The sequence below is a fragment of the Leuresthes tenuis genome, unplaced genomic scaffold, assembly GCF_036924035.1.
Source record: "Leuresthes tenuis unplaced genomic scaffold, fLeuTen1.0.hap1 SCAF_8, whole genome shotgun sequence".
Lineage (NCBI taxonomy): Eukaryota > Metazoa > Chordata > Actinopteri > Atheriniformes > Atherinopsidae > Leuresthes > Leuresthes tenuis.
In genome coordinates this window covers 6,063,378-6,207,556 of record NW_027325362.1, presented here as the reverse complement: position 1 = coordinate 6,207,556, position 144,179 = coordinate 6,063,378, and the positions used below count along the sequence as shown (strand labels likewise).

At 39.7% G+C, this 144,179-nt stretch overlaps 2 protein-coding genes across 4 annotated transcripts in view; both read right to left on the bottom strand.

The window, feature by feature from the left end:
• Positions 1–4,212, bottom strand: part of b3gnt2b (UDP-GlcNAc:betaGal beta-1,3-N-acetylglucosaminyltransferase 2b) — a 22,703-nt gene extending 18,491 nt beyond the window's left edge. For all 3 annotated transcript variants that reach the window (XM_072390594.1, XM_072390596.1, XM_072390595.1), the window contains exon 1: positions 4,084–4,212. The gene's annotated coding sequence lies outside the window, so the exon portion shown is untranslated. The remainder of the gene's footprint in view (positions 1–4,083) is intronic.
• A 77,369-nt stretch (positions 4,213–81,581) lies between these two features.
• LOC140312783 (contactin-associated protein-like 4) lies at positions 81,582–143,913 on the bottom strand. Its single transcript, XM_072390588.1, has 24 exons — positions 143,654–143,913; positions 124,781–124,891; positions 118,663–118,856; positions 113,000–113,147; positions 109,124–109,327; positions 105,005–105,180; positions 104,780–104,917; positions 102,534–102,801; positions 100,948–101,097; positions 100,413–100,584; positions 97,689–97,795; positions 96,472–96,591; positions 96,146–96,346; positions 95,102–95,264; positions 94,858–94,985; positions 94,567–94,737; positions 92,387–92,605; positions 90,702–90,941; positions 89,070–89,300; positions 88,200–88,333; positions 87,621–87,708; positions 86,051–86,266; positions 85,183–85,254; positions 81,582–83,634 (listed from the first exon to the last, which is right to left on the bottom strand). Exons 1-24 carry the CDS (start codon positions 143,736–143,738, stop codon positions 83,438–83,440), a joined length of 3,933 nt encoding a protein of 1,310 aa, XP_072246689.1. The 5' UTR covers positions 143,739–143,913; the 3' UTR covers positions 81,582–83,437.
• Positions 143,914–144,179: the final 266 nt, after the last annotated feature.

Sequence of the window (144,179 nt, the reverse complement as noted above, 5' to 3'; positions counted from 1 at the left end):
TGATAATTGCGCTGTAGCCTCTCTGCAGAGTGAGTGCACTAAAAGGGACTTTGCCCCATGGCTGAAAGCTACAGATCAGCTGATAAGATTTTTTTTGGCGAGTGCTAAGTGTTTAGAGCAGAATGGCTGATAACAAGCGGGTCGAGCTGTTTTTTCTTCATCTCTCTGTGCAATTAAAAAAACAAAAAACAACTTAATTATAGGAAAGGGACTAAAAAGTTGCACTCTTCTGCGACATGTATGCAGGGGATTCATTATTATTCATTAAGTGACAGACAACATGATCAATCAAACAAAATAGCGTGTAGAAAGATGAACAAAGGCCACAGAGCAGCAGAGCACAAAATGTGTGAAGATGAAAACGTTGGTACACAGCAGCCTCAAACACGAGGCTGTAATTTAGTTTTCAGTAACGAAAAGGAGGATGCTGATCACATTAAAAACCAACTGGCCGGATTGATGCAGGTCTGTTGCTGATATTTGTGTTCTCGGACAGAAAAAATGCTCTGGGAAATTACACTCGATTAAGAAGATAACTACAGCTCCTCTCAACATCACTAGAAACACTAATTACTCCCTTCAAAGCATGTTTGGAATCATGGAGATGAGTGATGTGCCGAGATAATCATGTAGGACTGGGTGGAGCCCTGTAAAAAGTCACATGTTTGATCTAATCATCAGGTCAAAGTGCCTTAGATCAGAAGAATTGAGCTTGATGATTGTGGGAACTATGAGTTTGTTAACTCTGAGATGAACTTCGGCAGGTTTTCTTGAATTAAAACCCCTCCGGAGCCCAATGCAGCCGTTTGGCCCCTTTTCCTCAATCTATACACTTGGTATCAGAGTACATATCAAAACACATTCATTTTTATAGATTATTATGTCTTTAGAGACATCACTATCTAAGCTGAAGATAAGCCTGATAAGACTGATATCTTAGAACAGCACTGATATGAACTGAACAAAGTACTTTAATGTGATGAATTATATTTCACCAGAGGATTATTCTTTAGCTCAGAATTAAAGCTTTTTAATTATCTTTCTTTACAACACTGACTCACTGATGTCAAGGAAGTTATCTGGGTTTGTAAACCAGTTCCCCTGTACGGAAACATTTAACGCACCGTTGCAAATCATGATATAAATCAAGCAAATATGTAAGCAATATGTCATCAGGCAGTGAAAAAAGGAACCAATGTAATGTGGAAGTTTGAGGAGCTGCTGAAGCTACGTAAAAATCTTAACAGTGGATTAAATGTAGTGAGTTTTGATCTCCAAAAACTGTAAAAACCATATCATATCTGACCCGTTTGGTCCATATTTACATGTTCAGTAGCCATCACTATGATTTTGTCCAGTCAGGCTACGGCTGAGTAAACCTGACGGTAAATCATTTATAATGAAAACTTCGAGCTGAGCCAGTGATTCAAATGTAAACAAATTGGGCTAAGTTGGGGATATCCCCTCGCGAGGATGGCTCCTTTGATGTCACGTCCTTCATAATCTAAATAAAGTCGCACCTTGTATTTGAAAACCACATAATAGGACAGTCCTAACAAGTAGGCAAATGTTGAAAAGTGGCATGGATGCTGGATAACTAATGGTCGCTAGCTGGCTGCCTAACAGCCGTTTAAACTGGAAACGTATACTTTTCTGTCCTTGTTACAATGCTAAAAACTTTATCACGACAACAAATACAGTAAAAACAAACTTGGTTATATTTAAATGCATACTGCGTCACCACTGATGCATCTTCTGAAGCATCCCTGAAGCTTCACAGAATGAAGGGGTGAGTCCTCTGGAAGATCACTGACATCAGAACAGTCCTTTAGCAAGATTTCAGTGTCCTCCATCCTCAGTTTACTACCAGGCACCTCTGAAGCTCACAAAGTGTAGGTTTAGCCACTCAGGGAGCCAATACTGTGGCTCAATGGTCTTCAACAGCTGTGCGCTCAGCAATCTTTAGCAATGGAAGTTGCCCCAGATGTGGTCAACCTCTTCTCTCTTTGCAGAGTCGGCGCACTACTTTATCTTTAGTGTTTTACAGCTGATAAATGTGACGCAAAAGCATGTGAACTTTTCCCGTCTACCTGAAGCTGTACATTCACTAATCAACATCTGTTCAGACTGCCTGTCGCATGCATCTCGTCAGGAGTTAAGACAGCCCAGGTGAATAAAAACGCCAGCTGAAGAAGGGTTGGTAAACAATAGCAAGGTTTTACAAACTGCTGCTCAATCTTTACCCCGTAAAATGACATCAGTCTGCTCATAACTTATGTCCTGTTACACAGGAAGTAGGTGCTACAGTGGTAAAGTGTTTCTCTGTGCAGATCATGTGCAAAGCTTGCTTCTCAGTTGTCGTTTGACAGCGCCGTTTGAAATGGCGGCAAATTTTAACACCCGACTGAATGGCACATTTTTAGACCTCGGCAGCTCCAAATACACCGGCAGGTTTGTTTTGTGTCTGATCTTTTTAGCCGTCGCTTCAGATACCAAAATATAGGCGGCAGAGCACAGAAAAGCCTATTGTGTCACATTTAAAACTGCTTTAAGTATGACGTAAAGTAATTATCAACTTCTAATTACAAGCCCTTTCTTGAGTGGCTTAAATGGCTTTTGGGATAAACAATTATTTTATTAAACTTTCTAGCATTGACACCAGAAGCGTATTATAAAATAGCAGCACTTGTTGCCATTTGTGCCTTTGTCTCGTTGAAACTGAAAAGCAAAACTAAATACAACATATTAATCTCTGTATTAACATTAAAATGAACTGCAGGCTAGATTCAGTATGCACAAATTAGTCCACGTCACTTCACACTTGGACTCTATCGAGCTATTTGTAACACAATAAACTAACTGCATGCATGCCAGAGACTACATAGAGGGTAAAGACAGATGAACCACATTACAGTATAAGGAAAATAGTTATTATTATGGCTAAAACCTGTCATGCACAACAAAAATAACCACTAAACAACTGACTACTCAATCTGAGTGGGCTCTTTTCTGACATTTGGTGTTATTGACTTAAAGAAGTCCACTTTCTGGTTATGATTTGCCTCATTTTCATTAACCAAGATGGAAGAAAGTTGGAAAAAAAAAACCCTGAGTGTGGTTTCTACATTTCTGTCTAAACATAATAGAGCTTCAGAGCTGACACACATCTGTGCAGACGCTCTGGAAAATGTGTCTCGTGTGATCATAGACCAAAATGCTGGAGAGATTATGAGGAATAGGAGAAAAGAGTAGTCCATTTTGCCTGAAACAGAAGCTTACTGAGTTTGGATCAGGTTAGAATGAAGCTTTCCAGAAATAAATGCCAGCGACTCACCAAGGACTAGTTATCTCCTCAAAATGTTGTATCAAAGCCAGTTTGTCTCATGTTCAATATCTGAGAAATGTTTGTTTGTCTAAGGTTATGGTTTTGTAAGTTTCGTGTTTACACAAGCCGGGGCTGCAACTAATGGATTGTTTTCCCAAGGGACTGGGCTCCTTAAGTTGTTTTAAACCAACTTGTTTTGACGAGGAAAAAGAGAAAAAATCCGGTAATTGTGGAACATCCTGTTACAATGTCCAAGACCTCTTATGTGACGACTTCAAACTCCCGACCTCTTTAATTCCCCAAATCTGTCATTTCATTTTAAACACATCTATATGTCCCATCCATGTCTTAAAACATGGGTAGAGTACGCCTCATTTGAGCCAAATAGTTGATTAAATCAGTCAAATGATCCATTAAAACTGATCAATTTTGCACAAGCCTGAGAACAGATCAGAATGACATTTAGTTAACAGATGATTTTAAATGGCAATATATCTAGTTTTCACTCCAACTTTTAGTCGTACTTACTCTAGTGATTTTTTCCTCTTTTTTTGAGTGTTTTAAATCTTCCTATTGACGGCATACGCTTACATTTGAACTACTCTTGCTCTCAAGGTGTCTCACACTTTTCATGCGGTAACTTTTTGCCGATACGGTTAGCTTACTTCTTTCCGTGTGAGCGCGTCAAGATTACTTGGTCGATAAGAACCTTCCTCCTTTTTTAGACATAAAACTTCTTCTGAGTGGGTTAAACTCACCCGGCTTCAGCCTTCTTTCTTCAGGCAAAAGTAGACACAGGAGTGACGGAGAAGTGAAGTAAATCCATATGTCTATCAAGCGGCAACACGTCGTCTGCATGCGCGGTGTGTCGCTCCTGTTTTCTCTCCTCAGACGAATGACTGTTGGGCCGACTCCTTCCAACTGCCGTGCGCGCTCACGACCTACTGGGCGGAGGCCACACCCCTCACACACGCCCGCGCATACACAAACACAGAAAAACTGATGCGCCATTGAAACGTAACACCACTCTCAAGGTACGCCCATTCAAAACAATTTACCTGACAAGAAAAAAGGCCTTTTGACATCCTCATTGTTGAAAGCAGAGACTGAGGCACTTCCTTTGTTATTTACCCATAAAAGTTTATATAAAGCACAGTTTAATTAGCTTAATTTCTTGCTATACAACTAATTGACTACCAATGTGGTATTTGGGGTTAATTCAGGCAAAATTGTATATATGTAGTTTTTTTTATTGTATATGTTGTAACCAAATAGCTGAAATTATTTCAAAGCCAGTCATCATGATAGCTTGCAAGGAAGTGTAATGCACTGGTAATGTGTCACAATTATAGAAGCTTTACAGTTGATGACATATGTATGAAAAGAATGTAAATATGTGCAGCTGCATATTTCAAATACATATTCCTGACATTCTTTATCGGTGAAGCACACTGTTACTGAAAACTATGGAGTCAATATATTCAACAAACACAAGGACTTAAAGTATCTGGGCCTGTAATTTACTGAATTAAAGCATAAAATATCGTTTTATTGCAAACAAGCAGTCAGAAAGTAACTTGCATCTCCAATTCCTGCCTTTCATGATGCATCAATGGATAACTCTATTATCTAATGCCTTGTAAGTTAACAAACGTACAGTAGAAACTGCCATTTTGAGCTAATGTTCCCACACATTTCCAGTACAGTTTTTAATGCTAAAATTGCTTAAACCAAGATATTGATGCATTTTAAGTCAGACTTGTTAAAACTGACCTTGTTCCACCTCCTAAGTTAAAACACATCCACAAAATGATATTCTATGTTTTACAAGACATACTATGGGCAAAGTCAGACATGCATACTACATTTCTGCTTTGAATCTGCAACCTACCACCTACAGTTTAAAAGAGTTGAGGTCAGCCAGCCCACATACTTTACACAGAAAATGAGAGGAACCAGTACTGAGTGCTAAGTGGTGGTGCTGTGCAGCTATAGTAGGTGTACATGTGATGTCATCAACCATGTACTCTGTTATCGCTCTGAGTGTTAAGAAGGCAATCGTCCCATTGGTTGTGGATTGTTTGACTGACTTGAAAACACATTTAAAATAAGATAGGGCTGTTGTGATATATCAGATTCAGAGAGAAGACATTTAAGACATTTGGGATTGTTTAAAGCTGATCCGTTTATATGTGAAATTTTCATGCCAGCGTGGTGAGTCCAATGTTTACCAAAATGTTTGCAGGATAAGGCTGCTTTTAAAGTGAACTCCTCAACCAAAAGTGACTTTTGAGCGCTCAATACCTCTGTTTAGAGGACTTTCCATACAAACACAAGATCAGGTAGCTGTTATGCTGACAGTAAACAATCCTTACACTTTATCAGCTTCACATGTGAAAATGTATGCCTCAGATCCTCTATATGCCAAGCCAAGTCCATATCAACCCATCTTTTGATATGATTCAAGCACAAAAAGAACCCAGAGGAAAAGGATCTATGCAATAGTGACATGGCAGATTTACTGTAAAGCAAAGACAAGACTGTTGAGTGAACAACTATCAAGGACATGTCAAGAACAAAGCCAAAGTTGCAAGCTGGAGGTATGTGCTTGTGTGTGTAGCTTGTGAATGCATATGCGTGTAATGGGCGTGAGGGTCTTCAAACAGCAGGGGGTCAGTCCTCAGGCTGTCTGCTGCTAATAACAGGGGCCAGGACAAAGGAAAAGCTGGGAGTCCCGGCTTTTCATCTTTCTGTGCAGCAGATCCACAGCTGGTCCCTTTATGGAAACAATAGACCTCTAGCTTGTGCTCATAAATAAACATCTTCACATATACTTTACCTATACTGTGCAAGCACATGACTCAAAGTTTGTTGGTCACATTTATCTCTTTAAGGTGATAGTTTCCTCACAGGGAGCCTGTGAAGCTCCTCTGCTCTCCCTAAAGGGTTTCATAAAGCGGAGGGGATCAAATACATGTAACAAACCGGCAGTGAATTCCAAAGGAAATTGCCATTGTGAACAAAACACTGTAAAATAACTTGTGTGTGGGTACTGCGTTGATATAAGTCCACAAAATACCAAAGTTATGGAAGTGAAGGAACTCCCTACCAGTGTTTGTAATCTCACTTTTAAAAAAGTAATTAGTTACAGTTACAAATGAATTATCCCAAAAAGTAATTGAGTTAGTAACTCAGTTACCTCATTGTAAGAGTAATTAGTTACTCAGCAAAATAACTGTGACGTTGTTTTTCATGTTCTATACGCTATTAGTTTGTGAGCAATCATCCCCATGCCTGCTCTCTCCAGGCAGCTGATGTGTGGCCAAAACCTGACACTTTGTGCTTCATTCAGCCAAATTGTAGTAACGCGCCACTTCACATTCTCAGTAACGGCAACGGCGTTGCAACGACGGGAAAAACAATTAATTAGATTAGTCGTTACTGAAAAACACAATGCCGTTAGTAACGCCGTTACACTCTAACGACGTTATTACCAACACTGCTCCCTGCCATTGAAACAGACTGACCAGATGCAGAAAGCATGACGCCAGGCTGTGAAGTTCTGCAGCTTTACCTGAACAGACTGGAGGAATAAGTGATGTTGAAGAAGAAGTATTGTTGTTACCCAACAGTTTTGCAGCTTCATTTCTTTCAACTGCTTATAATTTGATTGCACCTCTTGTGTTAAAGAGAAGCTGAACATGTTTTCATCTGCTATTCAGAACGTGCTAAATAAAGTTTAAACTACAGTTTACTTCAGTGCTTATAAAATAAGGTAGTCTTTATTAGGAATGTTGTTATGAATAGATTTAATGTTAAAAAAGCACACCAAGGGCAAACTTACCAATTACCACAAAAAGTTATACTGTCATCTTTATAGCAATGTTTTCATTGTTCTGGAAGGCTGAGGACAGCTTCCAGAACAATGAAAGTATAATTTCTGTGGGTTATTTTGTGAAGAGGTGGAACATGGCAGATGGCGGATCTTGATGAATTTTGGTTTGGTGAATCTCACCTGTCAACCCACTTCCTGGATTCTTCATTTCCCTGTCTCTGTTTGGAAATACCCACCTGTCAGCTGCTTAAAGGATCTCTTTAGTCCACCTGCATCCTGGATGTATTCCTCTGTGTGCCAAAATAAACTAGTTAACCTTTTCCATGTCTTCAAGTCTGCACCTTGTGTCCAAAACACGAACTTGTGACAGGTTAAGGTTAGAAAATTATCATAGTAGGGGCTAAATAACATCAGTGTCACCTTTATGACAATATTAGATTTTTTTTGGTTGTCACTGTCTACTTGGGTTTGGAAAATGGACTAAAATACACGGTTAGTATTATGCATCCATTTCCTTAATGACCGCCGTTTCAACACTTCACATATAGTTGCTCCTATGACCACAGGAAGATTATCGCATTATCTTCTAACGTGGAATATTTGTAGGTTGTCATTGCCTGCATGAACAAAAGAGAAGGGTCGTCTCCTATGCCTCTGAGTGCCTGTTTTGTCTGTGAGTACGAGAACATTAAATTCATACCAAACTTCATGGAACTTAGTAACAAAGCTGACTATGAGGAGTAGAATAATTTAAATTTAAGCATTGATCTGCATCTCTTTCCTGAAATCTGTCACAGAGCAGCACTGACCATGGCAGAGGATTTAATCTCAGAGTCCTCTAGTAGTTTATTTTGAGGTATTCCCACATGTACTGTCCTGCTGCCATAAATACTGTCAGACCAAATATGTATGAAACTGTGGCTGAAAATAGTTCCAAACTAATCTGAATACATTCAGTGTTTACCGAGTTCTTGAAACAGAGAGATGACATATTATGCGTATGTGACTGAATAATATTCAAAATGGTTAATTTCCCTCCCAGATTGCACACAAATACAAGCACGCATACGGTTAACAGAGCCATCCACCAGTCACTGTGTCACCAGAGCAGATTGCAGGCTGCTTATTCAGGCAAATGATGCTGACGAGACAGGATAGGATAACCACCGCGCAGGGGGTGTGAACAAGCCCAAAGACGGCCAGGACTCAGGTGTCTCCTCCGTTTGCCCCCGAGTCTCAGGTGGTCAGTGAGCTGTTGTTTGCTGTGTATGTGATCCCTCAAGAGTGTCTGCAGAGCACACACTGGCACTTGTAACCACTGCTCCCTCCCAGCTGCTCGCATATCAGGTTTAATCAAAGTGTGACCCAAAGTGTGTTAATGAGGTCCAGGAAAAGAATAGAGAAGATTAATGGGTCGCTGCACAAAAAAAACCCCGATTCAAACAGGAAATGTTTTGACACATTCAACATACTTTTTCTTGGTCAGTTTACATTTCAGGAGGATTTTGCTGACAATGTATACAACATGGAATAAATTATCTAAGAAGGACATAATTGGCTTAATAAGGACTGGAGTTGTTATTCGTGTACAACATAAATATCTATTATCTCAACTAAATCTAATCATAACAGCATGAAATGTCAAATGTGCACAACTAAACAATGGAAGAGAAAACACAGCAATAGTTCACTGATCACAACATTTCATTTCCTGTGAAAAAGGAGAGGCAACAGTTTGTGCGTGTGACTGAACATAACCCAACTCCATTGTTGATGGTAACAGGTTGATACCACTTCCTGTTTCTGGTGAGTAAGGAATGTTATCCTAACATAGCCTTTACAGTGCTGCTCCTTACAGCTGGAAATGACAAGAGCATACAATAAAGCTGCCTGGAGTATAAGGAGGAGATGAGGAGGATCCTGGACTGGACCAAACTACTATTAGTAATCTGAGGGGGGTGACCTAGTCTTTTCAAAGATTGCAGCCCAGGTCTGTTGATACAGAGATTAGCATGGGTACCTCAAAATTTTACACATTAATCTGAAATAGATTATGTTTACGGTGATATATTGAAAGGGAGGCATTCACTGTGTTTTCCAGCATGACAAGGCCCCTTGTATTTCCCTATCATTTCAGTCTATGGTTCAAGGCAGTGTCTTGCACACGCACAAACATACACCAGCTCACACACCCACAACTTCCAGTAAAATACTGACTGAGAAAGCAGAAACTATCAATGATGAATGTAGTAGCACTGAAGTACGGGTGTTATAACGATTTATTGCATAATAACAATTGAGTGTTCCAATCACACACAAAAGCATCTATACTTATCAGTTTGTGCTATGATAATAAGATAAATCCATCAGATCCAAAGAAAGATATACTCTCTGCTGTTGGAGATATTTCAAGAACATTCATTCAATTTAATTTCTGATGAACTGTCCATTAGAAGTTACTCATAACCTCATACACTGAGCACAAGTTTTGAGTGATGTACTGCTGAGCTAATGCATAATAAAGGTGTGTTTGACTCCTTTGGTTGCAAAACAAATTGCTTATTGTGACAACATGGTTGAAAATGTGAAATGTTAAATCTCACTGCAACATTTGGAAAACAAAAGATTGAATAACGGAACAAGCATACAGGAGGATAACCACAGAAAAGAGAAGCAGAACTACAGCAAAGATCATTGATAAAAGTAAAAATAAGGACCTGACATAGACTAAGATTAACAGAAGAGCATATATACTCTGGGAAATTAATGAGAAAGTGACTGCAGCTATTACCAATTAGGTAGAGACAGATGTCATAGAGACCAAGGAAAGTGAGGATATTAAGGGAGTAAGGGCAAGAAACAAAAATCTGAACACAGAGGACAGAACACACAGGATAAAGCTTAAACAAAATACCAACCAAGAACACAGAACAGAGAGTAAACCAAGGCACAAAGAAAGAATCCTAAAGACTAAGAACCCAAAGGAAAGAAAGCAAAAACCATGAACCATGACAGCAGGCACATGTGAAAGATGAGTCACATCGTGGTTTTCAGTTTACGCAGGCGAGTGACTTCACATCCTGATGATGAGTTTCTCGACAAATGAAACTGTCAGAAGTGTTAGTGCTGTTTCAGGTCACATAGATGTCCATCCATCCAGCTTCCTCACACAGCAGCGTGAATCATGGAGTTCCTCAGGGTTCTGTGCTTGGCTCAATACTTACCTTTTTGTACTTGCTTCTGTTCGGTAGCATTATTAGAAAGCGTGGCATAAATTTCCATTGCTTTGCAAGTCAGTTGCAGTTACCCATGAAGCCACATGAAACCAATCACTTGGTTAGACTCCAAGCACGTCTTGAAGACATAAAGACCTGGATGACTGAATTTTTTGCTGCTAAACTCAGACAAAACTGTAGTTGTTGCCTTTGAACCCGAGCGCTTCAGGAAGAAAGTTTTGTTCTATACTTACTCTAGATGGCTTTTCCTTAGCTTCTACTACTACAGTGAGGAACCTTGGATTTATTTTTGACCAGAATCTATTACTTGATGCACATATGAAACAGATTCTCAGGGCTGCCTTGTTACACATTTGTAATATTGCCAAAATAATTAACACCCTGTCTCAGAGTGGTGCTGAAAAAAATATCTGAAAAGCCTCCAGCTGAGAGTTCTGATGAGAAATAACAGGAGAGATCATATTTCTCCAGTTTTAGCTTCTCTTCATTGGCTTCCTGTGAAATTCAGAATAGAATTTAAAATTCTTGCTTAAGCTTCTTGCTTATCTCATAGCTAGATATTTCCCCAACAGAGCACTTTGCTCTCAGACTGCTGGTTTACTTGTGGTTCTCAGAGTTTGTAAAAGTAGAATGGGAGGCAGAGCCTTCAGTTACCCTCTCTGTGGAACCAGCTGCCAGTTTGGGTTCAGGAAGCAGACACCCTCTCTACCTTTAAGATTAGGCTTAAAACTTTCCTTTTTGACAAAGCTTATAGTTAGGGAAGGTCAGGTGACCCTGAAACATCCCATAGTTATGCTGCTAAAGGCCCAGACTGCTGGGGGACTTCCCTCTCCTCACTCTGCTCATTTCACTCTTCAGGAACATAAGACATTATTGTTGCCATTAACTTGTGTTTCTGCTTCTCAGCAGGTATCCCTGGCCTGGTGTTAAGGTGCTTGTTAACTTATATTTCCTGTATCTCTCCCAACCAGTCAAGGCAGATGCCTGGTGTATACCCGGGTCCACTTTGACCTCTTTCTTTTCTACAGCCGAACAAAGCTAAAATACTAACAGCAGCCCGAAGACAACTGAGAGCAGCCCACAGCTCAGATTGTTCCAGATCAAATGTGTGTGTAGGCGTGTGTTCACAGGGTACAAACAGAGAACATACAGAGATCTGCGATCAGACCTCTGTACGCCACAGCTATGTACAATATCATTCCAAGTTGATTTGATAAATTCTGTCTTTATTTTATCCTTCTGTCTGCATCTTATGAGGTAAACAATGGCACTATGTTCACTATGCAGCTAAAACAAACATCTGTTTTGATCTGTCAACTGTTTGATTCTTCACAGGTTGTGGCTGGTGGTTTTTCTCTGAAAAGCAGCCGGCTGCTGCTGAAAATGAGATAAGTGAGAGTAAATTGGAAAGACGCAGATTCTGATGATAATTCTCATTAGGTCCTCCAATATGATACTTACCAGCTGCACGAAGGAGTTCAGGTAAACAGGAAACCTCAAGATAGGAAATATATATAGTCGAACATAAAACATTTTGAGAATAACCTTCTGCTCATTAGAGCGTTCAGGGGAGGCTCACCAGATATGTATACCTTATCTTCTGGCTATGTGCCTGTGGACGGGGCATGCAGCATCTTCAGGGTCACCAAATAGGGCAAGGTTTTACCTTACTTAAGGGGAGAAGCACCCACAGTAAGACTTTTGGGCTTTGAAGATCTCTCCAGCTTTGATGCATCATTCTGTAATTCTGAAACGGACCTGGTTGGCAATAAAAGATTTCTGTGTTCGACAGCAGAGTTCTTCCTGTACCACCTACACATAAGCTGTTTGAAGGCGACCATCCCTCACATACCACAGTTACCTCTTTATAAATCATAAAATTCAGATTACATTGATCATTTTTACAATGAAGACTTCTGGGTTTAATATTTGTATGTCTTGACTGATGAAAAAACATTTTTTAACCCAAGCTTTAACACAACCTGGTAACATAAAAAGGATCAGAAACAAGCACATCATAGAGGCTGTACACTGGAAATGCATGTAAAATGGCAGCAGGACACACCCACGTGCTGGAAATTTTCAGGGAGGTCTCCAACCCTGAGAGGGTTTTTCTCCTTTCATTAAGCACAGAATCACTTAAACCACCCATGCATCACAGAGGCAGTCATTTTCACATTAAACCCACAGATTTCCTTGAGTAAAGAGGTTAGAAAGTTTTGTATGCATCATGTCACTTACAATAGTGGGTGAAAAACTAGACAAAAAACCCTTCACACTCATCTAGTGTGGAATCAACAGGCCTCTCAAGATTACCTGCCTGAATGAAAGTTTAAGTCCAAATCTGATAATATGTGATGATACACAAGCTCAGATTAATTTGCAGGCAAATCAGAAACTCTGATTTAATACAGTCATCTATCACAGAGGACACTGAGGTCAGCTCCTTTGTGCTACGAATTAACCAACATGAGTTTTGTGTTACTGAATATTAGTAAAATTAATATGGTGTGTAATAATATGGTGATTTCAGGACATTACGTATACCTAGCAATGGGAATATGAAATGAAGCACCAAGAATACAAACACCTAAAATATTTACAGCTTCTTCTCTTGCCTTGTTGAAATTCTCTTGAAGTTGGAGTTGGGATTTGGAAAGTACCCTTGTGTTGCACATGTGGTCACATTTCTGCATCAGAAACCTTAAACACTTTGCTCGTGCTTGTGCGTATCAAAAAGCAGCTTCATTTTTTCCCTTTCGTACAGTAACTGCAGGGGAAAGGGTGCTGAAATCTGTTGTCATTTGTCTGTTAGGGTTTCTTCTCGGAGCAACAATAGCAGCTTTGTAGCTCTGTGCCCAGATTCTGGCAGCGATGTCCTTGGGTCCTGTGACTTTGGGTGCCAGCTGTTTATTCCTTTCACACAAGCAACGTCCTCTTTTGCTCTGATTTGTGTTGAAAGATCAGACGGCTGTGTGACCATAGACCACAGAAAGAGCACACTGTTTAAACATCAAGCACACCTATAGAGTTTATAGAATCCAGGATATTTGAATTTCTCTACTTTATCACACAGGTTGTGGGTATTATTTGTCCTCATTTAGCCCAGCCCAGCCATTGGCTCCTGATATCTCTGCCCCCAAAAGGACGTTTTGATGACATAAAGCAGACTTTTAAAATGCATGTGAACAAGTTAATATGATGAAAATTGTATGAAATAGAGCACACATTTTTCTGAAAGAAAAGAATCTCATTCATCTTATAACCGCAGTGTCATCCCATGAAAAATCCCCATTCGAGTAACTGTGCAGTGAATGTGGCTATACTTAGGGGTGGTTCAGTTAAACGGCCGAGTCCAACTCTAACTGTAACGGTTAGTGGGCTTTTGATTGAGTTATGTTCACTTTTTAAGTTTTTTTCTGCCTCTTTCCAAACAGTTCAGACAAAAGTTTCACTGACCAAGAAATGCAGAAGCAGTGTGTGAAAGTTCACCTCATGTTTCAACAGCTTAAAGAACCATTGTTAGAAGCAATCATTTTGTGAAGTTACTTTCTCTTCTTCACACCGTTGCTTCAGCTCATTGAGGTTTGCAGCACTGGTTCATGCACAGCTCTCTTAAGGTGTCACCACAGCATCTCAGTCAGGCTGAGGTCTGGACTCTGACTGGACCATTGCAACACCTTGAATCTTTTCTTTTTCACACATTCTGTTGTACATTTGGTGCTGTGTTTGGGATCATTGTCCTGTTGATGAGCCAGTTTCAGCCCAGCTTTAGCTGTGGGACAGATGGCCTCACATTTGACTTTAGAATACTTTGGTATCCAGAGGAGTTCATGGTGGACACAATGACTGCCAGGTGCCCAGGTCCTGTGGCTGCAGAACCAGCCCAGATAATCAGCCCGTGGTGGCCCTCCTGCAACCCTTCCAAAGAAGCCATACTTGTCTTTTTCTAATTGTTTTGTCATGAACTTTAACATTTAATATCCTAACTGAGGCCTGTAGTCTCTGATTTGTAGCTCTTAGGCTTTTTGTAGTTTCTCTGAGCATCGTCTGACCTTGGGGTGAACTTTCTGGAACACCCACTCCTGGAAAGATTGAAACTGTCTTATATAATTTTCCACTTTCTTTCTCATTGCAGAATGAGCTTCAAATGATTTGGAAATGGCTTTATAACCATTTCCAGGTTAATGGGCAGCCACGTTTGCTTCTCTAAGAGCATTGCAGATGTCTCTCCTCTTTGGAAATGTGGTAACACACATTTGGACACACCAGACCAGCACACTACCAAAACCTGCACTTTTATAAATGCGCTCACACTTGTCGATCGATTAACCCTTTCATGCACATTTTTTTTATCATGATAAAAGCTTTTTTTTGTCAAAGTTGCACATAGACCACTAACGTGGACGTTAAAGTATCACGTTTTCTGTCTCTGTTCCTCAGATACACAATGTCCATTTCATGTGACATTTCAGTAACTCCTTAAATAATTGGTGTCAAAATAAAATAAAATAATTTGTTCTTTTTATGCCTAAAGATAACTTAAAAAAAACTACTGACTGATGTTTTCATAATTTGTTCATTAAAGGGTTAGTTAGTAATTATTGTGGAAGCATTAAGGGGGGGATACAGTCAGCACTGCTTCATTTGCATAAAAAAACAACCATGAGTTACTTTTGCTTCTCATTTCTCTGAAACATGAACCGAGTCATGAATTCAGCTGTAAATGACTCAAAAACGAAAAATGAATCATTACCAAACCTCACCTTTTCCTTTTGAATAAATGACCAAAAGGCAGGATCTTTTTGTGTCTTTTCTTACCTTAGTCATATGATATGCAAGCTGTTTTGTATTAATATAATGATTTTAACATTTTTATGACTGTTTAGACTATAGAAGTACAGCAGGAGTTCAGATTCTGTCTTTGGACAGGTGTTGGGGACCGAACCTGCTGCTCAGGTAGCCTTGAGAGTCTGTAGGCTTTAATCCAAGCTCAAACACTTTCCCTGAACTGGGTAAATTGTTAATCATTAGCTATAACAACAACTGCTGTAGATGATTACACCTCTGGGAGTCTGTACACAATGTTCTACTTCACTGGGAAAAATATGTAATATATTACATGATAAAACCTATCGCAGTGATTCAATACTTTACAAGCTATTACCTCACTGAATGCATTTCTGTCAATATACCTCACTGAGCATGTTTTTGTCTATGTTATGTATGAGAACTCCTCCTTCAACTGTATAATTTCCATTTTGGGATAAATAAAGTACTCTGAGTATCATGGGTTTTCACCACATACCAAACAGGAGCCAAAGAGCAGAGATGTTTTCTCCTTTTGTTTGTGGTGTTGCTTCAAATCTCTGGCATTGTGTGCAAATATGAACTCCTGAAACAGAAAGGAAATGCTGCTGATTGTATCGCTAACATTTTACCCAGTTGGTCATGAGATGATCAGTCGCCCTAAGTGTGGAAGCACACATGACTTCGGTTTTGAAATACTGCATGTTTGAGAGTGAGCACAGGATTTGGTCTGGTGGCAGAAATGAAAGTCAGAGCTCTGTGAAATCACAGCAGAGGTTTTGTTTTCATTCAGGTTGATGGGAGAATCTTTATAGATCAGGACTGGTCTATAGCTCTTGTGGAGTGTTGCTGTGCATTTTTTCAGAGGGATCTGATCAATTAAATCACATCTTAACTTAAATCTAATGCACTTTAGTATTGTGGACATAGACAGAAATGCGATCTCTGCTTGCAGTGGGTGTTTTGGATAGAACTGTAAGCTGTCTTTCTTTTGTGGGTAACATAGATTTAAAAAGGTAAGAACTATGGGGTTAATAAAAACTGCGTTTCAACAACAGTTAATATGTGGAGAAGAAATGTATCTTCTCTCTTATAAACTGCTAAAGTCTTCATATAATATGCATTTCACAGTTCTTTTGAGTCATCAGGGTTGTAGCATATAGTGCTAATATTCCTGAAGTGTCAGGTTTTAAAATAGGGTCTAAAAATAGAAAAATAAGAGAACCAGGAAAACATTAACAAAAAAATAAACAGAAATGGCCTCAAATATACAATCATGCTCAAAATCCTGAACTGTAAAGTTCACAAAATTAGAAACTCATTGTAGGAGACATGTAAGTCATCTGGGTGTGTTTGCAAAAGAATATTCCTTAATGAAGTTCACATGCTCTCTGACTCATCATGTTTTTGGTTCTCTCTTTTTGAGGCCCCTTTCCACACATCATGCTCTACACATGTGACAAATGGCCCAATTTATCTTGCAGCCACTGATAGCTACTCATTCCTTTCAGGCCTTTGCTTAATCCTGTCTAACACAAGAGATGCACTGAAATTAGATCCTTCATTGAATCTGATGCCTGTTCTCTTATTACAGGGATGGACAGCGATGGAAAGATTATAGAAGACACCGTGATGCGTCACACAGCGTGAAACAGCAGTGACTCACGCTTTTATGGCTGGTCAACAGAGTTGTCAGCCTTTTTAAGCTAACTATTTAACCAACTAACATTCTTGGTGGCTTCTCTGATGGCACTGTGGCATGCAAAAACTTGAAATAATTAGGTGCCACATATCCCTTTAAACATCTGGCATCCACTACATCAGAGAATTTAAACCTTGTGACTTATTTGCAAAAGCCGTTGGTTTGTATTGCAGAAGGCAACAATGTAATGCAAAGATTGGTGAGCTTTTTTCCTGCGCATGTCCCACAACTATCCACATTTGGATAGCAAAATATGTGAGTGTATGTTTGTGTGGTTTGCTGTGTGTTTGCATATCTACTTACAGAGAAGAGGGGGCAGTTTCCATAGAGATGCAATCCTCTCTCAGGGATTGATGTGGTTACTGTGTCAGTGTCGGGAGACAAATTGCTGTTGCATTACTGTGTGGGCGTTTATATCTTATTTGTGCTGCAGAGGAGTTGAGTTTACGGAAAAAGACATGACACTGTTCTCTAACCTTGTATCTGGATAATACCAATAGTAATAATATAAGCCCAGGTACAATAAAAGTTAAGATGCAGTGTAAAATGCAAATAAAAACAGAATGTAATAAGTTGCAAATCTCATTAACAAATATTCTAATAACAGCATGACATGGAAAAATATCTAATGTTGAAAGTGATATTTTCTTATGTCGTTAATATTAGTTCATCATTCTATTCAGTTCAGTTTTATTGCATCAAATCACAATAAATGTCATCTGAAGGCACTTGAGAGATACAGATTATAATTCAATTAATCAAATTCCAAATTAGTCCAATTTATACAGAGCCAATAAAAAAAAGATGCTGCCTTGCTCAGGAAACCAACAGATTACATCTAAACTTATCTTCCAATCTCCCGTCCTGAGTGTGCATGAGTCGACTGTGGAAAGAAAAAAACTCTCTTTGAACAGGAAGAAACAGAACCAGAACCAGGCGGTTCATCTGCGTTGACCGGCTGAAGGTAAAACAGACAGGAAAGAGAGAACAACAAGCTACACAACACCAGACCTGGGATACCTCCCGAGAAAGAGAAACACCAAGTTAATGACAACTATAACATCATATGTAAAGCGAGTAAAGAGAGCAGAGTGAGGAGAGGTGCATCATAACTGAATGTTATGGCAGCAACATATCTTCAACTAGTTGAGATAGGGACAATAAAAGGCTGGAAAGGAGGAAGGAGCACCTCAGAGAATCAAAGTCTTTTGAAATGAAAAATGGGCAGAGGTTCAGTGATCTGCAAAGACAGCATTTACACACCGTGGAGCAATGAGCAATCACAGCAAAACATGAAACAGTCACCTGAATTTAATCTGTTTATTCATGTTTGCTGCTGTTTTTGTGTTGCTGCTGAACACAAAACAGCTCCACAAAGTTACACAGTTGTGCTGCATATAATAGGTTAAAAAGTCAGCATTTTCTTTTGGTGGGGGTCAGAGGGAGATGACTCTTACTGCCAAGTCGGAGAGTCAAGATTGCATCCTGTCTCAACAGCCAGTTCCTTAAAGTAACTACTTTCAAATGCTTTCAGTCAGCGTTTTGTTGCTGTTACACACGCTACAAACTGCCTGTTTAAGACTATGTAGCAAAATGAGATGGTTATGGTTAGGCAGACACCAGAGCTGACCCTGTGTTAAGGTTTCATGTTTTCCTGCTCCAACACACCTGATTCAGCTCGTCAGGCCTTGGTCAAGCTCTGCAGAAACCTGATAATCACCCATTCATTTGAATCTGCTTTTTAGCTGGTTGCTAACAGTTTTATACCGACTGTCGTCTGCAACACAGTACCATCCAGGATGAACTGTGGCTGCAATAAACTGCACAGTTAAATAGTTAACCCTCAATGCACTTTGATTCTTCTACATTTATATTGTATTGAGCACTTTGACTCTTTTAATCACTCGCCCCTCACTATAAATAACATCTATGTGTAACCTTGTGACAGTGTGGGTCAGTCATTTGCCCTTTATTCTACAATGAGCAAAACTCTAAAAAACACAAAGAAAAGAAGAGGACAGACAGTACCATCACGGCTGGGAGACCAACCACTCACTGCCGAGGACGCTGGGAGTATACCAAATATCAAAAAAGAAATACAAACCCAACACACTTCAAATAAAGACACCACACTAATTCAATGTGCAACCACAAATGTGGATGGAGGACCCCACCAGCCGCAACACACAGAGCAGAGTCAACAGTCACAGCCAGTGCACACAAACGACCTGAGGAGAGAGAGACTTTGAGTCACACCTGCTATCAATCAGCCTCTCCTCAGTTCCTGTCTCCTCTGATTGGTCTCTGCTCTTGCTTCTTCCTCGAGACCTACTGCTACATATGCCTAGATTCCATTTCAATATACCACCTACACCTCTGTAAGGGTTTGAATATCACTGTATAACTATTTCATGCTCTTGATATACATTTTTTTCCTTTTTTTCCCCTTTTAAGTGAGGACTGTATCTTCAAGACAACAAGTAAACAAGCACATAAATCTCAGCCTTTGCTGCTATTAGAACTCGCCCACATTCAGGAAATTCCTCAGACACCACCTACCAAACCACCTTCCCATAACCACTGCATTGAACGCCACTGTTTGTATCTGCGGTCTCCCTACTCTCCTGAAAGCTCTGCTATTAACTCTGATGGGCCTTCCGCCATGGTGAGCACATGTGTTTTTGGAATGTCATTTGGAGACAGAGACCGACGGAGACGGAGACGGATACTCGAGCAATTTGGACATCTTTGAAATTCATAGCAGCTGAAGGGAATTTGAATGGTGCATTTTTCCTGTTTGGTTGAAGTATGCTTATTAGTTGACACAGCAATGTTTGCTCCCATTTTTTCTGTTTGAAACTTAGTTTGGGTCAATTTGACCCGGCAGTCAAAATAGAGGCTAAAAATGGTCAAAAGTGTCAAATACAATTTGTTTCTTTGCAAATGTGAGACATATTTAACCTCAATCACACAGAGAGACACACACCCTCTCCCTATTGTCATTACCTCGCCAGTAAACAGTGAGAATGCAGGTGTTGCTATGATTTTTGACAGGAACCTTTTCTGTTCCTGTGGGCAAACTCCACCCACACTGAGTGGACACTCAGCAGGGAAGGGGCAAAACATACAAGGGACTCCTACACACATTACACTCTGCAACTACATGTGACATAGTCGCTGTCAGAGCTTTACAAAATGAGCAGCAGAAATAGAAAGGTGACAGCTCTGGAGGCTCTGGAACTGATCTTGGATCATGACAGTGACATAGAGGAGGACGTGTCTGAAGATGGAGACAGTACTGAGGTCAGTTCTGAGTCTGATGATTCTGATAATGAAACAAATGTTGGAAATGCTATTCACAGCCCTCCAAACAAGACATTCATGACACAAAATGGTGAAATACAGTGGTCTTTATCTCCAAATAAACTGGAAGACAGTGCCAGGGCTTATCAGGATGGCACTGACACTGACATCAAGTCAGCTTTTGAGCTACTCATGCCCAACTCAATACAGAAAATCATTCTTGACATGTGTGTTTTTAGGGAGAAGTGGAAGGAGCTGGATAAAATGCATTTACATGCATATTTGGGGGCCCTCATTCTGGCTGGGGTCTATAAGTCAAAGAATGAATCAACAGCCAGTCTGTGGGATGCAGACACAGGCAGAGCAATATTTTGTGCCACAAAGACTTTTCATATTTTCTACACAGTAATGTGTTTTCATAATCGAGAGACAAGGGCTGTCAGACCAGAAAGAGACAAGCTGGCAGCTATTAGGACAGCTCGGGACAAGTGGGTAGAGCAACTTCCACTGCTCTATAACCCAGGCCCTAATGTCACAGTGGATGAAAGGCTAGTGCCATTCAGAGGTTGCTGCTCATTTGGGCAACATATGCATTCCAAACCAAGTTTCCATGTAGGTTTTTCCACTGGACTCATTATTTATGAAAAACAAATGAATTATCCTCATTGAACCTTGATCTGTGAGAGATAAAGAACACCATTGCACTAAGTATTGATCAAAATGGTTAGTAATGGAATTAATATTGAGATATGAAAATATTTTTGTGGGATCTTTTTGGTTTCTAACACTTTTGGATGATTAAACATGCTCCGGGTCAAATTGACCCAGGAACGTCATTGCTGTTCCCCAGAAACGAACACAACAGGAAGGTTAAGCTATTATAAAATGTAAAGCATGTTATCTCCAATCTAATTTCCCTAATGTGCTCACAAAATATTGTTGTCCCAGTCTGGGCTCAATTATCACATTAGCATACAATACTGCATATTATTGGCTGACCCATACCCAATATCCAAATGATTAAAAGTACCAACACAAACAGTGTAAGGAAGGGGATATAATGTCAGAGATATCCTTCAGAGGTTTCCAAGCACATACACAGATGCTGTTAAGGGTATATTTTGGTTGATCTAAAGTAGTTTGTTTGTATGGAGTGAAGCCACAGAGGATTAAATGTAGATTAGGTTTAAATTTGTTAGCATGTGGATGTGTAACGTCTGGAGGTGTAGGTTATGGAACTGGGCTCCTTAAAAGCAAACGCTCCTTTAGAGGATATAATCAAAGAAGATATAAAATCTTTAATCCATTTTTGGATAAATGAGAAGGAATTTTCCTCAAGTATATGTGCTCAATAGAGGAATTAGCTATGCTGGTTGTTCCAGACCTTTTTATCAAACTGATCTCTTTGGTAAGTGTCTTGCTTTTGGAAACTTCACATTGATTGTGTCACCATCGATGAGATTATGACCAAAATACTTCAGATGTTTCTTGGTTAATATCATACCGGGCCACGCACTGATATTGCGTAATTCTTTTTAATGATAGTGGCAATGTTAGATACATTTTTAGCTTTAGTGAACAACTGAAATCCCAACAGCTCATCACCTCCTTGTGACATGCAGAGCGGTGGCAAGATGGTGAAACTGCTGTTTGTAGAAGTGTGACATCAAGCAGGCATGGAAAGAGCAACTTGAATTTGTCATGTGATAAAAGAGGCATAGAATCAGGAATAAAAGGATAAGTTCCCACAAACTAAACAGAGCTATCACCAGGTCCACATGCCCTCTTGGTGACTTTAGGCAGCTTTCTCTATGCAACTATAATCAGAAACATGAAACCAACCCAGAATGACACTGCATTCATTTAGAGAAAAAGTGTTGATTCTGGGAAACAATATTACGGAGAAGCCTGGCTTCTTGATGATGCTTCATAGTGAATTGCTTGCCTGCTAACGTATCCTGCCAGTGAGGTGCTGCCTAAACCTGACTGTAAACTGTCTGCTCAGATATCCTGATGTGGAGGTCATGGAGGTTGAAGTGGCCCGAGGAGCATAAATGTGAGTATCTTAAAGTTCTCAGGTTAGGTAAAAAAAATAAGAGCATTAGAGGTTATGTCATGATACTGTTTTGCAGGTCTTGTTCATACTACTGCACATGTTTTTATAGTCTGTTGACAGAGACACACTGTTGATTATCTGTGACAGGCAGAAGTGTGGGATGTTTTTTTTTTTTTACTGACTTGACACATTGGTTACTTCCACTCTTATGAAAATGATATTTCCCGGAAGCGTGAGCTGCTCTTCAAGATGATTGCAGCCACCATGCTTTTTATTTACATGTTTACATGTTACAGTTTTTTTTATTTCATTTATTTGACTGGCAAAATTCTGAATAACTTCCTCAGTTTCACTCAAAAGATTTTTATGCTGGAGGTAATTTTTGCTTTTGTTTCAAAGCAACCACTGATATAACGAGGACATTTTCAGTGTCTTGGTGTAAAACTGACAAAAGCTGAAACGTGACAAAGATGGGTCAAATATCTTTGTTACTTTCTGAGTAAAGATGCCAAAAATACTCAGCTTCTTACGAATGATGTTTCGCCCCTTTTCTTTGTAGCTACCACTGCTGTTTATTCCAGTCATGGGTAACCTCACCCACACTGCCACATGATGATGAGGCTAGTTTATTTGCTCCAAACTAGCTGATAAAAATATGCTTAATACACATTTTATATGATAAAACATACCTGACATGGATTTTCTATACAGCAATATTAACAAATTTGCACCTGACTAATATTCAGAACTCTGACTGGTCAGAAAGTGGACATAAAAGATCTAAGAATGGTCTGGAATGTCTATTTCTAGGCGCTAGAAATGGATCCTTTGGGGTCATAACCAAGTGGAATCCCATGCTGGTCACATACTGAAGCTTGATCAAGAGCCCTTTCCTTCAGTTTTCATTGCATAGGGTAAACATGAGAGCACCTCTGCAGTTGTACATTGCCAGTTATACTTCTGTGGTGGTGAGTGACACACAAGCTATTGGTAAACAGAAATGTGTTATCATTACACATGAGGAGGTTGGAGAGGAGGACAGCGATAGACACTTGCCTCCCAAGCGTGGAGCTGATGTTTTACACTTGGAGTTCTTCTGCTGTACTACTGCACCAATTCATTACTCATTAAAACTACTTGGTTAAGGATAGGAAAACATCATAGTTAGGTATTAACCCTTTAACACCCTGCTCTACCATTTGGTAGAGGACACTTCTCACTATCTATCCTCTGTCTTATTAAAGATAAGTGCAAGTGAACCTACTTTAACTGGCTCTAGAACTTGGTTTCGGCATGTAAAGTTTGCGTTATGACATTACTTTTTCAAAATCTCGTTCTTTTATCATAAGGTGTCATGCAAACAATTTTTGATAAAAACATTGAGTTTGATTATTATTGCTGAGAAGCTCTGCTAACATTTCCATGTTGCCTGTCACGTTTTATGTTTTGATTCATGTCTTGCCTCGTCATTTCCTGTTTTATTTTGAAATACCAACGGCTCCTTTCGTTTCAGGTATCTTGCTCTTCCTCTCGTGTCAAGCGTCTGATTGTCTTCCCTGATTCCAAAGTGTTTCCACCTGTTCCCCATGGCTCCTCATGTGTCTCCCTTGTCTTGTGCCAGTGTGTTGCAACTTGTCACGTTTCTTGTCTCACAGAAGTCCATAGTTTCGAATCTAAGAGCCTGTAGTTGAGCGATCCTCCCACAGTGCTATCTTTATTTGTAATTTATTCCGTAGATCTAGTTTAGCCATGATAAGTTTTCATAGTCTGTTTTGTTCTTCCGTTTTTGGAGTGATTTTGATTTGTAACTGTTTCATAGACACCTCCGTTAGGAGCATTGCGTTCTGTATTTGCTTAAGTTTCATAGTTCCTCCGTTAGTGGAGTGACTTTGTGTTTTGATTTTCAGAGATCCTGTTGTGCCTCCGTTAAAGGAGTGCTTATAGTTAATCGTTAAGTTTTATAGTACCTCCCTTCGTGGAGCGATTTATGTTCCATAGTAATTGTGCCCCGCTTATCGGGAGAGCTTCTATTGTTTCAGTCTGCATTAGTAGGAGAGTGTGAAGATTTATTTGTAATCATTTATAGCCTGTTCTGTTTTCCTCCTGGATAGGAGAGAGTTTTGTTTTTTATCATTTTCATAGGTGCACCCTCCTCAAATGTAGTTATGGAGGAGAGTGCCTCAGGATTTTCACAGCCCCTTACTTTGCTCTGTTTGGAGATCCTTGACTTATTTATTGTGAATAAACACTCTTACCTTGAAACGACCCTGCATCTGTGTCCTGTGTCTTCACGGTCCGTGACAGTGCCATGGTAATGTATCCAATGATGATGATTGCATTACCAGCTCAGGAAACCCTGCATGTCTAAAAGTTATGCTTTGGGGGGCTATCCTCTGGGTTTAAAACTAATGTGGCAGGCTCCTGACTGAGGTCCCCTTAAACTTGTGTTCTTTAAGCTCTTAAAGTTTAGACCCTCTCATGATTTAAGGCTCTGAGAAGAAAACATAATGCACGTGACACAGAACTGTACTAATCGGTTAAAGAAAAGGTATAATTTACATTTTATATAGACATTTAAGAGTCTGAAATGTGACTGACTGCAAGGCTGAAACCACAAGTGTTATTGCCACAAAAATGTGGGACAGATGTACTACAGGATGCCAATAAGTCATTAATTCATAGAATTGTATCATTTGTAAGAATCTCAGTTTGTTTCTTCATCTTAATTATTTGTAAGAATACGATCTTAAGTTACAAATCCAGTGTTTTTTTTTAAGATTAAAGCATGTAGACCTATTCTGCCATACCTAAAATTAAATTATGAATCTGTTAATGAGCATTATAAGAGTTCTTTAATAATCTCTTTGTGTGACTTTCTGTTTTATTTATCTGATTAGACATCTGCAACATCAATTCAATTTCCATCAGTATTAAGTGTGATTTGATTTGTATGATACTTACATTGTTTACATGCTGATTTGCCTTGTGAATAAAGACACAATACCCCTGTTTATCGTCAACCTTTTAGCTTTTAGCTCAAAGTACTGCTCAGCGTAACCTTACCAAGCTGCTTTAGTGGCTGTGGAGTCATAATGTTAGTGGTTTCCTCAGTGCTGAACAAAACATGCCAAGTGTGGGGCCTACATCTTGTAAATGATCAACAGGGATAAAGAATCAAAGGAAAAAGTCTCACACACGAGTGAATGAAGTTTCTGAGCAATGTTATTCTTTTTATTGCTGGATAAAACTCCAGTGTGCAGTAAACCGTCAAGTAACCAGCAAGACCTTAACATCTGGGGGATACAAATTACCAGTGAGGTAATGGGTTAAACCTTTTCCTGTATATAGTGAGAAAAACCCCTTCTGCTCTGTTTGCCAGTGAATGAAAGCACCTGGAAAGTGGAAAAAGATGAACTGAAACTGAAAAAGAAAAGAAGTGACGCAGTGAAGAAAAAAAATCCCTTTCAGTTTGGTCTTTTAGAGTTTTTTTATTGAGTTTTATGAACAGTGAGAAATGAAAGTGATTTTAAAGTAGGTGTGTAAATCTGTTTTCTTGGGGCTGTTTTTGCTGACTTCCCTTTCTGGTACACGAGTAGAGTCTACTGAAACAAAGTGGGGGGTTTTCTGTCACTTGGTTTTTAAGGAATGACACTCGTGAGTCATTTATGTGTATTTTTTTCTTCCTTTTTAGGTTACAAAAGTGTGTAACTTCTCTCAGGGCGTTGAGCGGGTGCACTTCCCCACTTTATGCTCTCTGACTCTTGAAGTATGAAGCTGGTGTGAAATACATCCATAAAAAACTTACTTTACTGTGAGTTTTTCATGTATTTAAATTGTACTCATGCCTGATTGTTCCTCCTTTTCATTTCCATGTCACCCGGTTAATCATTTCTTCATTCTTGCTTGAACATATTTTCTTTTTGAGGGCCACAGTTTAAACTTTTAAGCTGCTAATTTTTTTTCATTTATATGTCACAGTGGTATGAAGCCACGTGGCGTGATCTAGTGCTTCTGGTGCTTAAAGGCAAAGTAAAAAACATTTTCAGGATTCCACAGGGATCTGCATCTACGGGGATAAGTTAATGGAAATGAACTACTTCCAACCAAGGAAGTCTCTAAAATCTGTGTCTGTGGGTCTGTGGGCATTTCTGTTGTGATCAGCAACTTTTTCTAGTGTCATGCTTTCTTTATTAGACTGAAAGGCACATTGTCATCATCATGTTGGCTCAACACATGACCATGGGCAGCTTGGTTATGTAAGGAATTCCACTTGGAAACAACACTGAAAGTCGATGATAATAGGGATGTTTAAAAAATCTGACAGCAGGATTACAAAGGACTGACGGTCCCCTGACCCCTCAGAGAGGAGTCTAACTGAAAACTGTGGCTTCACCTTAAACAGGCCTCGTCCTAAAAGTGTCACTTGCAAAAGACTATACCGTTGTCTTAGATGGATTGTGCCATACACTGACTTTGACAACCGCTGTCACTATTCTGGGCAAGCTTTCCACAAGGTTTAGGAGTGTGTTTATGGGAATTTTTGACCATTCTTCCAGAAGCGCATTTGTGAGGTCAGACACTGATGTTGGACAGAAGGCCTGGTCTCTGCTCTAATTCATCCCAAAGGTGTTCTATCGGGTTGAGGTCAGGACCAGTCAAGTTCTTCCACACCAAACCGACTCATCCATGTCTTTATGGACCTTGCTTTGTGCACTGGTGTGCAGTCATGCTGGAACAGGAAGGGGCCATCCCCAAACTGTTTCCACAGAGTTGAGAACATGAAATTGTCCAAAATCTCTTGGTATGCTGAAGCATTCAGAGTTCCTTTCACTGGAGCTAAGGGGCCAAGCCCAGCTTCTGCAAAAATAACCCCATACCATAATCCCCCCTCCACCAAACTTTACATTTGGCACAATGCAGTCAGAGAAGTATGGGTCTCCTGGCAACCGCCAGGCCCCAGACTCCTCCATCAGATTGCCAGATGGAGAACCGCGTTGCGTCACCCCAGAGAACGCGTCTCCACTGCTCTGGAGTCCAGTGGCGACACCGCTGCATCCGACGCTCTGCATTGCATTGGTGATGTATGGCTTGCAGCTGCTTGGCGATGGAAACCCATTCAGGGTTCATTCATTAAGCTCTCTACGCACTGTTCTTGAGCTAATCTGAAGGCCACATGAAGTTTGGAGGTCTGTAGCGACTCTGCAGAAAGTTGGTGACCTCTAAGCACTATGCGCCTCAGCATCCGCTGACCCTGCTCTGTCATTTTACGTGGCCTCCCACTTCGTGGCTAAGTTTCTGACTGGAATATTTAGTTGTGAGGACATTTCACGACTTAACTTGTTGCATAAGTGGCATCCTATCATGGCATGGAATTCACTGAGCTCCTGAGAGCGACCCATTCTTTCACAAATGTTTGTATAAGGAGTCAGTGAATACTTTTGGCAATATAGTGTAGATAACACAAAACAAAGAGGTAAAGCTTGTTTATCATGAACAGCTGCTTGATATGTACTGTTGAGATCTTGCTGTACAATAACAATGCCAAGATGTTTTTCTTTTTAGATGAACAGCCAGCTGTTAGTGCTTCCCACGGTTCAGCCAAGTGGAGATGGGCCCTAAAGCAAATTACCTGCATTTTAACACCACCTGGCATTTTGGATAACATGAGAAAGAGTAACATAATAATTTAAAATAATTTAGAGAAAGGGTAGGATGATCCATCTGCACCATCCTATCTGACCTCAGCTGAAAATTCACTCAAATTTAGTCTGAAAATGGCTCTCATTAAAGACAAAACTCCTATTTGCACAGTTTTGCCTCTTTGAGCACAATAAAACTTTGCTGCACACATCAATATGACAACTGTGTTTCCTGTGTGAACATATAAGCGATTTAAAGCAGTCACTTTTGGGTTTTTCACTCATTTTGCATTGGAGTCTATGGGGCAGCCATGATATTCCCATATAGGCTTCCCGTACAAAAACTGGAGGTGTATTGGTTTGTGAGAGTTGCGTCTTAAGTGAGAAAACAAACTTTCCATTGGTTGTAAGAAAAAAAACAATGTCTGTATTTCCAGGAAGTAGTGGCAGGAAGAGATTTGTATAAAAATATTTGCAGGTGTCTGGGAAAAGGCAACTTTCAAGGTCAAATCTGATCATAAGTTTCTATGAATTATACACCTTTACACCACCTCACAAATCTGGTGAAGCAGTTGCAAAAACGAGTAAATCCTACTAAATAGCACCACAACACGCTGAGTGTCGAATTCCACACAGGAATGAATTGTCATCATTTCAAAACTCTGAAAAGAGGGATTCACAGAGCCTGTAAACAGAGGGAAGGAGTTGCTGCTGCTGCTCGGTTTGACTCTGCATTGTCATAAATTAGTTTTCAAATGTTTGGCAAAAACATAGATCTTACATAAAGATGGACAATGTTATCCAGTGTCTGATGTGAAGCTGGTGCGGAAGTGCCTTGAACAGTAAAACCACTAATGGACGCTGGCTCCAATAGACTCATTAAAAAACATCAACTCATTTCATAAAACACACAGTCAATATCCCACAAGTCATTATGCTATAACATTATGCTATGATCTGACTACTTTAGGTCAGTGTTCAGATGATGATTCTGTGATTAAGAAGATAAGAGGGGATCAGCTAGTTGTTTTTAACCAAGAAAGTATCCAAGCAGTAGCCACGATAATAGGTGTTAGGTGTAATGGGAAAATAGTTTTAAAGCTTCCTTTATCATCTCTTTTAGCACATAAAACACTGGAAAAGAGAGGAGATTATTTCATCCCACAGTTCCTTGCTGCCTCAACTGTCAAAGCAGTTTTCAAAGCAACTGTTTGGATAAATATGAGACTTTTTCATTATCTTTCACTAGTGTGCCCTTTTTCTTTCCTTTTTCCATTACAGACCTTGATAATCATGTAATATTCTGTGTCAAAATTAATTTTTACAAATGTAATTATCCTACAATAAACCTTACAAAGAGGTCAAGGAGTAATTTCTATTGACTTTTATTGTCTCAGGCCTGGAAGATATGTCTGACTTCAAAAAGACAAACATGACAACAGTAAAATGCTAAAGTCTTGCTTTGCACAATTTTACACTGAATAAGACTAGCGCAAATAGAAGATTTATGTACCTGTATCAAAATCTCTCTCCAGACTTCCTCTGATATCGACATCCCCAGGTCCTCCTCCCATAGTGACTTTATTAAGCTAAGGTTGTGACCATAACAGATTAATTTGATTATAAATATATGAGATGGAGCCTTTAAAGGTAGGAATTGGTGTCAGGAAGCCATTTAAAACAGAGTCAGAGGATAAATTAGGAAAGTCAGGGAATGTGTCCTGAACAAAACTGCGGACTTGTAAATATCTAAAGAAGTGTTGGTTAGGAAGTGAGAATTTAGCTAAAAGTTGCTGAAAAGACGCAAAAACATTATCAATATACAGATCTTTGAAGTTATGAATACCAACATTTGTCCACCTTAATAAAGCACTATCAATGTTCTCTCATAGGTGGAGGAAAAGCATGGTTGACTGTTAGTGGTGCATAAATAGAGTATGTCTGTAGGCCAAAGTGGTGCTTAAACTGGACCCAAATCTTAAGTGAGGTCTTAACAATCACATTCTTGGTGTAGGGAAAAGTGGAGGAGTGGATAGGGGAGTGCACTAGGGCTTTCAAGGTCACTGGTTTTGCTGAATTTGCCTCCATAAACAGCCATGCCAGGGGAGGATCAAAAGCCTCATATTGAAGCCAGTGCTTAAGAATCCTGATATTGGTGGCCCAATAATAGAACCTAAAATTTGGCAGGGCCAGTCCTCCCAGTGGCTTCGGCCTTTGCAAATATTGTATGCGCAGCCTAGGAACCTTCTGATTCCACATAAATCTAGTTTACAAAAAAAGAGTGGTACGCGCTGAAACAGGTAGGAGAGTCTTGGGAGTACATTCATTTAGACAGAGTTGACACGTGCAATCAAAGACAAATTAAGCAGAGACCATCTGGACCGTCTGGATTCGGGTCAATAGGGGGGCAAAGTTAGCTTTATAGAGGTCTTCAAATTTGTGCGTAACCTGAATACCAAGATATACAAAACTATACTGAGCACAAAAACTCACTTTCATCTGGATTTTTGACTGCATTGTGAATGTATTTGATTGGCATTGAGCTGCAAGTTAAATGACTCTGCAGTATTTATCGGCTCCATCTCCGATGGACAGTGACAGTGAGCACATCTCACTTTAACTTTAAATAACAGATGTATACTGACGGTTACGTCTCCCATGGAGGCTCTGAAACTGAAAGCAACAACTCACCAATGCCAAACAGCTGCCAGCAGTGGTTACGCCGTGACTGTGTGGGCTGATGCTCACTGCCTGGTCAAAACTGAAGTAGCCTAATTACTCTATCTGTCACGGTTCGGAGAGGTAGGACCCAGATGCAGTTCTTCCAAACGTAACAAGGTTTATTAACAAAAACAGGGAGCAAGAACAAAAACAAGACAAGGCCAAAAAACATAAAGCGCAGCAGAGCCGGATCAAAAATACTTAACTATGAAACAAAACATCACTATGAATAAACAAAGGAACACAAAACGAGACTTATCTGTGTGGCAAGGCATGGAGTGAGGTAAGGATTCTGCAGTGACTGAAAGGAAACCAGAAGACTAAATACTGTGGAGGGAGTGATCAGTGAATGAGGTGCAGCTGTGAACAATGAGCCAGGTGACTTGAGTGAACCGAGGTGGCAGGGGAAAAACATGACTAGAACATAACTGAAACCATGATTAAACATAAACTGTGACAGAGCCTGACTGTGACACTATCCATGGTCCAATATTGTAAGGAAGTAGGAAGCAGATGTAATTGGACTTCTTTTATTACAGGATGTTGTCGGCCTTAACATACCAAAGGTAAAATACCTATGAGTTGCTGTTTTTTTTAGCAGGTGTAACTACATTTAAAGAAAAAAATTTACCTACATGCTAATTATGGTGGGGAAAGGGTATCATAGACTCCAAAGCAACTCAAAGGGTGATCCAGACATGTGGTTTTTTTAACAACTTGTTTTTTGTATTTTGCTGCAGATAAAAAATGATCATGGATAAAAAGAGTGTATCTTTTAGAAAAAATAAAAGTGTGGCTTTGCTATGACTTTGCTCCCACAAACAGAATAATGAGTGTGCATTTTTCATTACTTTCTCCATTGTCTTTGCGCCCGTGTACATACTAGAGGTACTTCAGGAAGTCTTGTGCAGTAGGATATGAACAAATATGTTTTTCTGTCATTTTTATGAATTTATCGTTTAATGGGACATACACATCAACATCAAATCAGTCTGAAGACACATTTCAAAGCAGACACAGGAAAGCAACAGCAGCCCAGCTAATCTACAGAAATACATCTAATAATATTCATCTGACAATCAGTAAATGCAGTATGACACAAACCAGGCACTGCAGATGCAGATTAACCATCTTTTTTGGGTGTGCTTTGGATCAGACTTGGCGGCTCTGGCAGAGAGGAGCCAGGCGTTTGAGTCAAAGCAGGAACCGAACAGTCAGGTTGTGTATCAGAGATTAGAGGAAGAGGTGGGGGAAGCAGCACGACTGGACCACAGTGTGAAACCCTGCTGGAGCAACATCAAGGTCTATTTGTCAAGAGTCACACTCACAGCAGAGCTGCAGGCAGCATGAACACACTCCCTCAGAGGCAGACATTTAGATTCTCATCACAGTTACATACAAATGCACAAAGATTTGAGCACAAGCACTCTCTAATAAGCTACTTCCTCTAAAGTAAGGCTATACCAGATGCTTATTAACAGGCTGATCAGCATGAACTACCATAGAGATGAATTACAAGAGGAGACGCACTTTAAGTTAATGTTCAGAGCATTTCTCAGAATCAGGAGGAGATGATATTGCTTCCACATAAACAGCTGCTACAATCCTGAATGAAACCAAATAGAACTGACATAAAACTAAACTAATAAAATCTCTGCAATTAACATGTTGTTGACATTTTACAAATGCAATAACATGCGATAACAGTATGTTTCTGTGTCTTTACCCAAAAATATTCTATAGATTCAACTTTAGGATGCAGGAGCTTTATTCTACTTGCCTGGAGCTCTCACTGGCTTATAAAACCTAAACATTGGCAAACCTGAGAAAAAACCGACAGCTTTTTATTTAAAAGGAATCCTATTCTCTTTCTCAGGGCATCAAATGCTGTTGTTTTGTCAAAGACGGTCACTTCTATAGAATGCAAATATCCCTCGGTAAAACTCCAAAAGACACCTTGACATCCACAGCCAACACCGCAAACCCTCTTAGTTAGGTTGAAGACACAAAACTACCTGGTTAGGTTTAGGTTAAGATAGCAGCAGATGTGAAATATATCTGCTTTGTAATGTTAATGTTAGGAATAATAATGAGAAATTCCTCTCTATTGATAAATAACCCCAAGGGGTCCTGCTGAATATGGCCACAGGCTTGTCGAAGCTTTTGAACCAAACAGTTCTCGGGTTTGTTAAGGGTTGAAGTGTGGAGCCCTTCAAAGGACAACAAATCTTAGAGGGCTTTCATTGTAGTTGCATTTAAACCCACACAAAGTGAAGCCGAATCGACATCTGTTTGTAGGTCAGTATAGTTCACATGGTAGCTCTTTCACATTCTGGCTCAATAAATCTTGGGCTTCACTCTCTGTCCATTCCTCAGTTTTTTCTTAAATATTTATGGCCACGTTTTTCTGTAATGGCTTGTGCTGACGCTGAATTTATGCATTCAATCAATCAATGTTCACTTATGTTGTCAGGACCAATTACGATATAGTTATGTTGCTGAAGAATCCCCCTTTGGAGAATAGTCTGAGATGGGAGCTGAAAAAGAACCTAAGGTCAGTGGTTTGAGTCCCCGAACCATGTGCTGAAGTGTCTTTGGATAAGTCACTGAACCACCATCTGTACCTGCATGTGATAGAGTAAAGAGCACCGTGCAGCCTGTAGCACCGTATAGACTAAGAAGCACTGTATGCAAGCGTGGATGGGTGAATAAGGCTTGTAATGTAAAAAGCGCTTTAAAAGTACAGTTAATCTAACCTACAAACTGACTATGATCATCCTCAGCTTCTGTGGCGTCAACACAAAACAGAGGGGGAAACTTCCTCCAGGAATTATGAGAACTATTTAAGCGGCACCTTATTCCACTCTGTGAGAGTGGGAGTTATGACTTACAATCTTATGCACTCATGCTCCATTCACATTCATGTTTAATTACTCTTTCTGTGTTTTACTGTTGAACTGGAAAGCAAAATTGTGAAACAACAGGAGCTATTGTCATGCATTGAAGGCGTCTTTGTGTGGTCATTTCCAGGGCTGTCACTTTAACTTCAAGAGTAAATTCCGAGAAATTAATTTTCAACTCAACTTAAAACAATATTTAAACTCTAACACTGTCAAAGGAACAGTTTTCTGTGGCTCCATTGTGAGGATAATTTGATTATTGAATGTGGATATAAATTTCAGAAATGTAAACAAAAGCTGTGCAGACAAACATTTAGATGAAACGAGGAGAGACGAATTTCAGCACAGAACCAAGGATAGCATGTTTGTATCTGATCCTGATTCTTTGGAAGAGTCACTGGGATGCCTATAAAAGGAAACAAGAATGACTGTCTACCTTCTCTGTTTAGGTCATGAAAGAGGAGGTTGTTTCTTCTGTGTTTTTCTTTGCAGGCCAACCACAGCAACATTTGTCTCTCTTTCATTTGTTGAAAATAGCTGTATGACTGAAATATTAAAGGGATGGTGGTGTAGGTAACAGTATCACCCTGTAGCTTAAACAGAGCAAGTAACAGAGGCATAGCTGTAGGGAAAAATAAAGTGGAGAACAGAGGGTCTACATCTGACCCCAGTGAGTGAAAACAAAGGAAAAACACTGTATGGTTGCTGGTTTTGTTTGTCTCTGTGTTAGTCCTGTGATGGACTGGCGGCCTGTCCAGGGTGTAACCTGCACCTCGCCTAGTGGTGGGTCCATAAAATGGATTGGTAAGTTATACTATCATCAACCTGTTCTGATATTCTGGGCCTACAAACATTTGTTAAAGCCTGTGGTGTCTGAGAGAGAAGGCATGCTTTCAATTCGGACAAAAACATCAAATGCTGAAGATGACTGAAGTCCCTTTTTAGAAATGCACTCCATATATCCATTGTCATCGGCATATCTGAAGTCGGGTCGCGGGGACAACATGTTCAGGAGAGAAATCCAGACATTCATCTCCCCAACAACACTCTCAAGCTCCTCCTCGGGGATCCCAGGCCAGATATAATCCCTTAATCGAGCAACCACAACAACAACTACATGGTTATGTTAACGAAAAGATTGTCGGCTTCATCAATAATTTAATAATGATGAGAAAGTTATGCCCTCTGACTATGTTGACAGTTGATGCAAAAGGCTAGTTCTGTGCTGAATTATGACACAGAGGGTCCTGACAAAATGACAATATGGGACATAGTTACAGTCATAAATTGGTTGTCCCTGTGCTAACATCTGTTTACCTGAGTTGGCTGTCGATCATTGCTGTTTAGCTAAAATTCACTTGTTATTTTCTTCTCTAATTTCAAAATCAAATTACTCCTTTTCTGTATTTTTTTCACTGTTTTGATTCATACCGTAAAGCATGTTGAGAATGTAGTGACACAAACACCAGAACTTTGTTTAATTTGGTGATAAAAAGAAAAGCAATAGCGTTAGCATTACCTTTAGTGTTAGCATTAGCATAGACTCCTTAACATTTGTGTTCTCAGACACCAACATGGAAAATATCAGGTTTAAACCAGCTATTAGGTAGCAAATACTAAAAATTAAACCAGATCAGTTCTTCGTGAGTACAGCTTTGTGGAAAAAGGCCAACTAGCTTTTTTTTCATTGTGTGCTGATCTGCATAAAAATTATATGGCCCTTTTTTCTGTGCTCTATCACCTCTCCACAAACTTTTATGAAGTTGAGCTGTAGCTATTCTTTAAGCAAAATTAGCTGATTAATGAACTTATTTCAAACAGTTTTGTTTACCATTCTTCAGTGTTAAAGTTTTTTCCTGTGTCGTGCTCAACACAATAGATTTTTGTGAACTGTAGCGAACATTGTGCTCTTGCAGCAGGAAACACAAGTTTTACATCTATGGCAACATGAGACTTTAAATTGGTTTAGATAAATGCGTGCAATTTACTGGAAGAGCCTTTAAACCCACAAGATGAACCCAGACAAAGATGCATCTTTGGTTTTAACTGCAGCAGTTTTTTTATTACTCAAGTGTTCCTGTGTTTTTGGGTCATCGTCACACTGCATTGTCAGTTAGCCACATGTGGTGACACTGGTGGGAAATGCCTATAATTCTGCAAAACAGTGACCTCAGGGTTGATCTGATGTGCCATTAGTTTTGTATTGAACTTCAGTCTTAAACAGTACATTTAAATTGAGTACATTTTGCAGAACGGCGAAGATTTGTTTTAATAATACGTCACCCTTCAGAATGTTATTAGCAGTGCCTGGTGTATCATGTTTAAATTACTTCTCATTCTAAGAATGAGTTGCTAATTGTTTTCCCTCCATTTGTCTACAAATGTGTCAGGTTTTTCTCTATCTGTGAGCACTAAAAGAGATAATTAAACACATTTAAGTTGTTTATTTTGACGAGTGTGCATGCTGATGACAGACAATAAACCCACATATTGCACATGGGTCATCTGAAAAGCTGATTCATATTTAAGATTTGCACACTGCTCAGTGTAACTCCACTTGTTTAGTTTACATTAGGTTTTGTTAAGCTGAGGTTGGAAATGCAAAAACCTTAAATGTACTTTAAAGCCAGATCTAACCCACTAACAGGAAGAAATAGAACATTCAGCCAGGACTGAACATTGAGCTTTCTGAGCATTTAATTACACAGGATATGTAAACCTTGACTTTCGACACTGCATTTTCAGTAACATTTAACTGAAACTAAACTTTTGTGTTTAGTTGTGTTTTTGTTGCTTAAACCTACCGTTTGTGATGCTCTTCAACCCCTTATCACCTTGCTGTTACATTATGAATCAGCTGCTCATTGCAGCCCTGATCTGCAGCTTAAACAAAGGACCAAAGCTGCTGCCCCGTAGGAGGTCTTTTGCCTCCTACCAGGTCATTGCCATAATAAGAATGCTTCTTAGCAATTTTTGCCTGGTTAAATAAAGGTTACTACTACCACTACTACTACTACTACTACTACTACGTATTAGCTGCCAGTGCTGCAAACGAAACTCTTTCCATGTACTTTTGCTTTTGGAAGCATTACCACTCTCTCATGTCAAACCACCAGCAGCCTTTCCAACTAGGTCATATTTGCTCTTTGAGAGCTGTCAAAGGGCATTCTGGGGAAAGTGAGAAAGAGACACTGAAGCAGAGATAGAAAAGAAAGGCTGTTAACACTTCATCACAAAAAGAATCACTGGAATGCATTTACCATCACAGATAAGACTGGTTGTATGTAGCCTACTGTATAATCAGTTACCCTGAAACACTTTTGTCAATGTCACCAGTCAGGATTCTTGTGGGAGACACAGAAAATGTTATTTCACATGGATTTTCACCCTGATATGTTAGAAACTGAATACATGTGACTGTCTATTGTCTCTAAATACAACCACTACTCCCCAGATGCAGCAGGTCAAACAATGGATTATGTATCTTAACTGCCTGTATATTCCTCTTTCTGAAAGGGACTTCACAAAAAATGTGATCATTCCATGACACACGAAGCCTTGCAATTTGTGCATGAGCAGTAAGATTTGGATCTGGCATGCAAAGCAAATGCAGTCCGTGCACTCATCTGATCTTGTTGCAGATTCACTGGAAACATGAAGCACTAGATGTTTCCACTGACATCCTGCACAAAAAGGAAATTCACTCCAAACCATTCAAATAACTGTGTTTTGAGCATGAAATACAGACTCAGCTGTTGTATTTACACATTACAGGATCACAAATTACAGGAAATTCATCTTCTTCTACAAATAAATTCAGATTGCAGGTCTTGTGTCTTTGTTTTTGAAACAGGAAGAGACTGTTTCCACATATTTAAACATCTCGTTGTAATGTAGACTGCAGACACTTTTAAAATCTGTTATATTTAGAAATAAGCGGCCAATCGGAAACTATGTAAAGCAGCTGCCGAACAAAGTTACAACCCAAATTCCAAAAAGGCTGGAACACTGTGAAGGTGGTGAATGAAAACAGAAGGCAATGCTGAATGTTGAATGTGAGACATTTTACTGTTTCATGAAAAAAAAGGAGCTCATCTTGAATTTGATGGCAACAACAGGTCTCTAAAAAGTTGGGAAAGCTCCATGTTTCCCACTGTGTAGCATCTCCTGTTCTTTTAACAAGAGTCTGTAAACATCTGGGAACTGAAGAGAGCAGCTGCTGGACCTCTGGGAGAAGAATGTTGTGCCATTTTATCAACATTTCTTGTTCTCCTTTAGTTGTGTTTTTTGTTTCATGATGCTCCAGATGTGTTTAGTTGGTGGAAGGTACAGCACCTGTATGCTTCTACTATGAAGGAATGCTGATGTAATAGATACAGACTTTTAGCACAGTCTTGCCTAAACAAGCATGATATTCCCCGAAGAAGATGTCATCTGGATGGGAACATAAGCCAGTTTATTAGAACTGCCTTAATACTTCGTGGCATACTTTCAACAAGGTGTTGGAAACATTCCTCAGAGATTTTGGTCCATATTGACATGATAGCATCACGCAGTTGCTGCAGATTTGTCGGCTGCACATCTATGATGTGAATCTCCCGTTCCACCACATCCCAAAGGTGCTCTGTTGGATTGAGATCTGGTGCCTGTGGAGGCCATTGGTGTACAGAACTCATTGTCATGTTCAAGGAACCAGAGTGAGGTGATATGAGCTTTATGACATGGTGCATTATGCTGCTGGAAGTAGCCATCAGAAGATGTACGCTGTGGTCATAAAGCGATGAGATATCTAATCATATATATATATATATATATATATATATATATATTATGGCATGCCGTTCAGGAAATTAATCTTTGAATATATGGAATGAAACTTTGAATATATTGAATGAAACTCTGAATATATTGAATAAACCTTGAATATATGGAATGAAACTCTGAATATATTGAATGAACCTTGAATATATTGAATGAAACTCTGAATATATTGAATGAACCTTGAATATATTGAATGAAACTCTGAATATATTGAATGAACCTTGAATATATTGAATGCAACTCTGAATATATTGAATGAACCTTGAATATATTGAATGAAACTCTGAATATATTGAATGAAACTCTGAATATATGGAATGAACCTTGAATATATGGAATGAAACTCTGAATATATTGAATGAAACTCTGAATATATTGAATGAAACTCTGAATATATGGAATGAACCTTGAATATATGGAATGAAACTCTGAATATATTGAATGAAACTCTGAATATATGGAATGAACCTTGAATATATGGAATGAAACTCTGAATATATTGAATGAAACTCTGAATATATTGAATGAAACTTGACTGACGTCAGACTTCACGGAAGTGCCTGCGGCCATCTTGTCTAAGGTGTGGATACTGTGGCGAAAAGCGAATGACAATGAGTCAGTCCGCTCGGAATTTCGTAGGAGGAATATTAAAGTATGAGGACATCATTAACACACTGGCGAATGCATGTACGGGCCAAAATCCTCCCGATAACCCTGCGCGTTCTTCTAACGAAGAAGTCGTGGCAGACTTACGGCAACAGGCCAGGCAGCTGTTTATCAGGCCAACCTCAGCATGCCTTCAACCTCTCAGGAGTGCCCCAAAACGGCAATGCAGGCTGAATATTTAGTTAAGTAATGAACGTATATGATGATCCGTGACACAATGTCTACTTTGGGAACGATGCATTTGTCTGTCCGCAATCTGCTGTGAGTAACGTGAACAAAGCTGTGTCGCGAATCATCAAATACGTTCAATACTAAACTAAATATTCAGCCTACATTGGTCTATGAATGTGGGTGATTCTTATTATATCTAAACAATATATTAAGAGCTTCTCTTTCAGTTCACGAAATCCCTGTAGCCGCAGCAGCTTTTCCAGTGCCGGAGAAGTGCCGCGTCAGAGCGCAGTGTCATTACGCACGGCCATTCACTGTGTTTCACCTTTATTAAATCAACTGAAAACTTTATCAAGCTAACTATACAGACCTACATATAGACCTATACACACAACAGATTGTTCTGTTAGTAGTTCTGCTTTTGTTTTTTTTAAGGAGAAGCCGTGTTACCAGGGCTCATTATGGCTGCAGTGAGTTATTGTCTATATTACATCAGGGCCCTCGTGTTGTTTTAAATAAAGCCTATCTATTCCAACATCTTGTATGTTGGGTCCTTTCTTGTTTACGGGTGGAGATTGCACACAGGGACTGTTTTGGGGCACTCCTGAGAGGTTGAAGGCATACTGAGGTTGGTCTGATAAACAGCTGCCTGGCCTGTTGTCGTAAGTCTGCCACGACTTCTTCGTTAGAAGAACGCGCAGGGTTATCGGGAGGATTTTGGCCCGTACATGCATTCGCCAGTGTGTTAATGATGTCCTCATACTTTAATATTCCTCCTACGAAATTCCGAGCGGACTGACTCATTGTCATTCGCTTTTCGCTGCAGTATCCACACTTTAGACAAGATGGCCGCTGGCACTTCCGTAAAGTCTGACGTCAGTCAAGTTTCATTCAATATATTCAGAGTTTCATTCCATATATTCAAGGTTCATTCCATATATTCAAGGTTCATTCAATATATTCAGAGTTTCATTCAATATATTCAGAGTTTCATTCAATATATTCAAGGTTCATTCAATATATTCAGAGTTTCATTCAATATATTCAGAGTTTCATTCCATATATTCAAGGTTCATTCAATATATTCAAGGTTCATTCAATATATTCAGAGTTTCATTCAATATATTCAAAGTTTCATTCAATATATTCAGAGTTTCATTCCATATATTCAAAGATTAATTTCCTGAACGGCATGCCATAATATATATATATATATATATATATATATATATATATATCCACATACACACACACACATTCTATGTGTGATGTTATGTTCTGCAGATGATGGAGTACAAAGTCTTCACAATGTCACATTGAGGAATATTAATCTTTATAGACAGTTTTTTGCAGACTACTCAACCTCTGCACATCTTTACTTCTGAGTGACTGTACCTCTCTTAAATTCTCTTTCCATACCCAATCATGTCACCGACCTGTTGCTAATGAACCTAGCCTTTTAGAACCTGTTTATCCAGCTGTTTCTTTTCAGTACCACCGACTTTTACAGGCTTCTGCTGCTGTCCTCCCTCTTCAATTTAAAGATGAGCTAATATTTTTCATGAGCTGGTAAAATGTCTCACTTTTAGCATTTGATGTTTTCTGTATCTATGAGATTCTGTTTTAGTTCAGATTTTACACAATGTCCCAACTCTTTTGGAACTGAGGCTGTAGATAAGATACAGTTTATTTATTAATCCACAACAACTCCTAATCTATGGGTCTCATTTTATCTTTTTGTCTCCCTGCTTCAGAGGCAGAGGAATAAAGGTTTTATAAACACTGATAATTCAGTCAAAACTCTCAGGTTTTAGGAGATCATTTTCATCATCTTTAAGGTGCAGAATGATATATTTCTGAAATGAATGCAGACTTTAACCATGTTTGTCTGACTCTCACATTTAAGCATCTCATCCAAAGCTGAGGCTGTGCAGCAGAAGTGGTTTGAAGAACTTAATGGGTGGGTGTTGTTTGATGAAAGGGCGGAAGGTTCCCCTCGACCACAAACAGGTTGTGAAGCGCTGCTGTGAAGTGGGAGGCGAGCAGACATGACAGCCACTTCCCGTTTATTCCTGTACCACTATCAAGTCTATGATAGTGGTACAAAATATCCTGCTCTGTACAAATAGACCCCAGAGGCAACATATAGAGTGAAAACAGGAGAGGACCGAAGAGGGGGCGTTTGTGGCCACAACGTACCTCAGTGATTAGAGTGTCCAATAACTGGAAGGTTGGTGGTTTGATTCCCACTCTCGCCACTCAAAGATTGAAACTGTGAGTAAACCCTGTGATTGGCTGCTCCATTATCCAGTGTATGGTATCTGTCTCTATGAGTGTGTGACCATGTGCATGTGTGTGTTCAACATGGGTTAAAAGTGGAGGACAATAAAATAAAGCTGTTGAGGAGTGATGGTGAAGATGAACTTAAAAGACAGTTTAAACATAGTTTAAAACGAGGCCTCTGATGCCAACACACTGCTTCAGACATGCCAGGGGATGTGGTGGTCGACTTGTTAAAGACCTCAGTCAGGCCTTAAATCACCAGGAGTTTCCAAAAGTCAACAGCAAAAACCAGGAAGAAAACTTAGAAAGTGTGAAGATGTATGATTAAAAGTATGACAAAACACTCCTTAGATATTCTACAAGGAGTCCAAATAGAGTTCTTCTCTTGACAAGAAGAACTAGATGTAGTAAAAGTGCAGGTCAGTGATCTGCAAATCTTTACATCATATCACGAGTGTTACGTAATTAATCTGCAGCTCTCTCAGATTTGTAGTAGTTTAATAAACCAGTGCTTGTAGCACAAATGCAGAGCAGAACCCACACACTGCCCTGTGTGGCAGAGGATGGCAAAGCTTGTGATCACTGTTTACTCAGCCCCACTCTGACCGAACACTGTAACTATTCATTCAACGCCAACACACTGGAAAACCAGACACGCACATTAAACAATGCTGTATGATGCCAGAATTGTGAATTTGACAGTATGGCTTTCCTTAGAATAAGAATAATACGCCATAATCAAACAGTGTGACATGAGCTACTGACCACCCTTAACTTGTACCTGTTAACCTGTGCAAGCATTTGCCCTCTATAGCACCAATGATCCTCGACAGGAATACATTTTAGAGAACGAGAGAAGGATATTTTTGACTAAACTTTAATGCAGCTGTAATCTCTCCCTCTCGAACACAAAGGGACTTCTGTACCTCAAATGATGTAGAGGAAAACTCAAGTGTACCAAGAGCAAGGTGTTCCAAGAACTGCAGGAAGATAAACATAACACCTAAATTCCAGAAACTACAGCACATTCAGAGTAAAACCATAAAACCACAGTTTTACAGTATAAGAACTTTAAGTTGACACTTTGATTTAGCAAACACATTCAGGTACCATTACATGTGAAATATGTACATCTACATGATTATTATTCATTAATGTATTCTGACTAAAATATTGTTAATATGAAATCAAATTGAGTTTAATTTGTGTTACATCAGGTAGATACAGGTCTAAAAAGAGTGAAACGTCTCCATCTTGTGGACGGATGTTGTTATTGCAGGTACAATAGGTGACGACATTGATGCCAGAGAAGACACGAAACAACGACAAAAATCAGATCTTTATTTGTGCTAAACATATAAAAAAAATAAAAAAATCTACTGCAGCTTTTTTTTATTTGGCTGGATGCCCAAACATTCATTCATTAATTTTCTGATATGTGCTTGTTCCGATTGAAGCTCGTAGACGGGGCTGAAGTAGTCCCAGAACAATGACTGGTACTGGTTATATCCTCCCCACACTGGTCCCCAGTAAAATTTAAAATAATTCAAGCAGCTTGTTAATACACAAAGCCCTTAAAGGTCAGATGGCGTCTGATTCGAAAGATCTCATTGTTTCATCATGTCACAAAACCTCTTTGTTCCTCGAGTGCCAGCCTGCTTGTGGCTCCCAGAAAACAACAGCTTTTAGTTATCGAAAAAGCCTTAATATAACTGACTGATTTGTGTGCACCCTTCCTGTTGTTCCGGATGTTCATTTAGTTAAGTTTTTTAATGCTAAAGTAAGGCTTTCTGGGAGGACGGTATGTAAGAACCAAAACCAAAATTATTTGCATTCTCAGGATTTTAATGAACATAACAGCAACATAATTGTCAAATTGAAGCTTTAACAGAAGAAAAAAAAGGATATTCTTAGTTAAGTTTAGGCAAAAAGGAGTAAATCTGTTTCTGCTGGTCAATGTTTTTTCTCATTTAGCTTCATCCAAAATAAAGTAAAGTATGCTTGAAATGTCATTTTGCAAAGCATTAAGCTAGAAACAGATTTCCATGAAACATCAGATGTAGCCTAGAAATTGATTGATTTATAGATAAGGAAATAATTTCTATTCCCACAATATTCCTGAACTACACTGCAACTTTACGGATGATTTTAGGAATATTTGTATTCCTCAGATGCAATGGTCACTGACTCATAAACCCCCAAAATGATTAAAGAGAAACTTTCATATTCTAATACAGAAATGGTGAGGAACTCCTACCCTGAAGCATCCACAGCTCCTGGGTGGATGGACAGTGGATCAGACAGGAGACAGATGGGGAGAGGTGAAGATTTGTAACGACAGCGCTGAGAGAAACCAGAGTAAAAGGATTAACACAGTTGACTGCGGTCAGTGAGATCTCTCTTCAGCCTCACATGTCAACTAAACCAGGTCTTTATTTTCACCTGAGCTTAAATCACAATCTATCTGATGTGGTATCCGAGGTCTGCAGTGCAAATGGACACAACTAGCACTCATTTGCATGTATTTTGTAAAAAAACGCTTTGGTCACTGGATAAAACAAGGCACAAATTCTATCATAACTCTATAAGTGAGAAAATACCTTCAACAGGCAGAAATAGATATATTTCACCTTGTTTGTAATAATAAAATGTTCCATTTATTGGTTCATGAATGAGACAAACTACAACAACAAACTAGGATGTAAACACTGAGAATAGAGATAGAAATAAGACTTTGGTGCATGGAAGTGGAGATTTCTGGGTCAGAATAAAGACATATTCTGCGCTACCTGCTGTAAAATTTCACTAATTTCTCTTGGAAAACACTCTTGAATTGTTTAGAAAACTTTGAGAGAGAAGCATCTTTATTTGTATATTTAGTGATTTCTACTCTGTTTGTTTGTGGAGTTGATGGGTTTCTTTTGGTAGCAAAGAGCTGAAAACACAATTTCAACAAAAATAAAGGAATCGTTGCTCATAGGGTTGAATAGTCTCAGTTTCATGGTGTTTCTCTGGTTAGACAAAGTAAACAGATGTCATCTTGAACCTGAATGTTGCACCTGAATGAAATATTATAATATATTATAATTATAAATATGTTGCATTGTGAGTTCATACAGCGATATTTTGTATTTATATTGTGTTACACCTGCAGACCTTTTGCAGGCATTTGTTTTTCAGTGAGTTAATCTGTAAATCAGATTGGCAAAATTCACACTGACATCTATCTCACTTTGAATAATCACGTCTTCAAGTGGAAAGCCACTCGACCATATGGCCCATCTGGCCAACAGCACCGCCGACCACTCTAAAATCATCACAGCCACTGACGATAAGAGGATAAGGCTCTCAGGCTGTGTATGTGTGTGTTAATCTCTGATTTAGCACGTTATTTGTTCAGCAGGTCAGTGTGCAGACTTGAGGCGACAAAGGACACACTGTGGTCTGCTTGTAGTTGCTCGTGAAGTTTCTGTTTTTGAGGAAAATAAAAGAAAGGTGGCAGTGATGTACCGGTCGCCCTCTCTAAAAAAGAAAGAGCTGATGGCTCTGTATGGAGTGGAAGATCACTTTCTCAAGGATGAGGACTGTATCAGCGAGGTGAGGACTTGTTGCCCAGTCAAAACTGGTTACAAAATATGGAAATAAGTCTTTCTTCTAGGAAAGTTAATGTCAGTTATGAGTTTGTAAGCGTTAATCCAAGCGATCAAATACCCTCGTTTTGTTCCTAATTCAGTGCCTCAGCACCTGATTTCATGTAGAGCAGCAATTTTTATACAAAAGTAAGCCATAATATTAAACTCATACCACTGATAGATGTAAGCAAACTTAAGTCACACAGAACGTGGTTCAAAGAGATTTATAGTACTGTACAAACATCCACCTCTTATTTCATTATATTTCACCTCCAGTGAGCCAGACGTTTCTATAATCTTTTAAAGTGGTCTTGAGCAGTAGTTCTCCAGGCTTTTTGAAGGTCTTTCAAAGTTTTTCTCTGGACATTGGTTGCTTTTTCACTCATTTTCAGTCCAGCCCTTGTAAGAAGAGCTTTGGGATGTCCTTCAAGAAGCCTGGAGAACTATTCCTGAAGACTAAAGAAATGTCATAAAGCTTGTTAAAGAGGGTTCAGGCTGTGTTGGAGAATTAAGGAGCTCAGACCAAATACTGACTTTCAAGCTCTTTAGAACTGTTTAAACTCTGTTTTTGACATATATATGTATATATGTACAAATATACCGTAGTTCCATTAATTCAGCATGTTTCAATATACTTTATTTTTGTAGAAATATATAAGAATGATGGGTGGCTCAAGACTTCTTCACATTACTGTATTATCTACAAACCACACACCACAAGGGTTGAAGTAAAAGTTGACTTATATTGCTTATGGTATGTTAGGTGTTTTCACATAAATTATGGAAATACCCTAATTTAGTTCACTATGTGTCCCCACATTCTCATCTGAGCTGTAGCTTTGAGATACATTGCATGCAGTGCATACTGAGCCTGATGTTTGTGGGTTGAAATAAATGCTTCACCACGTGTCTGGTTAAAGAAAACCAACATAGAAAAGGTTGTCTTCCTCTAATTTTCTTGTAACTATGAATAATTACGTGTTAGCACTTGTTAGCACTTGAAAGATACCTTAAACATTTATGTAAGACATTTAAAACTAAACATTTCTCCCATAAAAAAATGAATAATAATTAAACAGCATGCATTCTTCAGACATCCTCACGTTTATGAATTCCAACCTTTAAGGAGTACGATCTGGATTCGGAGTGTAGCGAGGATGGAAAGGGCGGTCGAGGCGTTCGCAGCTCTCTGTCCCTGGAAATCTACGGCCTGCAGAGGGAGCAGCGAGTTTACTTCTCCAACCAGGAGTACTACAGGAGGCTGGAGGAGCTGAAGAGCGCCCACCTGAGGAACGTGGCTGAGCTGGAGAGGATCTATATCAGCCAGGGCAAGGACTGGTACAGAGGGGAGGATGATGGCGGTCTGGGAGGAGGGAGAAACAAAGACGAGAGATGGTCTTTCAGGTGGGATATGCTCAGTGATGCTCCAAAGTCAACATGCTTGGATATTAACCGCCATTCAATTCCCTTCCTGTAAAACAACTGCAAAATAGACTGAGCCAAGCTGAAGTTATATAAACTCCCAATTATAAAGACGAAAATCAATCACTACACCTCTCTCCACATTAGTACACTTGTATCATTTATTGAACTATTTATGCTTTACTTGCTGCAGCCTTCTTTAGATCCATTAAGTACAAGTTTTTTGGTCAAATTTAAGTAAAAACCACAATCCTACTTCCTTGTTTTGTTATTTCTTTAACTGAGTGGAGTGGCATATGAGCACCCATGTGATCATACCCCACGTCCTATGGCCCAGAGCAATAAGTGCGTGTGAAAGCTTTAAAGATGAAAAGGTATCTTTGAACTGTGAATCCATCCACATTTTACCAGACAAGATCTAACATTGTAGTTTCATTTTTCAGTAGAGCAAACAAATGCTTGCAGCTAAGTTTGCAGCTACTTAAATCTTTGTAATTGTTTTGGTAAGAGGTAATTTTGTTAAAGTTGTTAATATCTCCCTCTCTAGCAGCGGTTCTACAAGGAGACTGCAGAGGATCAATTCGCAGGAGGAGCTGGACTTCCATGAAACATCAAGTGGCTCAGACCAATCAGAGCTCTCTGGAGAGGACGCCATAGGGGAACTGGGCTGGACTCTCAGGCAGGAGCGAACATTTGAAAGGTTAGTTAAAGAGGTCTTTGAAAAGTTTTCAATTGAGCTATTGAGAATGGAGAAGCCCTGATTTTTAGTTTGTTGCATTAAGCCATTCTTGTCTATTTATGCGCAGAGATAATATGCTGAGCCCAGAGCAGAGGAAGACCCAGAAGCACTTCAGGTCAAAGGCCAAGGCTTCCTGTCCGAAACCACAGGGAAGAGTGTCCCATCAAACAGGTGCCAGGGTTCGGTCCAACTCCAAGGTCACTGTCCCCAAACCCTTCCAGATGATGCTGAGGGAGGAGGAGAGGAAGAAGCAAAGGGTGCGGACACGCTCCGAGATCGAGATGGAGAACACGCTGCTGAGACAAGAGCTGGAGGAGCTGCGAGAATGCCAGAAAAAGTTCCGAGCATCACCTGCCCCCGCGCACATCCACCTGCCTCTCTATGAAATTGTCAGCCGTCGCCACAGAGGCAGAGGGAGATGTAACAATATCAGAGAAAGCAACCGGGATTCCGATGCAGTCTCACTGCAGCCTTTTAGCTTCCTGGAAAGAGAGAGGAGGAAGAAGGAGGCCAAGATTGTGGCAGAGTTGGGCAACTTTAGTCAGAGAGAGGAGCGACAGGCCTTCAAGGCCAGAGCCATGCCCTGTTCAGTGTACAGCTCCAGACACAGAGCTGACGCCAAGAGCGCAAGCCGCCATCACCGGCCTCAAACCTTCTGCACACAGGAGCGAGAGGCTACGGAGGGTCAAAGCGATCAAAGCTCCGACCTGGAGCTGGATATGATGCAGTCAGACTCCTCCTCCGACTCCAGCAAGCCTGAGAGAGGTTCATCCTCCAAGAGTGTGAAGAAGCAGATAGAGTTGTCCATTGAGATGGTGAAGGAGAGGAGGTGGTCACCTCTGCAGCCAGGCGGATCAGAGCCTCTCCTCAGAAACAAGAGTGACTACATCAGTGTGTGACAGACAGTGTTCATAGCTCAGAAAAAGACAAAAAAAGTACAACAGCAGTAGCTACAATACTGTTTCTGTGCTATCTTTGTTAGTTCTTTTAGTAGTTCTTTATGAAGCAGAGACAGATTGTTGAAATAATGCACATCGATGATCTGTAGCTCTGTATATTTTCAAAATAAATCAGATTGTGTTTCTAATGTGTGTTCTGATATCTCTTCCTTCACAACAACTGCAAAAGAGATTCTTGGCTTTATGTGACAAGCAGATGGCAGTATTTATGTGTTCTTCTTTGCCTGGGGAAACCTTCTTAAAAGCATTGCTCTTCAGAATGTAAATGGATCAGTACAAGGCTTTAAAGCACAATATGAAGTATAAAAATAAATGATCTTGCATAATAATCACTATGATCAAGCATAGGCTACGTACTTGCTGAAAACTAAAAAGCAGACTGAGGATCACACAGGGGAACGGTGCCCCTCAGTTAGAGGACTCGAACTGGGTAACAATGTGATTGCATGTTGGCAATAAAGTGCACGATAAGCAAAAGCCACTAGGAGGAGACAGTCAATCACCAAATTGCCAAACAGAAACACGATGAGCCAGTATTAGGCCAATAAAAGAGGTTGCACGAGCGTAACTCTCTCTCTCTGTACTTAGAGACGTGACGAGAGAACGTGCATGAAGGACAGCACACTTCGGATGCAAGTTCTTTAAAAGTCGAAGGGAAAGGCACGCATGAACAACTTTTTCATTGATTAACCGGCATCTTGACTGAAGAGAGGATGGGCCGTCATACGCGGAAGATGAAGCGGCTCATTGTCTTCTGTTACATGCTCTGTAAGTAGCTTATTCTAACTTTTTGCTCTATTTCTTAAAGCTAACAGTTCAATGTACAAACGAACAATAGTGATATGTCTGCTGGAAGTTTATTGGTATGCATCGTGTGTGGCAGGATGGTAAAGTATATCTTTAGGAATGAAAAAATTGCGCGCACACCAGTGAAGATATTATGGGAAAGTGTCAGACAGCGGACAATATACTGTGCCTGAGATGCGCAGACAGGCCCGCATTAAAGCACCATGGGCTCCGGGGCTTACGACTTTCTCAAGGCCCTCTACGCCACCGGGAATACATACTTATAATACTTTAAAGAATCACTGCATTACAACTTTAACTGTAACAAAACATACTTTTAATGTCAAAGAAATTTACATAGCTCTATACAGAAATTGAATGAACATACTCATACGAACTGGCGACCTGTCCAGGGTGTACCCCGCCTTTTGCCCGATGACTGCTGGGATAGGCTCCAGCCCACCCGCCACCCGACCGACGGATTGACGGAATAGAAAATGGATGGATACTCATACGAGACTATGAGCGCTTAGTTAAGTTATTTTGAAATACACAGAATGGTCACACAGGGAGCATTGATGTAAAAACACCCATCCAGGTAGACTATTACACACAGGTAATTCAAAAGTCATCTGAAAAACAAAACTCATCATAGCCTACAACAAACAGCCTGCAGTGCATCCTTTCGCGCACAAGAAGTGCGTCTCTCAGCCTGACTTTTAAATGGATTTCTCCTTGCTTTACGTGTGGCAAAGTCCTTAATCAGAGGAGTAAAGTCCAGTGCTTTAATAATGTCACTTTCCAGGGACATCAGTGTTAAGTGGTTGAGTTTCTTTTGTCCTATTGTAGAGCGCAGTCTGTTCTTGACAAGTCCAAGTTTTGAAAAGGAGCGCTCTAAATCTAATTCTCTAAATTGCTCTATTTCATCAACAAAGTCCTCCTGTAAATCTGAATGATAATTTTTTGAAGCACTGCAGCGGATGAACGAAGTTCTTGAGATGAGAGGATGTGAATTTTATTCAGAAATCCAAAGATGCTATTCAGTGCATTATAAGATTCGTACCGGTCCAGTTCGGCCACAAGTTTATCAATGATCACATTGAAAACATCCACAGCGATTTTTTGTTGGGTGGTCAGTGTTATTCCTACATCTGTCATAGATGAATCATTTGGATTTTTTTTACGGCGTCTCCGTCTGTCTGTGTCTGCGTTGTATTTGTCTGCAACATCTGGTGACAGCTCCTTAGCGGCCGACTCGAACCTGTCAAACTGGTTCCGTAGGCTTGATATAAAGTCCCTCAATGAAAGTACCAATTCCACGGCACTGGAGAGGTCAAGATCAACTTCTTGGATTTTGGACGACGCTGAAGTTGGCATCCGATTCACAGCTTCCGATTCGCGAATTAAAGGGGTGGGCATAAAGGGCCATTTCACTGCATTTTGATCGTCCTAAACTAGGTCCTGTATGGAAACTAAAATAGTTAAACTCCTCAAATCTGGATGGAATTATTCTAAAGAGGCTGTAGATTAATAAAAACCTTGTTGAGCAATGTATTATTCACTCTGCATAGATCTGCATCTAAGTGTAATTCCCCTACAACTTCCTAAAATTCTTGTGGGCGCTGGTTCTGTCCTTCGTTCACTAAGCGTTGGCAGCCACATTGTGTCATTTCCCCTTTAGTCAAAATTTGTATGTGCAGTGTACATCCTCTCAACACCTTAGATGTTTTTTCTTAAGTCGTTAATGATCGTGTTCACATCTTTCCTTGACCTCCTCATGTTTTACAATAGGGTAAAGTAAAGTAAAAGTCTTATTTTAACTGACTGCACATAGACACGACTCAGTCTTAAATATTGTAAATTTGCACCATTGGTTTTCCAACTTTGGAGGGTATTTTGGAGCTTGTGTAACTGGGAGGAGACCCAGGGCAGAACCAGAACTCACAAGCCTGTGAATGTCCTGGGATTCCTCAGAAGTGGCTGAATAGTGTCTGGGTATCCCTCCTGGACCTGTTGCCTCTGTGACCTGACCTCAGATAGGCAGAAAAAAATTAATGGATGGATATATTTACACATCAGGCAAAGATACATTATATGGGGGAGGGGATACAAATATATATTCAGAATAAAGAAGGATGCAGTGGCAACCTCCTCTCCTGATACATTTCTTTACTCAGTAGTTGCAGGCAGGACAACGCCCATCTTTGACTCTGACTTACTATTACTGTTTGGCAGAATAACACTGTGTCAGAGCACTGATTTCTTCTTGTAGACTCAAAACAGGAGGCATGCATGTTAATTTAATGACTAATCAAAAAGAAAAACTAAGAGTATTGCTATCCGGATTTAAGTGCAGAGTTTATCAAGGTGATATGTTGCGTCTAATACATAGTATATTGTCCGCTGTCTGATACTTTCCCATATTTCTGTTAAAAAATGATGAATGCATAAACTGCATGGAGGTGTAGAACAGAAAACACGGCATTTATAGGACATGTATATACAGAACAGAAAAGAAACAAGAATGGTGCTGACTAACGTACCACAAGTGAGTGGCAGTCAGGAAACGAATGAGGGTAAGAAACAGAGTGCACAAAGAAAAACACAGCCTGAGGTAACACCTGTTAATACAAAACATGAAAACAATGTGAAAGAAAACAGCCTGATCACACTGACCATGACTCAGTGTTTTTTTTTTTTTATCTATATCAATGTAGCATCATAACTGGAATAATGCGTATGAACGAGTTTGTGCCTTTGGTGATGTAGAGTGTCTCTTTTATGTTTGGGTTAGGGGTCTCTGTACAACCCTGCTGCACAAAGGACATCACGTGCAATGTTACCTGGACCTCCAAGGGAACATATTACAGTGTCCCAGAGTCTCCCTGTATGTCCGATTGCAGCTACTCCTGGTACAACGAAAGTGTGAGTTACTCATGACAAAGTTACCGTTTTCTGAACTGTTTTTAATAGAAATGATATCCAAAGGTACAACGTTGTCTTATACAGAGGTTTATTATGCAGCAGGAAGAGTGTAATTACAGTAAAGGGATACTTCAGTTTATTTTTTAAGTGGAGTTCTGAGCAGTTCGCGTTTTACCGGCAGAAGACAGCAAGTACAATTATCTGTTGTCTCAGCCGCTTTAAGACATGATGCAGGATAGTCACAGGAAGTGGTAAACATGTAACAGCATAGTCTGTGGTCCATTCCAACATGGAGCCAGTCTGTGTAACCTTTAGCTTTAGCTTGTGTGTCAGGAAACCCTCCAAACTGAGAACACTGACCACTATCTACTGCAGGTGAAACACTGACTGTTCATAACCAGCTCAGAGATCCCCACTGAGAATAAAAACTTAAATATTGTCTGCCTGCGACCTTTATTGATGCTGACAGATACACCTGTGTTTAAGAGGGCCTCTTAAACATTTCATGCAGATGTGCTAAACAAATGCCTCCTTTTACACATGTCAACTTTAGAACCATGTGATTGCGACTCAAAATAAAAACCAGACGGATGAGAAGGTGATCAATCAGACCAACAACAATCTTCTAACCATGAACTGCTATGAGAAGATCAAGTACGAATGTGAATGCTTCCACAACGTATGTAAAAAAATCTAACAGTGTCATATGCAGATATACAAGTGATATGAGTTATTTCTTTGCAAAACTGAAGAGTTTCAGTTTCCCTAACAGGAGTTTCCTCCTTTCTTTCTACTCAGGGTGAACACTACAATGCCATATGTATGGGTGAGTATTTGTTTGTATTGCATCAGAAAGCAGTCTGTTTTCATTTCCACTGACATAACAGTTAATTTTCTAATATTCTTTCTTTTGTTTGTTCATAGATAGATAAACATGCTGCTCAATAGGTTTAGAAGACTCATTTTAGACCTGATAGATCGGATAGTAAAGGTAAAAAAAACATTCAGGTCCTTTGAAACTCAAACATTATGAAGTTTTTTTTGTTTCTGACATGAACACTTTTATGTGCTGCGATCTAATTCCTGCATGTGCTTTTTTAGCTTTTTTTATAAGTTTAGTTTAGTTTTCATCTAGTTCCTTAACAGCGAACTTGATGGATTTTACTCAGAGACTGCGCTGGTCCACCATCATGAAAAGCCTGCCCTTTTCCTTTAATATTTTCTGGTCATTACTTAAGCTGTGTCACGGCTAGCTGGGTGTGGGGCAAGGTTCTGAGTGGGTGGCGGGGCGAGCAGGCAGGGAAGTGGAACAGGCTGGTGAGAGGATGCCACTGGAGACTGGTTGTTTCTACAGCTCCTAAAAAGTTAAGATAGGTGTGGCAGCAGGAGCAATCCAGACTCTGCCTTGGCCTCCCTGCCCTGCCCCACCTAAGACTCAGCCAAGCGTGATGGTGAAAATCTTGCTGTTGGATGAAATCCTGACCAACTGGTCTGTCTTCTTATCATTTTTCTGATAGCAATATATAGTACTGTTGTTTAGAAAATAGTTGATTACATCAACTTTCAAGGCCTAATTAACTTCAGTTGCTGCAAAAATGTTATTCGTTGACGAAGTTCTTTATCTTTATCATATTCTTTATTTTCAGTTTATGACTGATTTGAACCCTTCAGGCATAATTTTCTACCTTTTGTTCAAATTGATATTTTGCACAAGACTAAATGCTGGTAAAACGGGTTGTTGTTAAACTTCTTATGTCCTTCCTCTTTTTACAGTTAACTGCTCTGGAATTTCTGGACATCAACAAGAAGGTAGGAAACAACAAGTTGCTAATCCCATCGTTAATATTGTTGTTAGATGAGTGACGTGCTCTTTAGAGTTATCTGAATGGAAGACAGAAAAAGTGACTTGAATTTTGAAAGATGGCGTGAAATGAGTCACCAAAACCTGACATAACACAGGTCTGTTTACACTTTCTATTGACTATAACGGTGAAATAGTGACAGACAACTGATTGCTATCAGAATTTAAGAGGTTGAAATATTTGATCCAGAAGCAAAGACTGCCTTTCATTTCATTTGACCCGGGATGAGTTCCCTGTTTTTTGTGGGAACAATGGGAACCAGAGTAAAAAATGATTTGGGTTGAATTTGGTGGTAGTGGGCTGTTTAGACAGACGTCAACACCAGCTGAGGAGTTTCTGTCTAACTGGCTTTTCCAGTGCAGTTAAATAACATTCTGCTATGAGACATAAACAGTGACAGTGCAGCATCACTTACAACTCAAACTGAATAAGGGACACTAAGGCTATGGTCACACTGCAGTTGCAAGTGACCTGAATCCGATTTTTTTCGCTCATATGTGACCCATATCCAATTTGCTTTTGACAGTGTGAACAGCACAAGTTGCATTGAATCTGACTGAATCAAATTGGAATCAGGCCACTTTTAAATGTGGTCCAGAATCGGATACGTATCAGATTTTTTTGAATGCGACCGCAGTCTGAACAGCCAGGTCGCATTTAATGCGACTTTGACGTCATTCTGACCCGAGCTGCTCCCGTCGATCGCCCCAGCACACTGGGGGAAACCCCACCTCTGCCTGAAGCCTCGCAGGACAGGTCCTTTTATAGGTCTTTCATTACTTATATTATTAGTATTAGTGTTGTTGTTTGTGTTGCTCTGCTCAGACTCATGGGAGACAATTGGACTCAAAGGGAGAAATTTATATTCTACTTTTTTTCAGCGTGAGAAATACCATGTGTGGCGGGAGATTTTTGATTTTTAGCATTAAGTCATACAGTCCTGCAGTAACGGTGGCCGTTGCCATGGTCGCTTCAGTAAACACCATTATGGCGTGGTCTATGGGTGTGATGTCATCAATGATCAACTGCACATGCGGGTCACTTCAGAAACGGATTTGAGCAGTAAATTGGAATTGTGCATTAAGACCTGCAGTGTGACCGTAGACTAATAGGCTTTGATTTAGTCAGAACATGTAAAACCTCAAAGGAGGTTAAGAGAAAGATTTGTCATCTCAATCACATTTGATTCATATAATGCTCTTTGGATTTCTGAGCTAACATGAAATGTTTTCTGCTGAGCTGTGGATTAACTTTCTAACGCTTTGTTTTCTTAGAGTTTCCTATCGGTCACTGGCTCACTCCACTCATAGTCGTGCTGATAGTCGTGCTGATAGTCGTGCTGACAGTCGGGCTGATAATGTGGCTGCGCTACAAATTCAGACCAACAGTTTGCAGGTATCTTCATTCAGATCCATTTATAAAGTAAGATCACAGTTCTTGTCTGTCACATTTAAAAAAACCCTCTGTTTTTGTTGTCTATAGATTGTCTGTAGATCTGTACACTGCTGTCAGTACCAACGACCAACCAACCAATGCGGAGACTATTTAAGCAGAGCGTGGCCAGAGATGGGTTTAATGATTTTTTTTTCTAATTGATTTTATGTACTGTTACATACACACATAGATGATATCTAGTGAATAAAGTATTTTCCATTTTTCTATTCTATTCATTCTGCTTTCTAATCATTTCAAACTATATTTGACAGGACATGTTAGACTTAATATTGACTTTTAAAGGAACTGAGGCTTATTAGTATTGTAGGGTGGGGTCTTTTGTTGAGCTGATCAGGTTTTTATCTCTTGGAAAAATTTGGCCCTCGTCCAATAGCAACATCTGACTGTCCATTCCGTTATATTTTATCCTTTTGGTATGCAAAAATATGCAAAAACAGTTTAAAACAGTATCAACTTCTATGATATTAGAGCAAGTTTATTTGTAGAGCACAATTTGCACACAAGGCAATTCAAAGTGCTTTACAGCTACATAAAACCACAAGAAGCAAATAAAATCATTACATAAAACGAAGAGTGAAGGCGAAGGAGTGCAGATAAAATACTTTAGAATTTGCAGGGAATACAAGTTAGTTTTATACATATTCAATCTGCTGTTGACACGCTTTTGGAGATTTAATCAAAGTATGCGATGATTAATTGTTAACCTGCCATGTTCCATTAAGCAGCTATTTTCATCTACTTTAACTAAAAGTTGACAGTCATTTAGTGACTGAATACAACATTAAACACTTGCTCCTTTGAGTGAGAGAATATGAAAACCAAAATTGTTCCAGTTGGCTGCACATTGGTATGTACTCAGGCGTAGTTCAGTCGGTAAGACATCAAAGCATTCGGTAAACAGATAAAAAAAAGGGGTTTAGAGGATTATCAAGTGATTTATCTTAAGTGAATATGAATCTGTTTCACTAATTCCAACACATTTCAGTCTTAGCCACCATCAGCAAGGTAATTTGATATACATTAAGCTCTCACTAGCGCTCACTTTTTATCGTCATGGTTGGGCTTGGACCAGACTTGTTTCCCCGCTCATTCCACAGGTGCTAACTTGGATAGAGCGGAGGGGAATTTGGAGGCCCGAGTCAACGTATTTTTTTTCTCACGCTTGCACTATTGAAGGGAGCATTGTTTCTCTGAAAGAGACCAATGTCATCAATCATTTCTGTGAACACGAAGGGGTGTACGTAGTCTGGAAAAGCTTTTCACAATAACATCATCTTTGAAACCAAAAAAGGCCAAAGTTGTCTTGCTTCGGAAAGATTGCACAGGACGTCACAATTCCTCCCTCAGAGTGCATCCTTCTGTCATCTGTGCCTGATATGTTTGCTACCCACATCTGTTATTTATTACATCTACAAGTTATTTATTAACCAATCTTATTGCTTAATTGTTTTTGTTGTACATGATGCAAGGGGAGAAGCAAAAGTTTCTTTCTCTTGTTGACACATGTTTGATATGAACTTTATGAGTATACTGTACATGCCATCTTCCTCTACTAGGTAGCATTATGCTGAAGGGCTCCTCTCCAGTTTGTCTCTGTGGCGTCTCTCCTTTTGCTCACTTCCTCAATTACTGTATCAGAAATGTGCTATGTCATTATGACGGTTATACTTTTTCTTCCCGTGATATAAAATATTCCAAATTGAAGTGAGGATTGTTTCCATTTTCTGTTACACAGTGAAGGAACTCGGTCTAACTCGGTTTGTTTTCTTTCAGACAGGTAAAATTCACAAGCTGGGTGACAGGAGGTAACTCACATGAGATATTTTTTTCCGAGAACAAATAGTTAAGCATGAGACGTTGCTCTCTTTGATCTTGGATCAGTGCCACTTGATATGACTTACCATCCTGCCCTGCATTATCTTTTTCTTTTCTTTCCACTGCCTGCATATATATCAACCATCTTTGACCATCTAATCTAACAAGCTTTATTGATTAAAAAGACCTTGATTTAGTCAGAGAGGACTAGAATCGTGGTGCTGTAAAAGTTTGCTAAGAGCTCAGTGGGAGATCTGACTTTTTTCAGTTTCCTCAGGAAGAAAAGCCTCTACTGAGCTTTTTTCACTTAGTGAGTGGTGTTGAGGGTCCATAAAATGTCGTTTGTGATGTGGAGGCCCAGAAATTTATGTGGAGTGAGAGGGTTTTTCTTTGCTCTCCTGAAGTCTATGATGATCTCTTTTGTCTTGGCAGTATTGAGGGCCAGGTTGCTGCACCATCTGACCAGGTGTTGGACTTTCTCTGTAGAGTCTTATCATTCCCTGATATGAGACCCACTACAGTGGTCAAACTTCACCACAGTGTTAGAAGGATGGATGGCTGTGCAGTCCTGTGTGTACAGAGTGAAAATGGCCGGACTGAGAACATAACCCTGGGGCGCCCCTGTGTTTAGGATGAGGGTGGATGAAGTCAGGTTACCCACCCTGACATTTTGTGGCCTGTTGGTCAGGAAGTCCAGAATCCATGAGCAAGGTGTGGTGGCTAAGCCCAAGTTGCTGAGCTTTTTTTTTTTACCAGATCATGAGGGACCACTGTGCTGAAAGTGGAGCTAAAATCCACAAACAACATCTTGACATATGTGTTTGGAAGCTCCAGGTGGGACAGTGCGATGGAGATGCCATCCTCCATCAATCTATTCACTCTGTAAGCGAACTGGTGGCTGTCCAGATCAGCAGGGATGTTGGTCCTGATGTAGGAGAGGACGAGTCTCTCAAAGCACTTCATTGTCCACATGCTGTAGGCGATACTGTCCATGAACTGGTTCTCGATGTGCTGCTGGAATCTGCCCTTGGCTTCCCTGATACTCGTGTTTGATTGCATCTGAGCATTCCTGTAAGCCAGCCTATCTCCTGACATGGTACTTGTATAAAGTGGACAGGTTTTTTTGCAAAAAATGTGTCCATCAAACTGTATTTCAGCAAATATAATAGATGTTATTCCAGGATTTTTCAGTGTGAAAATGTATGCATTAGTTTTTCAGTAAGTCCAAGAAAAGACAAAGACTGATTTGAGAGCTACAGAACACACAACACACTGGTTGTTACCGCCTCTAGCCCAAACCCTTACTGTCAGAATGACTCTATCTTAACCATGATAGCTCTTTATAAAGTGTTAGCTCTACTAGGCATAATGATCCACGCCTAGTGGGGAGAATTATACGGAGCCCCAGAGAGGACACGGGGGAAAAAAATGATGGGTGAAAAAAAAAAAAAGGACAGTTTTGCGAGATCTCACAATATGAGATCTATAATTACATCCGGTTTAGTTAGGCTCATGGAAATACATACAAACATGGAGTGGGTGAAATTGATTGAATTTTATTTTGAAATGGGCCTAAAATACAGTGAGATAAAAACGGTGCTCAGCAGTAGACACGGCTTTGAAATTAGCGAGACAGGACTTTCTCGATGTAAAGACTAGCTTTTACCCTATCACTGACTCGGGGTCTGCGTTGCTACATCGATTAATGAATTTTTAATTAATATGAATGAATTATTATATATTATTAGCCTATTACTATGCCCACCTTGTCTCTCTTTATTCAATTTATGTCCTCTTTTGGGACCTCTCTTAAATTCAAGAAGCTCTCCAAGTCGTCCTCCATTGCTCCTCTCCTCTCCTCTCCTCAGCGAAACCAAATATCTCGCAAAAGTCCGTCCTTTTATTTTTTTCCACCCATCATTTTTTCCCCCCGTGTCCTCTGCGGGGCTCCGTAGTTCATGTATGATTTAAACAATAAACAATAATAAACAAAACCTATTAATTTTCCTAACAAGAAAAGATCACATCACAAGAAATGCTACATTCACTTATGCTAAACACTGCAGGATGCGACCCACATGATGGTAAATGCCATTTGACAAACTGTTAGAAAGAATTGGGAAATAATTTGGTGGTTAGCTAGCATAACAATAGCAGAGGGAATTAGGAAGTAGCAATAAGGCATAAGTGCTTCAGTTAAGAGTGCCTCAGGGCAGACTGTAGTCTTAATTCAGTCTTTAATTTACATTAGCAGGGTGTTTTTCTTCTTGACAGTCAGCCACCGGCAGTTACGCCCTTGTTCACAGAACAGTTTGGTCACAAATATGCAGAAAATTTCACATTAATCTTGTCCTTTCCCAGATGTTGTGGCACAGCCCCAGATTCTACATCATGGAAAGAATTTTGTCCAAATCAACATCGCTACACTTTGTTTAAACTGGTTTTAAATAAGCTTTACAACTGCAGTAGTAGTATTACAAAGGTCAATTAAAGGTGAACAATCTGTATCTCATTTCTCCACTAAAACAGGGTGTAAATGATGACAGGAAGTCCACTTTAAATAAGAGAGTGTCTCAGATTTCAACACACAACACAAATTACTGATACAAAGATATTACGTATTTTACAAAGCTGGACATTTATCACAACTGCTTCTATTTGTTGTTTTGCCCGGTAAGATGAAATGTTAACATGGCGCCTGGCAGACAGACCCACCTACGTCTTTATATGGAAGTCCTTAGACACGGTGCTGCTTTGACAAACACTAAGTTCTGTTGACAGTGTCGGGGAAATTTTGAACTTCATTCCTAATACCTCTGATGAGAAATTAAATATGAGACCTTTCTTTTATTTTCTTCTGGTGGAGAGGTCAGTCCACGCCACTCAGCGAATTGTGGTAAAAGACCCAGGACAAAGGGAAGCCAACACATAATTCATACCTGAGGAGGGGGCTTTGTTCTTTGGGTGTGTTACCACACCTCCGGTGGGTGCAGGATGTGGTCTTGATGATAATTAAGAGACAAATAGTTTGAAACAATCATTGTGTGGTTAATGCAGATTGGAAAGTCTGTTGTGGGTGTTTCTTAAGCAGTTCAAAGAAACAGAAAATGTACCATCACAACAGTCATCACCTACATGTCTGCACACATAAAAACATCTCTTACCCTCTCAGACACACTGTGGTTAGGAGTGTGGTTATGTCAATAGGGCAGACAGACGTTCACTTACCACTGTAACATATAGCTCACAGGCTGATGATTAACAACGTGAAAGATCAGCAGATGTAATGACGTAGCAATATATCAATCACGTCACTCAGCAACACAATGATAATAATATGACCACATATGTAAACAATAAACACAAATAAAACTGATTCCTACAGGGGTGCAAGTGACTAACGTCTCTCTTAGGGAATACAACTGCAAAGTACAAAGTACAAGTTTAAATGAGTTATTATCTTAACTGTAATCTTCTGGCTAATTTGTTCCATCTGTCCTAGTTACTTACCACTACAATATAAACAGAGCTTTATCTACACTTCAAACAGTTTGAAATAGGCTTTACACCTGCATTAACTGTATCTGTGCTCATTATAATTCGTGGGTTCACAGAATTACGCAAACATAATGCATCAGATGTCAAAACACCTGGGTCACTTGTGACGGTATGCTATACATCTTAAAGGTGAACTCAGTGTCTATTTGTTTTTGCCATTTGTCACAGAAATTTGAAGATTAAGAGAAGAAACATTACAAAGTAATTCACCCCTCATGCTGTCTGCATATAGCTGCCATCAGACACAGAGCCGCTAATGAAATGCTTTCTCATTGCCAAAAGAGGACATGGAGCTCTGAGGTGGCACAGCTTGGCTCAAGACTGGAAGAAGCAACACAAGTGGGAATCTTGAAAAGATATAATTCATTTACAAAGTCAGTGGTATAATGAAGTGAGTGGGTGCTTGGAAGTGTATGTAGCGGGCAGATCAAAACCTGCTGAAGCTGTGAAAACCAATGACGTCTCCAGGTAGAGTTCAGGCTCTAAACAAAATACGCCTAATAAAGTGGAAACGTCACAGGGTGACTCATCCAGACGCTTCGCGCACTGGTATTCAGGTTATTCTGGTTGAACGGTACATTCAGATATTTCAGTCACTTGAGATGCAGGTATGAACTCTGATCTGCCAAAATATTCATTAATACCTTATTAATTATGTTGGCCACACACCCCGTGGTATCTGCTCCCAAGATGTTAGCAGCGGACAAGTGAAGATCAGACTGATCAAACACCTATATGTTGTGGACATGAAGGTGTGTATGTGGTTCTGCAGCAGTGTAGGTGGTCCATGTCAAAAAGCCATGCTTTCCCACCACAACACTGCATCAAACCTCCTCCACAGTGCATCCTCACTTTGTTGTTACGTCTTAAGGATTTTAGTTTTGTACACTAAATAGAGTGAAATCTTTCTTTAATTCTACTGTTGAGATGCTCAGACCCTACGTTTTGTAGTAATGTTTAAATCTGTAACGTGTTACTTTGTTTACCGCTTTAACATCCTTCAACAGACGCAGGTGCAAAATAAAGCATTTACAGTGTTTTCAGGAAACTCATGCAACAAACGCAAACGTTTGAAGTAAAGAAAGAGAAAATGCGTAAAAACTATCAAAGTTAAGTGTTTGTTGTTGAGAATGTGAATAAGGTAGTGTGGGGAAATCTGAGCATAAAGGCAGAAATTTCTTTTCCATGCCGGTCTGAGTTATTTCAGCAGGACCATGAAAACCGACACTCAAAATGATCTCTTTTGTACTTGTATCTTTTAAGGTAACAAATTCCAGATTTTACGTTTTTTCTTTGGTGCATTTTAGAAAACTTCCCAACCTTTACGGAGATGGTTTAAAAATAGAACTGTTGACGCTTTATTGCTTAAGTGGAGGCAAAAAGAGAAACAGGCTCTCATATAAGATAAGGATCTTGGCTGAAGTGTGACTTGATTTATGTCAGTCAATAAAAATTACCATAACACAGAGTAGAAATTTCCTGTTAGCTGCCACAGTTTGTATAAGGCGCAATGTAGCTGAGATTGTGCTTGTAAAAAAAGAGTTTTTAACCCTTGTATGGTATTTGGGTCAAATTGACCCGTTTAAAATTTTTAAAAGAAAAAAAATGGTACAAGTGTACATTTTTCCTACCTGAAACTCACTGGCATTAGCTTATTTTCTGTGATAAACATGTACAAACAAAAAAAAGTGAGCACACATGCTACTATAGCCCACACATTTGCATCCTTCACATGGTCTTTAGGTCAGTTTGACCCACATACACAGAGACACACAATGTTAGATTATTATCATCAAAGCACTGAGAAGCTGTTTGTTCTCACTTTCTTGTTTAGATGATTCCATAACATTGTAAAAATCAAACATTTTCTCGCACTATATGCTTTACACCTGCACATCAAGGGGGTGAGACAAAAGAGATAAATACCTCTAAATCACAGTACAGAGTTCCACTATCAGCATGACCAAAAGATTTAGCTGCCAGAGGGCTTTGGAACTCATATTTGAGGAGAGTCAGGCACAGAAAGATGTCTCTGAATATGAGGATAATTTAGATGTCAATTCAGAGTGTTTTGAAAGTGAATTTGAAGATGGCCTTCACTCGGAATAAGCACCACCAGGAGCACCACAGGTGGCCGCTGGACCAGCCCAAGAGCCAGCCACTGGAGCAGAACACCAGCCAGCCACTGGATGAAGTAAAATTTTAAGTTAGAATTGTTTTTAAAGCCCCAAATATGCCCAGAGGGACACCAGAGGGTCCCAGAAGTGAAGACCATTCTGAAACCCTCCTTGTTCTTCAAATAAACAATTTAAACGGGTCATTATTAAGCTTAGAAGTTCAACATGATCTTTATCTGTAATAAAACTTATAACTCATTTATTTAGCCGTTCATCAAGTGTCTTTCATACAGAGTGTTATGCCCCGTCTAAGGGTAACCAAGGCACAACATAAATGTGACCCATTTTCCTCAACCCTCAAGCAGCCACGGAGACATTTAGAAGTTAACATGAAAGTTTATTTATAATTCAGATAAGAATTATATCTCTTATCAACTTGGAGGTAAACTATTAGGCTTCAGGATGGGCCAAGGCCAAAACAACAAACAAACAAACTGTCACAACCGGTTGATGCGGATTGTGCGTGACGAGGTGGAGGTAGGACCCAGATGCAGAGTTCAAAGAAAAACTCAAAATGAGAACAAAAAGCGCGGCTGAGCCGGTTAACAATAAACTAAACTGAGGAACAAATAAAACAAGACTATGGCTGTGGAAAACAAGAGGCAAAAACCTGATGAATCATGGAACTCCTGGCAAGACGTGTAGAAAGGTAAAGTGAAGTGAGGATTTCGCATTGAACTGAGGAGAACCTGGAAACTAAATACTGTGGTGAGGTGATTAGAGATGGGCTGTGAAACAAAGACAGAAGGCTTGAGTGAACCTAATGTGGCAAGGGAAAACATAGCAAACAACTATTGAGTAAATTTAAACCTGAAAACAAAACATGACACAAACAAAACTATCTGCAAGAGGAAAACGGACCTTAACAAAGCAACTTCAAAACAAAAGACAACCACTTACCTGCCTAGACTAATAAAACGGGAGAAAACTCAAGAAAACAATATGGCTGCCACCCCCACAGATTCCAAGATACAAGTTTGTTCACACATCAAATTAAAGGACTTGTGGCGATGGTGCGGCTGGCTGGGAGCAGAGGGAGATGAGTCCACCTGCTGTCGTTATCCCAGGTCTTTCCAACTCCCTGGTAGCCGACTGCCGACGGGATTTTGAAGTCTATCAAAATATATTGACAAATACAAGACACAAGTCCTAACAAGAGGTAGAGCAGGAAGTTCCCATGCAGCACAGGGATGGAATGCTCAGCATTGTTTGGAAAAAACCGGTGGCTCCCTCAATGGCTGCGAGCGTTCTAACTCCTGTATGTTTCTTCACAAACTGGAGTTAGATAAACACCATTTCAATCGGCGTGCAATGTAATGTTGTAATGCTTGATTGACAATAAATGCTTCTGATTCTGAATGTGGTGGTGTGTGAAAGCCTATGAGTTCCCATGAGATTTTCAGTTGTTGAATATGCTGTATACTGGTTTATGCAGACAATGAGTTTGTGTCTCTCAGAAATCAAACACTAAACAGGCCCATAAATTTGGAAATTTATCAAAAAAGAGCAACATCAAGGACCTAACTAAACTGTTTACTTCCATGGTTTTGTGGTTTTGGTTTTATTCTCTGCTACTTCTCACCTGTTTCCACTCTTATCGTCACCTCTTCCAGTATTTATACTCCTTGGTTTTCACTGCAGGCCCTTTTGTCACTCTATGTTCTCAAAGCACAATTTGTCATTGTACTCCTCTGGTTTCATTTTTGCATTAAAAGATTTAATTGTCCTCACTTTTGTTTTATTTTAAGCTCATTAACGTTTATTAGTTTCCTCACCTGCTGCTATGGCATAAACATAGTAAATAAGACAATATTCTGATCATTTACAAGCATATTCCAGTGTGATTTATGCATTATATTCTTCTTTTTTTTTTTTTTCCCCTTGTCCTGTTCAGCATTATGGCAGCAGAATTGTAGTCTGAATACCTTTGATGCCAAACAGATTTGCTTTGCCAAGGGAAGTTTTATAAATGTAAAGCTCCCCTTGATGCCCATTTATTTATTTCTGTTTACAATATATAACATGTAATAGAACTGAACCGGACCGGGGGACAAGGAAAGAAGAAGAGGAAACAGAACAAAAACAGAAACAAAAACCAGACAACCAGCTGCTACACCTGTAAAAAACTAAACAGACAAGACATGAGGGGAATCCAGCCTTAGCGCCACCAGGAGCACCTGAAAGCAGACAAGCAGAGAAAAAACAAACACACAAACAAACAAAAACAAGCACAAGAAGCGGCAATCGCATACAACAGCTGTGGATATAGATGACCTGAGACGAGATGATAATACATCAACTGCTTAGCGAGCATGCTACTGGGCTAATAAATGTGTGTGTGTGTGTGTGTGAGAACATGCAACACCCATGACACAGGACCTACATGATAGCCGTGCTTAGTTATGAGTGTATAAGCGTACAGGGCCACAATCCACAGCCCCCCCCCAGCAATCAGAAGCAGGCAGAGAGGGCCACAAGACCCAGGCCACCAGCAGCCCCCACGGAGCACAGAACCCAGGAAGCCCACCGCAGGGACAGCCACGCATCCACCCAGAAGACTGCAGAGGAAGTCCCCGGACAGAGCCCCATAAGCATAGGGCAGAGGCCCCCCGGGAGCCAGGGGAAACAGCCCACCGACCCCGCCAGGCCCCAGCCGCCCAGACACGGGCCGTGCACTGGACCCGGGCCCCAGGAGCCCGAGCGCCCCCAAACCCCCCGGCAGAGGCCCCACCCAATACCCAGGAGGGCCAAGCACCCCAGACAGCCACACAGTGGGTCAGCGCCTGCCCCAGCGCCCCTGGCCAAGTGCCCTGGGAGTCAAGACGTGCCCACTAATTTAGCCAGAAACTCACACAGCTGGTAGTTATCGGACCTCTTATCGCTTCCCAAAACTCTTCGCACAGTTGGTAAGTACACTTCACCTGAAAAACCACACATACCTGTGCCTCTTTATGAGCCTGGTCAATATTCTTATCTTTAAATATGTTGCATAAGTGTGCAAACACTAATAAAAGGTGTCTTTCCAACGAAACCGTTACGATTTTCAGGTTTCAGGTTCATGCCTTGGTTTCCCACACACATTTGCCAACGTATGCTTTGCTCTATTGAAATCAATGACTGTACTTGTCTGCAGTAAATAAAAAACACACACTTTTGTGCTGTGTCGTGTTTTCAGAGCAAACCGAGACAGTAAAATTGGGAATCAGATCTGCTTGTCCTGCAACTATCCTGGGAAGGTAACCTGCCATATTTTTCACGCTGAAAGAAATGAATGCATTTTATTCAGAGCCCAACTGTAATCTGTCTCAACAGCTTCTGTTGTTTTTTTTCCAACCTCCCTGTCGTGTTCTCTCTTACACGTTGTGCAAGAATCTTCAGACACTGATGCTGACTCATCAGTTCCAGCATATAATGATTTTTTCATTGTGTCTATTTCCACAGATTATTGCCTTTAAAACAGCCCCTTGGGATGCAACCAGCCATGTTGTCCTCAACACCACAATAATAATAATTTCTGACCCTTCTGAGCTCTGGCAATCCTTCAACTGTACCAGTACTTCTCGCATGCTGTGTTTTTTAAAAGATGGCATGCAACATTTCTTTCTTTCAAACACTTTTGATAGAATATATCAGTTCAGGGATATTGCACCACTGTTTTGTGTGCGTCATCACCTGTTTGACGTCATCAATGCTCTGTTTTGCACTTTATGCGGTCAGTTGGTTTAATTTTGTCTGTACATGATTCCTCTTTTAGTCTTTTTCACTTGTTGTTGTAACGTGACGATTCACAGTGGAAAGTTCATGATGTCTCTGTTTCTCCATCATTGTGAACATTATCACCCGTTTGAATCTGTTTATTATATACAGTTGCCACATTTTGTACGTCTCCTCGTTATCTTTTGTTCTGTTTAATAATCTGCAGCATCTCATCTGTTTCTCACTAAACAGTTTCGTAATTCTACCCAATTTGAGACTTCTCTTGCTAAATGTAAACTTACTGTTACAGTCACAACACTTTTAAGGGACACCATAATAAGTGCAATGTGAAAGAATAACATTTATTTACAACAAAAAGAAGTGCAACACAAACAAAGGCAGGAATCTTGTGCCAGGGCATGGAGAGGGGGAGAGGGGGGGATCCACTTACTGTAAATGGGCTGCACCCATGGCTTCACGCAGATGCCCTCAATCATCCCTCAAAAACTGCCCCTTAAACACAGAGGCACTGCAGACACATAGAAAGGGATAGCAAAATCCTAAACAGTTATGTAAACGGATCATGTCTGAAATGATAGTATGCGGTTTGGTCTTTGTCTTTTTCCTGGTTAATAATCTGCCACATTTCATCTTGTACTCACTGTTAATCACCAGATTTCAGGATGACTAATACCCTGAATGACTTTCTACTTGAACCACATTTAATCATAGACAGTTATTTTAAGATTTGGATTAAGATACTCCTCCGCATGAGACCCATCCAGTTTTATGTGTCTTATCTGTTGAACACGCACATGCACATGCACAGGCACAGGCACAGGGTCACACACATTAATGGAGACATGTGCGGTGGGCAGCCAATCCCAGCGCCCGGGGAGCATGGGAGTAAAATGGACTGTACTTTTATAGCGCTTTTCTAGTCCAGCTGACCACTCAAAGAGCTTCTAACACTACAGCGCTACAGGGTCTTTACACTCGGCTCTTGATACTTCTGCTCTGCTAAAAAGCAAAGAAGTGACTCAGGAGATATGGTCGTTGGTTCAAGGCATAGTTACAAGACTTGAAAAGAAATTGAGGTAAACAAAGTGATGAATCCCTCTTAGCCTGGAAAGATTGCTGTATAGCATTTAATTTAGCTTTGCATGGGGCTAGAAACACATACTCTTCACTCTTAGAAGAAAATAAAAACAAAGTTTCTATTCCACACCATGACCAGATGGATTAGAGGAACAGCACTGTTGAACAGAGTATCCCTCAACTTTTATCTTATCTTATTTAATTTGAGTGCAAATCAATTTCAGTTGAAACAACTCTTAAGGCTGACATTAGAAAATGATGAAGGCCATTAGACTGTTTCTCATCTATTAATCTTATAGACTTAACGTCAACAGGGACGGCTTCAAAATGATCAACATGCCAGTTAGACCTCGTACCTTTAAAGATGTTCCATCTCTTATCAATACCTCTGTACTCAGCCAATGAAATCTGCTGTCATCAACTGTCATGTACCTAAAACCTTAGGCCTGTAGTTATTAAATCATTATTGAAAAAAGCCCATTCTTGATCCCAATGTTCTGCCCAACTACAGACTAATATCCAGCCTACCTTTTTATCTCTACTTGATACTTGAAAAAGTGTCAAGTAGTACCAAGCAAAAGTAATGGTTAATGGATAATGGTTTGTACGAATAGTTTCAGTCTGGATGCAGAGCACACCACAGAAGTGAAACTGCCTTACTTAAAGAAACAAATTATCTCGTCTTTTTGCCGGTTTGATTGTCTCTGCAACATTTGACACCACTGAACATAACATCTTGAACACATAAATATGTCATTTGGATCAAAGCTACTGGTTTAAGTTGTATACGTCGTGTATGTTGTATTATGAGCAGTATCAGGAAAATTTTAAAGTCAGACAAAACTCAAGTAACTGCTTTTTGGTCCCACGAACCTCTGATATCTATCCAAACATATTGTCACTCTGGGTGGCGTTACCCAGTACAACTGTGAGACACCTCAAACATTCATTTCACTCTTTTTTTTTCTGCCAGTATTTGTCTTTCAATTCACACATTACATATGTCTCTAGAGCTGCTTTCTTTCATCTGTGGAAAGTTGCTAAAACTAGAAACGTTCTGTTTCCAAAAGCACTACTGAAAGACTGATTCATGCATTCATGACATCTCAGCTGCTGCACGCAATGTTACCCAAACATCACCTTCAGTTGATCACACGTCTGCCAAAGTGTTTGATTTAATAGTAGTTTCAGCTGAAAGTACAGGAGAAATGAGACCTCCAATAGTAGTTTCAACTGCAAGGTTTTAACCTCACCTCATCGGGTTCCTGTCAACTTGAAAATTTAACCTAGAATGAATCATATTCAGCAGAGTCGCTGACTTGATTAATCTAGTAAAGAATAACTTGTTGTTTGGCATCAAAACAACCTGAAATGTTTCATATGTTTCATGTCAGGTTGGCGTTTCAACTGTTATAATATTTAATGCATATGTATCTGTAACATGCAACAAATCCTTTAATTAATCAGTTTTTATCTACTGCCTATTCACATTTTGTTTTTGGAGGTGTGGTTTGAAACACTGCAAGAGTTCAGGATCAAATACTGTATTTTAAAATGCTCCTTTACATTTATATGACTATTGGTTTTTTTTAATCACATTAAATGGTAAATAAAGAGTGAAATTAGCATTTCTATTAATATAAACTTTAAAATCTCCACCATAGCAACAGTAGTTAAGCCACGATACATGTTCTGTTGTGCTTGCACAGCCAACATGTCCCTGTCTGCATTACCTCATACAAAGACTTCCTAAAGACTTAGTTGGAATGTGCTGTCTCATGTCTCTAGTGAGATTGGGTGTAAGCGTTCATTTGGGGAGTGGAGCTGCCAATGTGTTGGCAGCTTGTCAAAGATCTGTCTAAAAATAAAAAATAAAGCAGATAAAGCTGCAACACAAGCATTAGCCAAATGGATGGCTCTTGATTTACTTAATTTTAATGACAGAAAGACAGAAGCTTTGCTTTTTAGTCCTGGGGTTTCCAGTGGGCCCTCCTCTGTAGACCTGGGCCCTCTGGCCCTGGGGGTAAAAATGGACGGGGAATTTAATTTCAACAGGCAGATCACTTCAGTAAATTCAGTTTTTATCATCTGAGACAACAGTACTTTGAAACTGTAACCCATGCATTTATTACATCACGCCTGGATCACTGTAACTCTCTGTACTTTGGTGTCTCCCAGTCAGCCCTATCTTGCCGGTTTTGTGTACTATTGCACAGCACCCGTCGAACAAAGGTCACTTGCTGCTGTTTTTAAAGTGCTGCATAAACACATTTGGCTTGGATGCAACATAAATGTTACACAGTGAACATTTGATTTAGCTGCCGCAGATATTTTAAAAGAATAATATCTCTTTAATAAAGCATAACTTATCTTAGACTCAGATGATAATGTGTCATCAGATGAAACTTGATTCCTTTCTGTTTGTGTTTTCCCTGCTACTCTTCTCTCGTCACTCCCACTTCCCCACATCACTTTTACGTATCTTGCTCTGGGCCATCAGTCTTCTTGCCCAATTTGTTAGAAAATCAATCCTTCTGTCACTGCTAGTCTATTATTCTATTATCTCTTAGAATAACAATCCTCATCCTCATTTCAACTTCATCTGGTCTTTCTTAGTGCCCCACACCTGTGGATGGAAAGATCACACCCAAGGTTTTAGAAACATGTTGCTGCCATTGCTTATATCTTCTTTTTATTATTTACTATTTACTCATTATTATAAATCTGCTATTTTGGAAACTGTATTGTACAATTCTACTACACTTCTGTGGCAAATACTGTACTTTAGGTTCGATTAAATATTCAATGTGACAGCAATTTGCTTAAAAAGCTTTTAAAGGCTCTGAATGTTATATTATCTAATGTCTTACCTCATACTCTTGAACAGTAAATAGATCTTGAGTTTTCCCGGAAATGCTCAGGCTTCTAGTAAGCAAGTTTGTTTAGGAAGTATCACTGTCTTTCAGCTCCTGATGTGACCTTATGCGTCTGGCAGATAGCGTTCTTTCATGGCTACAGTATAAAAGGGAGTTCCCTACTGACAAACAAACGATGGCGAGTGAGAATCACCATCATCATGCGCTGCAATAAGTCCTCTCATACTCATTCATTTAAAACATTATTATTTTTAAATCCATCCCACTTTTACAGAGAGTTAACAACAGGTCCAAGTTTAACTTGACAAAAGTCAAATAAGACAAAAGTAAAAGAAAGAAAATGTTAATAACAGTCATCTCTCCACAGAAACTTATGAATATTCATTTCAAACGTTTGATTTCAAGGTTTTCAAAAGTTCGAGTCTGTGTACAGTCTTATTCATCCTTGAAGAGGAAGTTACTGACTGATGTGAGAAATTGCTAATACTATAAAACCAGGATACTATATTTGCAATAAATCTGCTTATTAAAGGCATTTCTAATGACTTCTGTGCCAAAGCTTAAGCATCTCAACCACAACTACTTGAAGTGAAAATAAATAAATTGACAATGTTTGTGACCATGCTACTGTAATAACATCTGTCCAGCCTGCGAGAAATGGGCTTATTATGTGTCTTCAGGTGTTTGAATTAAACGAGTGTCCGAAACTTTATCAAAGTTTAATTAGCTTACAAGTTAAAAATCAGGTGGTACAGAATTCTACACAACTGGAAAAACTCCAAAGCTGAAAAACTAAAATTACACGGAGCTCTGACAGTTTGGAAAGTATGTATCATAGAATATATGAAACGTTTCCCAGAATGAAACGAGTTGCAGGTGGCCACACAGGACAGGATCCTTTCTAAGCCAACATTCAGCCAGAGGCCAGAGGCTGCCATTCAGTTGCTTTGAGTGAACTCAACAGCTACAAAGTTGTGGCCACTTAACTTTGTAGAGTTTACATGTGTCTAATGATGAACCAGCATATCTGTGGATTTTTAAAATAATTTCACAGAATGACATCTGTTTTTGTATGGTATGCTTGTCTCCCATATCATACTGTTTGATCTTACATTTAGTATAGGGCCACAAACCACCTCTTCTCCCGCCCAACAACAAATTCAAACTTTTTTTTTAAAGCTTCATTTACTGTAAGTCACTTCCTCTTTCTTACAAAAAGTTGCCAAGCACCTAGATATGTTTTCTGGTGACAACGCAAAAAACAAAGGCTGTGGTTTTTCAGAAGAAAGGTGTGTAGAGGTCAATTATATCTGGCTTACCAACTTCAGATCAGATGCATGGTCTCTGTTGGCTGAAAATAGGAAATAGTTTATTTGACTTCCCTGGTGAGGAAGATTCAGCTCGCTCAGCAACAGCTGGCCTAATTTGAGGCTTTTGAAAGAAGGAAACAAAAATTTCTCAGGACACATTCCCCCCATCAGGACACATTCCCTCCATCAGGACACATTCACCCCATCAGGACACATTCACCCCATCAGGACACATTCCCCCCATCAGGTCACATTCCCCCCATCAGGACACATTCCCTCCATCAGGTCACATTCCCCCCATCAGGACACATTCCCTCCATCAGGACACATTCCCCCCATCAGGTCACATTCACCCCATCAGGTCACGTTCACCCCATCAGGACACATTCCCCCCATCAGGACACATTCCCCCCATCAGGACACATTCACCCCATCAGGACACATTCCCCCCATCAGGACACATTCCCCCCATCAGGACACACTGAAAATTGTTCCATCGCACCACTAGATATCAGTTCAGTGAAACTAACCTGCCTTGGATTAAGCAAAGGTTGATGCTCTGTGTGTGAGTGCAGATAGATAAAAGACAAAAAACACACCTCTTAACAGGGAACTAAGCTGCAGTAATATGGTGCAGTGATTACCTTACTCTTTGACCAGAGAATCTGAGCTGAGGCTGTTTGTGCACAATGCAAATGGGCAAAAAGGAAATGCCAGTAATGCTTGACCTGGAGTATGTATAAGTATTAGAGTATGTTAGAGTGGGGATAAAAAGCAGTTTACAAGAATAGTGTGTGTGATCTAAAGTCTTTATTACTGATCACTGGTAACAGCTCCCCTGACTCCACTTCTGTTATAAAGCAAACATAGAAAGAAGGCAGAACAGTTTGTGGGAAGGGGTCCACCTTGCACAACTGAATATAACGCAGCTTCTGATAAAGAAACAAAGAGCAACATGTTTTTCTTTAGTGACAGTAGAAATTCTCACTCAAAAAAGTTCCTCACGTATTGTCTGACAAGAAAGAGGCTCATATGAATCTGCTTTGTTTGCTAATGGGTTTCCTAAATAGTAGTTTTGACTCAAAATATGCTTAAACAAACCACAGATCAAACTAAGACGTGTGCTCATAACCCTCTCACAGTTGTTTTATAGAGAATGCAAAAACGAAAGTAAAACCTCTTAATAATTGTTTTGTTTTTTCTCCGTTTGTGTCAGGCAAACAGAGAAAAAACAGGCGATTCAGGGTTTCCGTGGAAATCAAAATTTTCAAGTTAGTGACTTACAGTGAGAACCAGAAGGAGTGAACCGAGGGATGGGGTAGTCCAAGGCTGTGGTGTGACTGATCAGGGATAGTGGCGGGGCAGCCAGACAGCAGCAAAAGAGCAACTCTGAGGCAGAATTCCACACTGATGGTTACAGGGAAGACTGGAGGTCCACAAAGCAAGGGGAACGCCTCAAGGAGCAGAAACACTTGTAACTGTGAGACAGTCTGACAGAGACTGGAACTCCTGCTGATCCTTAAAAAGCCAGCCAGTAATGGAGGCAGAACACACCACAATCAAGTGCACTCATGACAGTTTACGGGTCTGTGTAGTACACAGCGTGAGATGTATTCACTGTATGTCTACACCTCCATGCAACAACTTTTACACAGTATAAGAAAATAATTAAAAAAGCTTCATTATCATACTTTTAAAGTTGAATTCATGCACTATTGTCATGTATTCTAAAACATTCCTCAGATATACAGGAAAAACGCTTTTAAAGTAACTTTAAAGTTATGTTTTCATGCTTTAGTGATCTGCTTCTGTACAACACCTTTGTTATGACACAAGCCAGTCATAGTTGTATTTTTTACTCTGGTCTGTTTACTGGAAACACGAGCAGCAGAACAAATGAGCTAAACTAATGCCACAAAATTTGAATAACATAAGAACTCACATGAAAAACAGTGGGGAGATGTAAATACTGATCAGACATGTCAGCAATTTGTCATATTTTATTGAAACGTTAAGATGAGTTTCAATATGAAGCAAGGCGTTCAAATTCAATTCAGAATACATCATTGTGATGTCACTTCACATGAATCATAAATTCGTCTCAAGGAGTGAAAATCTGAAAAAAAAATGCTCTTCATTCAAGTAACCTATGCAGCATTAGTCAGACACAAACAGCCCAACTTCTTATTCTGTTGGTGTTCGTATGCAAAAGCATGCCGGTAACCCTTCTAAATGCATTAATGTTTTACTAAGTAATAGCTTGAAAGCATTTTACTCCTGCAATGGGTGCACTTCCTAGTGTTTTAGCAGATTTGCCCTTGAAATATCAGTGTGGTAGCTGTTTAGCAGCATTAATCAGTTCTTAGTCATCATGACTAGTCACGTCTCTAAGATGTGGTGCATTTACATTTGCAAAATTACTTTTTGATCAGGACTTCAGCCGCAACCTGGAGGTGAAAATGAAGAGCACACAAAAGGGGAAGATCAAGGAGGAAATCAGTGTTTCATGCCAGACTTTACTGAAGAACAGCACAACAACAGGAAAACAATAATATGACAACACAGCGTGAGTCAAACATGAGTGTGTGCAGGCTGACGCTTGAAGTGTAGAATTTTCTCTGGTCACAGTTTTGGCATGTCCTATATCAGGAAGCGTAACCTGTGATAATGATGTTAAAACTGTGACAATAACCGAGAGGATGGTATTAGTAAGGTGATTGCTCATTAGAAATGCATCTTCCAGCATGACAAATATCTTTTGTCAGTCCCCTGAACAGCCATGAAACCAATTAGTAATAACCCTGGTGAATAGGCTTCTTTGTTCTCCTTAATATCATCCAAATTGAGTTTTATTGTTTCCTCATAACTGTGTGCTTGCATTACACTGGTAGAACAAGATTAACAACTGGGATTTTTCCAGCACAGTTGCCAACTAAAGCAAACCTTTTCCACTAAATTGATATCTCACTTCCTAAAAAAAATGAAGAAACTTATACCAGTGTCAGTAACTTTATGTCCCTCCTTTTATGTATCTTCTTGTTTGCTGGCAGGCTGTGCAGCTTCAATAGAACATTGAAAGAAACTGAATAAAGCACAGTTGTGCTCAAGGTCACAGTACCTGGAAATGTATCAGCGTGCAGCAGCTTACATTACGACTGTGCATGCTGTTGCTCAAGTCAAATGTGCATGTAACTGTGGTGCCACATATAGAGATGTCACATCTCATTGTACTCTTTCATGCTTTGATAAGGGATAACTGAAAGACCAGCAATGCTAGAAGTGGAGTTCACACAAGCTGTTTTTTGTCTTTACGGAATACAAAACCTGCGATGGACTGGCGACCTGTCCAGGGTGTACCCCGCCTTTCGCCCAATGACTGCTGGGATAGGCTCCAGCCCACCCGCTACCCGATTAACGGACTGTCGGTATAGAAAATGGATGGATGGATGGAATACAAAACATCTATGTTCTTTAATTTTGTTTATTGGAGCCAACAGAAGATTCAAGTCAGGTACTTTCTTTGCAATCCTTTTATGTTGGATGGATATTCTGCAAATCCACTACTTGAGTGCATTTCAGAAATTAAGGCATGGATGTCAATGAATTTTCTGCACTTTAATGATGATAAGACTGTATGTTGTTTGGGCCTACAGATAGCTCCACAGTACCTGTTGACTTGGGCTTGTTATGTCAACATCTGACACCAAACCTCGGTGTAAGGCTGGCCAGCAATCTCAAATTCGATGCACAGGTTAGCTCAGTGGTCAAGTCCACCTTTGTTCAGCTGAGACAACTTACTAAAGCTAAACCATTTCTTTCTTTGCATCACTTTTAGATTTTAATCCATGCTTTCATCACGACTCGTTTAGACTGCTGCGATGCACTTTATTCTGGCCTAAGTCAAGCATCACTTGCTCGTCTACAGCTGGTTCAGACTGCTGTTACTCGGCTCCTAACTGGTACAAAAAAACCTGAGCGCATTACTCCAGTTCTGGCAACACTTGGTTTGATGGTTTCCAGAACAGTTTAGGCCCAAAATACATCTGTGATATGTTCAGAGAATATAAACCCAGCAGAGCTCTTAGATCCAGGGACTCAGGTCAGCTGGTCCAGTCCAGAGTCCAGACTAAACATGGAGAAGCAGCATTTAGCTGTTATGCTGCAAACAAGTGGAACAAACTGCCAGAGGAGATTAAACTGTCACCAAATGTAGACATTTTTAAATCCAGGTTAAAAACATTTCTTTTCTCATGTGTCTATGCTAGAAATCTGCATGATATCTTTTAACTTATCGAGACTGCTGCTTGTTTTTATTAATTTGAATTAATTTGAATTATTTTATTTCTTTCTATTTAAATTCTTCTTCATATTTCTAATTTTTTTTTTGCTCCCTGCTGCAATGCTTTTATTTAATGCACTTTGAATTGTTTTGTACATGAAATGTGCCATACAAATAAATTTGATTTGACTTTTGACTTTGACTTTTGACTTTGACTTTGACCTGCTTCAGGCGTACGCTCACTTCTGTTCTCTCAAGGCAGCGGATCAGTTATTATAAGTAATCCTTAAAACAAAGAGAAAACTCAGAGGGCACTGTGCTTCCTCAGTCACTGCATCAAAACTGTGGAATGATTTGTCTTTGCACATTACTGACATTACATTGATGACTCACTTATTATTTTTCCTCTCTTAAAACACATTTTTCTCAGACTTAAGCCCCGTCTCTCGCCCGATGACAGCTGGAATAGGCTCCACCCCAATTTTTAGGGTGTTCAGTGTGTACAGCGCTTTGGCCAACTGTGTTGTTTTTAAAGCGCTATATGAATAAAGTTGGATTGGATGTTGTACTCGATATGGCCTTAACATGCAGCTATATGATAAATCTCCTTTTGTGACTCCTGACTGAAATGGTGAGAATAGTACATATTTAATTTTTTATTTTATACTCTTCAGAACTAAAAGTGAAAGTAATCTACCTTCACCACAGATGGAAATAAACCACTGAGTCATGTGCAAATCCCCATGTGGCTCATCAAAGTTTACGTTGGGCCGCCGTCGTGGCTCGAAATACTTTTAATCGTTAGCCTGGCCATATGAGGCCAGTTCCACTGTAAACACCCCTGGATAGATGTCTTAAAGTCCTTCTATTGAAAGATAATTTTACTGTTCTGCAAAGACCACACTTACATTTAATATTGCATCTCAAGTTTCAGTCCAGAGGTAACTGTTGTGTCCCTTGGAGAATAAAAAACTCCCCCTGGTTTGAATCAGACAACTGTAAAATAAACATCAAAATGCAGTACACATGTGTAGACTCGCTGACTCACTCAGTGTCTTTGTGCAGTTGAGTTGTGTGTGTTGCTGGGCATGTGGTTGGACCCATTTTCATCCGGGATTCATAATATATTTGATCCACGTTCGCTCAGAGAGGGAAAAATGAAAATAATAAAAATAGAATAATTCTATTCTTCTAATTCTATTATTCTAAACTTTACCAACCTTCTAAACATTGTGTACACTTTATTAAATAATTTTCTTAAAAAAAAAATCATTGCATAAAAGTAAAGGGGAAACTTATGCTGGGCTGAGATGACGCAAGTGAGGGGTCCACACGAAATAAGACAAGCCAGGTATGTGACAGGCACACCGTGAATACCCAGGGGAACACTGCACACAGGAGGAAAAGGGAACACAGGTGTTCAGGGTGTGTGCGCCAAGCGTGGCACGGGAAGAGCCAAGTAAACATTCCACTCACCTGATCTCAACAGTTGCTGAGATAACATCTCACTTACTGTTTGGGCACTGTTTAGATACCTTCCAGTAAAATCTAATGTGATGGTTGGTACACCTGAGCTGGCCGTGTCTCAGAGGCGAGTGTGGGTCTTCCAGTTCGATTCCTGCTCTCACTGCTCCAAGACTGGTGAACTGACAGTTGGAGGGGTGGCAATCCACCTCCTCGCCACGGCCGACGTGCCCTTGAGCAAGGAACCCCCCCTCAATAAAAAAAAATAAAATCTGCTCCCAGGGCGCGTCAGTGGACAGCCATTGATTATGGCATCTGTCTCTATGAGTGCATGACCCTGTGCATGTATGTGTTCCAGTAGTTGGGTTAATTGCGGAGTGTTTTGCGTATCTCTCTTCATGACAACTTACATGGGGAAATGCAGTTGGCTTGAATTAGGACCTTATGCCAGATGCTGCTTAACTGATTTCCAAAATGTGATGTTTTATATTCCTGATCAGTTGATCAGATAAGTTATATCTCACCTTCTCGCCTGCCAAAACCAAGTTGCTCTAGAACTTGGAGCAATATATTGAGAAAGCACAAGCATTTGATTCAAATTTCCTCTCATAAAGGCAATGATGATTGTGGCCTCTTGATGGCGGTATTGTGCTAACAGTAAAGATACAAATTTCTAAAAGGCGCTGATTTTGCCCCTTTTCCCCCTCTGCAATCCTATGGTTTGGAGTGAGATTCTGGAGTAAAAAGCAACCAGAATGTGCTCAAAGTAAATAAATTAATAGACAAATCCCTGTCTTTAAAACAATGGTGATTACACATACTAATACAGAAACTTTTAGCAGTTTTAATGGCCACACCATGGCATGAATAATAACATTGAAATCAATGACTGCTGGCCTGCAATCGCACAGTTTAAGAGAGAGGGAAAAATGAAGGAAACAGCTGTGCTGTTGTCACTGCTGGGTATTACAGGTGGTTGTTGATGAATTCTGTCCTCTTGCTTTGAACAAGTTGCACGAAAAACAAAGCCTTCAAAGATGATAGCTACAACTGTGAGAAGTAGTAACTACTCACATGAGTAGGGCCAGTTCCTTCCCGTTACTACTCCTTTCTTTTGTGACTCAGTTGACTTCTGCAACTACTCACACATCTAAAAAAAAAAAAAAAAGAAAAAAGGTGACATGATCCAAATATGACTCGGCAGGGGCTTGCAAGAGCAGAAACAGTCCAATTTGTGTCCTGCAAGCTGCTGAACCCTGGCAACTTCACTGTCAATGTGCAAACTGATGCTCCGTGCTACCAGGGAAGTTTTTTTTAACAGCAAAGTTAAGCTGACATAATTAACAGAGGAATCTTACAGAACCAACACAGGTCACATCCATACTATGAATACAAAAATGTTACGTTAGATGAATATAGGCAAGAGGTGGCATTCTGGTATGTCCAGATAGATCTTAAAAGGCTGAACAAAAATAGTTTGGATCAAACCCACATCAGGAAGTCATTAAATTTTTGAGTCATGTTTGATTTGTACCAATACACCCTGTGTGGATCTTCTGTTAACTCAAAATGATGTCTAATCACAGAAAGCTATGAAGGACAACATGGAAAACAAGATGGCGGACATACAGCAAAGTAAATTGTCAGGTGGCACTTTGGGGGAAACCTTTACCCAGGCAAAGTAACCTAAAGTCAACAATGCAGAAACAGATAATTATGTTGTTTCGACAACAAATGCAGTGTCTGATTAGTTTAAATAACTGTTCAGACAGTCCCTGTGAAGGATCTGATTTTAATTAAATTGGTCTACAAAACAGCCAAACAGTCTTCACATGAAATAATTTCAACTTATGATCTATATTATTTTCCCTATCAGTGCTGCAGCTTGTTTAATTTAAGCAGATGTTCTTATAGATCTCCCTAATAGGCTTTTATAGGAGGCCTGGATGCACCCCTCTCTATAAATAATACCTGCTGACAATCATCCAGCAGCAGTCACCTGGATCACAGGGGCCCAGGTGTGAGTGCATATGCAAGCGAATTTGGTGGGAGACAAACATCAAAGCTTTGTGTTCATGTGCAATTATTTCAGCTCCAAGAGAGGCAGGGTCAGCCTTTGACAACAATCAGCCAGACATCATCTGTACCTGAATGCTTCAGTGTTATGGCCTCTCTGCAAACAAAATGTCACACGGAGAAGAAAAGACCCACCCATCAGCAACTTTTAAAAGACCTAACATTCACAGATATGCATTTATGGTAACTAAATTAGCCAGGTTTCAGCTTTTTTTAAAGCCTCCCTCTACTAAACATCAAATTCTAACCTTTTTTAACATGTTCATAAGATGCTTTTTATGTGTTACTACCCAAACCTTGAATAAAAGCAGCCATTAGTGCTGTGGCTGAGGTTTTCTGCTAAGAATCAGCAGAGCACCACCCAAAGTGTTAGTCGTGAGATCTGACATCCTGTATGCTACATAGAGTCCTGATTATTTGTGGGGTATACAGCTAATTTGCGTGTGCTTTAGGCAACAGATGAAACCGGACACAAACTAGATGAACAGAAACAATGCAGAGCGAAGAGCTGGGAAGCTTGCTTGCTTGCTTCCGGTTAGTGGTTGCTAACCATGGATGCCACCAGCTATGAGCATCAGACTAGATATCAACAGGAAGGGTTGGGAGCTGGCAAATTGATATCTTGGTGAGGCGTAGAGCTGACCGGAAAGCGTGCTTGCTCCAGCAGAGACTTTGCTACAATAGTTCCCAATTAACCCAGTATTTCCGGGGTTAGCAAGATCACTTCTCACTTGGCCTTGCTTGTGCTGTGTGTCAGCTCTGGGTTAGCTGGCAGATCTGAAACAGGACTTAGCAGCAACTCAACTGTTGTGAGCATAGAAAGTGAATGCATTACCACTTCATTAAGGACAGATCAAATGAAATGACTCTGGAACAGCATCAAGGCATAATGTGACATGATGGATGACAGGAAAGACCCTGGAGACTAGATGCTGGTGGCTGGCTTCCTCTATGTTGGGAAAGCTGAAAAGGTGGAGTTGGAGAGGAGGCGGGATACGCGGTCTGCAGTCTAGAGGGAGAATGAGAGCTGAAGTGAGATTTTAAAGGATGGTAAAGAGACTGATTGGCTGGATAAGAAAGGATTACAAATGGACCAAAGTGGTGATGATTAATAAAGTAAAAGCTTTGACAGCTTGGAAAAGAAGGGAATTGCTAAGGAAGCAGAGAAAAAGCCCAAAAGGCAAGAAAGAGTGAATTAAATGGATCGGATCTTCCTTATTGACCCTTTGCCAGAGTTTAATTATGATGCTTTCACGTGCATAAAACCTTTAATAATTCCTTAAGCTTTCTTGAGAATTGCTCACTGGTTCAAAGATGTATTTCTTTTTAGAGTCATAACATATTGGATTTATGAATGTATGGCTGAATTACACCAATATTAGAACTGGTCACTGTGCAGGCTGGTGTCAGCTGATGGCAGGTGGAGATGCTGTGGGGCCCACTTAGCATATTCACAGATTTTCATTTGCTGAAGAAGAAGAGGATTCAAGAAGCGGATTTAGAGTCCCAACCAAAGCAATTTTAGAGGCATGTGAAATTTATTATAATTTAGAAGTATACAGCAAAGTTTTAGAGGATTTATAACAGCTAGAGTGGGACTTAAGAGCAAAGATTGTAGGTGCTCAATAGTGTTCATTGAGTCAACTATTTCTCTGCAAACGGAGGCAGTAACAGAAATATTGTGTGACACAACATACGGGTTAAAGATGCAATGTTAGAAATCAGCCAAAAGACAAACAAACCGTAAGAAGATCACTTGTTTTATTTCCACAGAACTGAACCATTTGTCACGAAAATAACTGCACACATCAAAATCTAACTGCACTAAATTGCACTCATTGGCATTACAATCCCATGAAAAAAGAGAGAAAACAAATCCCTCAAAACAGAGTCCATTTTAATCTGACAATCTGTAAACAATTTAGACTTTATAAAGCCGACCCAGTGTCCTCAGACTGACTGAACAAACTATAAACAGGGTTTTCAGCAAATCAAATCCTGAAAAAAGATAAATAAATCAACAGAAAATTCAGCAAATCAAATCCTGAAAAAAGATAAATAAATCAACACCAACTTAGAAAGACAATAATTCATAGCTTAAAAATCTAAAATATTTGCAGTTTTTTACGTTTCGTTGTAATAACACCTCCAGAGCTGAGGATTTGTGTATGGAACAGGTCATGGTAGATGGATGGATCAACAAAACTCTGCACTTAATCATCTTTTTTCTTTTAGCAATGATCAACTAATGTTGCTTAATTTTGACCCTCATTAAGTACGTAAACCTTTACAAAGGAAAGATTTCTGATGTATAGTTGCCATTTCTTCCTATTTGTGCAGACAACATGGAGAACTGATCAATATTTCACAGGTACGACGACTTTGGTAGCAACATAATGGAGTAATTCCTTCTTTTGTTTCTATTGTAGTACGCTGGCTGACTGGTCAGACCCAAACGTCATTGGGTTCTTTGGTCTTCATCAGCAGAGATCTTCATTTTAACTTAAACTGTGTTCAAAAACTTTAGTTTAATTGATTTTGGGGATAAAAAGCTGGAATATTTGTCTTATCTTTACAATTTGGAGGCTCAAAACTAAGAGCTTTAAAGATTTTCCACAGAAAGACAAATCAAATAAATTAGATATAGCAAAGCTGTGCTTTAGCCAATTTAGACCCAAGGCACCGTCTATACAAGGAAACGCATATACGTGTGTGTTACATCACATCTTAATGGGCTAACCTGTCATGTCATTTATAGAAGGAGATTAATACAGACTGAGGAGAGGAATCCCAACGACTAAATGCGTCAGAAACGTGTTAACCCATTAAGACTCTATGTCATTTAAAACATTTTCAGACAGTCACTCTGCTATAATAAAATTCAGATTTTATAACCTGCACTCATCATCTGACAAAATCACCATTCAAACAACCGAAAGACGACATCTGTGCAGTGACTTCGGCTGTACTTACACCTACGATGATCTAATACAGAGAAAGATAAGACAGATTTCTTACAGGACAGTGGTCCAAGTAAATGGCCAAGCTGTAGTCTGACTAAAGTCCATCAAGATCAGTTTAGCTCAGTTTCACGTGTAAACTCTATCAATCAATTTATACCCCCACACCTGAAAAAATCATCAAATGACCAATACAGTGGACACGTGCACACTGGTAGATTGTGCGGTGGTAGAAAATACTTCAGAGGAAGACAGCAGTGGTGAAACAGACCAAAGACCGGTGATGGGATGTGACACATCAGAGCAGAATACATAGTGGCTGATCAAACCAATCCAAGTAAAGCAGGGTCTGCATTAGTATGCACATAAACATAAAGGCATTCCAGGAAAAGGAGAGATATTCACTGTGAACAAATAAATAAAAAAAAACTGAAAACCAACAGGAAATCAATTTAACAAGGCTTGGCTCACAACTGTAAACATTCAATACTCACGTCCTCCCAGATCCAACAAGAAGGTTTGATATAAACAACTTCATAGAAAAAACAATTATTTCTCTGATAATTTCACTAAGATGGAGAAAAGATTAAGCTTAAGCTTTACATAATTATCTACCCACAACCCTTCTACTGACTAATGACACATTATTATTTGAACACTTTGTTTTTGAACCATCCTCCGACAGAACTGCATAAAAATACGACCACAGAAGCAAAAACAAACAGAAAAAGAAGACAGAAGTTTGCGGTTTGGTTTGTGTCCTCCTGTTGTGTTGAGCCACTGTTCTGGCTCTGTTTGTTGTGCAAAGCACAGAGGATTGACAAGGCATCTCCGTCCATCTCCTCCTCAGCTCCATTATCACAGTGGCAGAAAGCATCCCCCTAAATATAATATTCCTTCTGGTTCTCAGTCGGACCGTTCTGCGAGCTGGTCTGGTTGCCGAATGTTGGCCCAGGGGTGTCCTCTGGTTTTACTGTTTTTACCTCCTGGCTCTGACATGTTCCCTTCCTTCTGTAGAGGAATCGGGCCAATATGGCTAATGCAGTCACGATCACGAAGATCACCACAGCTATCACACCTACGGAGCAGAGAAAAGGTGGAGTTACAGCTGCTCTCAGAGGCAGAATTCTACTTTACATGGTTCCTACTGTTTGATTAAAGAAATTACATCAACATTTATTTCTTTTATTTCTTTTTTTAGAAAATTATCATGACTTAATCAGAGGATCTATCAACTTGATAGTTTATTTGTCATCTGGTCCTTAAATTTTCAGATAATCTCTTAAAGAAAGAACATTTGTTAATTTAGTCTACAGCATAAAACAGAAGAATCTTACAATAAAGACAGTGAAGCAGTGAAAAGGCAACAGGCCTGAAGTTTAAATAATGGTGCACAGTGACTGAAAACTACACCATGTTTGAATATCACAGTGGAACAACTTCCTCGTCCTTGTCCTCGTGTTCCTGATGAAAGACCATCACCTTCAACCTCACATTTAAGATAAACTTTGAGTATTTCTATCTGCAAAATGAACTTCGACAGATTATAAAAGAAGAAAAAACCTACACATGTCACAATTTTACAACCTTTACCATGAGCCATTGTCATATTACTGGGCTGCAGTTTAATGTAGAATCACTGTGCACAGACGCGTTCTGCATGGAAATGTCACCGGCAGCAGAGTTGTTTTATAATCAAGAGCTTCGGACAAAGGAACTTAAAATGTACGAATAATATCTGAAAGAAGAACTGAGCAGCATTTGATAAAAAGAGCACCGTGCCAAGTGTTCAGCCCAGAGGTGGGGATGGTATCATTTTACCCACAACTGGAAATGTGAGGGTAGATGTTAAATGTGGTGTGAGTGGAGTGAAAAGGAACTTTCATTACAGCGCCGGGTATATTTAACTCTTAACTTGAAAGGTTAGCAACACGTTTAGTTTAGCCCGGGGAGACAAATTGAGATCCTCTACTAGAGGTGATAAATCTTTTGAGTAACAGGTAAACTGCTGAATGCTGGGCCTGTCTGAAGCCTAATTTCTGCCCTCTATCTTATGCGATGTCAGTGGGAGCAGAAAGTTTGGACTTTGAAAGCAGGTGTTTTTTCATGTAGATTAAACTGGACACAAAGGCAAAAGCTCTATCTCACTGTTTTAAAGAAACTGATCTGGATCTGCAACATAATTTCACAGGTTCTGCCTTTGGTCATGCTCTAAGTCTGTCCAGGTTCATCAAAATCAGCCTTTTAGTTTTAGCAGAATCTTGCTGAAACAAACATACTTCTACCATGGATCCTGTTTTTAAGCAACTGCCCAGTGGCCAAACACAGGAATCAGATAGTTTTGTTCTGTCATTAGTTGTGCAGTGTGGTCATTTACTCTCATGCACTCTGTCTAAATTCTCCCAATTCCATTGTCCTAATTAGTTGTGTTTTGCTGCATTTGCTCAGACAGGTACACTGTTTTAGAGATCAGAGAAAAAAGTTTTAAACATCTTTTCATTGCCAGTTCAAACACAGAAAAATCCAAATAAAGAGACTTGAGAGGAAGACAAATAATCACATAATTTCGGTCTCGTGGTTGATGATGAAGGCGGCGTGACACTGAAACAAAGTGCTGCTAAAGTACCTCCAATGAGAGCCGAGTCACTCCTGATGGCATTCACTAAAGGCTGACCTGCTCCCACTGACTCAGACTGGCCTGAAGAACAGAATGATAGCAGAAAATAGACATCAGAAAAGGAGAAAGCCAGGGACAGAGAAAGGATTAAAGTGATGAGAAATAAAAGCATAAAACACATGAGTAAAAGGAAAAGACGTGGAGAAAAAAGGTCATTTCTGATCTATAAGATATCAACTGAAGTGCTGTAGAGAGATGCTCAACTGAGACAATGCAAAGTAACTGTGTACCATAAGGACTATTAGATACCAGAGCAGGGATATATTCCCTGGTTTGAACAGCCTCATCATCTGGCAATTAACCCAGTGTCATAACAGCTTTAAAAACCTGAAGGTCTCATCATGAATATCATCATCTCAGGGACCGGACATAACCGCCTACAAAAAGGCCATTAATATCTATATCTCAGAGCCTTATGAGAAAATGTGTGCATGAGGCTTATCAATGTGGTCCAACATTTCTCTGATAAAACATTTGTTTAAGCCTTAGTCTTCAGTTCACTGTGTTGCCTGAGTGGAGGAAGCTGCAGTCACCACAGCTGAGAGACCAGATCAGTCCAGCAAACAGACACTGTCTTTATGGTCGGGTGATGATCCCCTCCCTCCCCTCTGACCTCCCTCTGCACACCATGTTAGCTGTTGAAAAACAAATACTGCACTATACGTCAAAATTACATTAAAAAGGCACTCAGTGTGTTGTAAACTGATGGAAAGGGCTGCTGACCAAGCTTCCCTATGTGATAAGTTGAAATTGAGTGTGTTGAAATGAGTCCATGGTGACAACGGCTCTGAAGAAGGCAAGAAAGTTACCCTCTGACCTGATTGTTGGTGTGTGGTTTCTGCTGCATATGTGCTGGCTGAAGTAGGGCCACATATGGACTGGATCAGCGGCCCCATGACAGTGACAGGGCTGGTGTTTGGATGAAACAGGGCAGCTTTCAGAGGGCTGATGGAGTTAAAAAGAACAGCAGACAGACAGCCTGTGAAACCCAAGGAGCCAAGACGAGCCAGTTCTGGATCCAAGTCACTAGAGTCTGAAAAGAGCACAGAAAACATGATGTTTTATGATAAAAAGCTTTAAGTGTTTGGATGTTTCCTGCAGACATAACCACATAACTGCCAGTCTGATTTTACGAAAAAAAAAATCCACAGAGTCCATATATCAAAGTGTGAATCACATATGCTGATTAAAACTAGCATCATATCTTAGGAGTTTGCATTAGAGGCGCTTCACCCAGGTCAGTGGCATAGCTTCCCTTCTTAATTACACATTTATTTGCTTGTTTCTGTGGGCGCATCAAAATAAGACAACCACAAAAAACGAATTCAAACACAGTCAATTCCAGTCTGTTTAACTGGAACGTGCCGCAAAAAGAAAACAAGAAGAAGTTCTATTTTTGTACTGAAAGACTATTTTCTTTCAACATTGCAGGTGGACTGAAATGTAAGATTTCATTAGGTGCACTGACCAAATCACCAGTATTTTTCACATCTTCTTGACATTTTATCATAGGAATTTTAGCTGTCCTTTTGTATACGTTTGACCAGCCTTTAACACAGTGTTAAACCCGCTAACCCTCAGAATAAAAAACATGCCAGATATTCATCACACTACATAGAGGCTGGATTATTGGTTCAGTGATGATGTAATATACTTTAGTGTATATTTTAGTGTGAATTGAGAGAGTCAGCGGCATCAGCGAAGCATCCTTAGTCTCCCAAGAGTGCATCCTTGTGTAGGATAAGGCATTTATATACTGAGCCCGTTACAGCTTAACAGTAAATTTAAAAAATTGACTGAAGGAGAATTGTCTGAGAATTTGAACCTATTAAGACAATGGAAGCCCTCTGAATGTGGAAACCTTCAGTGTCTCAGCAGGTCTCAGAGGGTTAAATGCCTCATTGACCAGCAGATTGCCTGATAAAAACTACAGTTAATGCTAGGTATTATGAACTGTTAACATCGATCGTGTTTATGGAGCAGAGCTTAACTTCCTCAATAATCCCTTTTATCCTCTACAGAATGGAATCATGCATTAGTTGCTTTCTGTGCTATGAAATATTGATTTCAGGGCACACGGAGCCCTAAATACGAAATAAACAGTGAACTTGAGCATTAGGTTGAGCAGGCTGAGTGGTGATGAGTCAGAATAGGAATCTTAATGGCTGCTTGTGGGTAAAAATATCTAAGTGGAGGGTAAACTGAGGCCAGATCCATCTCTTGCCCTTTTTCTCTTTGTTTTTTAACTGTTATGTTCAGCATTTCCGTTGATGCAACCATCATGATGAAACTTTTAAAGGTCTGATAAAGCAGAACGTCCCTGAAATGAGTCTGAAAGCTCCACAGGCTGAACAGCCTCGTCTGATATATGAAGCTGTCCCACTTACTGTGCACTTTTCCAAGAATCAGTGACCTTATGCCATTGAATTCGACATCACATGTCAGGTTGAAGTCTTCTCTTTCATTCTGGTCAATCTGGAATAAAATGAAAGGTGTCTGTTAAAAACTACACTTTTAAAGAAACATCTAGACATCACTGATAGTGTAGGTTTATGCTAGAAATCAACAAATTTCATGTGGCATTTTCCACAGTTGAACAGATACCTGCTTTAGTTTTTTATGGTTTTATCACTGCACAGCTTGGTACAAATCCATCTCAACTTCAAAAGCCAGCAGCACAACACAAAGAATGTAGAGAAGATGAAACTCTTGTTTCTGTACTACCAGGACATAAGATTTAAATGTGTGTCCTGAGGTCTTTTGCAGGGATTTTAATCTTTGATATCATGGACTTGAACATGTGAGAAAAAGCAGTTTGAGATGTGTTTTCAAGCTGACAACCACATGCAGCACAGGATTCATAACACGCGTCTCCTGCTGCTTGCTGAAGCCGGCTGGTAGAGATGCAGCAAAGAACACACGATGGTTCAGGATGAAGACTTCTGGAGTGTTTTTATGCGTGTTACCTGCACAGAGACTGCGTCTGCCAGTCTGCTGATGGTCACAGAATGAAGCTGTCGGTTTGCAAGGTTCCTCACTTTACTCCTCAAGATCTCTGCATGCTTGCCACTGTCCAGTCTGTACCTTACCTCCAGCTTATCTGCACACATATCACAAATCAGTGAGGACAAAACAGCGAGTCGTCACCTCCACTTCCTACGTTATCTTTCTGGCAGCATGAAATATGATGTTTATCCAATCAGCAGCAGTTTATCACTCTGCTCTCCAATTTAACTCATTCTACTGTTAGCATTAGCATCTATTTGTTAGCATTTTCATCACTTCAGTTTCTATTTAATTCAATATAATTTTTTGTCATGAAGCCACTAAAATGATAATGAATTGGGTGAACAGAGAGCAATGAATAAACATGGCCCGGTTTTGATGATTTAAATCACATCAGCTTTAAAGTAATCAAATTAATTGATGATTTATTACTCTTTTTTTCCAATAGGAAAAAGGAACAGTAGCAGGCAGAAAGTTAGGTGATAGAAAGGTGTGTTAAAGCAGCGAAACACTGAATTTGGACAATTTAGACGAATACAATAGGTCAACATGCTTATTGCGTTGGTAGTTCTCTGATTTCTCTGTGACGGCTGTGGTTTTGCCTGATCCCATCGTTATTCTGGTCTCATTGATACACAGCATACTCATAATTAAAAGAAAAAAAGTCAAACTTGATTGGCTACTTTACCTTCACTGAAATATACTTTTGACATGTACAAAAAGTTTTTGTCTACTTTTAAGAAGGCAGCAACACCTCATGATGGGGTCAAATGCTTAGTTGCAGGATAGTTGCACACCCGATCAAAAGTAAAGAGAGTTGGAGCGCTCACCTTGCTTATTGAGCAGCAGAGCCAGGTACTCTCTGTGGGAGGAGCCAACATAAAGAAGCAGAGCGGGACTCTGGCTGGTCCTGAAGCTCAGGGAGATGTTTTCTGCTCTCAGGGTCAGGTCAGAGAAGATAGAGGCAGGAAGGGCGCCTCTGCTCCTGTTTGGCTCATTCCCCGTCTGCTCCTTGAAAGTGTAGCTGATGGAGGTTCCCGGCTTGAAGCTGACTGAGACCTCTACAGGGAGAAAGTCAAATATTTTCATTTAAAACAGACGTTTTACAGAAGTTAGCTCATTTACTGAGGAAATAACAGGCAGGTTGAAAATGCGGTTAAACTGTGAAAAGTAAAGTTTAGCTTGAGCCATTCTGACCTGAAAGTGAATCTAAAAAAACAAGGTTTGGAAATGAGGATTGTCTGACAAACTTTTCAAAACTGTTCACCGTTACACGTTTCTCAGTCTCTGAACAGCTATAAATTTTAAATAAAGCCATTTAAAGGGTAAATCTTTAGCTTTTTATTATAGAATATTGAGCTTTACCCTTATTTTCATCGATACGTGTTACAGCGAGATGCAAAACTCAAGTCAAAAGGTAAAAGAATGCAAATGTAGTTCCAGGTCTTCCTCACTGTTATTTTCAATGATCTATGAGGGCGAGTATGATTTGCATCCAATTTACATGGTACATAAAATATGCCTTCACACTGACTCTGAGTAAAAAACAATCTCAAAAGTCGACTCTTATGAGTTATTCATATACTTATAAGTTCGATGCTTCTGTTGCACTGACGCCAGTTAATTAGTGAGCCGGAGCAAAAGCTGCCTCAGAAAATCAGCTGACAGATGATAAAATCCCACCAAATCTGGCTCTCTAATTAGAACACGTCAGGTGTCGGCGATATGGTTTTCCGTACAAAAATACTTGTGGAGCTCCAACAACGTGCACAGCTGGGATTGTTAATTATTGAATACACATGAGGCTGTGCTACTCTGCTGATGTGATGACTCGGTGTTCCTCTCATGATGTAAATAACAGAGTCAGCGGGAAGCATGTCAATCAGTTTCACTGCAGCAGGTAATGCGAGTAATTTACAGTATTAAGACGCTTTACATCTACGAACCAAGACAACAACAAATATCAGAGCAATTAAAATTAGAATTAGTCTCGATCAAGTACAGAAGATTAAGATAGGCAGATGTTTAATAGGGATGTGATGTGTGGAATTTGTGCCAGAGTGACAGCAGGGATCCTGATTTTGGAAAAAGTTCTAAAAGTTTTGAGCTTTTGGATTTCCTGCCCTGCAGCATCCTTGTTTTGCTTGTTCTGCACCTTCAACCAACCTGCAAGTTTGCATTTAGATCCTTCTTAATGCACAAGTTTCAACCATAGTTATACAAATTAACTTTGCTGTGGGATATACAGCTTATTCAATTCTTACAAATTATTCAACCACTGTTGCATTGGATTCTCCAGCCAACAAGGGTTGAATAATTTTGCTGACATCTGTAGAATCTCCGGGCTCCTCTACAATTATATACGAGTTAACTGAGCTTAGGAGCTACAAGTCAGGCAGCTTTTTTTCTCAAAAGTAACTACTATAAAAAAATAGTTTCTTATAGAACTGCCCTAGATTGACCTTTGTCGCAGAAGGCTCCAGTGTAAGCAGATGAGCCACAGTCACAGGAGAAGCTTTTGGTTCTCTCCACACAGCGACCATGATTCTGGCACAGCGAGCCATAGCTGCTGCAGTGGCCTGGACATCCAGCCTGAACCCCAGGGGTGACCTTTGCCCTCTCCTCCAGGTCCAAGGTGATGCCATTCAGCTGCAAGGAGCGGATACAGCCCCGAAAGCCCTTCTGTCTGGAGGCGGTGCCTCCTGAGGACACACACAAAACAAAAACTTCAGCACATCAAGATAAATGTTCTCTTTGTTCTCACCTGCAGGAATACAACTCATTGATTTTTTTTGTTTGTTTTTTGAAAATGCGGTTAATGTTTTCCAATTTCTATTTTCCCTCAAAATGGTATCAAAGTGACTGAAAAGCAATAAATCTTGATATTTAGTTAGTTATAATTGGAGCAAGTCCACCCTTTTTGCTTGAAGGATCGTGCGTCTTGGTCCAGTAAAACAGCCGTTTTAAGCTATTTTTTTTTAATCTCGTTTATGTCTATTTCCGGCCTCAGTGCTTCATGTTCTTCTTAAAATACAACCGATGGCTGGGTGAAAACGTTTTTACATTTCAGTAAACCCTCCACTGTTGGTTTACATGAAGGTTCAGTTTCTACTTTTTCTATTTGTATTTGATTTGGAAATCAACACACACTTGATGCACTGACTTCTGCAAACCATGCATGTTCCCATGTTAAGCTAAAATTAAAATCATATGATCTTTGTCATAATTCTGGCAGAATCTGGATCGATGTCTGACTTTATCATCAGGTACCTTTGATATCCTGTGCCTCCAGGAGTAAATACGTCACCACTCTTATATTGGATGTTTGAAACAGTGATGACACACAGAAACTATGCAGACAAACATTTAAGAAAAAGAGCTCCATGTCAATTTATGATATCTTGAAAGTTTGCAAGCTGTTAATCTTGCACAAACACAGCAAGTTTTTTAACTCCACAAGTTATTATTTTACAACTTCTTGCATTACAACCTCTAACTGTCCTCAGAGTTCAGGCTCTGAAACATTTGCAGTCTCAGACTGCCAAACTGGCAACATTAGGACTGTTATGATGAGCTTTCTAGGACTGTAGAGTTGATGGGATTCACAACATGGCTCAGGATTTCATCAGGAGCTGTCAGAAAACCTCATAATGGACCAAGTTAAAGATGCTTTACCAACGTTAACCGACCACCAATTTGAGGAGATTTTCTCCAACTTTTTAAAACTTGTATCTTACTATAGTTTAGAAACAAAATTGGTATGTATTAAGCTTTTTTTTTTTTTTTTTTTAAAAAGATGAACTGCAATATTTTGGTTTAATTCATCTGACTATTAACATCTTTCAGGTGTCAAGATGTGAAACCATAAGCCTCCCAGGAGCCAATAAAGATGCATCACATGAGCCCAGAAGCACTCTGTTAGTACTGTGAAAAAAAGAAGAGAGCAAAATGACCAAAATAGAGATGGCGAGCGAAAGAATATAGAGAAAATATCATAGAGATCGAGGAGAATTTAAGGGGAAAATGTTACTAAACCAACACTAAACCATGTTTGATAGTTTGTTAAATATTCTTTTTTTTTTTAACTTTTTGACATGAAAAGGCAGCTAGAAATTGCATTTCTAAGTTCTGTCAGAGGAATGCACACCGATGAATAACTGGCTGTTCAGCTGTAGGTGGATGTGTCCATCAGCGGGAGCCTCCTGCATGGCAGCAGGGAGCTGGTCGAGCCGAAGCGATGCCTCCTTCACGTTCCGCTCAGCTCGAACGCGATGCCACCTGCTATCATTCAGCGGGAAGTCCGCTTTCACACTGACCACCAACGGGCCGTTACCCACATCAAAGGAGAAGAGGACCTCAGTGGAGGCTGCAACAGGGGAAGAAGAAAATCAAGACATCATTATTATTATTATCCAGGAAAGTTCCTTCTCCGTCCTCTGTGGCTCTATTTAGCTCTACCAGCTGAAGATGGATGAAGAGACAGCTGACACTCTGACCCTGCTTCAGTCCGATTACATTTTTCTCAAAGTAATGTAGCACTTCAATGAAGCACGCAGACACCAGCCAGCTGAAACAAGAGAGCAGTCGTCACAGAAAGTGTTCAAAGTGATGACCAGCTGCATCTAATACATTCATACATACCAAGGTGTTAATCTGACTTGGGGTGGAGACTTAAACCTTACAAGAAAACTGATGATGGTAAAATAAATTCATTTTAAATCTACAAACGAATATAAAACACGTTTGTTCCAGTTCATTTGTTAATTTCACAACATTAGATCTTAAATGTGAATATAGAGATGCAGTTTGTGTATGAGATTATTGTTTTTTTAACTTTTAAACTGGCACGATGAGGATTGGACACTAATCGTCCCCCTGTTTGTTTGTTTTTACTTATTTTCACTGGATTTTTTTTAGAATACAGCACAATGATCTCTTAATCATTGTACAGTGTGAACGGGTTATTATAAAACCTCCCTTCACATACCCAGCCCTTCTGACACATGATCACTTAAAAATGCAATAAAAACTAAAATAAAAAACATCCTGTTTTGATTTGCACACAAGGCAACAATAAGACTAATTCCTGTCCAACAATACTTTTCTGTTGCATCAATGCATTGTGCAAAGGATGAAAGAAAAGATTCATTCTTGCATCCTGACATCTGACATCTGGCTGAAGAGTCAGAGCTCTGGATAAACAAACTATACCACAGATGCTATGTTCTATTCATAAAGTCCAAAGGCTGCAGCTTCACACAGCATATTCCCAACAGAGGTAAAACACTGGATATAGGGGGCAGTTTGGCAGCTGCAGTCTTAGGACATACTTTTTGACCTACCATACATTTTTTCAACACACCATCCGCTTGTTATGGGCCATCTGATCCCTGTACAGCCACAGTAAGAGCTTGGCTTGAATTACGGTCAAAGATGTCTTGGATTTCGTAAGCTTTGCCCTTTGTCACCAGTTTTGTAAACCCTGTTGGCTTAGAAAAGCGCTTTTGATTTTTGCAGATAATATGGTTCCGTTTGCTTTATTGAGACCTCCAGTAGCCACTGAGATAATTTGCTCCTTGGATGAGATTTATAGGTTGGGGGTGAGTCGCTGCCTCACAAGAGAGTTAAAGTATCTCTTTTACTTTATCCTGAATGGGGACAGAACAGGTCAGGAGGTTGACAGGCAGATCGGGACAGTGCCTGCAGTGATACAGAGCGCTCCACATTGTTATGGTTGAATGAAAATTGTACTGCAGCGGGCTGAAACACCAACATTCGTGTAATATCCCTGAACAGGTGAAATAAACTGAAGCGTTATGGTCCTTTCAGACCAAAGGGTACCCAGTACTGGTCGCTGACTACAAAATAGAATAGATGTGCACTGTATATGTTGCCAGCAAGAAAGGTCTCTGTCCTGTGCTAAAGCAAAAAAGACAAGCACTATTACCAGCCATGGGAAAAGGAAGAGTTTGGGCCCTGAGTCTGCTTCCAATGCAGCCCAAAACTGTGCTGCACACTCTGATAGTAGTCCTGTGGGGGCCGGAGGTATCAACGCAATGTTGTGTCCAGGAATTCACACACAATCAATTTCTGCTTTCTGTGCAAACAGATATTCCACAGCACAAAATAAATATAAATTAATGGGTTTCACAGAGCAGCAGTCCAGGTGCCACATTTGTTCTGAAAGGGCCATTAGGGGTTAAGTATATTGGACGATGACCTTTTGCTGATTTCTGCCCTGTTGAAAATCGGGGGGGTCTTTTTTGTTGAGGTTGTACTAAACTGAAGTCTGGATTACACATTTTACATAAGTCTCTTTTTACTTACAGCTCAGTTCAATCCGAATGAAGTCTTTGATGCCCAAGTTTTCCAGGAAGACACCTGATGCTGAAGTGGTTTTAAACAGGAAGGAAATGTCTGCACTCAGTTCTCCTTGGAATGTAGGAAAGTGGAGGTACGATGTTTCCTTGTCGAAAAATGCAGCATTCCAGATATTTTCTGCAAAATGCACGAGGGCATGTTACAAATGTACAGCTTGGGAATCAGTACAATTCACTCAACACGGCTCTGTCATGTGGGCATTGTTATCACGTTGAATGGTTTGAAGGTTAGACTTACTGTCTCCATGGCAACGGAGAGGTCCCACCTTGTAGGCGCCGTCTGAGCCAGGCTTCTGGATGTCGCTCAGCACAAGAGATCTGACAGGGAGGAACTCCTTATGGGTCAACAGGCCAGAGTCATTAGCCCTGAAATGAGAAAGGCAGAACAATCTGAACACCACAGCAGAGGATAAAAAAAGCAAACCGTGCAAGAGGAAATGTGACTGTCATAGTAATTAGTGGAAAGAAAGTGAACACAGTACCATGCAGTGCGGTCTGCATCACAGTTGCAGTGGTGTTTGGGCTCCACACAGTTCTCCTGGACACTGCAGGCGCACCGTCGGCTGCCTGGTGGAGCTCCACCCCATTGAGTCTGCACTTGTCCTGCACCTGGACCTCCAACCCACCAGCTGAGTGGAGAGCCCTCTGAAACACACAGACTTCTGTTTATTTCAGTCATATCTAACTATTTATTCATGAGTGTTTGTTGAGGACTCCACTCAAGTGATGCTCTGAAACAATCTGTGCAAGTATGACACACACTGCTACTGAGCTTGCAATTCCCGAAACCCCTCAGATCCGAAGACTTGCATTTAAATAAGTTAACATGCCATGAACAGGTTTTCTGCATTAAAGAAAGGTAATGCGAAAGGGAAAGGGAAGGGGGAATTAACCCATTTCATCAGCCACAACCCCCCTAATGGCAACAACCCTCCCTTACAGAAGCAGCTTCCTCAGTTCATCTGAACTCAGCTTTATTCAAACAGCGCTTTTTAAACATTTAAAGTGCAACTCAAAGTGTTTCAGAACAAAGAAATAAAATGGAGAATTGAAAAGTAAAAGGTTAACTCTCATAAACAATTTACAACAGCACTGAAATATCAATACAAACAATCAAAGGAGCAAAACTAAAAATACAATAAGGATAAAAAAGGGACCGACAAATGAAGCAGGAGAGGAGCCTGAAAACTAAAGGCTCTGCTTCTCATTCTGATCTTGAACAACGAGATCTTTAAGGTATTACAGAGCTTGATAAGACAAAGTCTTAAATTCTATTTTAAATCTTTCAGGGAGCTAGAGTAGAGAGGCTAACACGGGAGAAATGGATAGTCAGTCAGTTTTCTGAATTCTTCTGAAAAGTCAGCTATGGGCCGTGCACAAACTGCTGAGGAAGAGCTTAAAGAATATAGCGGTTCTCAAGGGTTTGAGATGTTCACCTGTTTCACAAATTGCAAACAGATGTTTCCGTATTCTCTGGTATGAATCAATGCTTTTTCAAAGAAAGTGAATTCACTGCCAAGTCTTACCTGCTGTGTTGAGGAGGCGCGACTTCCTGCAGTGGTAAGCCAGTTCCTGCTCGCAGTGCTCTGACCGGCTGATGAGTGCTTCAAGCTGCTCCTCATCAGCTGCGTACTCAAAGTGAGCCGAATTCTGACTTCTTCCTGGTGATGGACGGACTTTGGTCAGTTCTGTGTTGTTATGCTGGATCACCGCCCACGTTTTGTCCTCTGAGAGAAAGAAGAAGTGTGTTCTTTTTTATTTCTGTGGAAAAAAATTTTTTCTGCTGGCAAACTCAGCAGGACTGGTGGAGGCAGGTGTCTGCATGCTGGGTTTTGCTGTGCGTGTCAGCTACCTGTCATATTGCAGTATATCTGCTGTGGTTTGATGGGTCCGCTGCCATCTACATCAATGTAGTAATACCCCGAAGTGTTGCCTCTGTGTTTGTATGCCTCACAGGACTGCTCGTATATTGCTGAAGAGAGACAGCATAATCAACATCATGGCCATTTATATTCAGCATGTCTTCACACAGCCATTGGTTTCTCTCTCATTCACCATTTTGAGGGTCAATGACCTCTCCACAATCTTACAGGTGATTTCAAAATGCTCTGAAATTTGAGAAATCTTTTATTCATGATGTAGATGAAAAGTCACAGTACCACAAACCTCTGTTTTAGTTCTAAGGTCTTGTTTTATGGTTTTAGGTGTAAATAAAAAACACAAAACAGAATCACTTTTCAGCCCTGCTGTTTCCCTTTGTTTCCAGTTCTTAATGCTAAAGTACACAAGCACCTGGTGGCTGTACCTTCATATTTAATATACAGACCAAGGGTGACCCAAATCCCAATACATTCAATTCACATTCACTTCACATTGAGTCATCATTAAAGGATGAAAAAAAAACGGGAACAGCAAAAAGATAAATTAAGTATTTTATGTAAACACTTTTTATAAGTATTAGCTTGTTCTCAGACAACTTGATCAGGAACGCAGTATATAAACAGCGTGTAAGCTCAATTTACCCTCTGAGAACACAAAACAATTGAGAATTCACACTGCTCAACATCTGGTGTGAAATAAATACACATTTTGCTCTAGTTTTGATTTACGTCTTCGATGTTTAAATACCCCGGGATAAACTTTTTAAGCTTCAACACTTCCAAATGACAGGTGAATGTCTCAAGAAGTTCACCTCATGCACTCACAAACACTGAAGGTAGAGATAGCAAAGAACCAGTGTTTGATCAAGAATCATGAAATTGCCGTATTAATGAAAGGTCTAGAGACTGAAAACGGTACCGTGCAGAATTGTCGTTTGTCCCCTCTTAATAGCCACCCTTAATATTTTCACCACTTTCTTGTTTGTATCAACTTGTTTTCTCATGAGTGAGACCTCTAAGCTCTCTCACAATCTGCAGGAAAAGGGTTTGATTCCAGTTTGACCCTTTGCAATGACAACATCTGCAGGGATTTGAAGCTAAATGCATCAGGTCGTCTAATTACAGACAACATGACAGAATGCGTGCAAACATTCGAACAGCCACAGCCAACAAAGCGTTGGGTCCTTACAGCTGTGGCAGGTGGCTCCACTGTAGCCGGTGCTGGAGCAGTTACAGTGCAAGGTGCTCCATGACTGACTGCAGCTGCCTCCATGTTCACAGTGACTTGGAGAACACCTGAGACAGAGAAAGACAAAAGAGCAAATAAAACTTCCTCCTGTTGTAGGGGAATCCTCATTTTCTATTGCTATTTGTCTTCTGCACATTGCTTGGGCTATTCACAGTAGTTCAATGCCCCACAATGGCCGTCATAGTAGTTATTCACAGTGTCAGTATGATCTTGATGCACACTTGCACTGCTGACAAAATAGAGTAAGGAATTCATGTCACACAGATGCTGCTCTGTGTTCTGAGGCATAGCTGTTTGTTTCTAAGTTGGTTGCTGTTTGTTTTGAAGTTGCTAAACTCACTGCTAAAGTTACTGTGGTCCATGTGTGATATTAATTATATGACTGAAGTGTTTGTCACAGACTAAAGAGTAAGCTTGCATACTTTGAATGCATTGTGATGGGCAGCACCCGTTTGATCATCCCGTTGTGGAACATGGTGCTGATGGCAGCAGTGCACGATTTCAAAAATATGTTAATTTGATTCATGTTTGAGAGATGAAAACTGAGCTCTGCAGTTTGTGGTCATTAAGGTTTCATTTAACTTGACAGAAACAGAATTTCTGTGACAAGAAACATAATAACAAATGTGACCTCTGAAGGCAAAACAGGCAAAAAATGACTGTCGGGGCTCAAATGCACTCTGTTAACCTTAATCAAATAAAGATTTTTTTTAATGACAGTTTGCTTTTGAGTTAAAAATTTGAGTTAATAATGAAAGAGATAAATGCTTGTTGTTCATGTATGTTCTCAGAGGGAATGTTTCAGGACTTCATAACACTCCATATCATGATGTAACATAAGGAGGAGAAATCAGAAGAGCTCATAAAAAAGTGACGAATGAACAGTTCATTTTACGACTGTTGTCTTACTTACAAATTGGAAATGATGAACTATGAGGCAAACCTGCTGGTTTACAATCACACACACTCTGTAGTTCCGTTTGTCCATCTCCTGACCAACAACTGTGTTCCCCACCACCTCCAGCATGATTCTAGATATAATCAGGTAGACCCAATATTGGTTAAAAGATTGATGGAAGTTATGGTTGTCATTTATTGGTAAAGTAACAAAAAAATGTAATCAACTAAATAGAAAAGGAAATGCCATTCACAAATGCAGGTTAAAGCTCCATCACACAAAGAAGCCATGTGTGAACATGATGCAGATACTCTGCCATCTTCTCTGGGCCAAAGCTCATCTAAAATGGACTGAAAGTAGAAAACTGAGCTCAGTATAAAAGCCTGCATCTCTAATGGTGTAGAGGTGCATTAGTGTCTCCAGAACTGGCAACCTGCACATCAGGAAAGGCTCCATTAATGCTGAAAGGTATGTACAGGTTTTAGAACATACTCCCATACAGGTGATGTTTTTTTTTTTTTAAAAAAAGGGGAACCTTCCATAGTTTAGCAAAACAATGCTAAACCAAATACTACATCTATTACAGCAATGTTTTGGATGCCAGGCAAAGTGAAACTAAAACAGAGGGTGAAGTGGGGGATAGCAAAAGTGATTAGGACATCAGAAAAGACAAGAGGAGGGGTACCAAACAATTCAGATACAGCAGAAAAACAAATAAATCAAGTTAAAGAAGGAGGAAGTGAAGAATTAGAAGGAATGAGCCAGGGAGCAACAAAAAGATGAATGGAGCTCAGCAGTGAGAGTGCAAACATATGTGGACGAAGAAATGAGATCAGCAGATTGTGACTGCAGAGACTGAAAAAAAAGGGGAAGCGACACACATTTTTAATCTTTTATAGCCAGTGGGATATTCACAGTTAGCCTGACACAGCAGGGTTTTCAGGTGGAAATGTTTATTTTTCAGCATCCTTTTCATTGATTTGTTTCCTTGAAAATAGAGATGGGATCAAGCAGGTGCAGCCTTTTGTAATTTATCTGCAACCTTTGGATTTTCTATGAGTACATAACAATTTCTTATGGCAATGTATTATTGCCCTGCTTACCTGCATACATGCATGTTTTTTCATAAGCCACAGAGTCCACATGCAGGCAAATTAAGTATGTGTGATCAGTCAAACACTTATTCCAGGAAAGTGACGCAGTAGGCTGGATGTGAGAGGTTCAGAAGTAGCTCTGTAGATAATATTCTGATAACTAATCCCTGATTTTCTCCCCCCGACGTCTAACTCATACAAAACATTTCAATCTCGCACACAGAGCTTGAGTTGACATTTTCCACAATGTGGGATGAGAAAAGAAATGTATCAGGGGCCATGGTTTCTCCAGTATCTGATAAAAGTGAAACATCTGTGGTATTGATTCTGTCAGATAGTAAAAACTCTTGTTTCAGTGCACAATCTCAGCTGTTTAGCCCCAGGACATATGGCTCCAATATCCGTAATATCCTTAATCCCTAAATTTAATGTGTATTCGAGTGTCTCCTACAGAGCTTATTTTCTCTGTAACACTCTATACAGACATAAAGCAAAACTACATGAAAAGTAGTTCCACCCAATATGATGTTGGAGGACAACAAAGGAGAGTATTGTTTTTCTTATGAGCAAGCGTCTCAGCAGCATTTCACTGGTTCACTGTTGCGACTTTCAACATTCACTCACTGTGTTGCTGTCTAAACATTACTAAATGAATGGTGCTCTTTTTCTTACCTGTCGATGATACCACACATATCGATTTGCAGGTTACTGTAATCTCCCATCAGCCTCTGCTGCACATTGATCAAGTTCACTGGCTGGTTGTCAATGCTTAGCAGACGCATGCAGCCCTGAAAAGCTCTGAAGGGATTTGTACACTCCTGGCTGCTCCCTTCAGCAGGGCAACCTGCACAAGAAAGTATTTGTCAATACATGAAATACGGAGGTAGCCATGTCATCCACCCATGATAGTGGGCTCTTACTTTAAAAAGTTGAACTTTCTGCATTTTCCATCTTAAACAAGAGATGCTAGCAAAGTATCCATTTTAAATACCCACTTTATCCTGATCAGGGTTTCTGAGGGCTTAAGCCTGTCTCAGAGGTCATGGGGCAAAACCTGAAGAGGTTTTCACTCATTAACACTAGAGATCTTCAGGAGAATGTGAGGAACATCAGCTAGAGATACGCACTTCCAGCTGGAAAAGCTAAAGAAGTAGCACGGGGGAACGGGTGTCTGGAGTGTTGGAGGCACGAGTTATCCTCTCCTTACCACCAAAGAAAAGTCGTGCTCCTATAGTGATAAGAAACGAAGGACTAGCATGAGCAGTGACTCCTTCATCTCCTTTCACAGTGACGGTCAAACGTCCTCGTCCTGAGATCATTTCCACAGAGTGCCACTGGCCATCATTCAGAGCTGAACCTGAGGTTGCAAACAAACGTATTTCAGTGTAGTATCAAGTCAAAGCAAGTATTAGATCCTCTGATCTACTAGTGGAAGCCATGTCAGTGCCAGGTTTTGCTTCGTAAAGACAAAATCCTACTTGTTGCTCCAGAGCCACTTAAGAGAATAAGGTTTTATTTTCTTATGTTGTTTAAATAAATGTTTATGCAACACAGGCATGAACTGAAAGGATCTAATTTAACCTAAACAATAATACACTAAGATTTTGTAGGTTACAGACTAATCCTTGGAGGGAAACTTACTGTAAACTGACAAAAGAAGTGCCACTGGTCCTACAAAGCATTCAGCAGGGATGGATGGTGAAAGATTTATTTGAACCCATATTCACTCCCCTGATGGATTTGCTCTCTCTGACTTCTTGACATTTTGCAGCTAAGGCTGACACATTTTTATGAGTAAAGAGGCCATAGTATTCCATGCAGAAGTTCTCCTTCCTTTAGTGTTTTACAATCTTGCTCCTGTAAAAGGTCTGTGACAAAGAGAGCTATTCTTGTCACAGAAAATGCAGCTCCTGGGCTGGCTCGAAAATCTTGTGTGCAGTCCAGGCTTTCCTTGTGTTACTTATCTTTGGCCCAGTGTAACACATTTGCATAATGTAATTCTGGTGGCTAGTTTGGAACATCCCCAAGTAAATTAGTAGCTTGGTAGAGTTGGATTAAGTCTAGTTGACACAATGACATTTTTATGTCACAGATATACGAGTCACTGAAGGGGCAAAAACTGGCAAAGGAAAATAACGAATGTACATAAAGACCTGGCAGAGAGCACGGTTTGCTAAGGAAATAGCTGAAACTGGTAAAATGTTGGTGAGAACATTGATGACTTTGATGTTTACAGCATAAAATATTGATGACAGATGTGAGAGAGAAGCCCTGAAGAGAAGCTTCCAGGTCTGCTCAAAAATCAGGTGAGAAAAACAGATTCAATCCCAGGAGCTGCTTGTTTCATACTGTGAAGATATATAATAATGATGAGGGAAAAAAAAGTCACCTGTTTTAAAGAAGATCAGTTAAACAACTTGGGGGTTAAGTATGTTTAAAAAAAGTACAACATCGCCATATTAAGAAACTGCAGTTTCCTTCAGTGCAACACAAATTCTCTTTGTATGGATCTCCAAATAAAGACAAATGAAAGAAATGATTCAAAAGGTTGATTTAATATCAGCTGAACAATCTCATCTTATTGAAGTGTTCCCTTTATTTTACTAAGGACTGCTCCTTTATCTGGGGCACCAGAGGGGGCACTGCATACTGAGCCTTTTGGAAAGGGGACCTTAAAAGGGACAGGAACTAATATGGAGCATTTTACACAAAAAGTTGGATGAGTCACTCTAGTAATATGCAAAAATCTCCCAAAAAAAGAATTGTGAGCATTGGATAGGGGGTCAGACTAACCTGCTTGGAGCTCTAGTGGCGCCCTGCCAAGCTTGTGGATCTGTAGATGTAACTTGGCTTTGCTCAGGTACAGCCAAACAGTCCCTTCTTGGTTTTGGAGGTCAAAGGTCAGCAGTAGCCCCTCCTTGTTCCATGTTCGAAACTGAAGACCCACTGACATGCCCACTGATAACAGACCTGTGCCTCCTGGCAACCTCAGGAAACTCTGGGGGCCGGTGAACGTCATGGCAACAAAAACGGGTTCAGCACACGAAAAGGTCACGTTGCCCTGAGACGGATGAAGAGAATGAGAGGTTATTACCGCAAAAGGGGGATAACATGAGAGTATGTGAATAGGAATGAATTTCCAAGGCTGCACTGAAGTGTCCTGATGAGCAGAAGTCTTATCTGCAAGTCACCTATAAAAGTCTCGGAGTATTACCATAACGATAATAGCCACGCTTACTAAAAGCACAATGTCAGCCGAAAGCTTTCAGAGGTCACAGAGGGAGCCTGGGGGTGCAGAGGTATTGAGTGATAAAAAAAGAAAAAGGGAGATGGAAAGAGTGGGTCATAGCTGCCGGCTTATAGTTCTGGGAAGTCGCAGCATGTTACATTCCAGTGTCCCCGAGGGTAATACAGTGTTTCTATTTTCAGCTGATCATGCAACATGACACTTAATCAAATCTAAAAGCTCTTTGTGGGGTGTTTAAAACGATATAAAGTAATGCAGATTGTGAGCTTCACAGTCAATGGTGTGCATTAGCTTGATATAATCCAATAAACGTGCACACACACACACATTGTGACGCTTTTCATTTTGAGTATTTACAGTAAAAGGGATTTGAATGATTTAATTTGTAAGTCTTACATTTTTAAAAGGTGTTCTTAAACTACAATTTTTAAATGTTGAACGGTCTTTAGTTTAAGAATATATGCACATTTTAAATACGTTTACATTTCTTCCCTGTTTTAATCAGTTTAATTATCTCCATCTTGATACAGTGACAGAGATCTATGTATGGACAATATGAATAAAATAAGTGTTATCGTCTACCATCCATCCATCCATTTTCTATATCCACTTAATCCATAATTTAACACAGAAAAATGAGGCAAACATTCCCTCAATCACCAATTAACCTGAAACACTGGACAGTGTCAGGATGCTGGAACACTCACATGCATGTGAAAACATGCAAACCAACACACCACTGTGCGGCCCATCATTTCCCGACAGTGTACAAATACTTTGTCTAAGCAGTAGACACTCCAAGAAAAGTCATGAACATCTTGCTCCGAAATTTAAAAACTGAAACAGATTAAATAGAGCTTCTTTAAAAGCACATATATCATTATTCAAACTACATTATGTAGATATATCTATATATGCTCATGCTGCAGCCTCAACCCTCCCACAGACGTCTGTGATAGTCACTGCAGTGAATTACATGAAGTGGTTGGATTTTCATCACTGATATCAGTATCATCTACATTTTCTTGCTTTCTAAGCCTCACTGACTGTGTTAAGCCGAGTTCATAACTAATAACCTTTACACCAAATCCCAACTAAGACTAGGTTTAAAAGCTCCTCACACCAATTCTGAAATGGTAATGTTGCAATCCAGTACTACATATACCAACTTGCACAACATTATGCAATTTCAGGAGACACTGTGGTGGGATCACTAAAACTGTGCTTTGCTTCCTGCTTGCTAACTTCTTAAAAAAAAATGTATGCAAATATATTCCTCTATAACACCCTGCAACCACAGCATTCTGTTACAGTTTTTTATATTCGCAACATACAAAACAGGAAGAAAACATGGAAAAGATGATAAAGAACCAAGCAAAAACACAGTTTCCTCATTCATCTCTTCCTACTTAAGAGCTCCGGTCAACTCTCTACACACCCTAAGTTTGTCAGCTTCTGCTGCTGTACAGGACAGAGTTTTATTGTGATTTTGTTCACGGAGCTCCTGTCTGTTTAGGAACCAAACAACCTCTCATCGGGCCAGCTTTTTGTCTGAGATATTCTCACCTGGAGGTTTGCTGCTCAGGAAAGGACTTTTCCACAAATGTTCGAGATCTATATTCTCCATAGTGGAAATCCTCCTCAGCTGCCTGCGGTATTTTTCTCTCCAATTAGTGCTTGTAACTTGTAACTTGAAAATAAATGTAGTGATCCTGTGTATGTATTTTTTTTCACCATGTGGCTGCACAAACACAGGCATACTTTCCAGAGGCATAATTGCGAGCCAGTTTACCTTAACAGTAACCCGCTGGTCCTTCTCTTTAGCGAGGTGTACCATGTTCAGGCCATTGTAAACAAGGTTTTCCAGACAGCCGTGGAAATTTCTGTTAGACCTCTGGGAGCCAAAGTCCTGGTCTGCTCCCACACTCATCTGTGCAAGGACACAAATACATGAAAATTTGAGGTGCAAAAGTGTTGCTTTTTGTCAGATTGCAAGTGTTACTTATGAGATATGTACCTGGTTGTGATCCCAGTGGGAGAATCGTGTTGGGATCTGCACCCACACCATGCTTTTGTCCACAGTGAAATTTAAGTGATTGCTGTGATGCTCCATTGCAACATAGTGCCAGTGCTGGTCATCTAAGAGGCTCCCCAGTGATACAACATGCCGACTGTCTGGGGACAAACTCCTGCCTGGAGGTATAAAGAAGAGGAAGAGTGAGATGATGATGTAGTGATGGTAGCTGAAGTGATGAGAGGAAAAAAAAAAGATGAATGAACGAACCAGCATGTATGAGAAATTATAATGTCTACATTTATCTCCTTTCTGTTTTTACAGGAAGGCTTTGTTACTCAGTGGAAATTGTTGAAATCAATTATTTATTTCTGATTTTTGTATTCTTAGCAGTTACATATCTCTCATCAGTTTTCTCTGTCTTCAGACTGGTACAGAAGTAAATGTTTCTGCTTGGGAACACATCTGGGAAACAGAGCGTTTATCCAAAGATGCGAGAGACCCAGAAAAAGCAGTTACCAACTAAACTAAACTAACACTGAAGGAGGTAGGAGAAGAGGCATAAAGGTATGAATAAATGAACAAGGAAAGCTCCTGACTCTCTGCACTCCCTGAAGTGTCAGCAGAGTGAGGATTTTCAGCTGAGAAATAGAGGTGGAGACCTTAAATGCACTCAGTCATTAAAAATGAATTAGATTTAGTTTGAATAAGGACTATTTTGTCTGCATGGGATAAGATGATGAGAAAAAAAGAGACAGAGACCGACTAAGAGTTCAGTCATCAATCTTCATTGATCTATCAAGTACTTGGCACAAGAGAGGGAGGCTAGAAAGAGGGTAGACAAAGAGGGGGGAGGCTGTGGTATACTTAATTGTCATTGATGAGGAGACTAATGTTTGTCTCCATTTTCCTGTTTTATGTGCCAAGCATATTTGACACCAGTGACAAGCCTGTTTCTAACAAATTATACTTGCATGGTAGTAATGTCTGTCATGTCATCTCTAGATTTTTCTTATTGAAGAAAATATGATGCGCATCATGACTTTTTCAGCATAGATTGAAGTTAGTATCCTGCTCACATTAAGGTTTTTGTTCTATATGAAATTACAGTGCAGAGATCATAGTGCATGCCCCCCTTTTATCATATCCTTGAGTACTGCAGCAGTCTTTTTACTTGTCTATAAACCAACCCAAGACTGTACAAAACTCAAATAACCAGATCTCTTGCAAAATAGTCTACATATTTACAATGCTGCAATTCTTCCTTCCTGTAAATCACGTTAAAGACATTCTGTTGGAAAGTCAATACTGCAACGTTAAACACAACAGACTTTGTGCCTTTCACTGACAGTCAGTGTTAAGACCCGTGTCCACTGGCAGACATTTGTTTTGAAATGAACAGGTTAACTGTATAGGTTTAAATCATTTAATTTTAATAAAGACACAACACAGTAATTCGGACATACTCTGATGTGCTGCCTTAGACTGTGCTGATCTATTTGTTTTCTTTTGTAATTTGAAAATTGAGCTCAATCTGCGCAAATTATGCACAAAGATTACCTCAAAGACTTCACTTGAACTATATTGTACAACATTTATATCCTGCAGGCTACCTTTTAAATTTTTCTTGTCTTCATTCCTTACCTAATACAAGCTCAATCACATGGCATAAGATAAGTTAACATCGATCTATTGTACATTTATTTTCACAAACTTTTCCAGCGCCAAAAGAAAAACAGAGCGTTAATTATGTGGCAGGAACCTCCGAACTGTACTCTGACATTTTGATGAATGTATAGAAGCGATAAAATAAACTGCTTTTACAGAGAACACATGCATTTTAATAAGCTAGTGTATTTATTCTTAGAGCTCTGACAGCTCCAGGCAAACCGACTGGAACTAAGTGAACTCTGTTCAGTGTGGCTGAAGGCTGCTTAGTGTAAATGGGCGAACATAATGGGTTGGTTGGGGCCAAATGCACACTTACTAATGCAAATCTAATGCAGGCAAAGGTGCAAATTAGTCATTTATTGTCTTTGTTGTGATTTTCAGAGTCAATGACTTGGAATCAGAAAGGGTCAATTTTCCACAGAACATGGCACAGAACCAAAAATACTGATCAGGCTGCCTTGCGGATGACTGTGCATGTAGTGGGTGGGTGGGGGCATCCATCAATACGTTAGACTGTCCTCTTTTCTCTTTACTTGGCAAGTGTTCAGATAAAAAAAAGTAATGTCAATGTTTTTATTTCAGGGACAACAAAGACAATTTCTTGTATAAGACAGCATTTGGCCCCCATCATCTCATTATATTTGCCCTTTGATTATTGTCTCATGGTTGTTTTCATAATCAGAAAACCTATAAATGCAGGATGGACTCTGATGTTGATTCATGTTCTCTGTATGATGGATGTAGATGAGCAAGCAAACTCCGAGCTCACATACTCCCAAAATCCATCAGTGACCAAGGAACAAATAAAACAGATTCAGCAACAAAATATGCTTTAAACCATAAATCAGCGGAAAATGGGGATGCTCCCATCTATAACTCCTCTACTCCGTGATGCTGTTTAGTTTCTGTGTAGCAACACAAAACAAAGAGATGAAAGTCCACGCTTTAGTTTCACCACCCTCAGATGACAGTTTACAAGAGTGAATGCTGTCAAAAGATGAGGATTGTTTCATACACTGGAGAGAGGTGAAAGGATTGATGCAGGAAGAAATGTCTCATTTTTAGGTCGCAAATACATCAGGAGAGAGTGGGAAGCAGGTAGAAATGTGCTGTAAAACAATAGCACAAGTAATGAAAGTTAAAAACCCCATTAATATGTAGAAACAAAAAAAGATGGGCAACTTGATTGACATAATAAGAGTGGTGATAACTTACAAATGCACAACTATACAGGCAGGGAAGGAAGAAATTAGAGCAAAGCGCAAAGGAATTAGATTTATAAAAAGTGACCCTGAAAAGGAAAAAGAGGACTGTTTGCTGCATGTATCCCATCTGTCAAAATAAACTAAAAGCCGTAATTGAAACCATAAAATTAGTCTTAGGGTTACTTTGAGAGGAAAAACGATTCTTGCAAGACTCAACACCATGATCATGTCAGAATCCGTCTACCAGACATCAAGCTGTCAGTTTGTGGCCAGAATACAAAAGCTTGGCCTCCTATCCTGGTGGTATCGGATGGTTTTCAGGACCACAGCCAACAATATTCAGTGACTGGCTGCAGTAGTCTTCATGGGTCTGATAAGGTGACGTGGTGACAGAAAGACAGACGCTTCATTGCTCTATTCAGTCACCTGTTAAATGTTTTCCAAATGTTTTTGATGGTAGCTTGGTCTCATTAGGAACAGTGCAGCATGCGCATGTACCACAGTTGTGCTTATTCAAGCTCTTCGGATTCCCACTACCTGGATGAATGAGAATCTACTTGAACATTTGTGACAATATAGGGTTTTCTAACCTCAACCATGTATTTTTTTAAACATGTAAACCAAACCAAACTCTGTTCAAAAACTCTAACCACAATGATGTGTGAATGGGAGCAAAGTAAAAATTAGTTAGCAGTGGTGAGTAGGAGTGGAAGTAGAAAAGTATAAGGACTGTGGAAAATATAATGCCCAATGGGATTTGAGCAGTCTCTCCTGCACCATAATGTGGCATTTGTCCTAGTCAACAGTGGTGACATCATTGCATTGTGCTGTGACAGAAGTAGGAACAATATCACTCGTATGACAGGAGCTGTATCTCAGGAGAGAACTGAGAGAAGGAAACATCGCATTGGTACATCTTTTTTAAGCTTTATTATAAAATCATCATTGTGGTCTTTGACCAACATGGGAATTTCAATATCTGTCATGAGATCTAGTTGACTACGGAGGTCTTTCCAAATGGTAAAATAACTTTTGCGTAGTTAAAGCAACTGTAATATAATAATAGCATGTCTGTCTCCATCATCAGATCCCTGTTAGAGCACTGATTTGACATTTGGCAACATCAAACCACTGCCAAGCACACATCCGCAGACAAACCAGAGAATGTAAATGTTTTTACATACATATCACCATAAGCAAAATCCAGAAGTAAACTTGCTTGCATCCAGAGATGTCAGATTTATACCTTTTCTGAAGAGCAGGAAAAGTTTTCCTTTCTCCAGCTCCAGAGTGAGGCTTTGCTCATTCTGTCCTTCCGCATGAAGAAGCATCCCAGAGTTCTTCAGTGTTTTGAATTTAAGATAGATGCTTTGAGTGGCCATTCGCCTCGGCCAGGGACTCAACCTGTAGAGCAGGCTGCTGTGACCATTGAAGCTCACCAGATCAGAATCTGAAAAACAATAAAGCCACACATCAATGAGGTTTAGGTGCACAACTGCCCGCTTTAGAGACATAGAAGATTGTAGTGTTTGGTACAGATGAAGCAAAAATATTGTCAGAATTTATCAAAGACCATTTCAGCATAAATGACATGCATATTTGTGGTGAAAAATATCCACTTTGTTGCAGCCCGTTCCATGTATTCATGACTGTTCCATTCTGTGAAGCACAGACAGAATCAAAGATTACTCAGATTACTTTCTATCCCTCAGAATGTCCTCTGTGTCTTGGACGAGATCATTTCTGTATCATTGATTGGCTCCTATGTCTGAAACCATGGAAACCACATCAAACAGTGTATCTGTCTTCAGGCAGTACAAGAAACTGTGACCGTCATATTTTTAGCTTCTCTCTGGTGGACTCTGGTGTGAATGGTGGACATTCAAGCCTTGATGGCGTCGGAATGCCCCCTCACAAGGGTTTTGATGGAATTAAAGCTAAAAAGAAAGATGTTTCACCTCCCCTGAGAATGTGGTTTAATTTCAACACCCAATACATTTGACTTTCCACACTCAGTGAACCAGAACTCAGTGAATCTCTGTCAGGGATAGAGAAATGTCTATGGTTGTGGCCAAAAGTTTTGAGAATTACACATAATTAATATTCACAAAGTTTGCTGCTTCAGTGTTTTTAAATAATTTGTCGGATGTTTTTTTTGGTATAGTGAAATATAATTACAAGCATTTCAAAAGTGTCAAAGGCTTTTACTGACAATTACATCAAGTTTATACAAAGTAGGGGTGCAACGGATCAAAAAGTCACAGTTCGGATTGTTTCGCTCATCAGAGTCATGGATCGGATCATTTTGTTTATTAACACTTTTAGATTACATTAAAATATATCAAATAATCTTAATGTGCACAAGGCATAATATCTTCTTTTTAACATAATTAATGAAAAACAACTTAAAGTGCAACAGAAAAAGGCAGATTTCCTTCCTTTAACCGAATTTTGCCTTATGTCTGCACCTATAAACACACCCATAGCGTTTGTGATGGCTTTAACCGGTCGGATTGTGCAACAAGGGGCTGCATAATTGCTGCAGTGATATGCAGTTGTTAAGCAGCCTTCGTTTTCACTCCTGTCAGAGAAACTGAGGTGATGTTGCTTCAAATACGTGGCCATGCTTGATGTGTTTCCACTGTCAGACTATTAGACAATGCAACTGTCTTCTTTAAAACTTGTCTTCATGAAACAATAGGGAGCTGTACGTAACGTTAACCGAGCTACAGCCCAATAGACAACGCAACTGTCTTAAACTTATTCATCTTCATGAAGCAAACAAGCAAACTTCTTTCTGCTGTCAGCTGCTTCCAGAACAGTAAAGATGCCCACCTGCGGATCATCCAACCCCACCTGCATCAGGATAAAGATGCTTTCAGCAGAGCCGGACTCCCGGTGATGCTGTCCTGGTTCTGAGGACATCGCTGCTGCTGGGTGTAAGTTTTAAAACTTTCTCATATGAGCTTAATTTCTATTGATGAACAAATAATCAGCATCAACCTTTTTAATTAGCTGGATGAGTGCTATATGAAATTAACCAAATGAAATCTGGCCCACATACCGCAAATAATGACGGCCCATTACAGGCCCAGATCCGCTTTGCCAGAGCTGGCAGTTGTTTGAATGCACCAAACACTCGGAAAGGGGCTTCACCAGAGAAAATTACTTTAACCAAGTCCTCAGCAGTCCAATCCCTGTACCTTCTGCAGAAGGTCAGTCTGTCCTTAATGCTTTTCTTTGTGAAAAGTGGAAGTTTTTCTCTTTATAAAGCAATGGTGATTGCACATGTTTCCTGGTAGGTTCCCATGATTAACAGAGGAGGAACAATGATGGCAGGGAAGAAATGCAGTGAAAATATATTTTTTGGGGATTAAGTTTATTTTCATGGCAAAGAGGAACTTTACAATTAATTGCAGTTCAGACATAACATTCTGGAATATATGCAAATTGTCACCATAAGAACTAAAGCAGCAAACTTTGTTCAAATTAATTCTCAAACTTTTGGCTACGACTGCATGAGTAATGTCTCAAAAGACATAGCATAACGCAAATTTGTGTTGAAGGCAGCTCTCTGACTTCTAACTTTTAACTGAAACAGTACATTCAGAAAGTTTCATAAGAATGACAAAGATGATCAAATGAGATGAGGGTGTAACATGAGTATTTCAGAAAAAGTTTAGGTTGTGTGGAATCCAGGCTGTTTCTTAAAGCCATGGCTTTAAGATCTTTCCTAATGCACTTCTCTTAGAAATTACAGACCAAAAGAGCATTCATCTTTATGTTCCGTTGAGATCACGAAGCACTGAAGCAAAAGCCTGTTTCCCAGAAGAAAGAGGGTGGTTTAACTAGTTTAGGAAAGAATAACTAAAAAGTAAACTACAGCATGTTGGAGCTCATCTTTTAGCTGATGCCTGAGGCAGATTAATGACTATGGAGCAACTCTGCCAATCTAAAGAAAATTATACACTGATGTTCCCTCTCTTGGTTTTGCTGCTGACGCAAACTCCATCCCTGACCTCCAGTGTCACTACTGAAGCATCAAATTAGAAACGTCAGTTAAAATGCATTAATTACCACATCGAGTGCATGTAAGTCTCAGCAGCTGACAAGACGTAAACCATTTGAACTTATCTTAGCAAGTTTCGTCATTGAGACAAAGATTTTTCACAGCAAAGCACAACACAAGGTCAAGGGAGTTTAAACTTGTGAAGTGAAGCGAGGCAAAAAACGGTGCTGATACTTTTTCTTTTTATTCTGATACCAGTTCAGAGTCTGGCTGCTGAGTCCTGAGCCAGCTGCAGGACTGGCTGATGCTCTGGTACAAACAGTTACAATAATCCAGCCTTTAGATGATTATAGCTGTACCACTGAATTTATCCACGTGTTAAATTTCTGTTAGAATCAAGCATGACTCCCAAATTCCTGGATTTAATGACGGTGGCTCTAAGTCAAGAGTGTGCAGATGCAATTTGGGGCAGAAATACGTCACATATATCTTACTACTTCTAGTATTCATTAACAGATTTGGAAGCAATCAAACCTCCAAAATAAAAAAACGGACATAGAAGAGACAGGTTTTCTGTTTGTGCAATGACCACAACTCAATTTTTCATTTGCTTTATTTTCACCGCTTATATTTCCATGCATCGTCTGCTTTACCTGGCACCCCCTCACCTGTCCAGCAAATGTCAGGTGGACTGTCAGTCTGTCCCCACCTGTGGCTCATTATCAGCCCTCTTCCCCTCCTCTTCAACATTTAATGCCTGCATTTATCTTGCATACATACATTGAGTTTTCATTTGACATGCAAGTTAAAACAAGCAATTATCACATTTTACCTGACATGGAACTTACATTGAAGCCCTTTGATTAATGCCTTTGATTAATGCTTGACTGCTTGAGTCTTTTAATGTAATATTTCAAATACAAAGAGTTTAGATGTCTTGGTTCACTAATAGAAGGTCACAAATGCTGAAAGCTACAAAAACTGATTCAATTGTTAACAGAATCTTACATTTATTCTGTGATGTGAAACAAGAAGCCACGAGTGTTGGTGTTTTATTAAGTTGTATGTTAATGCTTGTAAAATAAAAAGAGAATTTATTAACTCAAAACTGACCGTATGGACATCCATAGGTCTCCAGCCTGAGTCCAATCCGCCCATTTGGATTCCAGTCCAGGGGAATCAGACGGATGAACTGAGCGATCACCGAGTGCTGGAGCTTGTGTTGGACCACACTATCAGCATTACTGTTACCTGGAAAGGCCTGGAAAATAACAACGAAAACAGTTTTATGTACTCCTGTCACTTCATTCATCTTGCAAAGGTAACTGGAAAATCTCCCCCTCTGGACTTTTAATGACCAAGTTATTTAATTGAATTTGAAATGTAGTCCCCAAGGTGTCTGTGAAAAGTATTATGGAATAATAATGTAATGATAATAATATAAGAGCATTTGATTTTTCTCTTAATGAAGGTAATAATGTGGAGATAGGGCCACGTTCCTTGTGAGGGATTTCTCAGTCGGGTAGAAAATTAGAGTTGTGAATGAATTATTGTAACTTCGGATACATTAGAATCTTTGATAAACACATATTTGGTTGAGAATAACACTTATTAACATCTGAGGCTCGTTTGTAAACCTTAAAACTATGAGCTTCTGACTCATTTTGCTATGCACTGACCTTTGTTATGTGCATTACCAGACCTGAAACTGCCCTGGTGCCCTTTGGGGCTGAGATACCGCCTGTTCACAACTTAGGTTTCCAACCCTACACCACACCGCTGTGCTTTGTGGTTGCTTGACATTTTTGTGGGCTTTAGATGGCATCTTTGTGGCCTCTTCAACATGACAAAAAATGTATGTGTATGGCTGAGCATTTGTGGGAGATTTGTCAGGTCTTTAAGCTCTGCAGAAGGCTGAGGACGACCCATTCATTTGAATCAGTTGTGCTAGAGCAGGGAAACATGGAAAACATGCAGGGCCTTGAGGACCAGGATTGAGAAACACTGCTCTACAGTTACCTGTATCTGGAGAGGGAACTAAAGAGCAGTTGCTTTCAGATTCAAGTTGGACTTAATCTAAAGGTAGATTTTGAATACTCTTTTTCCAAAACAGGCACAAAGACTGCTGTGTCCACAGCTTTTAAGGGTTAAATGCGCATCCATAGTTAATACCAATGGTAGATTTTTTTAATACCAAAACTGAGTTTGGACCAGCCACAGTGTGATACTACACCCTTCGTGTCACATCTCAAACATTTTAGCAAAACTTTCTGAACATACCAACTGTGGACGCTACGATATATTTTATGGGAAAAACGTTTGTCTGTTTAACCCTCTACAGTCATCCACTGAGGAGCATATCACAAACAATGCGGTGTTCAATGTCTTACTCAAGGATGCAACAAACACAGAAGTTAAGGACTGAACCAACAATCTTCTTACTGAAAATGACCTCTCTTCTACCTGAGACATGGCCAGCCCACATACTATAAATCATTTAAATCTGCACAGGTTTGAAATTGCAAGGCAGCTGGCTACATGCTCGGAATAACTGAGGAGCAGTTGGCTATGTATCAAATCCAGAAACATGCTCCTGAACACCTGCTCGGTCAGGTCCAAACTATAATTAGGACATGGAGTATTTCTGTATGCAAACCTAGAGATGAAGTAAAAAACTTACCCAACCCCAGAGTTTTCAGCTACAGAGATTTGCACAATATTAAGTTAAAATCTGCTGGTGAAACTGCTGAATAACTTTCACATACAGTCTTGGTCAGAATTCTTGACCTCACTAAATTTTAAGAACTTAATTCAGACTATTCTGAATGGAAAGTAGCGTTTACCACTCTTCCACTGCTCCATGTTCAAACTCTAAATAAGTTAACAGATTTGCTTTTTTCTGTGTCAGATTTAAACCCTTTCCAAGTGTTTTTATGTGCCAAGTTAAAACCATCTTTCCTTTATTAACCAATAACAATGTGTTGAAAGATCAAAGATCAACTTATTGTCAAAGGGTAACACATTTTGCTGTAAAATTATATTTTGAACCATTCGATGCCTCCAGTCGTTTTGTCTCGTCTCGTGAGCTGAGATTTTCGTCACACCCCTAACAGCGATCCATCCTGAGTGCTATTCTGACTCTTCCTCTAAAACACTGTCAGAACTCATTGTTCTGTTACACCGTCCTCACTGTGTTAAACAGCCTCAACACCACAAATGATTGTTTTTGGTTGAAGAAGCTGAGTAAAACAGTAGCTGACAAATTAACTTTTGTTATGTAACCTGGATTGAGATAGAAAATGCCCCCCAAAATAAAGTTTAATTATAGAGAGAGAAAACATGGGATTATATGATCACAATACAACACTGGGTGACAATTTTTAGCAAATATTTCAAGTTCTTGGTAGCTTCTGTAATGTTGAGGTCTTTTTCTATCATTTGAGAGTCACAGTGGAGCTATTCTGGATTAAACTAGACCACAATCTCTCTTTAAAGTTCATGGTATGATGCGAGTTCCTCAACACACATTGTTAAAATGCCACATTGACTACAACTGGATGATTGCAATGTGACAAACAGCTTTTTACCGATTTTACTGATGTATAGTGTCCATATATCTGAAAAAAGCAAATTTTTACACAGAAAATTAATGAAATTCAACCCACTGCAGTTTCAAAAATCTTAATGTAGAATTTTTTTCCTACAGACATCATTTTACAACCATTGTCACTGTGCGAGCAATGAAGACAAATGAACTGCTTTTTTGACACAGATATACACCTTAAACTAAGATATGATAATATAGTAAAGCACACTGTCATGCAGCCCTGTTTCTCCTGTTACTACCTCCTTTCTAACTGAGGCATATCAACAGTGGATCAGCTTTTAGTCCTTGCTTCGAAAGCGTTAAGATTACAGATGTTAAAATGATAGTTTCAGCACTAAAATTTGAAAACTGTTTTCTCTAAACACAAATCACAGTAGAGCTCAAACAGCCAAAGAACACATTTTGATTGTATAAAACCAAAGATATTCAAACTTTTGTGTGAAAATGTTCTATCACTCTTCTAATAAATCTCTGCACTGTAGTTAGGTGTGTAGAACTGGCCCTGTGATGGACTGGAAACTTGTCAAATCTTTCCAGTGCGTATGAAGTGAGAAAGAGGTGAAAAGATGGGAGCAGAGCAGAGAATTAGAGAAATTGAGCTTTACTAAGCCTCACAAAGTCTTTCCTCAAAGCTTAAAGGAAACGGAGGTCCTGGAGGAATTGTGACAGATCAAGTTGCTCAGCAGGCGACTCTTTCTCGAAAGCTGTGATAAACTCAGCTGATTAATTTGTAAAGCCTTGGAAAGACTTTTGAAACGTTCTGTGGATTTGTTTCAAATGTGCTGAGTGTCAACGATCTTTTAAGCTGTTTGAAGCCTTTTTTGTGTGAGGTGGTCTTCAGCTGATCTCATGGTGAAAGTCTCAGCATTCTTAGCAACCTGAATTCATTTATTTAGTTTAGTTAGGCCTAACTGATGCACTAAGTCAGAGTTTATGAATATAAAAAGGGTAAAGATTACTGGTAATGAACTGCAGACTCATTTTCTTGCTGTTTGTTCTGTTTGTGCTGAAGGAACATTTCTGTTTGTGAACAAATGGGGGAAATTCTACTTAGATTAATCCACATTGTGCTATTCCAGCTCCAGCCAAAAAGCAAAAATAGGAATTTGTATTCATGTCCAGTCATGTGCAGAGGACAGCTCTCAGTCCCTATGCATTGTTCTGAAGACCTGGTGAACAGTGGAAAGTTTTGGTCCAACACCAAACTTTGTGGATCAGGAACTGCTCCTCTCTTCATTATGTTTCCATTTGCCAGGCTGTTAATATGACTCTTACAAATATCAAAGAATCAGTACTGTGTTAATGAAAGTCATCTGACCTAGGGCTGGGTACCGAACTTCGATTCTTCGCCGACCGAAATGCTTCGGTAGTACCAAGTATGAAAACATGCCTCGTCTTTCGGTGCCCAGAGGTTGATCACGTGATCAAGAACTGATCATGCTACCCCCGATTGTCTGTATTAACGTTACACTTTGCCGCATGCAGGAAAATGTGGTCTCGCCCACAGACGTGCATCTGTGTTGGGAACTGTAGGTGTGTGCATTTAGTCGAACCAGTTAAACAATGCAACCGAGGTCAAAAGCATGGCTCCATTTCACCAAGACTGATACCAATAGTGCGCGATGCAACATATGCTAAAAAGTCATTGCTGTTAAGGACAGCAACACGAATAATTTAATGAATTATTTGACCGTTCACAAAAATCAATTCAAGAGCAGAACGTTGCTCCGTGTTTTACAGCTAGAAGGATGGACTGCAACCATCCTCCTCTCAGTATTCAAGTCAGCCTGTGGACACTCCCTAGCGGCATAATTCAAAATCACCACCACTGGACTTCATCTAAGAGTACCAAGGACAGCACAGTGTGTGGGATTTTAACAGGTAAGTTAACGTTAAGTGAAATCCGGCAGTCATCTTAATGTTACTACAACTTAATACGTGCAGAAAGCAGACATGTTGATGTTTCTGAAGAAAAACTGCTCAGTGAAAAGTATCCTCAGTATGTAGGATAGTATTAGACACCAACCTGTCACCTGTTTGCAACAGTTTTGCACTGGAAATTATTTGTTGTTCATTTTTTCTGTAGGAACACTGCTTGGATTGGAAAAATACTGAGCTGAAAAATAAAACTGAAGATTTGTACTGTTATGTCTAATGTAATTTCCTTTTTGTTAGAATTGTTATCAAAAAAAGTATCGCTTAGGAACCGGTATCGAAGTGAAGGTATCGTATTGGTTACCGGTATCGAAAACTTTTGATACCCAGCCCTAATCTGACCTCAGTCGAAGTGACTGCCAGCAAGGACATTATGACAGAGCTGATGCCAGTGAGTGGAAGTGTTTGAGGTAATGGAAAGGAAGTTATAGATACAGTCGATTTTCACTCTAATTGGTTCAGATTCTGCCTTTTTTGTTAGGACCCATAGCATTATAAATCAGTAAAGAATATTATGATAATGTTTATATTTCTGCATCATTACTTGGCATATTCGATGAATGAAATGAAGCCTTTTCTTGCAAATCTAACCAGAGGGGTTTAGTACAAAGCAGGTTAGTGGCTCTGCGTGTTCAGGTGAACTGGAAGAGTTTAATGTCTCTCTATATATCACGGTCTCTCTTTTCAACTAGCCTGATCATAATGATAACCTGGGCAGAGCACAGAACTTGCTTTGGAAAAGTTTATGCTCAGATTTTCTTATTGAATCATCTGGAAAAAGGCAACATTCTTTCATAGGTTTCACTCATTTGCACAAGTAGCAATTTTCTATCAGCACTTTTAATTGCATTGACTTATGTTTTTTCCAGAATAATTTCTGTTTTTCTCACCTTTCCATTCATCCAACCGGATGAATTTATTTATTTATTTTTTAAATCTGAGCATGCACAGTTAACAAAGAAAGATAATCCCCATGTTAGAATCTGTTACCACTGAAAGGAGGTTTAGGGTTTTGTCAGGCCAGGTTGTTTTGACTTTGATTTGTAATACACTCCCGGAGAATATTGCGTGGCCTAAATCTAACCGAACAGGGAGTGAAGCCAAAAGTACACAAAAAGTTGATGAAAACAGGGGAAACTGTTTTTAAAAAGATGGTCTGGAATACGAATCTCCTGTTTGAACCACCTCATGAGGAGTTTGTTCCTTGCTCGGGGGGGTTCGGCGTAACACTCACCCCTCTACTGCCCTCCTGTCGATACTGTTTCCAGTTGTGTCCTGTGTCGCTGAACATCAGCAGGTAGGACGTCTGCCAGTCAGAGCTGCCATAGCGACCTTGTGTAGCAACAGCGGTGATTTGTGTCCGTCCACCCAGGTCTACTTCCAACCACTGATATTTGTCCGAACTCAGTGGCGACCAACCTCCAGCTCCTGGTCAGAGACCGACAAGACATCACAAACACATGTGAACATCCACTAAAATGAAGAGATAACTTGTGCCTCTCATCATGATATTTATAGAACTTGTGCTTTTCTCAAAACACAATTTAAAAACAAAGGAACACTTAAGCTGCAATAACAACAAAACATAACCCCTCACAGAGTTTTCAGTCATTTCTTTACTTTCTTTAAATCTTAACTTATTTCATCTGATCTTTCTTGGGATATTTTTTTACCTTAGGAGTTTAATCTGTAACTAAAGGTATATTCAATGATTAAATCTATTCTGAATATAAGCTGTGGCTGAGACTTTTATGGCAAACTACAGGGCAGAAGCCCATAAGAGGACATAGTGAACAATTACAGTTATAAAATGTGCATGTTTGTGTGCAGAAGTGAAAGTACTGAGTCACATCAAAGTAAAGTTTTGCTGTGACTTGTTAGAATTTTTGCATCTATATTTCTATACATGCGAGACTCTTTAATGAGTTAAAAGATTATATGACAGTGATCAGAACCTCTTATTATCTGTAAATTTAATAATTCCTCTAACTGGTTTGCTAACAACCTCAGTAGGACACCTCCAAGACCCAACATGGAGTTTTTGAACAAAGGATGAAAAAAATGACTTGTATAAATGTGTAAAGATTTTGTTTGTTTTCATGAACAAGGATTACATGCACACTCATGAGCGCACTGGCTCTGAAAGTTAAATTTGGTGTATAAAAGCTCATTTGTAATAGCAAATACACAGAGAGATAACGACAGACAAATCTGACATCTGAAATGTTAAAGATTAAAGAAGATTAAGCGATTAAGTGTACTAAACTCAGACAAAACTGAAATCATTGTCTGTGGCAGAAACAAAAAGAACGTGTTATCAGTCACCTTGAGACTCTCTCTAAAAGCTAATAATCAGGTTAGAAATCTCAGGGTAATATTGGACTCAGACCTGAACTTTAACAGTCACATTAAATCAATAACATCAGCAGCTTTTTACCATCTAAAAAAAACATTGCCAGAATCAAAGGAACAGTGTCTAAACCAGACTTAGAAAGACTAATCCATGCGTTTGTCTCCAGCAGGTTGGACCACTGTAATGGCCTGCTCACTGGGCTCTAAACGGGCTGTAAGACAGCTGCAGTACATCCAGAATGCTGCTGCTTGAGTCCTGACTAGAACCAGGAAATACAACCATATTAGTCCAGTGCTCAGGTCTCTGCACTGGCTTCCTGTCGCTCAGAAAATAGACTTTAAAACCGCTCTGTTTGTGTATATCTCTGACATGTTAGAGCCATATGAACCAGCTCGGACTCTGAGAACCTCAGGGAGGGGTCTCCTGCTGGTGCCCAGAGTCAGGACTGAACAAGGTGAGGCTGCGTTTCAGGTTTATGCTCCTAAAATCTGGAACAGTCTTCCAGAAGATGTGAGACAGGCCTCAACCCTGACAATGTTTAAATCCAGGCTGAAAACTGTTCTATTTAGCTGTGCATATGACAACTGACAGTATTTAATCTGCACTCTTCTTGTTTAATTAATTTAATGGTCATTTTTGTGTTTTAATGATTCTATTTGCCTTCTTGTGATTTTATGTAGCTGTAAAGCACTTTGAATTGCCTTGTGTACGAATTGTGCTCTACAAATAAACTTGCCTTGCCTACTTGTAAAATATCTCGTTTGGAAATCTTAACACACCCAAAGTGTTAAGTTTAAGGATAGATGGTGTTTATCACAGTGCACAACGTCTACTGTGTCGTACAACATCTTTTCCAGCCTTAACAGCATTTTCCTCTCTCCTTCAGCCAAGCATGATAGTTTTTGGGTGTAAATATATTGATATTATTTATCTCCATGGCAAAGAACAATCCGACCCAAATATGTTGTTGAAATAGTGATAAACTGAATTTATTATATTATGATAAGCCACAGGCTCCAATTCTCACAGATAATAAAGCAGACTATTGAGCATCAACAGTTTAAAAGAGAAGAAAACATTCATCTATAATGACATCGACAAGCATCTTATCACCACAATCCCTTTCATGTTAGAGAAGTGTAATGATGTTTCGGTCTGTTGAGTTACTTGTTGTCAGTGGAATTCAGTTTCTAAATATAAGACTTCTTGGAGAATTATGAATCACTTTACAGCAACTTGGTGCTTTGTTGTTTTTTGTTTGGAGCGAGAAGTCTTCAAACTTCCACCAAGAGGGACATGAGTTGAAAGGCTTCAGTCACTGTCGTGTTTTTTTAAGATTAAACTTCAATCAATTTTTTACCCACTTTTTATTTTATTTTGAATGAGTCCAAATCAAATCAAATCAGAATCTGATAGTTAGTATTGGTTTTAATTTCAAGAGTCATCTCTTCAACCCAACTTCACAGCTGAGCTGCGTTGTAAATGAAACTTGATGAAATGCCCTCTCTACATTTTGAACTGAGGGAGGGTGGAGACAGGGTGTCACAACTGGGTTGGTTAGCTGTAGTGTGGTGGAAGTTTGAGGACTGGATGCAGATATATTTTAACGTAAAAACTTGATTTATTTAAATACAGACAAAAAATTAACAACAAAAAGCACGACTGAGCAGGAATACAAAAAGCTTAACTATGAAATAAATACTTGGAAACCAAAACCGTGAACTATGACTATGATTGATAAATATGAAACCAAACTTGACATGACCACCCTGAACACATGAATGACGGTGAGGATCTGACAGAGTGCATGTGGGAACCTGGAAACTAAATACTGAAGGGAGGTGATTAGTGATGGAGTGCAGCTGAGGGGGAAAGCACAGGTGACTTGAGTGAAGCAGATAACCAAGAGTGACTGAGGGAAAACATGGCAAAACTAATTAAGAGAAACCTAAAACATGAAAAGCCTAAAGTCAGAACAGAAAAACAAAGAACTACAAACAAACTAACAGACGTGACAATATGATGGCTGTTGAAGGGCTGCAGAATGATGAGCCAAGTCTTACTCAACTGGTCAAACTGCTCGACCACAAACAGATGGATAAAAGTTCCTTTGGTCCCCTGCAACAGTCAGGGAAGAAGACCGAACACACAGGCCTGCCAATGTCACAGAACCACAAAACTACATCTGGGACTCCACTGTGAACCGAGGAATTTTTTATTTACTGTTTAGAATACAGTTTAGTGTGGAGATTTGCCCATTAGTGCAACAGCAAGCCTTACTACTTCAGCTGCTCTTAGACTTGACTCACTTGACAGTTTATTGGTGTGATGAATGTTTATTGTGTTTTGTTGTCAGCTCCCTCGACACAGAGTCTCACCAAGTTTATGTCCTCCTTAAAAGCCTGTGGATTTCATACAATTACTTGATTTAATGGGCTCAACAATGACCGACAGTGCTGGAGCGGATGCACGATATCGATCATCAGCAATTAATCTGTTAAGAGCTGCAATGTGTTATTGTGTTATGTGTTACAGCATGTTATTATTGCTTTTACTCCTGGGGCAGTGGGTTTTAGAAGGAAACTGAGGCAATCCTGGACCAGTTTATGCGCGGCTTGCAGCTCCTTTACTACCAAACATTGCTGTGGGTTCTGATATGGATTTTCTTTGATTTGATTTCACCACACGTTTAATTAAGCTCCGATGACGATTGTTGAAGGTTTACTTCCTTGAAGATGATAGCTCTCCACAGTTAATCAAAACTTTTACGTAGCGTCTTAACTTAGTGGTTCTGTTTGTTGGCTGCAGAACAATCATTTGACCCTGTTAAAAACAGAGAAACATTTTTTCCACAACTTGAGGATGTGCCTTCTGAGAATTGAATTAAAGGACCGAGGAGTTACTCATTGCATCGGTTAGTTAAATATCTTGCTGCCAACTGAAACAAATGAATCACTGCAAAACGTTTCCAACAGGTTCCAATATGTTTGCTTAAATAAATACAGGGAGTGACTTTTCAATAAACAAAGTGACTTTAAACTAAATGCTTTCTCATGGGTTGATGCACAGGTTTAGAATCCAAACAAGGCCACTGCAGAGTGCTTCATACAATAAAAAAATCTCAGCATTTTCCTTAAACGTATGCGTGTTGTACCATGTGAGTGTCTCTACATTTTGCTGGCAAATTACTTCTAAATGAGGCATCTCCTCAGAGAAAGACAATATGAGTATGAGGAGATTTAGCAGCAGCTGGATTAACCATTTATTTATTCCCAGAGAGAACATCTGGGATTTTGAACATAAAGCAGTTTTTATTTGCTATCTATTGTCGATTTCTTCTGAAGTGCATGTTATTGCTTAATAATAGTCAGCATATTTCATTTCTAAACTCTGATATGAGTCAAAAATAGTGCAGATAATTAATTCTTTCCAACCTGGAAGATACAAGGTACTCAGTGATCAAATGTTACAGATGCTAATGAGTTTAACCTGCAAAAACTGAGGAGACTTCAGGACTTTTCACAAAATGCCTCAAGTTCAAGAGTGTTGTCCAGCATTTCCACTACATTTCCAACAAATATACATGTATAACATATTTAGTAAACTTTGGCTATGGACCAGCAGCACCTGTGTGTACAAAGGCATCCTCAGTGTTTGCCTGTTTTCTAACTTATGTTGTGCCAATCAGCTGCATTTGATCCTTGTCTGAAAGCATGCAATCCTTTTTTGTGAGGATCAAACTCAAGTTGGTAAAAGAGACTGAGCAGGCTGACAGAAGTGAAGGAGCACAGCGGGTGGGTTTGCTCACAGCTTTTTGCCATCAAACATACTAAGAAATCAATAACCTGCAGGCTCCAGTCTTCCAGGTGCGTAAAATCATTGAGATTCTGTCATTATAAGGTCAGAAACATTGTGGGTTTTTTATTTGATTTTTGTCTCGGGTATCAGAGTACATAAGATGCCTCAAAGCTCCAAAAAAGAACGAAAGATTTTTTTTTGTTAGTTGGACCCTCTATCAGCAAATACCGTGTGACATCGATCTTTGATCCAACATCAGTTGAAAAATATTCGCCAAAACACAGCAGAAACGAAACGCTAACCGCCATACTCTCTATCTTTTAGTCCACCAGTCACATTGTGTGGTGTCAGTTGATGTGAGTCCAAGTGAGACTTGTCTTTGATGTTGTGTGCTGTGTCATGAGCAGTGCAGCTGCAACACATCAGAGCAGAAACAGCAGGGAGCTTCTTTTTACAGACTATTTGATCTGAACAACCACTGAAAACACTGGAGATTGTAAAACAGAATGAGAAGAAGACAAGGATGCAGCCATCATTTATTGATGCAGAACTGCTAAATTTTATATGTGAATAATGGGGGGGTATAACTGAGTGAGCGATGGACTACTTAAAATGTGACACAGTGGCCTGTGTTACATAGCACATGTCTGAGGGTTCTCATGTTCTTCATCAAGATTATATGATGTTCAGTTAAACCTTAACTGACTTTAACATTGGTATATTCTTCTCTAACATCACATGTGATGTCAGGTATAAGGAGGCTGTTTTAAGGATGCTCATCTAGGTGTGTGTCAGCAATCTGTGTGCAAAGCGCCAAAGTATTAATACTAGGAGGATTTTAAGGTAGATGCATGCAGAACTGATGGCGTTAAAACCGCTGACACTCGCAGTAGATAACAATGATTATCGCATGAAGGATTATCTTGCATCTGTCAAGGTGGGATATATTAAGCAGCAAGTGGACTGTTACTGAAGCTGATATGTTGAAGAAGGAAAAATGCAACCCAGTTGCCAGGCAAATGTGTTGGCATTTTATATTTCTAGAAACCAAAATATGTATTTTTATATATTTGGGACACACACAAATGACATTGGGCTAATGTCAGCTTAATCAACAACAAAAGAGAAGGTAAAAGGGGGATAGGCAGGGGTAGAACCTGCTGAATATTTCAGTCTTGCAATATGCAGTGATTTTACCCACCTTCTCTCCGGTTCAGCTTAGCAAAGCCCGGGCCATGACTGCTTGACAGCTGTGAGGAGCTTCTGAAGGACGATGGCAGCAGACCGGATACGAGTGGACTGTGACACATCTCTGGGAATCACATGACAAACACAAATTTAAAACCAGCACATGGACATTTAACACTCAGTATCCAAACAGAAAACATGAAAAACAAAGTCTCCTAGCCCGGTTTATGCAGGGATGATATGAGGACCTACTAGACATGCATTATAATTACACAAAATCCCATTACACAGTAACTTGACTTGCAGACACACGCTGCATGTATGTAAACATTAGCTTTACAAATGGCTCCCGGCAGTACATTAACATCATCCATCATAAGCTACACAGAAAGGTGTCCATTCATGTCTCATGTAGCTTGCTTAGTTGAAATACTTGGTGGTGAAATAAATTGAAGTATTAAATCAGTGGATGTCTCCTTCATGGGTGGGAGACAAATATCTCAGATAACTGGCAACGAAATATCTATTTGTAAAATTATGCACATTTAGAATCTAGGGGCGTTTTTACTCTGTTTATACTAGATTTGATCAGACTCATGCTTCCTGCTTTGAGCTTTGATTTTTTCCTGTAAAGGAAACTCACTCTGAAAATTTGACTTTCACAAGACTTTCTTATCATCGAGCATTGTTGTAGATTCTTTGCATAATTCTGACCTGATTATTTCTGCTCATTAACATAGAAAATGGCATGCTCAGAGTAAAAAAAATTGGTGGAAGCCAAATATCTAAGTGTGTCTAAAACAGACATGTCCAACTTCAGTCAATCTGTAAAAGCGTTCACCACTGCAGTTCTCCTTGGAAAAAAGTAGAATATTGTTATCGGATATTGAAGAGAATATTTCTTGTGCTTTACTGTATTTAAAAGGTTTCCCACACAAATACAAAAAAATAAAGCAGTTGTGTGCATAATATGTCATCAAGTCTTTAATTTTGCATCAATAAATGTTTGACAGCTGTTATTGCATAACCAGTCTTTGTTCTTCCATTTCATATAGAGTTTCTAATGATCATTTGTCCATCTCTCATCCTTGGATCTCTTTAGAAATGTCAGTCTTCTGTTTGATATCAAATGTGATGAGACGTGTCAACAAATCAGGTCTAACTGTTTTTCAGGAGGATTTGGTCTGTTTAAAACCACTTTTTCAATGCAAAATTTGGCTTGTGTTGATGCTGAGAACAACAAAAAAAGAAAGAGTAAAGAAAAGGTTGAAAATTGATTAGCGTCTAGATCCTAAAACCGAATTTCTCAATGCATGGACAATTTTATAGTTTTATTTACAACGATGGCTGAGGCATGATTCCCCCATGAGATTAACTTGGCAGATTTTAAACTCGCATCAATATACTGTAATTGTTATGACAAGCACTGTCGATTGACCTCTTTTCCACTTTCAGTGGTTAGGGTGGCTTCACTAATTGATAAAAGATGTATGAGAGTAGCACAAGACGAGAAAATATTTTTAATAGTATTCTAATCAGAAATTTCTGCTGACCTAGAAATGAGGGTGAATTCACTTCCAGCGGCTGATTGAAATTACTGGGAAATTGAAAATGGAGGCAACTTTCAAAGCACAAAACAAAATTTTGTCCTGAGCTGAGACTGCTGAAGTCAGTGGAGCCAAAAAAGTCCTCTAATAAAGCAGCAGGATGTAGAAGCACACGCTGAAATCAGGTTGAACTCCCCACTGTTAAAAAGATGACCATGAAAATAATGAGGGAAATTTTAGGACACTCAGAGTGTAAAGACACACACGTATAAAGATAACTTGCCTTGAAAACTCATTGAATTTAGTGGAGGGGTAGGTAAGATCTAAACTTTACCAGTTTTCAGTTAGAAAAGACAATCTAGCCGCTCTATACAAGTTGACCATATTAGACATTAAACATATATACCGGCCATATATGATTATACATAATGTACATAATCATGTAGGGTGGAATGGAAGATGAGTAATTTTTTACTCCTCAAGATAAGGGAAGATTAAACACAAGTACAATGAAAGTCTACAACCAACTTGCAACATGGTTACTACCAGAGTTCATCAATGACAAAGGCTCCTACATTTTTTTTCCTGTTGCTCAATTTTCCCCAGGTTTGGAATGAGTTTAATGGGTAAGATGCACCATCCGTCCATCCTTCCATTTTCTAAACCCACTTAATCCTACTCAGGGTTGTGGGAGGCTGGAGCCTTAACCAGCTGTCATTGGGCGAGAGGCAGGGCGAGAGGACAGGTCACCAGTCCATCTCCAGCTGGCCCCAGCCAGGATTCGAACCAGGAACCCTCTGGCTGTGAGGCGATGGCGCTAACCACTGATTAAATCTTTTGAAGATCTAATTCAGTGATCAATTCAATGATCAATAGGCTAACATATTTATTTCTATATTATTTATGTCTTATGCAAACCAGTCGTTTTTTTCCCACTTTTGAGAACTGGCTTTCCAACTTTCTCTTTATCCAACTATAAGGTGACCAGACATCCCCGATTTCTGGGGACCTGTCCCTGGACAAAGCTGTCCCCGATTTTGACACTAAATGGGGGGAAAAGTGCGTAGACTCAAGGAACACCAGTTATTACGGTAGCCATTTCACACTTCGCCAGAGAAGACGTCATATGACGTATAAACGCAGCAGCGTCAACAACAACAATCTAGAGGGAAAGAAAAGGAGACCAAGGCCACGATAAATGGTATGTTGTGTATTAACTTATTTATTTTGTGTGAACTGGCAGGTTTTGTTTTGTTGTGTTTTTCGGCAGATTTTTCACCGCCACATTGAAAATATCCCCAATTTTCATTTCAGAAATCTGGTCACATTATCCAAGCAGGGCAGTGAAATCTGAAATGTTACTCCCTTCTTGCAGTTCCTCCAATCTCAAACTGTTACATTATTATTGGTGGAAGATTATAGCAAACCCAAGTTAAAGATCAGCAGTCTGGAAGCCAAAAGATGATGGAATGAACAGAAACCAAAAGTGCGGCTGAGTTGGAAATCCACGAACAAAACTGGAAATACAAAAAGCTTGAATAATTGAACAGCGAGACAGGCAGATAACCAGACGAGAGAAACAGAACATTGGAGAAGATCAATGTTGAAAGCAACGCAGGGAAAAAAAGAGCATATATACTGGGGCGCTAATGAGTAAGTGACTGCAGCTGTGACAGATTGACAGTGAGCAGATGTGTGTGGAGCTGAGGACAAGGGAACAGGGGAAGTGAGGACAACTGGGGCAATCTAAACACTGAGGACTGAAACTACAACAGAATACATGGGAAAAGCTCAAACAAAATGCCAACCAAGAACAGAGACCGAGACACAAAAAATACTTAAACCAGAGAAAAGATGAAGAACAAAGGACAGAAAATCAATTCACAAAAAACTGTGGACCGTGAGACAAACCTGGCTCTGTTTACCCCACAGCATTGGGCTCACTTTGCCCCATAGTTGATAACTGCGTAGCTTACAAATTCAAACTAACATTTCGCAAGACAAATTACCAACATGCAACATAATTGTTGTTAAACCTGGATAAACTGGTGTTGGTGTAGCAGCCATTTTATTAGATGTCAGAATCACTTCTACCAGATGCTGTTTCTTTTTACAGTCTGGCAGAAATGATGGGTGTTTCCAAAATGAATGGTCACATGACAAAAAATAGTGCATGGTTGTCAAGATACAGAAGGTGGGTCGACATACCCAACTGGCTCATCTTACTCCACTCTGCACTACATACATACACAAAGTGTGTTGAGGATCGTCTACATGTTTAAAATGTGCCAGAGCGGAGAAACAATATTTCTGAGGACATCATCAGTGGTCATAGTTTGTTCAAGAATGACTTTCATCCTTGTTTTATTTATGTGGGTGTTGTTTACAGTTTAAAACGATGAGTTTTTAGCTGTTTTTTAAAAGAGATCACTGAGATCTCAGGCTCAGTGGAAGAGAGTTCCAGAGTCTGGGGGCATCTGTTGCCTTGTATGATGCACAGCCAGCAGGCCCTGATAACATGACCCCAGGGACCTGCTGGGGACGTATGGATGTAAAAGTTCTCTGATGTATGCTGGCGCTTGTCCATGCAGAGCTCTAAAAGTCAAATAACTCCTAACCAACTAAAACAACCGTCTGTTAGAGTATGTGAGCGTTTCTGTGAACAGTAAACATAAGACTACTTTCGCATCCATTTCAGTGTTAAACGTTTTTCTCTCATCTCAACAACTCTGCAGCAGTCAAACAGCAGCTGCTGGAGACTTTTGCCAATGTCACAAATAATTATTGGACATTTCTTTGCTGTAACAAAACAGCTCCACTGAACCACAGCCTTGGCAGGGAGTCTGTTTACAGAGATTAGCCACTCTGTATCATGAAGGTCTTCAGAATTTAGAGCTCTTCTCAGAATTAGCATTTCTTTCATTACAGTGATTAAGATGTCCCCAAAAAGAAATGTATAGTACAAGACTTTTACATCTTGCTCAACCATTTAATTTGGCCCTGTGGGCATGATTTTCCTCCAGTCTGTGGAACACTTCTGCTCAGTGCTTTTCAAGTATATCTAATGAAAGGAAAGAGTGCTAAGATGTAATGCCCCCACACAACCATTGTTTTTGTTTTCATACATCAAACATCTTTTTGTGACTTTGCAGTACAGGACACAATCCCCTTACACTCCTCAATACACTCAATTCCTCCCCTAAACTCCACTTGCTGTATCTTCGTCCCTCCCACCTGATATTCAAGCAGAGGAGGGAGGTTTTATCACAGGGACTTCAGGGGTCGTGCCTGTAACTTCTTAATGTGATCTGATGCTCAGTAATGTTGAGGAAATTAAATCGTGATGCAGATAAAAAACCCAACAGAGCTTTTTGGAGTCATTTCAAGGTTTCCACATCTGCGTGGTCAGACCAGTTTGAGCTTTGGCGATGTGCTCGTGCAGCCATTCATGTGATGGAGGTGTGAGTTGATCTGTAATGTAATGGCTTGCACTGAGTTAGAGGAGAAATTGGCAACTTTTCAAGGCATGAAGAAGCTGATGTGCTGTCAATAAAAGCAGAAAAGCCCTTCTAAAATTCCTATTTACTAGCTTGTGCTTTTTGTAGACTTTTAATGATGAATCACAAGACAAACATTGCACAGCATCTTCTCGATACAAGCTGCTCACATATTCATGGAACGAGGCTTCCATTCAGCAGTTATCACTTCTGTTTCCCAGATCATGCACAGTTGGTTCACTTGCAATTCGCAAGGTGGCAAACTTTGGCCTGGACACTGATGGGTTGCCGTGGACTAAGCTTTAAAAAAATCATCCATCAAACCATTTTCTATACCCGCTTAATCCGTTGGACGGCGGGAGGAAGCCAGAGTACCCGGAGAGAACCCACGCATACATGGGGAGAACATGCCAACCTGGAACCCTCTTGCTGTGAGGCGACATCACACCATTGTGCAGCTCGTTTAAAAAAAATCATTAAAAAGAAATTGTACACTGCTTTTTCTACATTCAGTTTGCAAATTGAAAATAATTACATGTGCAGCTCTACTTTTATGAGTACACAAGTAACCTCCGAAGGACTTGTCTAATGGTTATGTGGGATGAAGAGGCTTTAATGTGGGGTTGGCCTGGCACCCCATGGCCACTCCTTGGCTCTGAGTCAGAAGCAGGGAGGCTGTGGTTGCTGTGGTGTGGCTTGGCGTGGAGGTAGGACCCGGAAATAGATATATTTTTAGAAAGTAAAACTTGATTCATTGAAACAAATTCAACACAAAGCTGAGCCGGAATACAAGAAATCTAAACTGGATTTTGAAAAACTAACAAAACAAAACATGGCTAGGACTAACCAGTAACTAACTAAAACTATGGCAGTGGCCTGATACAACCAAACCTGACGTGACATCAATAAAGGTGAGGATCTGGCCCAGTGCAAGGGGAAACCTGGAAACTAAATACTGAAGGGAGGTGATTAGTGATGGAGTGCAGCTGAGGGGGAAAGCACAGGTGAAGTGAGTGAGCTAAATGGCAGGGCATGAAAACTAAGGAAACTATAACAAAACTAATGACTTAAACAAGGAATTAAACACATAACAAAACTAACAGATGAGACATAAGGAAACTATGGTTTATCTAATGACTAAACAGAAGCCTAAAACACAAAAAACCCATAGTCACGACACTCACGAGTCACTCAGTGACTCACGAGTGTATAATATTCCTACAGTGTTGTGTGCAGACAGTAACACTAAACACACCAACAAGTCAAAATCACTGCCTTAGCCAGACTACATTTTGCACTTATTACCACCTTCTGAGTTCTCTTCTTAAGTCATTAAATACTGTACTGTTTCAGATCTGCACAGGTACTGTGACAGCTATTAAACTGTAGCTTTAATAACTGTCCATTATTAGTGTCATCACAGATTAACCCTAACAAACAGAAACGGAAAGTGAACATTTCAGTGGCTGGATTTATAACGAAGACAGGTTTTTACTCTGATGAGAGTTACGGTTTAGAGCTCATAGACCTGAAATAAAGCCCTTTAGCCTACTGCCGATGCATTCATTAAAGTTTAAACCTAATATAGTGAAAATCCGGAGAAACAGAGTGAGTAAGCAGTGCATGCAATATACAGTACAGAACTTTCACATCACATTTGACATTTATGCTATGTAGATGTCATTTTAATTATAATTGACTAAATTCTAAAATGCTCAATAGAGCTTTTAGCAAATGCCATCCTCCGCTTCGCAGCAGAGACTGGGGATTTATGAGAAATACCCAGAAGTAATAGAAATGACGATAATGCCAAGGTCTCTGTAAGCTGTGCCATAGGTAATAAAATGATGACTAAAATAAGCAATGCAAAGTGACTATAGACGCTTTCTGCTATGAAGTGCATGTGAAAGTTCACCACCTTATTTTCAAAATAGAGATATAACAGAGCAGACTTTGTGTTTCTGGCTGTGCGAAGGAACTCATCACCTATTGAGCTGTGAGACGAGCACCTCTACAGTAATAATACTCATATATTGCTATTATATATATATATATGATAGTAATCGCTCAGCTAACCTTCACCAAGTACTTTTAATGCCAGACAAAGTAGTACAGTTTTACAGCAAAGACAGTCGAAACGAAGACCAAAAAATGAGAACTGAAAAACAGCACTCTCAAGGTTGGACATGAATATAAGTAGTGCACGTAGAAGTTTAGTCTCCCTCCTGCCCTCAAACCTTCTTATGCAGCCATTGTACTCATTCAGAAGCTAGCACTGTAGAATGGCACATTTCTGTTGATATTTACTGTTGAAGGAAAATAAATTTTGTTCATCTGAAATCGATGAAACAGTGGTATCTCGGTGTTGAAAACTGATTCAAGGAGCTCCTGGAAAAAATAGCAGTAGGTGAAGAGTTGGACATGAGAATGTGTTGGGTATGAAGAAGAAGAAGCTGGAGATACAGAGAATAACTACAAGGGATAGCATCAACTATGGTACTAATTTGCCGACAGCTAAACTGTAAATTTTTTGGTTTGGGATGCAATAGGTCAAGTAGAAAAAGCCCAATACCAAGAAGCAAAAGGGGCATATTTTCTGATTTATTCCGATGAAAAAAATCAATTCCTCTTTGATGCTTTTATACTGGGACAACAACAACAGTTTAATTACATGGTCTAGTTGAGTTATAAATGTAGTTAGACTTAAAGTTGACCTTAAAATCATTGCTGCTGAGTTTAATTATTACCAGCTAGTTTAATTATGTTTACAAGATATGGCTGATGTATGCAGAAGTCAGCAACTCGGTCCAAACAACCTACTGTAGATCCCCTGGACTTGTTGTCATGCCATTCGAGTGTTACTAGCTCACCTGGCTACCAGCCAGGCGCCCTCCTAACAGCTGGACGGGCAAGCACAGCAGAGCCTGTGATGACACCTGCAGAACAGTCATGATAACGAAGAGATCAGCTGAATCATATAAAAGTTATTCTGCAAATGGCTGAATGTTGTGTTGGGCTCAATTGTTCTGTTTAGTCACGGCAGCTATCATGTATCACACTGCACACGTGTACCCTCTAAGTACTAAAAAAACACTGCTCCAAGCTTACGTCACCTGTGAAGTACACAGTTTGATAAATAAAACAACTTTTAATAAGTGTGACTTCATCGAGGCGCATATAAAAGACAGAAATCTCTGCTCTGATGTACATGTTCAGAAAGTGTTTTTTAAATTGATGGTTTCAAACAATCAGGGACTTCATAAAACAACCAAAAAGCAACAATAAAAAGATACACAGAGGTTTTAGTTTTATCTGTAAATGCAGTGCACATCAAAAATCCACAGCTTCTGCTCCAAGCACAGTAGCCTCCTCCCCTCATGGGACGGTCTGACCCTTTGGTGGTGAAAGATTTTAAAAATACAGCAAGTGCCTGCAGCCACTGCAGGACCTTTTGGGTAACAGGAATGGTGGAAATCCTTCCTGCTGATGCCAATAATGTGTGCACTGATTCTCGTCCTTAAGTGCTCTCACTTCTTCCTTCATGTGCAGTTAAGTACAAGGACATAACTGAAAAACTACTCTTGAGGCACACATAGTGCAGAGTTTATGGATTCAATAAGCATCTGGTAACATACGACGAGTCACAGAAACTTTTGTCAGTTTGGAGGCACACATACTTTGCATATTATTATACTTTATTGATTACTATATCAGCACTCCAAATTCTGTTTGCTGCTTTAACTTTGAACCCACCTACACAGACAGCAAACTGAAACTCCCACTGCTTCACTGCTGGAAAGTTTACAGAATTTGGCTCATGATGAGAAAGTCTAAAGCTGTAATTGCTGAGCCACTGGGAATAATCACCACTGGCTGTCAATGTGCCTTTAAGAAAAGTATCTCTACTGCTTCAGCGAAGTGGAGAGGGAATAAGACAAATAACAGAAAATGAACAAAACAAGTAAAAGTCATTAGTGCATTGATGGAAGAGCTTGTTGATGTCCCTGTTTAGCATTTTTATGATGCTAAATATTAAACCCATCAAAACATTAGCCTTTCTTATTAATGGAATGTCTAGAAGTTACTTGTAGCTTCAAGGTAATGACATGTACTCGAAGGACAAGTACATGTCATTAGCATAATTTGCAGGACACAACAGTCTTTCTTGTCATTTGGAAAAACAAATTTAACATCTGTGAAAATAACCTCAGGGTTCTGAAGGCATCACTGTATTTCACCAGCAGAAGACTGCAAACAGGATCAAACTAATCTGAAAACAAAACAACTCTTAACTTATGCCTCTGTCATCCATGCTGGGGTATCTATACTATCCCGGTGTGAGTGAGTGTCATTGTGACAGACAACTGTCTATTTCGCTGCTAATACAGTCGATACAGAAAAGCTTCACCCCGCAGCGTCTGTCATAAAGACTTTATAATACACCATCACCTGCTGAGAGGTTTTAAAATAATAATCGTTATGCCTTTCTTCTGTCTTACTCTATTGATTTCCAAAGCGGTGCACGGGCTAAGCCAGTGATCAGCACTTTTTGAGCTGTCAGCGCCTCAGTGAAACAGACCAATATATTTCAAGCTGCTCTGCTGACACAGTGGTGTGAGCACAGATCAACCGCACTGTATTGGCTGTGTTTGATAAAATTCAGTGCGGCTTGCACCCACATGTTTCTGAAGGCCTACCTCAACAGTTATCTGATGATCAATCAATCAATTTGTATGGTTTACAAAGAGAAGTTAGCTGGAAGCTGAGCTCAGCCCTGTTCGAGTCCCACTAGCTAGAGCCTAGTCACAGCCAATTGTACTCACAGTGGATGCAAATGAAATGCAAATTAACTGTACAGCCACATGCTGCATGCAGTCAGGATTAGTTCAGGACTTTTGTACTAAAACATGTGTCAAGGGAACGTCCTCTTTTGGTCACGAGAATAACATTTTCTTCTTTAGCCTATGAAGGAACTTTAGGACTTTTCTGGCTGTGTGTGTATGTTGTTACATGTACATCCATAAAATCACATATTGTAATTGTGTTTTTTTCAATGATGTGTGTATCAGAATACTTGTGATTAAACCATTTATGTCAGTCATGTTGTTTCAGGAGTTCAACTCAGAGCGTTACATGTTTGATTGTGATGTGAAAAAACTGGGCTTTATGCCTGGTCGTATCCAAGTTCTCAGTGGTTTGGCAACAGGTTAACCTTTAAGTTTTCAATGTCCTCTGAATGTTGGACATCCTGAGTGGACCTTTAGCAGATATAACAGAGCAGAAATCCCCAGTCATTGCACGGATGGTGAATTTGCTTAAAAAAACATTTTAATGACATGTCAACACAGTTAAAAACTAGATTTTTTTTGCAAAGAGACACATAAAATAAAAATCCCCTGATATCTAATCTTTATTAAAGTTCTAGTAGTTCAATTTCATACAATTACTTGATTGTTTGTGATGTTTGCAAACAGTAGTCACGCTATTTGTAGTTACAGCTGAATTTCCAAATTACTTTTTTAGGGCGTTTTTAGGGCAGATTCTTGCTCCCGTTTGTCTTAGTTTGAGTTCAGAATAATGTCTCTATTAAGGAAAATCCTTAACATTTACAACTGTGGAACAATAAGAAAATCAGGCGGTGGTTAAGTTATTTTTTTTATTATTAACATGAGTAAAATTCCCTTAATGCAGATTATTACAATAGGTTTCAGAGAAATCCTTTAACATTTGCACAACATTTAACTGGAACTAAACAATACTCTAACTGGAGAACCTGCAGGTGCACTTTCCTCTTTCTGTGCTCTCACCACTGCCTCATTATGTCATTAATCTAAACTACCTGCCAGATACTTCATCTCTGTTGTATCTTTAAGTTTTGGCTTTTACTGAGCTTTTCCCTGTGGTGTTCAGTGTCAGCCACAGCCTTGAAGACAAAAAACATTTAGACTGCACTCACATTTACCAAGAAGCTGCATCTGATCTAATTACACAGTCCTTGGTGGCAGCCTGGAGAGTAAAGGGAACAGATGGCAGTTTACAGTGTAAAAGAATGTGGAGATGACAAAGCATTCAGATACTGAAGCTAATTTATGCCCAGAACTCTGAATGCACCACATCGGTCCTGCTCTTCTAAAACATGTGTGTTATGGACAGATTTCTGTTAATACACTATACTCAAGCAGGTGGAAATAAAGCATGGGTCAGCAGAGTATATGGTATCACAGTGTAGACAAAAACAAGAGAAACGTTGAGCACAGGAGGAATTTGTATATTTTGTGAATAAAATACTTCTTACAGAAATGCTTGTGTTGGAGCAGTTTTGTGCAACATCTTGTGTTTCTTGTTACTGCTGATCCTCTTAATCACCCTCCTCTTTCTCTTCATTATGACAGTTATCTCCATCAACATTATTCATTTGTTTATCGTCTTCTTCGCTTTGTTCTAATCATTTTTCATTCTCTTCAGTTTATTATAATTGTCTTTAGCTTATAAATTCCATCTATCATCAGCATCATCAACACCATCATTCCTAATTAATCATTGTGTTCTTCATTACTGTCACATCTTATTTTGGACTACAAATTGATTGGAGATGCGAATGTGCATGTTTGTTTACTCCACCTTTTAACTTAACAGAGTTTGACAATATTGGAGCAATTAAGAGTGATCTAAGATGATGATATAACTCTGAAGAAAAGAATGAGGATGCATTTAAAGTGCCAGACATTAGACTACAGACTGATGATGGTTTTATCACTGAACTACTCAGATTCCTGACTGATGGATCCAGGTTCACCCAGATGACCGCTGCAGCCATAAATGTAGCCTCGACTCAATCAGCTCACCTTCATTACTCCAATTCTCTGAACTCACATATCTATACATGACATTAAAGAAGAAATGTGACAAGGAGGGTCCTCCTCAGCTCTCTCTGACTTTGCTCATCTCCACCATCTCTAACTCCAGTGTCTCATGAATCATTCATCATCATCCCATCGAGGACAGTGTGGTTTTGTAGGCGGGGACTCATAACCTGTCATCCTGAGCTTGTCTACTTGCTACAGCAGAAGGTAGACGAATACTTGAAAGACGACTTTCATGAGACCGTTTGGAAATGTTTGGATTAAGTTACAAACAGCTATCATTTTTGTTTCGTAGTTTGCTTTGCAGCACTTTGTTCACTTTCTAAAGAAAAGACGCCCTGTGATGATTTCCTGTGAGCAATGTTTGTTTGTTTTTAATGCAAAGCTTCGAGAGACTGGTAATAAATATAAAAATATATAAATGACTCAATCAATAAATGTATATGCCAAGTATTACGAATCAGTAATTCAATAACTGTGGAACAGAATATGAAATTAATTGTTCCTGCTTTCATTTCTATCTGCATCCATTTAACTTTGTGCTGATACTTTATCACTGAATAATTTTTTATTTATTTACATATTCGCCTCACAGTGAAGGAGCTCCAGGTTCAAATCCAGGCCGGGGCCTTTCCGTGGGGAGTTTGCACGTTCTCCCCGTGCATGCATGGGTTCTTCCCGGGTTCTCCAGCTTCCCCCCACCGTCTAAAAACATGCATGTCAGGTCAATTGGTCCTAAATCGACTGTAGGAGTGAGCGTGAGCATGTGAAGTTGTTTGTTTCCGTGCAGTCCTGTGATGGACTGGTGCCCCCTGCTTCTCAGACAATTTCAGCTGGGACAGGCTCCAGCCCCCCCAGCGACCCTGAAATGAAATAACTGGGTGTAGAAAATGGATGGATTTTCTCCTGCCATTTATCTCCCTGCAGCTGTTTATTTCCATGTTTTCTTTTTATACTCCTGTATGCATTTATGCACGATTATGTACATCAGTTGGCTTGTCTTTCTCAGTGTTACACCAAGTAATCAGAGGCTTTGGTTCTTTAGCAAGAAACAGTCCCCTGTGACTATACCTTACAATCTTTATCAGTTTGTGCACAGCCCATCTGTATATACCCCCCAGCCATCCATCCAGACATCTGTCCATTTTTCTTATACCGTCTTAATCCAATCCAGGGATATGAGGGGCTGGAGCCTATCTCAGCTGCCATTGGGCGAGAGATGGAGTACACACGGCCACACACCATCAGTAGATGGACCATCTAATTATGTTATGATTAATTACTATTCTATATCCTTCCTTATTTATTATCATTATTCTTTTTTTTTAAATATAATACTGCATACATATGTGATAATACATATTATATTATTATATAATAATATATGTTATCATATTTTGCACCATTAGTTTGCTATATTGCCAATGCAACTGTGATAAATAAACTATCTCTCTATCTATTACATTATGCATGTTATAATGGGAATATAATGAGAAATTATTTAATCGATGTAACTGATGAAGGTGGACCTCAACATGATTTTAGATTATCGTCATTAATTTGATGATTATTTCCTCAGTTGAATGGTTCAGAATCTCAGATAAATAATCTTAGAGCTCAGAAAGACACCATCATAATGTTTTCCTGTATGAGGCAAATACGAGGCAAAACGACAGGAAATTTTAAACTATGAAATGTCATTATTTTCACTCTTTTTCAAACAGTTACCAAAGATACTTTTTAATCAAGTCAAATAAAGACAAACATTAACAGCTCTTCCTCTGTAAAATGTGTCATAAGCGCCATACAATGCAGCCTACATTCCTATTTTATGTGAAATGACGCAACACATCCGACCACCAAGTGGGAAAGTCCCGTCCTGACCACTGGTGCCATAAAGTAGCTTTACTTAAAAAAAAAAGATGGTTTAGATAATGGGTAAGTACTTTAAAAAAAAAAAGGTGGTTAAGGGTTCATGGCTTGAATCAAAGTTTTCCCTGTAATAATGAATCATAGGCTGCTACTACTCTGCTCAACACACATTAATGGCATTGAAAAAACTACAGATTTTAGCTTTGTTTTCTCTCCATTTCAAATGTTCTCATGAGACACGGCTGTTATGTATTTGTATACAAATAAGAGATGACATTTGTTATAATTTGGTGCTATATAAATAGAATTGTATTGTATTTTAAAATCATTATCTTAAAAGTAACTAAAGCTGTCACATGAGTGAAGCACAGGTACTCCAAATAAGAAAAGTTAGCCTTAACGAAGTTAGAGTAATTAATTACATTGTTACTGCAATCTGTCCCATTGTGTATACCCCAAATTCATCAGAAATTTCCATTCAAGGCCTCATCTTTGAAAAATGCATTCCTCTACCTTATTCAGGTTCACAGTTTTAGGCCTCAGCTCTGGGATGGCACCATACTAGTGGCAGCCTGCAGCAGTAGCTCTAAACAAGCTGTCTTTCTTTGCATCTCCATGAGATCAGTTAATTAGCTTTGTTTCTCTGAAAAATGAAATTTCTCAAACACTTTGCTATACTACTTTAGATGCTTTCCAGCGGGAATGTTTTTTTGTCGGTAATGATCCATGATCCATTACTTTTGCAGCTGGAAAAAATTTGCATGTTGGAGCAATTTATTTCCAAAGTCCAAGAAAAGTGTGGAATGAGACCCCAAAACTAGACTGGCTGAGGAGGAGATGCTGTGGGTGCAAAGCAGGAAAAACATGGAGAGAAAAGAGGAGAAAATTTAAACAAATTCCTCCCCTGATCATTGTAGGAAGTGTGAGATTATTGTAATCCTGGACATGCTATGGAGAAGGAGCATCTTTGCACCCAGATGCAGAACTGTTGGCTGTGATTTCCTGTCCATGTTGTCTCCTGAGAGAGTTCACCTGTGTCACCTGTCAATGCTCCATGTGCACCCATCAGCAAAGTTATTGCCATGCTACAAAAGAACACCCCCATCCACTGATTGCGCCCTCTGAAGATTTTTGCTACACCTTCCTTTCTGCTACATTTCAACTTTCTACATGTTTGTCAGCTGATTTATTTGTTGTTATCATTCTATAAATCTACATAAATATATCTTTAATGATAACTTACACTTCATCAATATAATTTCTCCTCTAAGATTAATAAAGTATTATTGAATTGAACTGACTTGACTTTTCCAACCTCCAGCTGTCACTCCGATGCTGAATAACAGGACCCACCAACATCTTCAGATCAGGAAGATTTGGGGGAGGAAAAGGCTGCTTAGCAAAAAGAAGAGGAAGAACACTTCCTCTGCTGGTTCTCTCTGGATCCAGCACCTTCCGACACATTAGTTTTACCCTGGCAACTTCTCTTTGGGGGGCGTTATCTTATCACACACACACCACAGCTTTAGCCATGTGTGAACACTGTTTAAAATTCCTTAGTTGCCCTGTTTTATATATATATATATATATATATATTACATTATATATATATAAGTACTTCTCACACACTCACACTGACACGTGATCAGGCACAAACCCGACACAAATGAACACAGACACACCCAGACAGACACACACAGGTTGGGAGGATGAGATGTTATCTGTCATTAGGCTCCGATTAGAACACACACTTCACTGACTCCACATCAGCTGGGAAAGGAGATAACGAGCCCTGGAGAGATGGGGTGAGGGAAACATTGTCTGCACCACTTTTGTGTGAGAAGACAGAGCAGTGTGGAAGCCCACTTTGCTTCATCATTAGATACTTTATCTTACATCAAGTGTGCTTGATTTAGGGCCAAACTGGCAGTGATTAGTGAGAAAACGCTCCAGAATAGCATGAGAGCATTATTAGGCAATGACAACAAATTCTGCAAAAATTTCATCACAAAGCGTCAAGATCCTTGTAAGCAGTGTTGTGCATTAACGTGTTGCTCTTTCTCGAGGCATTGAAGAACGTTCTTGTTGACAGTGGACGTGTTAGGCTTAATTGTGCCTTCGTCTGACCTTGCAACGACTTCTGCACCCATCACAGGCATAGACACCACATATAACTAATGCAACTGCTTTTCATTGAGGCTGCTAATCTGCACACTGCGCATATTGTACTCAGTTACTTATGTTATTTTATGTTAGCTTTATTTCATTTTATTTTATAGTTCATTTTATTTTATAATAACTGTTGCACAGCAATTTCCCTCGGGATAAATAAAGCTTCTTGAATCTTGAAGACGATTACAGATGCATGCAGTTACAGACACGTGCAAAACTACTCAACAACGTTACCACAGCAGACAGCAAGACATAAATCGACACAAAGTTGTGTACCAAAGCAAAAGCAGGCTTCAGAGGGGAGCGTCAATGGAGGGAAAAATGACTGAGGCCTGCCAGCTAAATCTGAAGGATGAATAGAAGACTAACAGGAAGCAACGAGTAAGCTAACGTTGAACTTGAACAGCTATTTTAGTTCACATAGTCTCACACTGACAGTGGTACAGGGATAAGAGAAGAAAAACACTCTGATTTCACCTCTCTCCTCTCACCTAAAATGGCTTTTGCCTCTTTATTCTGAACACCCGTTGGGATAAATTTAACTTGATATGATGGCGTCTTTTAGCAGATGACGCTCTGTGCGACTGCCTAAAAGAAGGACTGGCACTGCATGCGAATCAAATAGATAAAATGTCTCCACAAAAGTTTAAAAACTTCGACATGTTGAAAAGTGTTTACATACTTTGATACATTGTATTAAAATGTTCCCTCATTTTAGAATAATTTTCCTGTCTATGGGCTCTCTTAAAAGGTTGAATAATCACATTTTGAATGAAATTCTTTGTTGAAATTGGGAGCTTTTTGTCATAATTGTTAAAGCATTAAATGTAAGGTTAATGTGGAGCAGACATTGGCTTTCATTCTTCATTTTCCACCTCTCTCTGTTCCAGTCAGAGGCTCTGCTGGGCGTCCTACTCTGTCATCTTTGCTGTTTCACAATCATCATTCCTTTTTTGACCTTGGTGATCCCACTACTGAACCACAACTGCTCTCCCGACAGTCGCAGATTAAACTTACAGCCAGTGGCAGCTGCTGACTTAGCAGTTGCTTTGGTGCAACACCATAAATGAGTTATTCTTCATGCATGACTTTGACCCGGACAGATACAAGATGCATGAACTATACGTATCTTGTAATACGATCATGTATTTACTGTTAAAATATTACATTTAACATACAGAAACCATAAAAAAGATGAGTCAATGATCATAATGATTCATTAAAAACAGTCATGACGATAATTAGTATCTTACACTAGAGTAATATCTAACTATTTTAAAAGATTACAGTGAAGGTAACACACATTATTGTTCTCATCCCATTGTAATGCTTCCTCTACAGCAGAGTCATCAGCACCTCCTGCTGTTTAAGAGCATGTGAATTAGTCTTTATTCAACATTAATGACTTGATGATGGTTTAGCTGCCATTAGGGGATTTTAATACTTATTGCCCACATTGTGAAATATCAGGATGTTCTCACTCAACAGCTGTAGTATCAATGTTACAAGAATTAGTGAAAAAACTTTTTTTTAATCTCTGTGTAGAAATCGGTCAAAAGAAAATGCCATAAAATGTTAAGACTGACAGATCTTGTATAAGTAAAACAGAACTAATCATATCAGATTTGATTACTATCAGGTGGCTCAAATGGCAGGTAATTTAGTCGTTTGTTTAGTTGTGTGACAAATCCAGAGAAATACACTTCTGCTTCAGCGCTGAGCATGGTCCCAGTGACCAGCTGCAGAAACAGAACATCTACCCTTTCACAGAGGTTATACATCCTTTGTTCCTCCAATAGCTGTAGTCAAAGCTTGCCTGTGGCATTGGCCCAGCATTAACACAAAGTTCAAGGCTCTGGAGAGTGAATGATGCACTATATATTTGCTCTCCATGAGGGCAAAAATAGGTTGCAAGTACAATTTATTGCTTTCACAGCAAGCAGCATTCCCTTTCTTCTGCACGTAGATGATGATTGGCACTCCACTGAGTCTTAACCATTTCATGGAGGACAAAGAGCTCTCTTCATCTCCTTTATTTCACTCTGTTTAAACCAATAAATGTACCTTTGTGTAGCTGCTGGGGTCTGTCTAGTGGAATATAAATCTCTTGTGGTAACCTCTGCCATTTCTTTGTCCTATTCTGCCCTCTCTGAATCCCTCAGTGGCACGACGTTTCCTTTGATATTTAATAGATCTAATTTGTTCAAGTATACCTCTGATAGTCATATTATTCAACTGTGTTAGCTGTATTGTCACCGGTATGCTTTCTGGAACACGGTGATCTAATGGGCTGGTGTGGCCCAAGTTTGTTTGTTGGGTGCGTGGCATAATTTTCCAACTCAATCAAATGTGATGCAACAGTCTGTGACCACTTCATGAAATGCTGTGACACTGAGTTACTCTGAGTTACACAAAAAAGAGCAAAAGTCGTGTCTATGAACACGAATCAATTGACTCAATTTATTTTGTTTCACGGAAGAAAAGAAATGTACAATGAAAAGTTAAGCAAATCAAGCTGCTTCATCGGAATTTTGCTTTTAAAAAAACAGTGAAATTTTCAAATCTCCAAAATAAATCCAAGATTTTGAAATGCTTATTTTGCTTTCTGCTTTACAGTCCCACAGCTATACTTCCACAGCATGCAGATCCAGTGCACAAGGTGGAAACATTACAGCCTTGTAATGTTTCTCATTCACTTAGCCCACTCACATGCTCCTTCTGCACTCGCTCACATGTAAGCCAGACCAGGAATTATGCGTGACACAAAATCAATGCAAAAACATTGCTGTGCATGTTCACAAAATTTAAATGCTTTTCAGAAAACTCAGTGATATAACATGAACAACAACCTCAGTTTTTATACATTACAAAAATAACTCACATCTAATCTTTCTCAGACATATGAAATCAACATAAACTGAAGAAAAGTACTCACCTGCTTCTGTGTCCCTGTATGAGTTGAAAAGTATCAGGACAACCTGTGCAATAACTCTCCATAATTTTTCACTCCTGAGATCCATGATAAAGTGGAGGGATGAAAAGCGGCAGAAAAGCCCGGATAGTGAAGGAGAGAGCTGGTCTGTCACTCTCCTACTCTTCACTCCACTCTTCCACACTCACAATGCCCAGATCTTTGATGAGTCCTTAGCGTTCTTAGCGTTCTTCAACTTCCACTTGGCTCCACAAACACCAGAAAGCTGCTCTCTGTGCGGCTGCACTCTGCAGAATGAAAGGAAAGAAGAGGAGGCGAGAGGTACAGGGAGGGAGGGATCGACACAGAAAGAGAAAGAGCTTCCACTACTGTCACAGCACTAGTTCACAGCACTTTAGTCCAAAGGACTTTAAACACATTGTGGTTTGCTACAATCCTTCAGGAGAAAATCCACAGGAGCCTTCAAAATTGTCCTCTAATAATTTGTGAAAGAGCCAGGTCACCATAGGGATTGGGCTGGTGCTAACAC

Coding starts and splice junctions, on each gene's coding strand:
- LOC140312783 (XM_072390588.1), bottom strand. CDS start 143,738: ATGGATCTCAGGAGTGAAAAATTATGGAGAGTTATTGCACAGGTTGTC. Junction 94,986..95,101: donor GATGCAGACCGCACTGCATG/GTACTGTGTTCA, acceptor TTCTCATTTCAG/GGCTAATGACTCTGGCCTGT. Junction 92,606..94,566: donor CATTCGGATTGAACTGAGCT/GTAAGTAAAAAG, acceptor CCCCTGTTGCAG/CCTCCACTGAGGTCCTCTTC.